This window comes from Nyctereutes procyonoides, unplaced genomic scaffold (genome assembly GCF_905146905.1).
Source record: "Nyctereutes procyonoides isolate TBG_1078 unplaced genomic scaffold, NYPRO_anot_genome, whole genome shotgun sequence".
In the NCBI taxonomy this organism is placed as follows: Eukaryota; Metazoa; Chordata; class Mammalia; order Carnivora; family Canidae; genus Nyctereutes; species Nyctereutes procyonoides.
In genome coordinates, this window is record NW_026575051.1 from 26,981,271 (window position 1) to 27,111,765 (window position 130,495).

At 38.3% G+C, this 130,495-nt stretch overlaps 1 protein-coding gene, 1 long non-coding RNA gene and 1 pseudogene across 3 annotated transcripts; 2 read left to right on the plus strand and 1 right to left on the minus strand.

Annotated features, from left to right (window-relative positions):
• Nucleotides 1-7,671: 7,671 nt before the first annotated feature.
• Nucleotides 7,672-70,091, minus strand: LOC129512735 (uncharacterized). Its single transcript, XR_008665091.1, has 3 exons — nt 69,752-70,091; nt 30,615-30,710; nt 7,672-8,219 (listed from the first exon to the last, which is right to left on the minus strand). It is a non-coding gene; the product is annotated as an uncharacterized LOC129512735 (long non-coding RNA).
• Nucleotides 70,092-70,495: 404 nt separating this feature from the next.
• On the plus strand, nt 70,496-79,316 carry PTP4A1 (protein tyrosine phosphatase 4A1). 2 transcript variants are annotated; one of them, XM_055330288.1, is made up of 6 exons: nt 70,496-70,881; nt 74,242-74,787; nt 75,825-75,917; nt 76,236-76,366; nt 77,340-77,414; nt 77,866-79,316. In XM_055330288.1, exons 2-6 carry the CDS (start codon nt 74,683-74,685, stop codon nt 78,134-78,136), a joined length of 675 nt encoding a protein of 224 aa, XP_055186263.1. In that variant the 5' UTR covers nt 70,496-70,881; nt 74,242-74,682; the 3' UTR covers nt 78,137-79,316. The 2 variants fall into 2 exon arrangements, with proteins under 2 accessions (XP_055186263.1, XP_055186261.1); XM_055330286.1 differs by having other exon boundaries at nt 70,503-70,881; nt 77,862-78,115.
• Nucleotides 79,317-95,791: 16,475 nt separating this feature from the next.
• On the plus strand, nt 95,792-97,317 carry LOC129512367 (elongation factor 1-alpha 1-like; annotated as a pseudogene).
• The last annotated feature ends 33,178 nt before the right edge of the window (nt 97,318-130,495 follow it).

Genomic DNA, 130,495 nt, shown 5'->3' on the forward strand with positions numbered 1-130,495 from the left:
TGATGACCTCATTTTAATTTAATTACCTCTTGAAAGACTTTGTCTCCAAATACAGTCACATTCTGAGGTACTAGGGGTTCGGGCTTCAACATGAACTTGGGAGGAGGGCAGGAAACAATGCAGTGCATAGCACACAACCAACTAGGTTTCTACAAACCAAGTAGGGTTAACAACAAAATAGATCTTAAAATTAATTCAGGCACTAAACACCCACCCTAAAATAAATGAGCATCAGCCCACATAGAAAATCCCAGAAGACTGCCCAGATACAAAAGCCAATTGACAACATGTAAGTAAAGGAACTAGAGAGCCTTACAGGTATGTTTTCAGTTTTTTTTTGGCAAGTGGACAGGCTTAGTTTACTTTCAAATTGACACCTCAAATCTACATTCGACACCAACACACATATTAAAAGATGATCTAAGACATTAATTATATTATAGAATGACTTGGCCAAGGTGATTGACTTCTGGGCCAGTTGTATCAGTAATATATGGTACTACTGTTGAAAAAAAAATAGTGGGCTTTTTACAAAAGAAACACTGAAGTGTTTTCAGTATGTTAGAAGTAGGGGTAAAGTGTTGAGTTATAACTTACCAGCTTGTGAGCACACTGTTTCTCCCCATCTGCCTCGCCAATCAACCCTTCAGGATTTGAAGGAAGTTGAGAATTTTATCCACTTTTTATTTATAAAAAGATATTAGGGGTATTTTAAAATCTTGTTTCTTAAAATGTAAGCCTTTCAGCAAAATCAGAATCACCTGGGTTCTTATTATTAGCAGACAGTGTGGATCTCCAGACCCACAGAAGGTGATTCCCTGGGGATGGGACCCAGGAGTCTGCTTTTGTAACAAGTTCTTCAGATGATTCTTATGTATAATAAAACTTGAAGTACTCTGGGGCATCTGGATGGCTCAACCAGCCAAGTATCTGACTCGATCTCAGCTCAGATCTTGATCTCAGGATTATGAGTTAAAGCCCCACATTGGGTTCCACACTGGGTGCAGAGCCTACTTAAAAATAAAAATTTTAAAACACACACACTTGAGGAGTATTGTTTTTAGGAGTTGATCAAGATCTCATACCCAAAACATTTACTTTGGTGGATAGATGGGGGTGCTCCTTAGGGATAGCAGGAAAATAAATACTAACACTTTGTTAATATTTGTTTTGAACGCAGTTGTACATAGGACACACATTAACCCAAATGTCATTATGAATACTCTTACTGAAGTCTATCACATGATTAAGGGCTTTCATAGGAAGTGAAAATCATAGGCAAGAATGGAAATTTATCTTCCAAGTAAGGTATGCCTGGTCAAGATTTTTAAAAAAGGCAAAGGTCCTACCTGTCAAGCAGCCAAGCAGATCCTGAACAGCAGCCACCACGGCAACTGCTAGGTCAATTTGCCAAACTTCCTGGATTCAGCAGTGAGGAGGTGATGAGCCCACATGGATTTGCACAGCTTATTACACATGGCACAGAAGATAGCATGAGCTCCACGTTCACACTGGTTGCTCTCATACCCCAAATTCCATGGCATCCAAGAAGAGTTAGGCCCAGACAGACACAAGGTGAGTTTGGGTCATAGTAAGGAACCCTGAGCTTAGAGAAACCCCAGTTTCTAAAAGAAGCTACTGGTAAACCTGTCTATCCACCCTACAGAGAGAGACGTTATCTTTACCATGCTGATCAGGAAACAAATCTGCCTACTGATTCAGAGGGAGATAGTATCCTTATCACCCCGGACTGTCTCCAGGGAGGGTGGGAAACTAACTTCATTATCCTGGAAAATAAGCAAACCTGCTCCCTGCCTGGAGCAACTGTGCAAACAGCCTTGGACAAAATTGTCGATTCTCTTTGCTTAGAAGCCATCCAGAAGTGCTGGAATTATCTCTCAACACTACCTTTTTTTTTTTTATAAATTAATTTTTATTGGTGTTCAATTTACCAACATACAGAATAACACCCAGTGCTCATCCCGTCAAGTGTCCCCCTCAGTGCCCGTCACCCATTCACCCCCACCCCCCGCCCTCCTCCCCCTCCACCACCCCTAGTTCATTTCCCAGAGTTAGAAGTCTTTATGTTCTGTCTCCCTTTCTGATATCTCCCACACATTTCTTCTCCCTTCCCTTATATTCCCTTTCACTATTATTCATATTCCCCAAATGAATGAGAACATACACTGTTTGTCCTTCTCCGGTTACTGTGGCCAAGTTCAAAAAGGGTGTTGCCTGAGTTCTCCTCTGGGATTTTGATGGAATCTTGTCTCACATTTAGATCTTTCATCTATTTTGAGTTTATCTTTGTGTATGGTGCAAGAGAGTGGTCCAGTTTCATTCTTCTGCATGTGGATGTCCAATTTTCCCAGCACCATTTATTGAAGAGACTGTCTTTCTTCCAGTGGATCGTCTTTCCTCCTTTATCGTATATTAGTTGACCATAAAGTTGAGGGTCCACTTCTGGGTTCTCTATTCTGTTCCATTGATCTATGTGTCTGTTTTTGTGCCAGTACCACACTGTCTTGATGAACACAGCTTTGTAGTACAACCTGAAATCTGGCATTGTGATGCCCCCAGATACGGTTTTCTTTTTTAAAATTCCCCTGGCTGTTTGGGGTTTTTTCTGATTCCACACAAATCTTAAAATAATTTGTTCTAAGTCTCTGAAGAAAGTCCATGGTATTTTGATAGGGATTGCATTATACGTGTAAATTGCCCTGGGTAACATTGACATTTTCACAATATTAATTCTGCCAATCCATGAGCATGGAATATTTTTCCATCTCTTTGTGTCTTCCTCAATTTCTTTCAGAAGTGTTCTATAGTTTTTAGGGTATATTTTGAGAACCATTTGAATGGTAAATGGTTCTCTAACCTTTTATTTTCAGTCAACACTACCTTTTAATTTACCTTGCTTTAATGACTCAAATTTCGCCTGAGTGCTAGAAGAACGGAAGCCTGTCTTCTTTCATTGACTTCAGAAGATAGATCTTTCTGTTTAATATTTTATATAATCATGAACTCAGGCTTCAAACTTTTTTAGGGGTGTATCCTAATCTCAAGCAGAATCTTGCATACAGCCTCAACATATAAAACACATCAAAGCAGACCTGCTCTCTCAGAGTTGTGGAAGTGATGCCATCATGAGCTGGGGCTTCTCCTCAGACCCTTACCTTTACATTCCCTGCATTAGATTCTGACCCCATCTGGCCCCTGAGCATCCTCAAAACCTCATACTCCATAAAACAGAGGTGAAAACCATCACTGTACTGAAATAGTGATTGATGTTTTATAACCACTAGCCCCTCTGAGCAGGTTGGTAGGTTATGGCAATGAAAGAAGGGGACCACACAGGTATGAATAAATAAAAAACCGTGCTTACTGACATTAGTGGAGACAGGGGAAAGCTGGTAGTTTGAATTAGTCACTAAAGTATAGAGGCAAATAATTTAGTCTCTGGTAATAGGAAACGCCTCTAAGGGTAGCCTTAGAGGATTGTACTCACTGCTGCACCCATTTACCTAATTACCCAGTTACTTTATTCAGCAAGAATATTAATACTGATAACCTACTAAATATCAGATCATATTGTTAGTATACAAAAGTAAATAAAACATGATCCCAAAGGAGGGATAAAATGGAAGCAAGTATTATCTAAATTTAATTATATAATTTTTACAATTGCAAAATTTGCACACATGTGCCCTAACAGGGTGTGATGTGCTTCTGTGATGTTTTCTGCTAGTTGACTTTTTCTGCCTAAGACAGTTGTCAAGAGTATGTGCAATAATTCTTTGCATTGGGGAAAATGGCAACGCTTGAGGGACACTTTTTTTTTAAACTACTGACTTTGAAGACACTGAATCCTATAAACTCTAAATACTCTTATCATCCTTAAACTTTCCAATCAGCTAACCAAACTGCATCAGGAAGGCTTATCCATATTAATAACATCCAGCTGCTTTTCTAATAAGATAAACTGATAATCATAAGTAACCTAAACAGAAAATAATTTCTTCTTAGGGAAGGGTTTAAAAGCTTGCTTTTGATCATATTTACCTTTTATCAAAAATGGTAAGATCTAAGAGGTCCTCTAGATATTTTACATCATTTAACTTAATTTTCATACCTACTTGATGAGTACTATCTTCTGTCTCAAGTAAGAAAAGGATGGATCAGGGCTGCTGGCTAATTGCCCAACATGCTACAAGAAGCAGGAAGCAGAGTTGAGTTCTGTCCACTTCCATTCCTGGGCTCCTCAAAACTCTGTTCCCTGCTTAATGAGCAAGAGGCCATTGCCAGCACCTCTTTACTCAATCATCCTTTTAGCTTTCACCATAGAGGGAAATTTGTCTCTTTTCAGCTTCTCTGAACAATAAGTTCCTTGCATCTTTTTTTTCTCAATAATGTCTGAAGAAATATGAGAATATATGTGACTTGAGGCATGAATTTCCCTTTTTCTCATTCAAAAAGACTCTTCTGCAATAAAGAAAGCGAATTAACTGGTAGATATTCAAAGTATTAAATCTTGACAAAACTTTGAACAGAATAAGTAATTCTTATTTTTATGTTTATGACAAAAAATCTTCAAGAAGTCACTTGAAGAGGGATCCCTGGGTGGCACAGCGGTTTGGCGCCTGCCTTTGGCCTAGGGCGCGATCCTGGAGACCCAGGATCGAATCCCACGTCGGGCTCCCGGTGCATGGAGCCTGCTTCTCCTTCTGCCTATGTCTCTGCCTCTTTCTCTTTCTCTCTCTCTCTGTGTGTGTGTGACTATCATAAATAAATAAAAATTAAAAAAAAAAGAAGTCACTTGAAGAAAAATTCTCTTTCAGTTTTGAACTGACAAAAGATAGCAAATAAATGTAACAGACACCAGAGAGGTTAAATTTTATATTTAATTTTTTGCTAAGAGTAATTAAAATAGTGTTGATATACTACTGAACAAAAATGCATATCTTTGAATCATTTTTCAAATACAGGTTTCCCCCAGTATTTGAAAGGGCTGGCTGGTGAAAACTTTTGTAAGCTGAAATGGCATAAAGTGAAGAAGCAATTGCCATTAATTTATACGGAAAATTTTTCAAGTGTTCCCAGACACAAAAAATAATCTCTTAGGCTTTTCTGATACTTTGGGACACCATCTTACTAGAGGATGCACACAATAAATCGAGATAAAGCACAGATGCTCACCAACACAGTTCAGAGATATGGCAGCTTGACGCTAAGATGCTGGGTGTGGCTCAAGGGAAAGAGCTTAGCAGGGCCATTCTCGCTGTTGGGGTGTCTTCTGCCTCTATAACTCCTCATTGCAAAACAAATGCTAAATGCAATTTTCACTTTGCATCTTTTTTTTTTTTTGCATCTTTTTTTGTAAAAGTGAAAATCCTCTTTAGATTTCTTTCAGTTAGCAAAAACCGGTATTAATATAGGTCTTGCATGAAAGTGAAGAGGTGTAAGACAAATGTTCAAAAAGCAGAGGGGACACCTGAATAACAAAGTCATGAAAATGGATTATAAAGTCAGTTCATAGAATAGTTTAACCTAAATGAATATTCTTGCTCTACAAAATTAATATTTCATGGAATATATTCAATAATTACATTTTGCTAAAGACATATGAGCTTTGGAGCGTCTGGCTGGCTCATCCACTGGAGCATGCCACCCTTGATCTCAGGATTGTGAGTTCGAGACCCATGTTAAGTACAGAGATACCCTAAAAATTAAAAAAAAAAATCTCTAAAAAAAAAGATCTAAGAGCTTTATTTGCCATCCTTATACAGGTTAAGATTCTGCTATGTCTAACTAGCCAGGAATTCTGGCTAGTTCTTTTTAATTCTAGTTCTTTTTAATTCAAAAACTAAGTCTATATTTTACTTTTAAAATATAAAAATAATCAAGAAGATGCCATCTGTTTCTTTTGTTGTTGGACTGACCACTGAGTTTTACTTAAGTGAAAAACCATGAGTGGCACCTGGATGGCTCAGGAGGTTGAGTGACCCTTTCTCTCGGTTTGGGATCACAGGATTGAGTGCCTCCTCAGGCTCTGTGCTTAATGGGGAGTCTGCTTGAGGACTCTCTCTCTCTCCCTCTGCCCCTCCACCCACTCATGCACTCATGCTCTCTCTTGCTTGCTCAAATAAATAACTCTTTTTTTTAGTAGAAAAAATATGATATGACACTTTATGGCATATACTGTTACATAAGAAAATACTCCAACATATGTGCAGAAGGTTCAATCAAAAGTAAAAATACGTGGTCTCACTGGTGATTAGAAACAGTCTTACCTTTTTCCCATATGTTCTCACTAGTGATCTGTGTAAGGTTGGGAGTGGATGGGAAATTGTAGGAAAGTTAAGGAGGGGCAGTTTCTAAATAAGAATGTATGATACCTACCTCCACAATCATTTCTTAGAGAGATTGCTGGCAGATGTTGAGATAAGGTATACAATCTTAGGATTTCTAGTCAAGGAAAGATACAGGGAAAGAACATTCTTCCATCCAGTTGTTAAGCCTAACCTTCAATCATAACCCAACCAGAGTTAGGAACTTTGTCACATGGCAGAAGGGTCCTTCTCCTCTCTGACATTAGCAACACCAGCAGAGTACCCCTGTCTAGAGGCTGGGAGCTCAGAGTTCTAGCCCTGGACTTTTCAAATCTGGGTACCATGAAGTCAGCCCTCAAGTTCCAGCAATTCTTATACTAGATCTTTTCCTGAAAATACACCAAAGCTGAATTCTAAAAGAGGTCCTAAAGCGATCAATAAATTCCTTCAGAACCCTCTCCAACCCTCCACTGAAAAATAAACTTGAGGACTTTTTCTTCTTTTTCAAACAAATCTAAGCCAAGTGTTATTATCAAATCTGAATGGGCAGAAGACATAAAAGAGGAGTTACAATGTTTTTTAACCCATTGTAAATAATCAAGAACTTCCTGAGCATGGTACAAGGATTTCCAATTGCAATAGACATGTTCATGATAAACTGACTTTAAACTGAATTCCTGCAGTGTCATGTGCAAGAGTGGATTTGCAGGACAGTTCATATATGTCATGTTGCCATTCCATCTCCACTCCAAATTAGTGTCTAAGAATTTAACATCATTTTCACTACTTTTTCCTCCTGCTACATTCTATCTCACCTTCTATCCCCTAACCAAGTATGTTCAAACCTCCTAAAATATCTATGGAGTAAATGTGGGCTTGTGTATAACTTCCCTAAAGCAGGACACGCCTATCTCTGCATTGAGTATAGAGGCTATTGAGTTCAAAGTGATCTCAATAAATGCATCGCCATCCAGCCCCTCCTTTCAACCAGCTGTTATATGAGCTTATGCTACACTTAATTTATTAGCCTAAGACAATTTAATTGCATAGTTTCCACAAAATAGAACATGTTGTTCATAGTAACTACATGCTAATTCCTTTGAAAACCTCAGTAATTATACAGTGACTTTGCAGCTCCCAACAATTGGGTGATTAACTGGTGTTACATGTTTGAAGCTATTAGCAAGCTCAGCACCGAGACAGACAGGGTTCTGACAGGGTTTGTACATAAAAGGACATTTTACTATCCTAACTTTGTTCCCCAGAACTTTGCTTCTTGTTTCATGCTAGTGGGTTTGCATAGAGCCCCGGAGGAGGTAGGAGGGGCTGTTACAGCAGCAGCAGCCTTGACATTTCAGACAACCACACAGAGGCAGCAAACCTTCTCCAGGCACAGAACAGTGTGTACTCACGGAAGACAATATCAATGGTTGCCCAGTAAATAGACATCTATAAAAAGTTCAGTAAACACACAGGTTTAATGACTTGAGTTTTACATCTAAATACAACTTTAAAATCACACTTCAGACCAACTACTTGTGAGAAATGACTGCACTTTTAAAGATATTTGAAGGTATGTGTGACCTTTAGGATTCTGTCTCATAAAGCCACAAAAGAAGTATCATTTTTGCCTGAAGTGCTGATTTGACTTTGAACATCACGTTTTACAGAATATTCTGCTTTGAGTTATGTTTATGAAGTGCTCTTAATTAACTTTTCTCCAGTGTCTCATGGGCTTTTCTTTCTTCTCCCCAAACTCCTTTTCAGCTTCTCCAGGTTTGATGAGAAACTTGGTATATTTTGTCATCATATTTTTTTTTTCTGTATATCTGCTTTGGTTGGTTCCTTCCACAGAAATTAGTCTTAGAAAAGTGAAGTCACAAAGACTCCCTGTGAATTTGAAATAAAAATTGTTTTCATTATAAAACTAAGGAGAAGTAAAGGAAACGCAAAAGTGTAGAAAGCAATGATTTTACAAAACATAGATTTCTTACCCAAGTTTAATAAAATGCAATCAGCAGTCTGATTCAGCTGCAAAGCCCTTTTTCCTCCACCTTTTTTCCACAACTCCTCAGGTTGGATGGGAGAAATATTCCTTAGATTTCAACCCTGATACTTTGGTGTGGACACGTCTATAAGAACCTCTCCTCTGGGGGTGCCTGGGTGGCTCAGTCATTGAGCATCTGCCTTTGACTCAGGTCGTAATCTCAGGGTCCTGGGATGGAGCCCCGCATCAGACTCCCCACAGGGAGCCTGCTTCTCCCTCTGCCTGTGTCTCTGCCTCTCTCTCTCTGTGTCTCTCATGAATAAATAAATAATTTTTTTTAAAAAGACCTTCTCCTCTGTTTTCAGTCTGATAACTTGGTTTCTGATATTTAATCCTAGTGTGGAAACATTCAGACCATCCCCTATGATGCTAAGTCATTCTGTACTTCAGACCTCAGGTCTCTCTTGCGGAAGGCAACTCCATCCTCTCTCGAGGGGGAGCCTTCACCCTTGCCTATACAACAACATGGACTCCTCAGCCATCTCTTTCTGCCCTGCCTCTTGTAAAGCAAAATCATGAGCCTGCTGGCCTCACATGCCTAAGCCCCACGAATGATCTTTCCTTCTGATTCAGGTATCAGTTCTTTGATGACTCATTTTCAAGTGGTCCCTGGGAATGGTTTCCGAAGTTCTATAAACTATGGATTTATAAAGCTAAAATTGTTTTTCAGAGACAGGTTGAATTTCCAAAAATGGAAAAGGGGAGTCATCATATTTCAGGCTCCTTTGGAGTAGGGAGAGTGAACGAATCTATCCCATGGTTCCTTGGATCCTCATATTTTTTCAGAAGCAGTAGCCTATAGCAATTTATCATTACAAATTCTATGTATTCACTAAGTCTCAATGTAAAATATGTAGAGTAAGTAGAATGTGTACGTGGAAGCAATAGAGGAGTAAATCAAAATTCTGATTTTAGTTATAGATCCATAGTTGAAGCTATTTGAGAATTGACATCCCACCAATTACTGAAAGGCTCATCATCTAATTTCTAAAGAGAAATAGTATTTGAGAATTTTTGAACTATCTGCTCTACTTTTTTTAAAAAATTTTTATTTATTTATGATAGTCACACAGAGAGAGAGAGAGGCAGAGACACAGGCAGAGGGAGAAGCAGGCTCCATGCACCGGGAGCCCGACGCAGGACTCGATCCCGGGTCTCCAGGATCGCACCCTGGGCCAAAGGCAGGCGCCAAACCGCTGCGCCACCCAGGGATCCCTCTGCTCTACTTTTAAAGAGAAGGTTGTTATAGGCAAAAACTTTTACCTTGTGCTGGAAGAACATTAGCTACTTGGGCAACCCGGGTGGCTCAGCGGTTTGGCACTGCCTTCAGCCCAGGACATGATCCTGGAGACCCAGGATCGAGGCCAGTGTCGGGCTCCCTACATGGAGCCTGCTTCTCCCCCTGCCTGTGTCTCTGCCTCTCTCTCTCTCTCTCTCTCTCTCTCTCTCTCTGTGTGTGTGTGTGTGTGTCTCATGAATAAATAAAATCTTTAAAATAAAAAAAAGAACATTAGCTACTCATTTCAATATCAACAATTCCTACATTCATAAGTTTGCCTTATTTTAGTAAATATTAAAATATACATTTTAAGCTTTTGAGGGTGAAGATAGAGAGTTTTCATGGTTGATAACCTATATAATAACAAAGTTAATTCATTATCTACTATTTACAAAGCACCATACTAGACACCTTGTGAAATATATTGACTTTCACTTATAACAAGTCTATAAAAACCAATTATGAATATAGCTTGTTTTTATTGTGCACGTACAAATGCCAGGCTTTGCATTAAGAATTTACATGGATTATATTATTCAATTTTCATGTTAACCCAAAAAGTATTATTTTATCCCCATTTTATGAAGACGAAATGAGGTGGTTCAAAGAAGCTGGGCAACTTGCCCAACATCTCACAGTTAGCAGCAGAGGAGAGATTCTTCTGCCCCTGGAGCCTATGTACTAACAACTCTGGTATATATCCACTCCCTCTTGTCAAAGGTATTCAGTCTACTGAGAGAATTAGTATAGGGACCAAAGGGAAAATATAATAAATACTACATACACCTGAAAACATGAGTGCAAATTATTAAAACAGTAAAGGAATGCCTGCATGCTTGCAAAGTGGGAAACTCAGGTAATGTCATGTGACTGTTCTTGTATTAATCTCATGGCTATTTAACCCATATTGTTGTTTGGGATTTTCCATGTATATGAATCCTTTCTTCAGCTGGATTCTGACCTTACCAATGAAGAACTGTGTTTTCTATTGGCTAGTGTTTTTCTATTGGACCTAGTACAAAGACATACACACAGTAAGTGCCTTACAAGCATTTGTGGAATTAAGGAAGGAGTGAAGGAATTATGGGCAAGTAAGACAATTTTGCATGTGGCTGTGTGGAGTGGTAGTAGCTGAAGTGAGATGGCAAAGGCCTGGATAAGACGAGAGAAAAAGAATGGATGGAGTCAATGAGTGGGTTATAAAATAAACAACATTTATGTAGAACTTACTGTTTGAAGTGCTTTAGAGGTAATAAGCCATTTATGCTTTATAACAACAATCCTGTGAGGTAGGTACTGTCCTTATTCCCACTTTATAGATGAAACACAAAGAGGTAAATATTTTAACATCACCCGGGAGAGAACTCTTTGCCGCAAGAACTCATGGAGTTTTGTTCTGTCCTTGCCCAAACGGGATCTGAGAGCACTTTGAGCATCAACATGGCTACCAGAACAATGATTCAAAGGTTATGACAAAGATTCTTGAGTGGAATGTCAGAAAGTTCTAGCATTACCTAACACTGAGAGAAAGTTGAGATGGGAAAAGCAAAAAAGGAAAAATGAGCAGTTGTGCTATTTTTTTCCACATTCGGCTTAAGTAGGCTTCAGAACACTCCCTGGAAGGCATCTGGGGAAAGGAGCCTGACCTGGAGGAAGGGGGAGGAAGTTTAATAATAATAAAAAGAACTACAGCAACAGGCCTTTATATAGCCCTCTATACTTTTGTGGGAATATTGTTAAGTCCAGGTAATTAACATACATTCTGAATTCAGTAACTGAATATAGTAAGTCTCTACCCATATACGAAGTTATATGACAAATTATTTCATTGTTCTTCACAGTTTTTTAGAAGTTGTTATGTTCCCTGGTTTGGAGAGGAAAAAACTGAGACTCAGAGTTTTAGGGACTTGCCAGCGGTTTCTCCCCTGAATAGGTGTCCAAGCAGGACAAAGCTTGATCTGGCTCATCATGTAGACTTCAGTTTAAAGGAAACCCAGTCAGAGCAGCCTTCCCTACCTGGCAACACAAACTGAAGCCACCCCAACTCCATCACTCTTTATCTCATCTTGTATTGTCTTTGGCAACAGAGTGCTTATCCCTCCTATGGCATATCTCTACATTGTACTTATTTTCTATTTGCTCCCCCTGGAATATAAGCTCTAAGAAAGCGGGGTCTGGGGTCAGTCTCATTCTCTAATCTTCACCTTATAGCAGTAGATATTCACTCAAGGTTTGTTGCAGAAATGAACGAAACCTAAATCTCCAAAGCCTGTAGTCTCATCACGGACAGAGGACATGTTGGTTGAAAAAGTGCAGGACAGCGGAGCAATGCATTCCTGTGGTTCCTCCCCCTCCCACTGTTCTGGCTAGGAGATAACTGCTCATTTACAAGAGTTAATGTGGGCAGGGAATGAAAGAAAACAGGAATTAATTGGGGGTCTTTATGGGAAACTCTTCCCAACAGTGAAAAGTGGTTTTGGATTGAGTAATGCGAGGAAGATTGTAGGGTAACGGAGATGTAGAAAGCAAATGGGAGAGCATCAGTATACCAAAAGGTCATTTGGTACTTATCTGAGTCCACACTGAGTTTACATTAATAAATTAAATTAACTATTATCAGCTCCTACCTAAAACAAGTGCTTTATCAAAAAAATCCCCATTAAATATAACATCCTTAGAGTTTCTTTTCTACATCTTATATTCTTTTAGGAATTTTTTAGTCTGTAAAAATCAAGTGAATCTATTTTGTGTACATATTGGTTCTGGAATTTTCCCTGCCACATCCAAAGATAAATCAGTTCTGGTTTGCTTGCTTAATGATCTGTCCATGCCCTGTATATATCCACAATGTGCAGAATTTTCCTTTATACATTTGAATCATAATTTTCACATGCATAATTTTCCTTCCATTGGAAAAGAACATTGGTAATTTCCATAAAAGCCAAAAAGAATGCAAGAAAAAAATAGAACATGGTCAGTGGGTTCTGTACCAGCTCTCCCAGTTCTACCACTGAGCAGCTGTGCTATGTCAGACAAGAAATGCTGTACTGGAGTCTATGAAATGCAGAGTAGAATAATCCCTAATTTATAGAGTCGTGAGAATCAAATAAACCATGTCTGGCAAATAATAATAGCTCAAAATTTAGCTATCTTATCATATAACATTAGATCCCTAAAAAGCTATCCAGCTGCTGTGAATGCAGTTTTAAGAGCCTTTCAATCTCTCCTACTTCTTTGCAGTGTAGTCTTTGGATTGTATAGAAGCAGCCCTCTCTTTTCACGGCATTTGAACAAAAGAGAGTTCTCTCCTGATTCAGGTGCATCAAAGATCTTCATAACTGTCGCTAAAATTTCCAGTTCAGAATTTCCTCCAGATATTGGGTTTCTCTCTGTACACTGCCTATGAGACATGTAGTCACATCTTTTATGTTGTTTAAAGCCTTCCACTACTAGGACACCTTTAGGCTCTATGCACCTGACCAATTCAACCTCCTCTTCATGGACGCCAGGAGGTAGACAGAGTAGAATGGAGGGTCGTATTTGGATTTAGCAGAAAGAAGGGATTTGGTTATGTTCATATATCTAATTTATATAAAGTCCAGGGACTAGAAACCAGATGTCAGAGACTCATGCAACCAGATGTCCAAGTTTTTGGTCTTCTGAGTAGATATTTACAAATCTAGGTAGTGATAATTTAAGCTTCCATATAATTCTATACTTTAGCAAGGATACATCCCTTCTTCAAATCCTTGGGCATCCATCTCTGTGGAAGGTATATTCCTCAAATCCTCGCGGCTCTGCTGGTTGTGCCTCATTGCTTTAGACAATCATTCTGCTCCACATCATGCAGGTCACTTTAATAAGCCAGTATTGCCTACCTAAATTCTCCTGTTATATGTTAACAGAGGCTCCTTCCTAAGCTCAAGAAGCACAGCTAAAATTAAGTGATAGCATTTAACGAAACTTACTGAAGACTTGAAGATATAAAGGGAAATTATAATGAAAAAAGAAGAACATAATTCAATTAAGTAACCATTGATCCGAAGGAGGCAGTGGTTAAGAGCATGTGGTTGAGAGCATGACTCAAGAAATAACCTAGATGAGGGATCCCTGGGTGGCGCAGCGGTTTAGTGCCTGCCTTTGGTCCAGGGCGTGATCCTGGAGACCCGGGATCGAATCCCACATCAGGCTCCCGGTGCATGGAGCCTGCTTCTCCCTCTGCCTCCCTCTCTCTCTCTCTCTCTCTCTCTCTCTCTCTCTGACTATCATAAATAAATAAATTTTAAAAAGAAAAAAAAGAAATAACCTAGATGAAAGAGTGAGCTGTGACAGCTTATTTAAAATCTAGGTATTTCAGAGGATAACTACCACACAAAAATATCTTGAAAACTAACTGAGTCACCTTAAATATTACTTAGACTTCTTCCTGATGTGTAGTAGGCACTCAGAAACTGTTTACTATTATTATTGTTGTTGTTGCTGTTATCATTATCACTACTGTTTGTGCCTGTTTCGCACTCAGCCTGTCAACATACTCTAGGGATTAATTTACCTCCTGTGATATTACTGTCATTTCTCTTCCCCTAAATCCAGATCTCCGATTTTGTCTGAAATACAGAGATTGAAGAAAAATCATTTTTGCCCTTTAATTAACCAATCTGTCCTCTGCCCAAAAGAAAGACAAACTTTATTATTATGTAGACTAGTTAAGGTCTGTATTAATTGTGTCCCCCAATAATGGAATGGGGTTTTTTAAAGATTTATTTATTTGAGAGATAAAAAACATACAAGAACAGCGGGAAGGGGCAGAAAGAGAGGAAGAGAGGAACTCAAGCAGACTCCCTGCTGAGTGTGGAGCCTGACTTGGGGCTTGATCTCATGACCTGAGATAGTGACCTGAGCCAAAACCAAGAGGCTGATACTTAAATGACTCTGTCACCCAGGTGCCCCTGGAATAGGAATGTCATTTTGCTCTGCAAACCATGGTTCTATTACACTGCTTTTTCCTCAAAGGGGCATCATCCTTGGGGCAATGGGAGCAAAAAAGAGACAGTAAATTTTAAAAACACATAATTACTAATTGAGAGGAATGCTATAGGCAGTTTTCTGTGATCAAAAATAGTCAGGAGACCTACTTCAGATTATGTGGTTACAAAGGGTTTTTTGAAGAGACGCATTTAAAGAGAAACTTAAAAAGTGAGAAGGAACCAGATTCTGTGTCTTGGTAATTAGCACACATGCCTTTAGGTAGGGAATGCTGACGCCCCTGGAACCTCCTTCCTCCTACCCATGACATGAATAAGAGTTGGTTTTAACCAATCGCGGTAATGCTATGCTCCTTCACCAGTGATTGCTTTTAGGGTTGGGTGTGAGACTATATTCTGGCAGATGAGTGTGGTAGAAGGCTTCGTGAAGAGCTTTGCTTATTTTTAAAAGGAGAAAACTAGAGAGGAGAGTTCACTGTCACCACCTCCTTACTCTTCTTGCTTCCAATGTAGATGTGATATATGGAGTTTTGGCAACTATTTTAAGATTATGAAGCAACAAGAAAATATGCAATGTGTGGCTGAGTAAAAAAAATACAAATGAGATTTATCTTTGATGACTTTATTAAGTTGTTATACAGCCTTGAAGTCTGCTGCCAGACTTTATCTAATGTGAGAAAAATAAAGTGCTATTTTTTTAAGTAATTGGTAGATTTTTCTATTACTTGCAGCTGAAAACATTCCTGATATAGTAAAGTAGTAGCATGATCAAATTTCAAAGATCATTTTTTTTAAGATTTAATTATTTATTCATGAGAGACAGAGAGAGAGAGAGAGAGAGAGAGGCAGAGACACAGGCAGAGGGAGAAACAGGCTCCATGCAGGGAACCTGACGTGGAACTCAATCCCAGGACTCCAGGATCACACCTTGGGCTGAAGGCAGAGCTAAACCGCTGAGCCACCCAGGGATTCCCCAAAGAAGATCATTCTTAAGGAAGTTCCTGCTGCTTAAGGAATCTGTAAGGGCAGCCCCAGTGGCCCAGCGGTTTAGCACCGCCTTTGGCCCAGGGCATGATCCTGAAGACCCAGAACCATTGAGCTCCCTGCATGGAGCCTGTTTCTCCTTCTGCCTGTGTCTCTGCCTCTCTCTCTCTCTCTCTCTCTCTCTCTCTGTGTGTGTGTGTGTGTGTGCCTCTCATGAATAAATAAATAAAATCTTTAAAAAAAAAAGAAGATGTCAGTGCTATATGAAAGCTTAGACTACTAAGTAAACATTACTGTAGGGGCACTTGGGTGGCACAGTCAGTTAAAGTGTCTGTCTTTTGCTTTTGGCTCAGGGTCGTGAGCTTGAGCCCTGCCTCCTGCTCCACACTCAACTTGGAGTCTGCTTAAGACTCCCTCTCCCTCTGCCCATCCCCTCCTCACCATGCTCTCATGCTCTTTCTCACATAAATAAAAATAAATAAATAAACATTACTGTAAATTTTCTGTGCTGAGTACAGTTTGTCACAAATTCTTAATCACACAGACTTATCAGATAAAGGGAGACTTATCACCTTAAGCCTTGACAGCAAAGACTTCAGAACCTTTTCTCCTTAAATAGATAGTATCTGTTGCAGAAGTGTTAGCTTCTGTAAGAAAAAGCAGAGAGTTAAGTCTTGGTGGAACTGTGACATCAGACTCCATTCAGTCTTTTCTTTATGCTAACCAGTTATCTATTTAGGGAAATAATTCTCAAAGTCCTTCTGTAATAAAAAAAAAAGTTATGATATTTGATATTCTATGGCTCATTCTGTTCTATTTTACATAATTTCTGTGAGAATGAAATTCAGACATAGGATAAAAATAAGCTTTCATTTCCATTGCCAAAAAAAAGCACATGGAAAACAAAGAAAGGTAATAAAATATATTAAGTCTGTTGATAAAGAGGATTATACCTGGTGACCCTTAATAATAATGATACAGATGGAATGTGACAAGCAATCAGGCCTTCACTTTTTTTTAATATGATACATCAAGACGTTCTTCCCACACAAATCATCAGTGTTACTGAACCTTCAAAGGGAAAAATAAATAAATCCCGAATGTTGGATCATATTAAATTCCATCTGACTAAACTCACTATTCAATTCTCACTTCTAGGAGGATTTGAGTCAAATCAATCCATTGCCCTGAAATTTTATACCTCTATACCTAAAAATATAGACCTAGCCAGAAAATGTCTGTAGGATTTAAATAATGAGGAATAGTGTGGTAATCAGAAATAACTCCAGCTAGAATAAGACCTATGCTCTCATCTGTCAATGGCAATCAAGGAATCAATGTGAGACATTTTTAAAAACCTATTGTCATCTCTTTCATATTTTTACCATAATTATCAAAAATATATTTCCTAGCTTTTGTTCAACATTTTTTCTAGTCTTTTTCTCTATAAAATTTTTGTAATTATCATTAGTAAATATTTTCTAAAGTCTTTTAAATTTTAAATTTTTAAAAAATTGTTGTTTAAATAATTAAGTATAGTATTACTTCTGGCTACAGTCCCATACCACTTATCTTATAGCAATACATTCAACTTTTCTTTAACCTACCTAATTGCTAAGGTACACTTTCTGAATGAGCCAAAGTTCTACAGATGTAGATAACAGAAACAAATAGGCTCCAGTTATTTTATACAAAGAAAACTTATTAAAAGATACCAGGCCTCATTATCAGGCAAGAAGGCTAAAGAACCAGACTGGAAAATGTACAGAGCCAAGGTATCCCTAGGCCCAGGTTCTGGGGATGACAGTATGTCATGGTGGCAAACATCTAAGGACCTTACTCCTGGGTTAGATGAATTCCTACCATTTTCTCTGTCTTTAATCTTCTACCCAAGATTTAAATTCCGGGGGATGATTGTTTGATCTAATTTCAATCATATACTCAAACTTTGGTTAAGAAAGTATAGGTGGGCATCCTGGAGTACAATCCCATCAGGCTGAACTAATAATAATAGTATAGTAATAATATTAATAATAATAATACAATTATAATTTCTCTAGAAGAAATGTGGAAGTAAGAAGGGGAAACGAATGCTGGGCAGTCATAAATTTAAGATGCCTGATACACCATCCTTAACCATTTTCTGTAAATTGCCTTACCTATTTTCAACTCATGGTTAAATTAAAATAATTCTTTGAGCCATTCTGAAAACCCAGGAAGCTCCTTATCATTTGCTTAATGACCTCAGTCATTGCAGTACAAGAGAAGCTAAGTAGATTTTATTCAAGGTGGAGTTATGAGTCGTGGAAAGCTCTAGGGTTCATGATATAGTCAGTTCACTAACGGAGTTTAGTCCCCATTGCTGAGTGGTGACACAATCAGCTGATTTGATGAGGAAGTGGCTTGTCACACCATATTGAGCATGAAAGGTGTAAGGAGGGCACATGATGAGATGAGCACTGGATGCTATACCATATGTTGGCATATTGAATTTAAATAAAATATTTTTTAAAGTATGAATGATGTCACCCAAAATAATATGATCGGCTGTGCTTCATTTCTCTTTCACATCACCATATGTGACTGGTCGGTCAACACCACAGACATGACCTTCCTTCTCCTTTGCTGTGCCATGTTATACAGAACACCCACCTCATCCCACATTTTGACTCTCAGTTGCTTCCTTACTCCTGCTGGAAACTTTCTGCACTTTATTAATATCTATCCCCATCCAAACATTATGAAATGAGGCAAAGGAACTATGTTACTATGTTTTTTCTTTTTCTTTTTTTTTTTTTTTAAGTAGGCTCCACACCCAACGTGGGGCTTGAACTCACAACTCTGCAATCAAGAGTCACATGCTCTACCGACTGAGCCAGCTAGGTGTCCCACTTCTCTACCTTCCATCCTTTATTTTTAGTGGAATACAGGGTATCTCAGATGTCCTTAGAAGGGAGATACGCCAAGTGCTAAACTAAGGAGAACAGTTGCCAGTCGTTTAACAGTTTCAGACTCCTCAAGGAGCAGAGTGGGAGAAATACTTTAAAAGGTAATTACATTCTTTGCTTAGGTTTCGGCAGAGTTGACAGTATGGAGAAATAGTCAAATTCAACCTGTGGAGTAGTTTCAAGAAAAAAAATAAAAATCTTGATTACATATCGATTTTTCTTAGGATAAGGAGAATGAGATAGCTTCTTGTTTTGTTGAGATAATTTTCTTATCCATTCTGTTCACAAACAGATTTCTATCTCTGATTGCTAGGCCAATTATTTCATAAATGGTTAAGTTAGAGAGATTTTCAGAGACTTATACTTGAGTATACTTGAAAGTTATCAGAAATAATTTGGACAAACTTCTCTTCATTTTCTTTCTCAGATAATGGAAATAGTCTTAAGAATACTTTGAGCCATCACTAGATATATATCACTGCTTGGGCAGAGCCTGTATAATTTGGTCTGGGAGTCTGAATTGCCCACAAATATTTCACTGAACTTTTCAAGAGTCTAGTTGCCCTCATGGCTGAGGCAAAAGTTCATGTCATACTACCTTTATTAGTATTTCCACAATCCCAGGGAAATGGGAGTGACAGAACAGAAGAGTGAGGAAAGAAAAATAAAAGCTCCAATATGAGGATGACTTACCAGGAGAATCTTCCAGTTTTGCTTCTTCCAAGACCCTGACAAAGCAGTCAAGCCATTCCCACCTGTCCCAGAGCCTCAGTATATCTACATCTCAGTACATTTTTCTCTCTCCATACTAAGTCAATGGCCATTTGTACTACTCATAACACCGCCTACAGAGAGAATTTCCTTTCAAGACTATCCTTCCATCGCTGGGTAGGACTGTAATGTGGTGGCAATCCGTTTTCTGCTAGCACTAATGCATGGTGAATATTCACATGTAAATTGGGCCTAAATTGTCTTTTCTTCTCTCACTTGGTCATAGGGGATCACCTATTCTCTCTCCTCCACCCCATGAGATCCCAAGTATGTTGAGAGAGGTCCATTGGTGCAGCAGTGGCAGGTGACGTCGGAGTTCAAATTACATGTACATGTAATTTATTCATGCCTTCTGGACATATTCAGGCTGGATCCCAATGTTTCATTTCTATCATAAGTCTGCTGATATATCTACCCAAACTTAGCACTAACATTGTATCTGATAATATCATGATGGACAGTTCTGGTTGTGTAGTCACCTGATGTTCCATTATCAGGCACACAGTTTCTACCAGAATCTAATAAAATATCCAAAACCTATTTAATACCATTTGAAACCATTGTTGTCATCCCCAATTCCTGGACCTCCTAAGTTGTATTGGCCCTGTCCATTTCAAAGCCTGGTTCTCCAGCCTTTCTGTCAATGAGTACCTGAACGCTTCTGACAAATCTGACAATTTCCTTTTATTTCAGTTAAGCAGTCTGCTTTTGTTTCTTGCAACCAAAAAACCCTAGTGCATAAAAATTGTGTACAGGTCAGATTAGATAATTATATAGTTGATTCCTTCATTCTGAATTATGTATTTTTGCATTAGCATAATTATCTTGATGACATTATTTCTTGATCTGCCAGAGCAAAATGTAAGAAACTGAGTTTCTCATTGTGCCAAAGACCCGAAGCCACTTGAGTCTCTCACCTATACAGTAGAGCAAAGTAAAATACCACAATACTATTTACATCTCATTTGATCCTAGACTTCCTTCTGCAGTTATTTCACATTCAATTCATACAACATTCAATGTTATGAATTTAACCTAGGAGTGAAACTACATATACACTCCAGAAACTCTGTTGATATCATAGAAAAGAATCAATTACAGGGATTTTTCATGCTTTAGTAAGAATTACATTTTTTGTACCTACTTAAGACTACTTTGGACATTAAAACTGAAAACATAACAATACCATTCTTAGGCTCCTTCTTTCTCAAAAACAACTTCCTGGCAACTTGTCATAGAGATAGCCAGGTTGCTAGAGAACAGAAGTGGGAGGAACACTTTTCACCACATTCCTGTAAGCCTTCAAACTTTTGCATTACATGAACAGATATCAAATCAAAAAATAAAATAAAATAAATAAATCAACTGTGCAAAAATGAAGTAAATAATCCAATAAGCTGTATGTGCATGTATTGATGTATTTTTATATGATGGAATAAATATTCACTAAAAATTACGTTTTTAGGCAACTCTAAATGATAACATTTAGGGATGTACATTGGGTGGTAAAAATAAAAATAAAAGTAAGGATATTATTACCGTGAAAGTCATTAAGGCAATGAATTTCAGCAGGAGGTGGTTCATGTTAGAAGAGTGTTTCTGGGGTGGCTGAGACAAGTGGTGGCTATCATAGTGCTTACCTTACAACAATTCATTTATACAGTTTTCTGTATCTGTGTTATATTTAAAATACAAAAAAAATAAAGAAAACTATTGGGTTTTTTTAAGGATTTTTTTAGTGGCATGGGAAAGTGCTCACAATATAAAATTCAGCAGGAAAAAGGCAGACATCAATTCTGTATACAGTGTGATTCCAGTTATGCATATGTACATTGGATATTTGTAGAAATAGGCATCAAAATAAATATGCCGAGTGTTATTTGTTTTCTAATTATTTTATATAGTTGCCATATTTCCTTAAATGTCCAATATAATAATTTCTAAGATGATTTACAAAAGATGAGTGATAAACCTAATTTGTGGGGCAAGTACTTGTATTAACCCTGAACTCTCTTCAGTTCCTGTCAATGTAGGCATTTAATATGTTATAATCATAAAATCTTAGAGCTAGAAAAAAAATCATGAAACCATCTTCTCACACACCTCTATTTCACAGATGTAGAAACCAAAGAGCAGATAGGCTAACTGACTTGGCCAACGTCCAGGATTAGTTAGTCTTGGACCTCGGACAGGGCACAGTTCAGTGAAAGGTTCTCATGTCCCTCTTACTCTGATGTATGCCATGCATGGAAGATGAACACAAAGCCTTGCTCTTTAAGGAAAGTTTTACTGACTTTTCAAAACATGAGTATTGTGAGCATAATTGAGCAATATCACCAATAAAATGTAAATCTGTAATGCAGTAACAGTTCAAGACAGCAAATGTTAAAAAGTATCTTTGGAGCAATTTTATTTTTGAATTTTTTAAAGAAAGAAAGGACAACAGGCCTCTCGACTTCTAGAAGACCTGCTTGAATTCACTTATCTGACTTAGTAATGGTAGCTTGTGACTGCAATATAAAGTCCATCATTACTGCTTATATTGCAGTAAAAATGATGCAACATACAGGGCAACTGCTTTCAGTCACTCTTGTTTTGACAGACTGTTTCTGAGTTCCACCTCCTTCGTACTTTAGCCCCACTTCTCTGCCATGTAGACCCAAGCAGTTTGCACAAACACCACATGACCTCAACTATACCTCCCAGAAAGAAAAAGATAAAAAATAAGAGACAAATTACTCCTAAGTCCTAGTTGCCGCCAAACCTGTTTCTAACACTTGCCTATTTCTCATTTTTTAAATTAGTTTTCTAAACACTACAAGTTTTAGCTCTTAATATGCACTGTTCAAACTTTCCTCTCCACATTTTACTTTCTAAAAGATAATCTCTAACCTCCAACCCTTCACTGAGTACATACTATGTGCAGACACCATCCACAGGGCAGGGTTAGGAAGGCAGAAATAAATAAGTCTCTTCCCTCCAGAAGCTCATTATCTAGTGAGGCAGCCAGACAAATAAGCTGATGATGGCAATAAGCTGGGGGTGGTACTATATGGAAACCGGTGAATGCTCTGCCCATGGCACTTTTTACCCCAGGAATAACCATCAACTAATACTTAGCACAAGTGTCTGTTTCTACATTTCTATCCCTCTTTATACCATCTTAGATCCACAAGAGGAAACCAAGTGAAGCCCAACAGATTCCAATCCCCTGGTCATGTCAAGCTTATATAAGTGAATAATTTTTCTATCTGAATGTGCAAAACAAACACTACTATTTAAAAAGACACTATGTAAATTCCTCACATATAATTTCAAAGACTAGAGTATAAAAAGACTCATGTTTTATCTCTACCTTTCCATAAAGTGACCAGAGAGCTAATTCCATGAAAAAGGGGACTATGGAAGGTACTGTAATAGACTAATCATTATCCATGTGTCCTTATAAACAGAATCTCGATTTTATTAGAGGCAATGATGTGTACAGCCCATAGTACTTTGTGAGATAATTACCATTCCAGACTCCTTTGCTGTTGAGCGTAACAGGGTAGCACGGTTCTGCCAATGAGATTTCATGGAAATCTGCTAAGAGGCTTCTGAGAGTTTTTCAGTGCTTGTAAAAACAATAAGAAAAGAGCTTCCTTTACTACTTCTTTCTGATTTGAAATCAGATGAGATGTTTGGAGCTATGGCAATCATGGAGCAATGAGGTGACAAGAATAAAGACCCAAGCCAGTATGCTAAAGACACAGAGAAGAAAGAGCCTGTATCCTTGGTAACATTTTAGGCGGGACTGGACTATGAACTGTCTGTCCTCAATTTCTGTTATGTAAATATTACATATCTCTATGGTTTAAGCCACTTTGAACTATCATGCTACTTGCTGCTAGAGGCAATCCTAATACAGATAAATGTCTAACTTGTTTATCTCTCTAATTTTAATACTGAGAACAGTGGCTGACATGTAGTAAGTGGTTGAGGAATACTTGTTGAAAGAATAAAGAATGAATGGATCTTAGATCAGACACTAAGCATCATACCTATAGTTGTGGGTGGTAAAGATTTTGTACTTATTTTATATGGAATTTTTATTTTGAGTATAATTTCTCTGAAAATACAATGTGCAATGCAAATTTTGTTTGCCTTATATTGCTTTTTCCTTGCTAATAAAACCCCAGATTTTTTTTATCTTTCAACACATTATCCAAAGGAGGACAGACCCTTCCTCGGCCCCAGGAAAATCAGTCTTGTTTGAGTGACTTATGCCTGGGCACGAGAGATAATTGGGGCCAGTGAGGCTAATTCTGCTGCGGATTTTGAAGAAAGATAAGGTGGTCCACAGAAGGAAATAATCCTCTTCTCAGTGTTTCATGTGATGTCAGGATCTGCAGCAGCCACCTTGCCAAAATGAAGGATGGAGCTTGAGGACTAAGCCACCACATCAAGAATGGGAGCATGGAGAAATGAAAAGAGGTTTGGTTCTTAATGACATGGTTGAACCCAAGCTATCTCCAGACTCCTTGCCATATGATAAAGGTATTGCTGTTAAAAAAAAAAAAAACACACTGGAAAATGAAGATTTTGCCTTTATACAAATGGAGCTTTTAAAATTTAATAAGGAATATGCATTAATGTATTACTTATTTAAATATAAGTTAATAATAAAGGATTAGTGGAAAATCTATTAAATACTAATAATCTGTGCTCTTTTGTCCACATCATCTGGAAACTGGTCCTCTACCTGCTTAAAGTTTGCAAAGAACCAGACCAGAGATATCCAGCAAACAAGTAAAAACCTCTGCTGAGGTCGGACTCTTGATCTCTTCTATGAATTCTCTCGCATTTCTTATCATATCACCTTATTATCTTTCTTCATTTTTTTTAATTTTTATTATTGAGGTATAGTTAACATACAATGGTATACTAGTTTTAGGAGCGCAACATAGAGATCTGACAATTCTGTACATTACTCAGTGCTCACCACAAGTGTAGTCACTACCTGTCACCATACATTATTACAGTAGTATTGACTAAGTTCCCTATGCTGTACTTTTCATCTCTGTGACTGACTTATTTATTCATTCATTCATTCATTCATTCATTCATTCATTTATATTTAAAGATTTTCTTTTTTTAAGTAAACTCCACAGCTAATGTCAGGCTCAAACTCACAACCTCAATATCAAAAGTCTCATGCTCTACCAACTAAGCGGCCAGGCACTTATTTATCTTATTTTATAACTTATTTATTCCATTTATTTATTTTATAACTGGAAGTTTGTACCTCTTAATCCCCTTCCCCTATTTCACCCCTTCCTCCACACCCTTCCTCTCTGGCAATCACCAGTTTGTTCCCTGTATTTATGGGTCTGTTTTCTACTATTTTTATTTTGTTTTTTAAATTCCACATATAAATAAAATCGTATGGTATTTGGTCTTTCTCTGTCTGCCTTATTTCACTTAGCATCCTATACTCTAGGTCCATCCTTGTTGCAAATGGCAAGACCTCATTCTTTTTTATGACTAATATTCCATTGCATATGTGTATTTACCATGTTATAGTGACTATTTTACTTTTTCCTTTCCAGTATGGATGCCGTTCATTTCTCTTTCTTTTCTGATTGTGCAGCTAGGACTTCCAGTACCATGGTGAATAAAAGCAGTGGGAGTGGACAGCATTGTTTTTCCTGATCTTAAAGGGAAAGCTTTCCGTTTTTTACCATCCAGTATCACGTTAGCTGTGGGTTTGTTATATATGACTTTTATTATGTTGAGGTACATTCCCTCTAAACCCACTTTGTTGATCGTTTTTATCATGAATGAATCTTGAATTTTGTCAAAAGCTTTGCAGATTTTAAGCCATCCTTGCATTCCTGGAATAAATCCCAGTTGATCATGGTCAATGATCCCTTGAACATACTGATTCGGCTTGCTTACCTGTTGTTGAGGGTTTCTGCATCTGTGCTCATGAGTTATTGACCTGTAGTTTTCTTTTTTTGTAGTGTTGTCTGGTTTGGGTATCAGGGTAATGCTGATCTCATAGAATAAACTTGGAAGCTTGATCCCACGTGCCCAAAACCAAGAGTTGAGCGTTGAACTGACTGCACTATCCAGATGTTCCACATTTAAAGTAATTACTGATAGATATGTCCTTATTGACATATTGTTCACTGTTTTCTGATTGTTTTTATAGTTCTTCTCTGTTCCTTTTTCTCTTCTCTTGTCTCTTTCCTTGATTAAGGACTTTCTTTAGTGTTATTCTTGGGTATCTTTCTCTTTATCTTTTTTGTATATCTATTACAGGTTTTTGGTTTGTGGTTACCATAAAGGCTTGTATATAACATCCCTAATATATAGCAGTCTTTATGAAGTTGATGGTCACTTAAGTTGAAACACATTCTAAAAGTACTATATTTTTATTCCTCCTCCTTATCTTTTAAAGGATTTATTTATTTATTTTAGAGAGCAGGGGGGTGGGCAAAGAGAAAGGGAGACAGAGTCTAAAGCCAATTCTGTACTGAACACAGAGCCCAGTGCAGGGCTCGATCTCATGACCCTGAGATCACAACCTGAGCCAAAACCAACAGTCAGATATTTAACTGACTGCACTACCCAGGTGCCCTTGCCCCGCCTCCACATTTTAAGTATACGATGTCGTATTTTACATCTTTTTATTTTGTGAGTCTCTTAACTAATTCTTAGATAGACTTGATTTTACTACTTTTGTCTTTTAATCTTCATACCAGCTTTATAAGTGATTGGTCTAGTACCTTTATTGTGCGTTTGCTTTCACTTGTGAAATTTTTTCCTTTCATATTTTTTTCCTTGTAGATAACTACAAAAAGATAAGATCTTTTCCATCTTTTCTTTTCCACTTGTAGAAATTCCTTTAACATTCCTTGTAAGGTTGGTTTAGTGGTGATAAATTCCTTTAACGTTTGTCTGGAAAATTATCTCTCAACTTCAATTCTGAATAATCACTTTCTGGAAATAGTGTTCTTGGCTATAGGTTTGTCTTGTTAGGGCATTGACTACATCATGCCACTCTCTTCTGACCTGCGAAGTTTGTGCTAAAAAAATCAACTGATAGCCTCTTGTATTTAACACTTGATTTTCTCTTGCTGCTCTTCAGATTCTGTCTTTATCTTGAATCTTTTACCTTTTTTTTTAAACTTTTACATTTTAATTATTATGTGTCTTGGTCTGGATCTCTATGGGTTTGTTTTTTGTTTTTGTTTGTTTGTTTGTTTGTTTGAAGCTCTCTGCACTACCTGAATCTGGATTCTATTTGATTCCCCCAGATTAGGAAAGTTTTTAGCTATTATTTCTTCAAATAAGTTCTACTCCTTTCTCTCTCTCTTTTCCTTCTGGAACCCCTATACTGAGAATGTTAGTACACTTGATTTTGTCCCAGAGATCCTTTAATGTATCCTTATTTTTTTAATTCTTTTTTCTTTTTGCTGTTCAGCTTGGTTGCTTTCCAATACCCTATCTTTCAAAGCAACTGATCTGTTCTGCATCCTCTAATCTTCTTTTGATTTCCTCTAGTGTGTTTTTCATTTCAGTTATTGTATTCTTCAGCCTGATTGGTTCTATCTTATTGTTGAACTTTTCACTGAGTTCATCTACCTTCTCTCAAGTTCAATGACCATTGCTTTGAACTCTTTCTCAGGTAGAGTGCTTATCTTTGTTTTGCTTAGTTCCCTTTCTAGAGTTTGGTCTTTTTCTTTCATTTGGGGCATATTCCTCTCTTCATTTTTTTAAGATTTTATTTATTAATAAGAGACACACAGAGAGAGAGAGACAGAGACAGAGACACAGGTAGAGGGAGAAGCAGGCTCCATGCAGGGAGCCCGACGTGGGACTCGATCCTGGGTCTCCATGATCACACCCTGGGCTAAAGGTGGTGCTAAACCACTGAGCCACCCGAGCTGCCCTGTCTCCTCATTTTGATTAACCATGTTTCTATGAATTAAATAGTAAAGCACTTCTTCCAGTCAGTCTCAAAGGAATGGTCTTCTGTAGGAACATCTCTGGGTAGATTGCATGTGTCTGGTGGCTTTGGCTGGCGGGCTTGAGCTATAGCAGGCATAGACTGGGGAGTCACAGGGCACTCTACACAGAGATGCCAGACAACTGAAGCTGAAGTAGGTGCAGGCTGAGGAGGACAGGAGGCTAGGGGAGGATGTTCTCAGGGTGTTCCATGCAAAGGACTCCCTGGCAGGATGGCTAGAGCTGAAATGGGTGCAGACTGGGTAGTCCGGGGGTAGTCCTTCCAAGGAGGAAGCAGCCTTGCAGGACAGCTGGAGCTGAGATGGGCATGGGCCAGAAGGTCTCAGAATTCTCCACATGAGGGACTGGCAGGATAGCTGGACCTGAAGTGGGTTGGTGCTAGGCAGTCTCAGGGGACTCTATGCAGAGGGTGCCCTGATGAGTCATTTGGAGCTGAAACAGCTATAGGCCAGTTTTGTCTCAGGGAGCTTGGCACCTGTGTTGTCTCAGCCAGACAGCTGGAACTGCAGGGCTACTGTCCAGGTGTGTTCTGGTGTGTGCTGTGCTAAGGCCACCTTAGTGGTATGGCTGGAGCTTGGACAGGTGTGTGGGTGGGGGCTACCCTGGGGGTCACGCGGGGGCTGGTATGGGGCTAGGGGCCCAGACTTACTAAAGTGGCAGGCTGGCTAGGGTACCCAGACCCTGCTGCTGTCTATGCTATCAAGATGAATGGTGAGCAAAAACAATGGTGCTCACCAGTCCTTCTGACGCTCAAGAGCACCCCATATGACACCCCCCCTCATCATTTGGTAGACACTGAGGGGCTAGTGAGATCTTTAAATTCTAAGTGCCATTTTAAACCATGGTTGTTTTGGTTTTTGGGTTTTGGTTTTGGTTTTTGGTTTTTTTTTCTGTGCCCCAAGGAGGATAAATCTGCTCTTGGTCCCTCAGTACTCTCCATCTCCATTATAGGTCACAGCATCTGGGGTGGGATTCCCATGCATTCCATGTCTCTGTCTCTTGCCATTCTCTATGTGGTCCAACCATCCATTGTTGTACAGAAGCTGTTCACTCAGCTCTCACTTCTTCAGGAAGAATTGCTCTATTCACAGGTATTGATCTGGTATGCCCATGAAGGAGGGGAGTGCAGGGTTTTCCTACATTACCATCTTGAACCCAAATTTTGTTTCTTCACATTGAAATGCCTTTTCTGCAAATAATCACAGCAGTGAAAATGTCTCTTTACTTGTAGGCACGCCATTGAATCATTAGCTTGTGATTAGTCACTCAGCCTCCATAGTGTTGTTGTAACTGGTTAAGTAAAGGACTTCTGTTGAATAACTGATATATATATATATATATATATATATATATATATATATATATAAATTTTAATAACATTCTTGAAAAGTTTTGATAAACACACAGAGATTCTATAAAATGTTAGAAAGTTTAAGCAACAAAGCAACATTTCAGTTGCAACTTATAAAACATATATTTCCTTGTTTGTTGATTTATTCATTCACATTCACATGTTCTCTCTTGGTGCTAGAAAAGCAGAGAGATGGGAAGACATAAGAAAGATTAAAAACCCTCACAAACTAGCCAGAAACAAGGATCTGAATAAAACTGGGGCTAAAAAAAAAAGCTTTATGAAATGGAAGGAAGGAAGGAAGGAAGGAAGGAAGGAAGAGACCCTTATTCATAATGTGTTATATGATTTAGATTTTTACTCAGGTAAGATATTAGAAAATCACTGGTTAGCCACCTAAGTGGTTAGTAATTTTCAAATAACTTAGAAGTATGGTCCGATTTATTCTAGAATGTGCTGTCATTGACTTAAAAATTTATCTTTGAAGAATAAATCATAAAAATACAGTAATTTTTTTCCTATGGCAAATATTTTTTCTATTTATTCTTATTAATCTTATTGGAAATCTTGGTTTCTATTACCTTGTTTAAAATCTAAAATCTAAACCATCAATAAGATAGCAAAGCATATTTTAATGACATTTAAACCTGTTGCAACCCTGAACAAGTAGGAGACTGGCAATAAGACTTTAATCTGTCAGCTAGGCAATTTTCTAACCCTGTCACTAAATTCTGTGAATCCACCTATCCAAAAGGTCAGCAGAAGTAAAGGTTTCATTGCACAAGTTGATACCAGTACTATGTCCTTTGCCAAGAACGCTTGGTAAAATAAAGAATTCCATTGTTTCAATAGGTTGACCTAGCGACTTAGTCAGAAAGGTGTTCTTTATACTAATTTAGATGAAGAGACAGAATAAAGTCAAATAACTGTTTTAAGGTTGAGGAACTTCAAAGTAGTGCTTAAGGGCTCCAACATTTGATAGATCTGGGTTTGAATCTTGGCTCTGCCAATGTGAGATCGTAGTTTAACTTCCCTATGACTCAATTTTTCCATTTGTAAGATGGAGATAATAGCTCAAATGCAGCAGAGACTGTTGGCTGTCTCCCAATACCCATTCTCTCCTTCTTCCTTAACAATAGAACCTTAATTTTTAGCTAGACACATAAATAATTGTAAAAATCTCTTTTACAACTAGGTGTGGTCATTAGTCTAAGTTCTGGTATGTATGTGGAAACAGTATATGCTGCTTCTGGGAAGTGTCTTCAAGGAAAGAAGGTGTGACCTTCTCACCCTTCCTTCTTCCTACAGTTGGAATATGGACATGATGGCTGGGGCTCTAACCACTTGCTTTGTTCATGAGGCAATCTTGTGAAAGAAAGCTACATATGACAGGCATAAAACAGAGATTGAATCCCTGCCACTATGTCATATCAGCCCTGGACTATTTCTGGGATACCTGAGCAGGAAAGAGAAATAAACCATCTACTAAAGTCATCATTTGAGGGTATATAATTATCTCTGTCAACCCTAATCCTAACTGATAATACTACCACAAAGAAAGGTTGGGACACCTGGGTGGCTCAACAAGCTAAGTGTCTGTCTTTGGCTCAGTTCATGATCCCAGGGTCCTGGGATTGAGCCCTGTGTTGGGCTCCCTGCTCAGTGGGGAGTCTGCTTCTTCCTCTCCTTCTGCCACTTCCCCACCACCACTCTTGCTCTCTCACTCTTACTAGCTTTCTCTCTCAAATAAATAAAATCCTTAAAAAAAGAAAAAGATCTTAAGAATTAAATGAGATCATGAGTTAGCTACATAGTAAGTGCACAATAAATGATGCTTAATGTTATTATTCAAAGATAATATTATGGGCTAAATATTCAAAAGAAAAAATATATCTATAAAAGCTTACCTTTCAGACCAATGGCACTAAGGAATTATAAAGACATCTATCAAATGGTAAATTCTATCCTGGAAAGCAACTTTTGATGCTATTGGAATAAATTACCTACAATAAAGAAAAGAGGTTAATAGCTCCCAATCTCCATGGTAACAATGTTTTCTTATACCAAGTGTTGTCTAGTGTTCCCAGTCTGAAGGATCCTGAATTTTAATGAGAAATTTAATATGAAAAATAAAGGTATGTACATGTAGTTTGCTATAAAGCAAAACCCTCTGACTGGTGATGGATCTCCTAATGGTAACCTCATTTGTCAGCAATAGCACCTTGCAAAAAAGAAACAATTTTGAAAAGAGAAATAAGCCCTAAAAGCTCAAAAAAGGAATATTACTAGGAAAATATATATAATAAATAAGTAATATAAATATATGTATATGATTTCTGCATCAGAATTTGTCAAGAATCCTCTGACATTACATATGTATCAGAGATACTGATGGAGAATTTGAAGATTTAGGAGCTGCCTCCCTCCCTCCACCTCTAATCATAGACTGTGTCCCAAATAATGTCATAAAAAGGTTTCTAATGCAACACAATAGTTTTTCAAAGCATTCATTGACATGATTTTTACATCTTTCCCATAATTCTACTGCTTCCAGAACACACTTTAGGTTGATTATTTTGCTTTCCCTAGGAATTGCAATACTAATTCTGTTGATTTTATTTACTTTTCTAGTTACTTGTATCTAAACTCATAGCCTAGGCATCTTGAGGCCCTGGCAGAAAAAGCAAAAGTAAATTTTATAATTGTTCTGTATACAATTAGCATTTTAGGCATCCCCATTGCAAAGAACTAACAATGGAATCTGAAAGTGGTAAAGGATAAGGACCATTCTCACCTCAGTACGATTCATACTTTTTTGAGATTGAGACAAAAAAGAAGTTGGGAGGCGATACAGGTATTAGCATCACAATTTTTCAAGTAAACAAATGTAATGCTCAGAGATGCTTAATAACTTGACCAAGGTCACACAGCTTGTTTGTGAGCCTCCAAACCAAGATTTGATTTTACTTAACTCTATAGTGAGGGCTCTTTTCAGCAAGCCATTCAGCCTCCACAATATACTAAGGACAGAGAGGATAAAAAGCAGGATTTTGACTTTAATATTTGGAATAGTAATGCAATAATTATGAATGTACTTGGGAATTTGCAGAAAATATTTTTTTAAGTGACTCAAGGGGCACCCACGGGGCTCAGTCAGTTAGGTGTCTGACTTCGGCTTGGGTCATGATTCGGGAGTCCTGGGATCAAGCCCCACATGGGGCTCCGTGCTCTGCTTCTCCCTCTCCCTCTGCCCCTCCTCCTGATCGTGCTCTCTCTCTTTCTCAAATAAATAAATAAAATTTTTTTTTAAAAAAGTGACTCAACATTGAGAAATATTAAGAGATTTTGGATCAAAGAAAAGGTACTCTTGAAGCCAGATATGTTTTGGAATTCAGTATCTTTCAGATTTTAGAAAGAAAAAAAGGGTACATAAACCATATATTATGTTACACTTCCAGTAGGATCTAAATAGCACCCCATTATCAAACACATTAATATTTCTGTGGTAAAGCATATGAGTATTCACACTAAGTGGCATATATAAAAGCTATAAAAGTCACATGTTAGTTCAGTAGTTTTCATTGCTCAATGAGTTCAGGTCTGGTCAAGCTTCAAGTTCCTAAAATACTTCCTCTTTTCATAGCTTTTTGGATTTCATAATTATAGGTAAGGGACATGGACCTATACTATGTCCTGTCTCACCAGGTGAGGGAAATACTCATGACAAACTGATTATCAGAATTGTCTTTCCAGGAACAGAATGAAGACACCACATATGCCAAGTTTGTACCATATATTTGGCACAAGCTTGTTTCCTGTTTTGTGACTCAGTTACAGTCTATTATGTGACTCAATTGAATTTAAAAGTAGGCCATGAAAATGAAATACAGGTCAGTCTACTAAAATCCAGATAAGCTATTAAGTAATTCAATGTGTGACTGTTCTAATTCAATGCTAAAACTATACTTAACTTCCAAGTTTTACACTTAACTTGCAAATAAACAATGGAGAAAATTAGGAAGTACTATAAATAGATTATTAGTCCCTGAAATTCAATCATTAATGTACCAATAAGGTCTATCTCTGTTCACATTAAAGACATTTGTTATCGTCCTTTGACAGTTGGATTTGAAATAAACATTCAGCACATTAAAATTCAGCAAACAGGGTGCCTGGCTGGCAGTCGGTAGAGCATGAAACTCTTGATCTCCAGATTGTAAATTCAAGCCCCACATTGGGTGTAGAGGTGACCTAAAATTAAAATCTCAAAAAAATAAAAATAAAGAGTTGATTAAAAAAACTAAATACATAAAATAAAATTCAGCAAACAATCATTTCTACCCTGTACCTGTGTAAACCTGTGGAGTGATTTAACATGTTATCATCTGTCATTTGTTGAGGAGCCTCTATACCTGGATCCAACATATTCTAAAACTACAGATAAATTTGCACATAGCATGTAGTCACCAAAAAAATTAACCACTAACTGTCTTACTTCGTTATTCTCTGGGATTGCATTGATATTTCTCCCTCCTGGTCTGTGTCTCTTTTGATCTTCAGTCTTCCTTGATTCTACAACTGAGACTATTTTCCCATTAGATATTTGTAGAATTTTTATTTTCAAGTGTTGAAATATGTTGGCCTTGATCTTCAGGAGACTTACCAATTAATATTGCTAAGAACTAGTAAAAATAGTAAAATACTAAAAATGGACATAGACATCTAAAAATTATTTTGGCATAATTATTTCCCTTAATAAACTTGTGGCCTGTGCTTTATGGCATCATTGTCAATGTGACAATGGCTACTACTCTTTTTGATTTTTTGCCTTGTAAACAGATAGTAAAGAGACCACATAATTAGATATGTGCTGCAGGGAATATGTTGCATGCACAATTCATTTTAAAACTGAATAAGAATATAAAAAAGTAAAAAAAAAATACTGAGCAAGAAAAGAAAAAAAAATAGAAAGTAATTTTTCAATTATTGCCTAGAAAGTAATTTCTGGCTTGTCATATCCTAACATAAAACAAATCTTTTTTTTTAATCAGTTCTCAATTCAATTTTTTCCCCAATCTAATTCTATATTACAGAAGCTCATGTAGCATCAGGAAGAGGCAGCTACCCTCCTGTGTAAAAATGCACAAAAGTAGCTAATTACATGAAAAACAGAAAAGACATATAAACACAACCCATAAAAGGGGTAAAAGACAGATGGCTAAATGCGATAACTAAATTCTACAAATATTACCATTAACACGTTAACCACCAAAATCATTTCTTTCCTAAGGGAACATAGTTTGGAAACAATAGCACATATTTTATAAAGTGCCCCTTGACCTATATAAATTGAAAAATAAGCAGAACGTGCCTGTCCTTTCATTGCCTCCCCTACAGTAACTCATTAACAGTTTCAATTATGTTCACCCACTTTCTGGCTCCCAAGCCTTTTGTTTGCTTTTTCCAGCATCCAAATACAGAATGAATTCCAAATAACCTTCACCAAATATGTCACTTTAAAATTTATCTACATGGGTTATTTTGTGGAGCGCTTAGAGAGAGCCAATGGCAATCTTATAATAAAATGTATTAATCCAATTCTCTGATTATTTAGATAAAATAGAGTGGTGGCCAAAAAGTAGTGGTTTGGTCAGGGCACACACTGAGTGGCAGAGCCCAGACTAGAACTCAAGTCATCCAACTCCCTCTCCAGTGCTCTTTCCCACAGGCTCCCTTAGATCATGTTTCATATAGGACCACAACAGGTGTGTAGACCTTTTGTCAAAGAGGCAGCTAAGTCTTTGTCTTCCATAAGGCTCTTTAATTTCTTCATCTTAATCCTATAATTACACTTTTTTCATTTTATGAGGATTTTTTAATATTTTACTTATTTATCCATGAGAGACACAGAGAGAGAGAGGTAGAGACACAGGCAGAGGGAGAAGCAGGCTCCACATAGGGAGCCCGACGTGGGACTCGATCCCGGGTCACCTGGATCAGGCCCTGGACTGAAGGTGGCGCTAAACTGCTGAGCCACCCGGGCTGCCCATTTTATGAGGTTTTATATCACATTTTATCCAAAGCATTTCAAAAGCTATGCTACAAATTTATTGTTTTTATTATTTATTTGAATTTAGCTGAATAATTTACATAATTATGAGTAGGATAAGAGGTTGAAAAACCATATCCATGATATAAGTAGAATCACCACAACCTATCTGCTAAAAAATTGTTTTCATCGAAGAACAGTTGACACATAATATTGGAGTAGTTTCAGGTGTAAAATATAGTGATTCAACATTTATATACATTATTAAATGATCCCCACAATAAGTCTAGTTATCTGTCACCATAGAAAGTTATTGCAATATTATTGACTATATTCCCTATGCTGTGTTTTACATTCTCACGACTTACTTATTTTATAAGTGGAAGTTAATCCCATTCACCAATTTTCCCCACCCCCACTTCCCTCAGGCAACCACCAGCATGTTCTATGTATTTATAAGTCTCTTTCTGGTTTTTTTGTTCATTTGTCTTGTTTTGTTTTTTAGATTACACATAAAAGTGAAATCATATGGTATTCTTCTTTCTCTGACTTATTTCACTTAGCATAACACCTTCTAGATCTATCTATGCTGTTGCACATGGCAAGATTTCATTCCTCTTTAAGGCTGAGTAATATTCCATTATGCATATATACCACATCCTCCTATCCATTCATCTTCTTATGGACACTTAAATCGCTTCCATATCTTGGCAATTGTAAATAATGCTGCTAGTGAGAGAGAAAAATGATAAACAACAAATTAACTATCTGTAGAGTAGATCATGCTCATTAGGAGAACCTAGATACAACTCGGATGAAATAATGTGAGGTGTTGTCATATGTCACAGAGTTCTTTGTCACTCTCACCAAAACTGCTTCCAAGACAAGCTTCTGATAAGCAAAGAGAACAGCGGGAAGTGTTTTCTCTTTTTCTACAAAAAGACTCTATAAATTGAGTGTCTACCAAATTGTACTACTTGTATTAGTTAGAAGAACACAATGGTACTATTAAATAAAATAGTATAATTGGCAGGAAACAAGTATTTGCTCATATATGTATTCAGAGTTGCTGTTACTTGGACAGTGGGAGCAATACCATGATACTATTTGCTGTAGTAGAAGATTCAGTGCAATGGGTCTGCTTCAGTTGCTACATAAGGAGGTTCTGACATAAAGGTAGTTATGTGATCTCCTTTAGAAGAGATAATCAACTTCAAGAATCATCAAGAAAGGGCAGCCCGGGTGCCTCGGCGGTTTAGCGCCACCTTCAGCCCAGGGTGTGATCCTGGAGCCCCGGGATCGTGTCCCAAGTCAGACTCTGCATGGCTCCCTGCTTTTTCCTCTGCCTGTGTCTCTGCGCCTCTCTCTGTGTGTGTCTCTCATGAATAAATAAATAAAATCTTAAAAAAAAAAAGAATCATCAAGAAATAGCCATAAAATAAGGGTCCACGGTGACTTTATTTCACTGTTGATTATGTGCTTTCTTAGGTATTCTAAACAATACGATCTTTATAAGTGAAATCCCATATCAATCTGCAATAAGCCCCCTCAAGACAGGGCAAGACAACTTATCCACCTAGAGCATTCTTCTTCTGAATTTTTAGAGATCATCCACTTCTAGCATAAAAATGTTTTGTTGTCATTCCCAGGTTTTCAAGATACAACTATAAAAATAGTAAAAAGAAACTAAATACAGAAAAGGTAGAATTTTACCAATAGATTTTTAATTTTGGTTTATAAAGTACACAGAGGCCTTAATGATGTACATTCATATGAAAAAAGATTTCTTTTTTTTAAAAGATTTTATTTATTTATTCATGAGAATACACAGAGAGGAGAGAGAGAAGCAGAGACACAGGCAGAGGGAGAAGCAGGCTCCATGCAGGGAGCCTGATGTGGGACTCGATCCTGGGTCTCCAGGATCACACCCTGGGCTGAAGGCGGCGCTAAACCGCTGAGCCACCGGGGCTGGCCGAAAAATGATTTCATATTCAAACCCAATACCTTCTGAAAACTGCCACAGCAGACACATTTCCTCTAAAAGGAAAACTGTGGCTTTTGTTTCACCCTGAGTTAATCGGTGGGGAAGTTTAAGTTACTATATGTAAAAGTATTTTGAAAGATATAACAGTTATCATTTTTATTATATTTATATATGTCCAACCTATCACAAGGGAAAAATAGGTGAGGTAACTCATAACTTCAAGAAATAGAAAAACAAAATTATTAAGCAAAGCCTTAGAGTAGATTATGCTCTCATGACTCTAAGATTCCCAGCAGCAAAGCAAGAAAGAAATTCGAGGTGTTATTTTCTTTCCTTCCTTTTGTCTGGTAAAAGAAAGTATACAAATTCATGTGAAAAGATACATTTGTCTTCTCCTGGTATTAAATCAGAGCAAGAATTACATGTAAATGCCAAAATAACAGATGATGAATATTATAATAGACAAAACTCTCAACTGCAGTTGTTACAGGCACTTTTCATATTAGCATTTCTTGAAGTGGAAAAAGTCAAGAAAGAGAAAGTCATTTATGAATATAATCATCTCAGAGAACTAAATTAGTGGAATTTAGTGTTTCACAATCTCTTGTCCTAACTTGATTCAAGGATTTAGCTTGGAAAAACTAGAGGAGCATTTCTGAAAGTGTGATTTGAAGATCCCCTGAATCAAACTATTCCAGGTTCTTTTTCAAATGTTAAGATTTCTGGCCTACACTCCATTACAAAATCAGAAATTCAGGAATCTCAATTGTAAGTAAGTTTTCCTGGGTGAATTGTATACTTGTGGTGTTTGGTTATTAAACATCTATCAGGATCAAACCCACCCTTCTCTTTTTGGCTTTGTGATGCTGCGACTAAGTCTTCGTAACCAAATTTCTTCCTTGCAACCTGCTCGCTGTTAGGTTCTGCCAATAGGAAGGGAGCAAAGATGCTGGGTGGAACGAGATGTGCCACGCTCCTAGTTTGCTCATTGTTCCTGTCAGTGTCACTCAGTCACAGCCTTCACCCCAGTAGTGCTCATTGTTTCTAGTAGCAGTTGGTTCCATTTTCCACTTCATTTCCATCTCACAGAACCAGGCTGGTGGTGCTCATTTTGAGCATCAGCATCTTCTGAAGTCTGGGTTCCAGCTCCACTGGGCTCTCCTCTGAGTTCCTGAGGCACCAGCACCATCCAGGCAGCTTCCTCACCTCAGAAGTCTGGATTCTTCCTCCAAGCTTCTAAGTCCTAGCAACCCAACTTTTTCCCCTTGCTCCCCCACCTCCCAGCCTAATTGCAACTACTTCTTGCAATTTCCCTGTGTTAAGTTTGTTCCTTTTCGACCTCTGATACCTATATAATCAATTCCCTCTATAAATTATCTGAAAAACTGGTAGGGTTTTTTTTTTTCCTGAGTTGGACCCTGATTGATACAGATATTAAAATTTGTGTTCTACCATAGACCTAGCAATTGCATTACGAGGTATTAACCCAAAGGATATAAACATACTGATCTGAAGGGGCACATGCACCCCAGTGTTGACAGCTGCATTATCAACAATAGCCAAACTATGGAAAGAGCCCAATGTCCATTGAATGATGAATGGATAAGGAATATGTGGTATATATACACAATGAAATATTACTCAGCCATCCAAAAGAATGAAATCTTGCCATTTGCAACAATGAGGATGGAGCTAGGGATCCCTGGGTGGCGCAGGGGTTTAGCGCCTGCCTTTGGCTCAGGGCGCAATCCTGGAGACCCGGGATCGAATCCCACGTTGGGCTCCTGGTGCATGGAGCCTGCTTCTCCCTCTGCCTGTGTCTCTGCCTCTCTCTCTCTCTCTCTCTCTCTCTCTGTGTGTGTGTGTGTGTGACTATCATAAATTTTAAAAAAATGAGGATGGAGCTACAGTGTATTATGCTAAGTAAAATAAATCAAACAGAGAAAGACAAATATCATATGAGCTCACTCATATGTGAAATTTAAAAAACGAAACAGATGTGGAAGGGAAAAAGGAAAGGGAGGCAAATCATGAGACTCTTAACGATAGAGAACAAACTGACAGTTGCTGGAGGAGAGGTGGGTGGGGGATGGGCTAGATGGGTGATTGGTATTAGGGAGGGCACTTGTGATGAGCACTGGGTGTCATATGTAAGAGATGACTCACTAAAGTCTACTCCTGAAACCAATGTTACACTATATGTTAGTTAACTAACTAGAGTTCAAGTAAAAACTCAAACACACACACACAAAAATTGAGTTCTAGTGACTTGAGGATTAAGGAGCCAACAGCATATCTCTTAACCCAAGAGATTGTTCACTTATCAATTGTTCAAACTCCTATTTTGAGAGCAATAAATAAAAGACTAGTACCAAGAGCTTCAACTACTACATGCTATTGCCTTAAGAAATTTCCAGAAGCTTTGGGTTCCAGATAAGCACATAAGCACATAATTTCCAGAAACTTCCTAATTCAAAATGAAAATTTCTCACATAAGCTTTCCCAGATTCAGAGCTAATCTGCTTTTATATAGGAGTAGCCCACTTATGAGCCTGGGAGCAGGACAAAAATTTTTATCAAAAGAAATATTCATTCTTCCTAAGGGCTTTCACTGGAAGCTTTACTTTCATTATCTGCAAGACAAAGGCCAAACCGTGGCTTTATATTTAAAGCCACTCATGAAGTTATGCCTACAAAATTCTTGAAACTCATTTTAATCATCTTTATTATGGTGTTGCTTCCTCCTGAGCTAGCTGTTCCATGAAATACCTTATGTTTGGAGTCCTGCCTCCCTGCTACATTGGCTCAAGCAGTTTTCTCTGCCTGGGAGTCCTCACTGAATATGCAGATATCTAGATCAGGATACATAATGGGAACTCAACACATGTTGGAAATGGCTTTCACTGACTTCTTTCTACATTAAGCCTTCCTCAGGATTATTCTGTTTTGAACTGCCATGGCAGTACATTTTATACATAGCAAAGGTTATCTTTTGAATTGCTTGTAGACACATCCAACCTATCAATTCTTTAAGAACAAGCCATATATCCTGTAGCCATGTATCCTCGCAATGCTCCCAATGACCTTGCATCGAATAGTGACTGATAAAATTTGTTGAGTGAATAAATGACCTAATGATAGTCATCTACATTTTTTAGAAGTCAACCATTTCTCCTATACTATATTATAGCTATTTCAAATTATTTTACAAATGGAGAGGATACAGACAATATCCAATATGTCTTACACTATGTTCACAGTGTTATAAAATAATTGTTTTCATTTGTCTAAGTCTGCATAACACTCTCCACATATTAACTGCTTAAAATTCTGGTGCCACTTCTGTGGAACTATTTTCTATTTTAATCAAGGAAACTAAGGCTCTAAGAACTTAAGTGACCTTGTCCAAGGTCACATAATGAGACAGTGATATTCCTGGAATTTGACAAGGGCTCTTTTCACACATATGATATGGTCCCTCGGAAAGTTGGTGCTCAGATGATGATGATGGTGGTGATGAGCTCACCTGACAGATTGCTCTTCTTCCTCTGCAGAGACTCCCCTTCAGCACCAGGAACAACTTGAAAGGAATGACTCAGAGTTCCCGGCAGCAGTGCCAGTTCATGTGCTAGGATTCTGACCACAAGTGTAATGATCAGGCCAGGGAGTCAGATTTCTGCTGGATTTAGAAAAGTATCTATGTGTTTATGAAAGGAACACAATGGGCTGGTGATAGTACTGCAGATCTTGGAGGATCCCCATCCACCTCTTCACCCCAGCCAGGAGCATGGCTATGGGAGGAGGAAGGCAGGCAACAGAAAGGTAAGTGTGGCTTCCCATATCCTCCTCCTTCCCGTCTTAAACTAGAGCAGTTGCTGGGTAACCCAGTCCTGTGTATTGTTTCATAAAGTCTAGTGAGCCACTGAAATTCTTACTGGCTCAAAAATTTCAAACACACTAGCAACATAGAGGGGCATAGTGCAGATAGTACACACTGAATATATTTTTTTCTCCTGTTGAGCTCTCTGAAAAATAAGGTTAGTATATACCTTTGGTGGCACTCTCAATAGAGGACTTGTAATAAAGATCATATTTTACAAAAATATGTGTTAATAACTTTACAGAGCTTTCAGATAATTTCAAAAGGTACCCACTCAGGTTCCCTAGAGTCTCAAAGAAATATTATAATCTGTATCTACTTATCTTCTATAGAATATTTGATATATAAGATGGTCTTATTGCAAGACAAATATTAGATTAGAACAAAGATCAAACCAAGTAAAACTTAATTTCCTACATCATCAGTTCAGGTGGGCAATGTCTCTCAAACTTCTAAATGTCAACTGCCCCAATAGTTTAACCTTTCTTTCCTCTGCCCCTCTTTAACCTGCTCTTGCCTCTCCTGACCCTTTTCCTAACCACCCGGTCTTCTCTTTCTACTTCTGTCCTTTCTAATTCTCCCCAATTTTCTTTCATTTTGTGGAGTAGGGACTTAACCTTAAAGAAATTGCTTTGTTTGCTGCACTTTGTCTCAAGCCTATCTAAGCAGCCAGTCCTGTTTGCAGAAAATAAAAGTTAAAAAACTAAGTTTTGTGACCCAAGGGTAGAAGGGTGAGTTATGAACGTTCCCGCATAGCCCATTGTCCCTGAGATCATGCCATCAGCAGAGAACTAGGTCTGGTTTTACTGAATAATCCCTCATCCACACACAACCTATTTTGGTAAAATATGTGCTTCAGGGGAGTTGGCAGGAACTATGAGAGGGCTAAAAATTATAAATTAGGTGTAAAAATATGTTTTAATTACCAACAAGTTAGTATTTCCACTACTAGAGAAATATTATATTTTACCATTATAAATAATTATGTACTTTGGCTTTTCACCATCTAGATGCCTTTATGGGATTATAAGCAATATTTCATTTTCTGACAAAGAGAAAATTAGAATCATGAAGATTAACTGTTGCTAGAGATTGGACAAAGATAATAACAGTATAGTTTCCTGAAAATGAACAGATAGAAAATCAATCTAAACTGGCAGAAGGAAGTCAAATTGGAACCATGCAAAATGAAGTAACAATGAAGTGCAATCATTAAGGTAGCTGTGAGGTTAATTTACTTAACACTCTTTTCTGTCCCTGGGAGTCAGCAGATTATCCCAAAATGAAGAAAAGATATAGGTGTAATCTTGTAAGACGAGAGCTGTGGGACATAGCTACAGACAAAGCCAGCCTGAGAAAAAGGGCACAAAGGCTAAATATTGAATTTATATGGTGTTACTGGAAGGCAGCCAGGAAAGGTTTGCCTTGCCAAGTCTATAGCTTAAATGATTGGCCCAAGAAGATACTACAGTTACCTTGAAGACAGGCACCCAGGCACAAGATTGCTTCACATGGGCACACAGGCTGTTCACTGCACAATGCCAGGGGGCGCCATTCACAGAGGCTACAATGTGAAAGGAGCCCCCTGAATCTGTGAGATGTGGAGGCCCTTCTGTGTTAACCTGTTGGAGTCATACAGAATAAGAGAAAAAAGCAGGATATAAAATCATACCTAAAATTTGGCAAGAGGGGCACCGGGCTGGCTCATTTGGTGGAAAGTGTGACTCTTGAACTCACAGCCCTGAGTTCAAACTGTGAGTTCAAGCCTGACATTGGGGGTAGAGATTACTTAAAAATAAAGCATGATAGTGACTTTTTTTTTTCAAATAAAACATATACATAGAAAAAATGACCAGAAACTATATCAAAATAATAAAGTTTCTGTAAGTATGCTTGAATTCACTTTTCCTTATTCCTAATTTTCTTTATTTTTCCATTAACTAAATTAGCAGCTTTTTAATCAGTTAACAGCATTATAGTTATATACATTTTCAGGAATGTTATCAAATTTAGGTAGGCTTCTATCAAATTCTTTTTTTCATATATGGCTTTAAAATTTGGAAGAATCTTTCACAGTCTAGATTCCAGATGCATACCTCTCAAATTTTAAATCTCCTCCACTACCCACATACTGCCAGCACCAGGCATTACAGGACCTGCTCATGGTTCCATATATACATCCTATGCCTTTGTTGGTACAACATAATGGATGATTTCTGGAAGCCATTTTTATACCAAGGCAGCTAACTGCACAGGGGAGAATTCCAAACCAGGTAAATATGTCCTGTTAAACCCAAACAAAAATATCCTATATTCACCATACCCTTGGTTGGATCTCAAAAATGCCCTAGACCACTGCACGTCACCCACCTGAAGGGCAAGTGTGATGCAGGGGAGATTGAAGAGTGAATCAAAAGTCAGTCCTAATCAATGTGAGTTAACATGGCCATGTTAAATCAGTATCCAGGTCCAATAACAATACAATCAATTTGAGAAGTGACCAAAAATATCATCTAGGAAAAAAATAGTGCCCAATACATTTTTTTGTTGTAATGATTAACTTATAGATGCTTCTTAGTTAACCAGTTAATAAGTAATGTGTCACATTCCTGATGTGATCCCACGTTCAATGGCATGAGAGAGGAGGAGACAGACAGAAATCTATCACCAGGTCTTGATTTTGAAGAACAAGTGACCCGACAGGGGCAACAAAATGTATAGACATTTATTTTCTGCTTTAAAATACTTGATAGATTAAAAAGAAACAATAAAATGAATATATGTTGGCATTATGAACATCTTGATTTTATGTTATACACGTTAATTACATGAAAAAATAAAGGACATGATACTATTTGAAAATGAGTTTGGTTGGAGATTCACACTGATGTTGTGGAAGGAATAGTGCCTACCCAACTTTTAGTGTGCCTGTTTCATCTTGGATTCAAAGCTATTTAACATTTTCATCACTTGTGTGGTTGATGGACTAGAGCACATGATGATTAAATTTACAGATAATAGCAAATTGGACTAAGTGGTTATTACTTTGGAGGACAGGATTAGAATTCTAAATGACCTTGCAAAGCTGGAAAAGGAGTCATATAAATAGACTGATGAGCAATTGTGTTGAGAAATGTGTGAGGAAGTACACTTACGATTTTTTTTAACTACACAAACAAAATGTACCAATTTCTTGAACAAACATTTTTAAAATGCAGAAACCACTATTCATCACAAATTGAATACACATCAGTAAGTATAGCAATTACGTTTTTTAAATGCTTCATTTTGGAGGTGGTTTAACAACAGTGTAATTGGAAGGAAACAGAAAATAATATATTTTCCCACTACGTCTGGTACCATGCAATATCTCATGGATCAAGGTTTACTTTAATTCAGGAGAAAATGATTTCCTAAAGGTATTTGACTACAGAGATTTTGCACATGTTAGATTTCTCCCCTGAGTGGAAGGAATGTCAGAGTAGTGTCAAAGGGGCCTAAAATTGGGGTCTATTCAAAACATTTATATATAACACTGTACCAAGTACTGGATACAATGAGATAAATAGGGCATGGTGTCTGTGGGCAAAGGAGAATTTGAAAGGATTAAAAACACAATGATAATATACATTTTATTCCTTAACTAGATAGGAAATAAATTTTGTTTATTCCATAATTCAAATTGGTGGCATTTGTCAATTATATCTGTCATTATGATTTCTCCAAGATTAATGTCCTGAGGTAAATTAGATGTTAATACAAATAAATATAGAAGTATTTATAAAAATAAGCCTGATACCTAAAGCAACATCACAAACACACTTAGAGTAGCTTTGATGAGTCAGTCACAAGGACTGTGCCCCACACATATCAAAGGATCAGACAGCTGACAGCCCCCAAAACATTATGGCAGAGTTAAAAATCAATATATGTTTATTTTTTTCATAAGTCATTTTATTACTCTGCTTTGCTGGTATTTGAAAGCCAGTCACAAGAGCTTAAGGATGTCTCATTAACTTTGCTGAAAGAGTGAAATACACAAAAAATTTTGGTTTAAAACAGTGGAATTAGAAAATATCTGAACTCGGGAACCCCACAGGAAACAGATCACTGTTTATATTTTATTCACATCATTTTATCCAGTTTTAAGCTATAAATGATTTACAGTGTTCCCCACTGTAGCATATATGGTTACTGTGTTTTATCCTCAAGAATAATAAATGTTCTAAAGAAATTTTCTACTCTCTAAAAAATAAGCATCAATAAAAAGCAACTGTAGTTTTTATTATATTATTTATATGCCTTTTAAAAGTAATTATAAATTTAAAGTTTGGGTGTACAGTTTTTAACAGTCTTAGCTATTATAGTGCTCTTCTATAACTTGAAGTTCCCCGCCAAAGCATTCCAGATTTAAATTCTCCTTTGAGCAAACTCTGTGACTGTAACTCTCAGGATTACTGTTACTACTTCAAATGGCATTTTTTAAAGATTTTTTTATTTATTTATTCATGAGAGATGGGGGTGGGGGTGGGGGCAGAGACACAGGCAAAGGGAGAAGCAGGCTCCATACAGGGAGCCTGATGTGGGACTTGATCCCAGGTCTCCGGGATCACGCCCTGAGCCAAAGGCAGGCGCTCAACTGCTGAGCCACTCAGGTGTCCCTCAAATAGCATTTTTAATGATTGTATTTCTGCATTATTACAAAAGGTCATATATCAATAAGTTAGAGGGAGTGCCTTTGGTGAAGGAGGAAGGAACGGGAGTAAGAATTGTAAATTAAGGTAAGAAGTTTAAAAACTAAAATGAGAGGAGCTTTCATGGACTGATGATTATAAAATGGAAGGAAGTATGAAGAATAATGTTTATAATCATTCTAAAGTTTAAAAAGTATTTTTCCAAGATCTATAAAGAACTTATTAAACTCAACACCAAAGAAACAATCCAATCATGAAATGGGCAAAAGACATGAACAGAAATCTCACAGAGGAAGACATAGACATGGCCAACATGCACATGAGAAAATGCTCTGCATCACTTGTCATCAGGGAAATATAAATCAAAACCACAATGAGATACCACCTCACACCAGTGAGAATGGGAAAATTAACAAGGCAGGAAACCACAAATGTTGGAGAGGATGCGGAGAAAAGGGAACCCTCTTATACTGTTGGTGGGAATGTGAACTGGTGCAGCCACTCGGGAAAACTGTGTGGAGGTTCCTCAAAGAGTTAAAAATAGATCTGCCCTACGACCCAGCAATTGCACTGCTGGGGATTTACCCCAAAGATACAGATGCAATGAAATGCCAGGACACCTGCACCCCGATGTTTCTAGCAGCAATGTCCACAATAGCCAAACTGTGGAAGGAGCCTCGGTGTCCATTGAAAGATGAATGGATAAAGAAGATGTGGTTTATTTATACAATGGAATATTACTCAGCCATTAGAAATGACAAATTCCCACCATTTGCTTCAATGTGGATGGAACTAGAGAGTATTATGCTGAGTGAAGTAAGTCAATCGGAGAAGGACAAACATTATATGGTCTCATTCATTTGGGGAATATAAATAATAGTGAAAGGGAATAGAAGGGAAGGGAGAAGAAATGGGCGGGAAATGTCAGAAAGGGAGACAGAACATGAAGACTCCTAACTCTGGGAAATGAACTAGGGGTGGTGGAAGGGGAGGGGGGGCGGGGGGTGGGGGTGAATGGGTGAGGGGCACTGGGGGGGCACTTGACGGGATGAGCATTGGGTGTTGTCCTGTATGTTGGCAAATTGAACACCAATAAGAAATAAATTTATTATTAAAAAAAATAATAATTAAAATAATTAAAAAATAAAAAGCATTTTTTTAAAGGGAGAGGGACAGTATTTCATGGGCAGGACAGAAGTCACCTAACAATGATTTTCAACTTTTCACTCACTAGAGCAGTGGTTCTCAGAATGTGGTCCCAGGACCAGCCAAATCAGCATCCCCTGGAAACTTGTTAGAATAGTAAATTATCAGGCCCCGTCCCTGACCTACTGAACCAGCAACTAAAGGGTGGAGCCCAGTAATCAAGTTTTTTAGTATATGTGCTGCCGAAGCAAGCACACCAGTAATCAAGTTTTAACAAAGCTCTGGAGGTGATTCTATGCATGATAAAGGTGGAGAACCATATTAGTAACACCTGAGAGCTTTTAAAACATTACCCAGGCCCCATCTCAGACCAATTATATCAGAATCTTTAGGGACGGGGCCTTGACACCAATATAGTTTTCAACAGTCCCCAGGTGCTTCTGATTGTTGGGCAGAAAATCTGCCTTAGCCCTTCTCCAACCCCAGAGAAAGAAGCCAACTGGCTGAGCTCCAAAACCCTCCTTCAACAGAATTAGCTGAATCTTGAACCCGTTTACTTCTTTTCCAATGACAGATGTTCTTAAATTTGAAAACCACAGGCTGAGCATAGTCAGGATTGATTCATTCTATTGAAATCCATGAACATCTTCATCAGTAGCTCCTAACCCCAAGGCAATAAGGACACTACAGCTTCATTTGATGAAAAGAAGAGAAGAGGACCATCCTGACCCATGAGGTGCAGTGAGGACACCTCAACAGCCAAGAATCTGGGGAAAGGGCCACAGCCCTAGTGGAGGGGAAGATAGGAGAGTCCTCCTATAGGAGTACAAGCAGGCCCAGACAGGGAATTAAAAGAAGAAAAAGCGGATATGGTGTCACAGACAAATCTCATCAGCGTCAATCAGTTTACCTGAGGCTAACCTTGTACAGCCAAATGGAGATTAGGCTAACCTTGTACAGCCAAATGGAGATTAGTCAGGTACAAAGATAAATTATCTCTGAAATTATCTTGCGAATAGTGGGGAAACTTTTAAAAATTTCCTGACATTAAATGTACATGTAAATTCCAGGCACTATCTCAGCAGAACTGTGCCCAGTCATTCCCAAGGAAGGTTCCTCAGAATAGGAGCTGGGATGTTTACGAAAGAAATGATGGGTTTTTCAAGAGATGCTGTTTACTAGGCGCCTGGGTGGCTCAGTCAGTTAAGTATCTGCCTTCATTCAGTTCAGGTCATGATCCCAGAGTCCTGGAATTGAGCCCCATGTCGGGCTCCCCTCTCAGCAGGTATATCTGCTTCTCCCTATCCCTCTGCCCTCCCCCCTGCACCCCTACTATTCTCTCTCTCTCTCTCTCTCTCTCTCTCTCTCTCTAACAAATGGATAAAATCTTTAAAAAGACAGAGGGCAGCCCAGGTGGCTCAGCAGTTTGGCACCACCTTCAGCCGAGGGCCTGATCCTGGAGACCTGGGATCGAGTCCTGCGTTGGGCTCCCTGCATGGAGCCTGCTTCTCCCTCTGCCTGTGTCTCTACCTCTCTCTCTCTCTCTGTCTCTCATGAATAAATAAATAAAATCTTTTTAAAAAAGACAGAGAGAGATGGTGTTTCCTGGGTTTCCAGTTGGAAGCGGGAATCAAGGGAAAGAAACAGAAACTCCCAGGCCTGTTCTACTAGTTTCTCTAGCACCAAGATTTCCAGAAATTATCCTGAAAGTTTAGCAAACATTGTTAGAAGGATCTCCATTTTTCATAAAAAAGAATAGACATACAAAAGCTGAGACAATAATTTATTGATTAAATTATAAAAGGTGAGTGTTGAATATTCTGAGTTAAAGAAATTAGAAATTCGATTGGTTTATTTTCTTATTTTTTAAAGATTTTATTTATTTCTTTGAGAGAGAGGATACAATCAAGAAGAGGGGCAAAAGGAGAGGGAGAAGCAGACCCCCTGCTTAGGGAACTCAACATGGGGCTTGATCCCAGGATCCTTAGATCATGACCTGAGCTGAAGGCAGACAGCTTAATCAACTAAGCCACCCAGGTGCACCTAATTGGTTTAACTTTCAGTTGAAGACACTTAGTGATGAAGTTACATGTCCCAGTATTTAAGCTGTGGCATTAAATAAGCAATACATAACTTAATTTTTTTTGAAATATGGTCCAGGCATATAAAATACTGAAGATACCAAGAAATGGCATTCAAAAAATAAAAATAGAAAAAGAACAGTTGGGGGTCTCAAGACTATAATTTATTTTTAAGATAGCATCAAAATGTGCCTTAGGTTTTCCCTACAATAGTTCAAAAACTTTAACTGCCCCAGAATCATCTGGGAACCTTGAAAAAACAGATTGCTGGGCCTTGCCTCCAGAGTTTCTGAGTTCAGAGTTCAGGAGTGCAGGTATATCTTGCATTTTTAAGTTCTCTCGTGATGCTGTACTACTGCTCTGAGAACACACTTTGAGAAGCACTGATTTAGAATACTGATTAAACTCTAGCATTTTCAATTTGTTTAAAATTATATAACACATAAGATTTACCAAGAGATAAAAAATAAGTCAATACATATACTTGACCTACTACCTAATCTAAGAAATTAAACATTACAGTTGAGTTCCCCTATGTATCTTTCCTGGATTCTTTCCTCTTCCAACTTATGTAGGGGTAATCATTATCCTTCATGTTTAATCATGATTCTTTATGGTCTTCAAAGAACTGCAAATCAACAAGGAACAGGAAAGGTTTGTTTTAAAGATGAAGAATATAAATAGGCTATTTTCAGAAGAAACTCAAAAGATGATGATTACCAGTTGATGATAAGTAAATATATTATTAAGTCATGTTGAAACTTAATAAAGTCAGAGGAACACAGGATTTTCAAGAACTATGAAATAATACTTTACATCCATTTTTTTTAAAGATTTTATTTATACATGAGAGACATATAGAGAGAGGTGGAGACATAGGCAGAGGGAGAAGCAGGCTCCCTGTAGGGAGCCTGATGCGGGACTCAATCCCAGGACCCCAGGATCACAACCTGAGTCAAAGGCAGATGCTCAACCACTGAGTCACCCAGGCATCCCACTTTACATCCATTTAATGGGCAAAAATTAGGAAGCTGCGTAATGCCAAGTGTTGGAGGGTTTGAGGTGCAGAGGGAGACAGGAGTTCTATGCCTATGGGTGCAGACTTCGAAAAAACAATCTAGTTTCTTGGTCAAATCAGTACTGGTATACGCTGTGCCCCCTGCAATTGAGGTCCTGACTATCATTTCCTAAGAAAAGAGACTTGTTTGAAGATTGTGATAAAAGTCAGAGACAATCTAGTGTCCATGATTGGGGAGGCGGGAGGGGGTGTAGATAAACAAAATGTGTAGAAGCAATTACTCCTTGAACTCCCATCCTGCAATTAGAAGAAACAGAAGACTACATGTACACATAGAAACACAGATAAATCTTAAAACCTAGTTTTGGTTTTTTTAAAGACACAAAATGAGATTTCTATCAAATTTCATATGTATGAATATTATTTTATTCTCTAAACTGAAAGTAAGCTGCAGACATGATGGCCTCCATCCCTTATTGCCCTAAACCCCAGAGTCCTGAAAATGAGAAATAGAATATTTTCTTACATCATTGCAGACAATTATCAAAATCAGGAAATTAGCACTGACACAATAATAGTAGCTAATTCACACACATTCATATTTTTTCTAACAGTCCCAATAATGTTTACAACAACAACAAAAAAATCCTAGGTTATAGACTGTATTCAGTTGTCATGTCATGCTTGCTTTAATCTTGACAGTACTTCATTCAGGACCTTTGATGAATACTGTAGTTCTCACTTATCCACAATTTCACTTTCTGGGGTTTCAGTGTCTGGCATTCAACTGCATTCCAGAAGCAGATGATACTCCTTCTGATGTACTGTCAGAAGGTCAGCAGTAGCCTAACCTCACATCACAATGCCTATGTCATTCACTTCATTTCATCTCATCACATAGACATTTTATCATTTCACATTATCCCAAGAGTGAGTACAGCACAATAAGATATTATGAGAGATCACCTTCACATAATTTTATTACAGTATATTATTATAATTGTTCTATTTTATTATTGTTGTTAACTTCTTACCATGCCAAATTTATAAATTAAATTATGTCATAGATATATTATGTATAGGAAAAACAGTGTACATAAGGTTCAGCACTATATGCAGTTTCATGCATCAACTGTGGGTCTCGGACCATACTCCCACAGATAAGAGGGGACTACTGTACAAGCAGTTGTTTTTAGGATATGCCTCAGTTTGGGTTTGTCTAATGTTTTCTCAAAATTAGATTTGGTTACGCATATTTGGCAAGAATACCCATGAAGTGATGTTATTTTCTTCTCTGTGTACTCTATCAGAAGGCAGTTGATGTCAGATTTTCCCATTACTGATGATACTAATTAGGCTAATTTTGTTAAGGTGGCAACTACCAGGTTTCCCTCGCTAAGGTAACCATATTTTCCTTTGGAATTAATAAGTATCTCTGGTAGGATACTTTGAAACTATATAAATATCCAATTACATATCAAACATTCACTCACTAGTTTTAGCATTCATTGATGACTATTTCCTGAATTATTATTATGATAGTTGCCAAATGGTCATTTGCTAGTGGTGATTTCCGTTTCTTCCACATGTACTAACTGCATTGTGCAATAAGAAATCTTTCCCTACTCCTTCAGATATTTAAGTATGGACTCATGGATTCTTACTTTATTCAATGGATCATAATCTGTTATTATCCTTATTTTAATACCAAATTGTCCCAGATCTGGCCAGTAGGAGCCCCTTTCAAGCTGGTTTCTGACTTCTGTTTATACATTTCCTTTCATCTTTGAGCACTTGTTAAATTTCTAGCTCAAGATGTTCCAGACTCATTTTGTATTTTCCCAGACTCAGCCCAGGAACCATTCATTTCTCCAAGGAGACATGTTTCCTTTTAGAGGAGAATGCTTTTCAGAAACCAAAATCTGGACATTAGGTGTGCTTGAAATCCAATCCAATATCCCAGCTTTCCCATGTTCCACATTTATAACTCCTCTTTTCTGGAAATGAAAATCCTTGTTCAATTATACAAAATATATTTACTTATTTTCTTAATTAAAGAATATTCAGAAAGTAATTTCAGAGTACTGAGATAACCAAGGCTTCTGACTATAGTTCAGTATTTATTTAGAGTTTTTTGTCTTTGAGAAGTGTTCTTGAGTAAGGAATGACATCTATCTAGGCTCCCTGAATCAGGAGATGGTCCCATATAACCCTGTTTCCCCTGCTGTCACAAGATTCATGCATCTGACTCTTGATAATGATTTATTTAATAAGTGATCCAAATTTAAAAAATTTTTTAAGATTTCATTTATTTATTTATTTGAGAATAGGGGAAGGAGCAGAGAGAGAGAGACAAGCAGACTCTGCATTGAGCATGGAGTCCCACCTGGGGGTCAGTCTCATGACTGGAGATTATGACCTGAACTGAAATCAAGAGCTGGATGGGAGACGCCTGGTGGCTCAGAGGTTGAGTGTCTACCTTTGGCTCAGGTTGTGATCCTAGAGTATGGGGATCGAGTCCCACATCGAACTCCCTGTGAGGAGCCTGCTTTTCCCTCTGCCTATGACTCTACCTCTCTCTCTCTCTACCTCTCTCTCTCTGTGTCTCTCATGAATAAATAAAATCTTAAAAAAAAAAAAAAAGAAATCAAGAGCTGGATGCCCATCCAACTGAGCCATCCAGGCGCCCCATCCAAATAGTTTTTTAAGATTCATAAGCACTGGGGTGCCTGGATGGGTGAGTAGGTTAATCGTCTGACTTTGGCTCAGGTCATGATCTCAGTGTTCTCAGGTCCAGCCCAGTGTCTAGCCAGGTGTCCAGCCCAGGCTGCAAGTGGCTCTGCACTCAGCTGGAAGTCTGCTTCTCCCTCAGCCCCTCCCCCACCCCACTCATATGAGCTCAGACTCTCGCTCTCAAATAAATAAATAAAATCTTTAAATTAGAAAATGACTCATAAGGAAAATGGATTGAGATAGTGATTAAAGAAAGAAAAATCATTCAAAAAGATATTCCCAGGAATAAGTTTTTAAAAGTTTTGAATTAAAGTGGTACTAACTGACCTTCATTGATTTTTCTGTCAAAAACTTTTGAGAACTGACCTTTTATAGATATCAAGTATAATTGACACGCAATGTGGCATTAGTTCCAGGTATACAACATAATGATTCAACTTCTATGTTCTGCTATGCTCACCGCAAGTATAGCTACTTGTCGTCATACGACACTATTATCCTATCATTGTCCTTACTCCTTATGGTGTATCTTTCAGTCTCAGACTTATTCATTCCACAACTGGAACTGGATCTTCCACTCCATTTTACCCATATTGCCTATCCCTTGACCACCACCCCTCCTCTTCCCTCCAGCAACTAGAGACAAATGTTGACAAGATGTGAAGGCCTAAAAAACAACAACAACAACAACAACAACAAAACTTTTAAATTGGGAAGTAGGAACCACACAGCAAACAGACAACCCACAGTGATTGCTTTTTGAATCTATAGAATACATTCAAAACAAAGGGCTCTCAGTGCCACTTCCTGGAGAGCTATCAACAGAGGTGTGAGATCCGTAATCTCAATAGTATTTACAGATAATGTAATCAACAGAGGAGGAATGATTTGCCCACTCCTTAAGGAGTATAAAAGGAGTAGAGGCTTGGGTGATCCACTTGGAGAGCTGACAATATAGCCACACACTGTGGAATCTTCTGATAACTGACCCAACGGACCGGACCCCAAGAGAACACCTTAGAGAGAAGGTGAGTGGACCCACACCAACTGGTCCAAAAGCTGAGCTCCTCAGCCCTTAAGAACTGTTAACAGTGGTTCTTTCTGAGGAGTAAATATGGGATACAAGTGTTTGTGGGGGGGGGGGATTTGTTTCTAAATATCTCTGAATTGTTTGATTTTTAGAATTGTGTACATGATTATTTTTCTAATCAAAAAAAGTTTCAGTTTGTAAGGAAGTAATCTGGTTGCCAAATTACACATGTGATCATATTGTACAGTCCAAATAATCAGATCAGTCAATAGGATAAATATGTGACATCAGATCTATCCCAGATAATTGGGGAAACTATGATCACAAAATTTATATTTTGATTATTCAAGGATTATCAAACTTAGAAACCAGGTCCAGTTGAGCTGTACCAAGTAATAACGTAATATCTGGTCTCTGGAAATGTAAAAAATTAGTATTTTTTTATAATTTAAAAAATCAGTCTGATAATTGAAAGGTGAACCACAATTAATTTTTATAACCTGAAAATAAAAATTTTGCATTGAGAATCTAATTAGGGATCCCTGGGTGGCGCAGCAGTTTGGCGCCTGCCTTTGGCCTGGGGCGCAATCCTGGAGACCAGGGATCGAATCCCATGTCGGGCTCTCTGCATGGAGCCTGCTTCTCCCTCTGTCTGTGTCTCTGCCTCTCTGTCTCTCTCTCTGTTACTATCATGAATAAATAAATAAAATCTTTAAAAAAAAAAAAGAGGGAGAATTTAATTGAACATACTTAATCATAATTACCTGGGCCTTTAAAAAACTGTTGATAGCGTTCTCATTATATATGAAAGCAATACAAGCCTTGTAAATAAGTGGAAAAATAAGGAAAAAGTATAAAATGTCCATAATTTATACAACTTCAGAAATAGTCACTATGTGCATTTCGATATATTTCTTTCTAGAATTTTTTTCTGTACATACACTCTGTTTCAAAACTAGGATTATTAAAAAAAAAAAACTAAGATTATGTCATATAAGCTTCATTATCCTTAACATTGCTTCATGACCAGGGTCTATTTTCAGTGAATACTCTTGGGAAATGTAATATAAATAGTTGCATAGAATTCTATAGTTGCATACAAATTTATCAGATTGCAAAGTTCAAAGTAGTAAGGAAAAGATGTATCTTAGAATACTGATTAAGTTCAAACCATTTTTTTCCTCAAAGTATACTCTTTCTTTAAACTACATATTTTGTCTAATCAAATAACTCCCCAATATTAGTGAGCTATGACTTAGTGAATGCAACCTCTTGGTGATTTCAAAGCTTTATTTTAGAAGGTATTGTCACTCAAGTTTGTGTAGAACCTACTGTGATAATTAAATGCTTTGTACACAGTTTTAGTTTCTATGCTCCATAGTGAAAACCAAATGTCAATGTGCTTCCTCCTTATAAATAACCAATTACATGGGTGACCTAAAAATAGAGTTCTTGTTGGCTAAGACAGGTTAATGACAGCCAGCTTGGAATCCTGTCATGTAGTACAGCTATTTTGGTGCCACAGTGTAGCTAGATTTGTCAATCTTCTCTGGCCTTTAGCACATATTTTAGATCTTAATGCCCCAACTAAGTAATCACAGCTAAAGAATGTGTAGTTTACTAGGGAATAATTGATTGCATAGTTTCTGATTAGATCAGGAGGAGATTAGAATTCAGTGTTTTTGTATAGAGAAGCAAGAAAAGGTAAAGCATGATTTAAAATTCACAAAGGGTAGTAGGACAAGGGAAAGGAAGAAGAAATTATGGTGTGAGCAGCTAAGCAAAACTATTGTCCAGCTTGGGAATGTAATTGTAGTGGGATACAACTAACTTATCTAACTCAAAATATTTAAAAGGTAATGGTTACAGTTGTTTAAAGCAGAAAAATAAGAATGAATAATAGTAGGGCATCAAATTTAGTGATGTCATATTCCTTGGCCTTAAGAAACTAATAAGCAGAGCTGGAAATTTCCAATTATAAATCTAGAAACTTCCATAGACCATACTTTTTTTTCCTTTTTTTTTTCTTTTGGTAATTCGGTGATTTACATTTTTTTAAAGATTTTATTTCTAAGTAATCTCTACACCCAACATGGGGCTCGAACTTAACAACCGCAAGATCAACGGTTGCATGCTCTACCAGATGAGCCAGCCAGGTGCCCCTAATTTTTTTTAAAGCAGAATACTGGAAGCACAAATATTCAGATTACCAGATGGCAGACTTCTCTCAGCAGAGGCAATAAAAAGACTTTACAATTCTCACCAGAAATGTATTTAGTTACAATACAGTCTTGCAGGGTTTTTTTTCCAAGTACATTTCATTACAGTAGAATTTTTCTCTATTCTTGTCAAGTTTCTGATCCCTCTGGAAAACCTCAACATATATGAAAACCACTTATGTCCTTTTTATCCAATTACCATAATACTGGGAGTATGTGGTTTAAAATTTGGGACCAAAAATTCTTATACTCTTTTTTCTAGTCTCTAGTCCCTCCTTAGGAATACTATCTTGACTTCATATCTACTCCCCATTTCAACCCCCCCAGGCAAAACTAGGCATCACCCTGCCGGGTTCCCATAGCACACAACAGAAAACATCCAGTATACCTTTTATTGCAGGGTATTATAGTCATTTACATACGGGTCACTTTTGAGGAGGAGAGCATCTTTGTCATGGTTGCATACCCATTTCTTAGACCAATGCACACTAAATACCAACAGAAATTATTGTCAGAATCCTATAAGGAGAAAAGCATTTCTAGGGGCAGTGTGGGCAATTCTGAAACAAATGGTGTGGTTTCTGCTGAAGATGTGCTGAAGATGTTAACTTGTGGTTGATATTAGAACAGAGCCAAGCAAAGCAGCAATTATTCCATGTATTCCTAGAAAACTTGTACCTCCATTTCTTTTAATCTCTTCACTATCAGAACTGCTGTTTATTTCTAGTAATAGAAATAGTGCTAAACTGATCCTCCCTTCTTCCAAGGAGAACATATTTGGCTCAGCAAAGAGAAAAGGCTCCACAGGAACTTTAGAGGCTGTCAAGATAGGTGGAGGTACAGGTATGACTCACCATGGCAACCATCTCCATCATTAAAGATTGAGTCAGAGTTTTCAGAATACAGACAAGGGCCTTGGAAGAGTTCCCTGGAAATCAGAACATTTAAGAACTGGGTTTTCTCATCACACTCCTTAGAGTAGATCTAGACCAAAAGGAGGCAAAAATCCTTGAAATTACTGTCAGCCAGTGCCCCCCTCTCCTGTCTCTTTAGATGCAGATTTGTAGAAGTGACGGCGGGGGGGGGGGGGGGCGGGGGGGGGTGTGTACCTGGGTTACCAAAGCTATTACTACTGCTGCTGTGGCTGATACTGCAATCACAATTTTTGAAACCACAAAGAAGCTTGTGTACCCCACTGCACTAGAAATGTATGACTTTGTCTTTCTGAGTAATATACCTACCTTATATTACCAAAGGTGGGCTTCCTTTCTGCCCAGCAATGGTGAGCTATCTTAGAGCAGCAGCTCCAGGGAGCTTTTAAGATTCACAAACCCTATCTTATAAATAATCAAAACCAGTCTAGGTGTCTATAACAGGTTTGGGAGCCAGGGGATCAGAGAAGATTTGGGCATTATTTAAGGGATGTGTGGATTCTGGAATTATGGAAAGATTAATGAGTCTGGGATCAGTTTTCAGTTTTGACGGGCTCATTTACTATGTGAGTTTTGTAAGGAGTTATGTAAGATGGGATAGCCAATTCTCCTCCCAATGCCTTGCTAGAATAGGTAAGACATGTGATCAGATAATATAAAGGAAATTATTTGGGGAGCTAAATTGCATGGAAATGTAAGGTACATTCCTGTTAGGAGGACTTCCCCTTGGCTTTGAGATGACTGCCACCTTTTGTGAGCACTTGGATGAGTCAGTTATCGGCTCTAGAGGTCTGTTCTCTGAGGTATAATTGGATTATCTTCCAGGACTTTCCAGTTCTATCTTTACATGGCTCTAAATTTCTTTCATCTTCTTATATTTGGAAAAACTCCATTCTCCAACCCCTTGCTGCATTTCCTGCCTTTCATCATTCTAACAGCTTTGGAATCTCAGTGCCTCCAAAACAGCATGCAGTTATAAACACTTCACCATTTCCCCCCTTACAATGACCATGGCAAGCAGAGAGAGAGGCTGAGCCATGTAGTTAGAGTGCTTTGAAAAGATAAAAGCCCCTTAAAAATGAAAGGTTATTATGTAGAAGCCAGGGGTCCAAGAATAAAAAATAACCAAGAACCACAAAGGGACATTTTTAATGGTTTCCATAATATTATACATTTTGTGCATGGTTTCAGGATAAAACTCTAAATAGGATGCAACTACTCCCAAGATATTTGCCATTGTGAACTAATCTCTATATGTGCAATAGTCACCTGCCAGGATTTTTCCCACTCAAAAAAGGCATAATTAGAGGAAAACTAATAGAAATATTGTGAAATCTGGGGGCACCTGGCTGGCTAAGTCAGTAGAGCATGTGACTCTTGGTGTCAGAGTTGTGAGTTTCAGCCCCATTTTGGGCATAGAGAAGTAAGTAAGTAAGTAAGTAAATAAATAAATAAATAAATAAATAAATAAATAAATAAATAACTGATTTGTTTTTAATTTTTAAAAAATAAAAAATAAAAATACTGTAAAATCTTTTCTTAATCATCACTACCACTGATTGATCAGCAATTTCAGTGTATATAAACATTACCCAACAGCCATTAACATGTGCCGTACTCTTCCCAATTAAATTTTAATATTAATCAGTATTTCTTTGGTACAACCAACCAATAGAGACAAAGGAAATATTTCCCATAAAATTCCAAAAAGTTAGTCCAGTCGTCCATTTCACATTTTTGCTAATCTAAAAGATTAATCACTAATACAATATAACAATTTTGAAATATTACAGTAAACTTGCTTTAGGCTTGCCAGGTTAAATAATTTCTCCAGGGCACACGTTCTGTTTGCCTTATAGTGTACGAATTGGAGGATGATACTAGAGGGGAAGTTAAGTCTAGAATTCTCGGTTCAAAGGCTCTGCCAAAGAGATCAGCATGTCACTATCACTTTGGGTGAATCTGTACTCAATCAATAATTTATTCCTGAGTCACTGATACTATTTGTCAGTTTTTTTGCCTCGTTATTCATTTCAAGGAATAAAAAGTGAGATTATTCTAAACAGTAATGTAAAAGCGAATTATAGTCTTTTTGGAGAAATTCTCAAATACAGAAAAAATAAAAATAAAAAGATAGGAAACAATCTGTCCTCTTGGGTGATACTATCCAAGATAAGTCAGCCTGTTATCATCATCACTTTCTTGATTTCACCTTCTAATCTCATTGTCTGCTGCCAGATCCTATTTCTCGGTGTTTTTGTGCCTGCCAAACATCAGCATTGTCCTCCAAACATCCTTAAATCAGGCACAAAACAATAATAGCGCAAAACGCACTAGTTGCTCATTAAATACCTACCATATGCCAAGTACTGTGTTAGGCAGAGGGAAATCAATAGGACATGGCCTCTGCCTTGGAGAGCTTCATGGTATATGAGGGAGACAGATGAAGCTTGCAAAAATGATTACCATAATGTAATAAATGCTACAATTGAGGTGTGCACAAGGTACTATGAAACTACAGGGGATGCAGTATCTATGTTGATGGGGAGGTTAAGAAAACTTCATAAAAGAATTGATTTTCAGGAACACTTGGGTGGCTCAGTTGGTTAAGCATCTGACTTCAGCTCAGGTCATGATCTCAGGTCCTGGGATGAAGCCCCAAGCCAGGCTCCCTGCTCAGTGAGGAGTCTGCTTGTCCCTCTCCCTCTGCCCCTCCCCATGCTCATGCTTGTTTGTGCTCTTTCTTTCTCAAATAAATAAGATTTTTTAAAAAGAATTAATATGCAGGTTTTAAGGGAAGTAAAAAGAGAATTTTCCAGGTTAAAGGAATTACAGACCATGGTGGTTTAATAAAGCACAGTATATATATTCTTTTGGAAATCACAATTGGTTTCAAAGGCAAGAAGAGTAACAGTGGAACAGAAGGTAGGGCTGATAAGGCAAATATCTTGCTAAAATTTAGACTTTCTCCAAAACTTAATGGAGGGCCCCTGAAGGATTTTAAATAGGAGAATGACAAAAATACAGGATGGATTAGGTAGATACAAGACTAGAAGTTATTCACTCAAACTATTTCAATACAACTTAGTAAATCTTATTAAAGGAATTAAAGGAGATAGCGAGGAAGAGGGAGGGAGGGAGGGGGAGGGAGGGAGGGAGGGAGGGAGGGAGGGAGGGAGGGAGGGCCGACTGACCTACTAGTAAAAAAATGGAAGGGGACAATTTCCAAGATATATAGTAGGTAGACTCAGTAGAAACTGGTAGCCAATCAGACAAAGGAGGAAAAGGTAGGAGTCTAGTATGACTGCTAGGTTTCTAGCTTTAAAACCTAAGGGGCAGAGGTGCAATTTACTGGTATTAAAACAAAGTAAGATGAACAACTCTCATGGCAGAAGGAAAGAGATTATTGACTCAGCTCTACCATATTGAGTACAAAGTACTTGGAGTATATCCCATTGAAATATATATCCAAGACTCAAGAGAGAAGTCATTACTAGAAGCACATTTTAATTATCATTGAATATTTTGGAAGATGAGACCAAAGAAGTCCTCTCTAAATCGCTCTGAGACTGTAAAGTGTAAGAGAATGCCAGAGAAGAAATAAATAAATATTCTTAAAAATACCGACACTTGTAGGGCAGGAAGGTAGAGGAAGAAGCCATCTCTGGAGCCCCTAGAGAGGCCGGTGAAACAAGAGAGTTTCAAGAAGGAAATAAAGATAAGAAATGAGTTTCTTTATGTGCCAAGTAGGTTGTCAGATAACGCTCATCAAGTGTTCATCACAAAGCCAGCATGTAGTAAGTACTGAATAAATATTGTAGGATGTTTAGTTTTGGGCTGGAAATATCCAAGGCATTAAGACTCTATGGCAGTGCAGGGGATAATTTTGCTCACTTTGATCCCTTTTTTAGTAGAAAGAACACAGAAGGTCAACTGGTGGCTCAGTGGATAAGTGACTGACTCTTGATTTTGGCTCAGAATTGTCAGATAAAGAGTCCCGTCTCAGGCTCCATGCTCAGCAGAGTCCACTTGATTCTCTCCCTCTCTGTCTCTCTCTCTTTCGATGCCCCTCCCTCCTCTCTTTCTCTCTCAAAGAAGTAAATAAATAAAATATTTTTAAAATGAAAGAACACAGGAGATGAGTCATTGCTATTCATAATGTCTATTAGTGGGGAATTAATTAGTACAGTTTCATCAAAATGAATTCATATTTACAAATAGCACACTAATGAAGACAAATAATCTTATAACTATAAATACTCCTTTGTAACAAATTTTTAAGGCCATTCCAAAGTAATGAAAAGGATCATGATGACTCTTGTAAACAGCAAGGACTTAAATGGGAGTTATTTGGGGAAGTAATAGTATATAAAGCTATTCAATAGAGTTCCATTTCCACCATTACTTTTTAAATATTGAATTTACTTTGCACAATGAATATTGAATAAAAGGAAAAACTTAAATGGCAGTAAAAAGTATTGTAATTATTGGTCTATAAGTTTGTTGTAGACATAGTTTTCCTGTCATCTCTTGTAAATAATTTTTCGTTTCCTTTTGAACTCTGTGGAAGTGCGCTGCAGTGACTCTAAATTGTCCCTACAGGTGCACACCGATGTAGTAACAAAAATACATTCATATATTTGTAAAACCACAACCATAATTCTTATTTAAAGCTTACTGAAGGAAGCTGAGAAAGAGTATAAACGGTTTCTTTCTTCCTGGTGAAAGCAACCCAGGATGGATAGACTAAGAATAAACAATATCGTAAAACATCATGGAGTGGCATCATTCATGAAAGACTAAGGAAAATACTCACAGTATTGCTTTTTATAACTAACTTCCATAGTTTTCATCTGTTAGAACATTTTAAAGTGTGTAAAAATACAAATCGAATTTCTAAAATTAAATTCAATAGGCATAAAATTACCCTATCAAATTACTATAAAAGTTTTTTTTAAGATTTTATATATCTATTCCTGAGAGACACAGAGAGAAGCAGAGACATAGGCAGAGGGAGAAGCAGGCTCCCCACAGGGAGCCCGATTTGCGGGACTTGATCCCCAGACCAGGATCACGCCCTGAGCCAAAGGCAGACCCCTGACCGCTGAGCCACACCAAGCATCTAACTATAAAAGTTTTTAAATGCTTACTCTCGACTTCTATACTTATCTTTTCTTTACTTGGCACCAGTTCACGAACTACGTCTTGAGTAGCACTGGTCTAGAGGACAATTTCTCTTGAAATATTCATGAGGTGAGGTTTTTAGTAACTTACTATATAATCATACTTTATGTTTCACTCATACTACACTCTTAGAAAGATGACATACAAACCAGAATGCAAATTCATTTGCAATGGGATAATCCCTTCTAGGATTAGAATATGTGAGAATCCAAATTAACAATTAAAAGTTTGTTGAGGGGCACCTGGCTGGCTTAGTTGGAAGAGCATCTGACTCTTCATCTTGAGGTAGTGAGTTTGAGCCACACTTTGGATGTAAGAGATTACTAAAAAAATAAATAAATAAAAGTTTGTTGAGCAAAGAACCAGATCATAGGTAAATAAACAAAAAAACAAGAAGGAGGAGAGGGGAGGAGGAGGAGGAGGAAGGAAGGAAATAACCTTAAAGGAGTATTCAAGGCAAGGAGAACAGCTTGGCAGAGTGGTAGAGGCAGAGACTCTTGCATTCAAGCCACTAGGATTTGAATCCCAACTGCATCATGCAATATTTGTGTGACGTGAAACTTTCCAAGGCTCCATGTCCTAATTTTTATCATGGACGTAATATTAATGAGGAGGGATTTATAAAAGGATTAATACAGTGCTTAATGCAGTATCCAGTGCATAGTAAGCATTCAATAAATGTCAGTTGATATTAATACCATCCTAAATAATAGATCTCTCTATAACAAGCAACATGTTCATGGTGTACAGATTTGGTACTTCTTCCCTAGATAGAGCTAGATAAACACTGACAACCTTCAAATCTTTCGACTTTATTCTATGTACCTAATCATCATCTTCCTTCTGTTCTCACAATCTTCCTCTGGACAGACACAAAAAAATTGATTCCGTTTCAGCTTACACATTCCAGTACTACTTCCCTTAGATCACATTTGAGTCACCTTGACTCAAATTTTAGATATTTCCAAATGTTAGTCACACATTTATAGGCAATCCTTTGGTTTATAACCACAGTATGGATATAAACACCTTCATTATGGCAGTGTTTATTTTAATTCTCCAAAGGAGAATTCTTCTTTTTTTTCAAGTTCCCAGAGAGCTTCTCACTGGTTGGGCATTACATTCCCACATCTGATGGAAAATAAATCTACATTAAAAGCAAATTATAATGAGATTAATTATCTGGAACATGTACTCAAAACAAGAATGGTTGTGATGTTTTGACAGCTGGAGTCAGGATTACCTGGTGCCTCCATTTCTGCTGCAGAGATTATAAGGCTTCAGACCTATCAGAACAACCTTTTCTTGGACAAAGCCACTTCTACTTCTAAATAATCATTGTACAACTATGTTTCAAATTGCTTCCATGTAAATAACATTCTAAACACTCATTTTCAGAAAATATTACCTGAAATTCTCAAAACATTAAGAACATTGGATACGAGGGGCACCTGGGTGGCTTAGTCAGTTAAGTATCTGTTTTTGGATCAGGTCATGATCCCCAGAGGTCCTGGGATAAAGCCCCTCTGTTGAGCTCCCTGCTCAGCAGGGAGTTTGCCTCTCCCTCTGCCCCTCCCCCCACCCTGCTCTCTCTCAAATAAATAAAAATCTTTAAAAAATAATATTGGGTGTAATTAAATTCCTTTAAGCACTCAGTTGATCTCTCTTCCCATTATAAGAGTGGCATTTTGGGAAAGAAATTAGAAAATATAGAAAAGAAGAAAAAAATTGCTCATCCCATCTCTCAGTGATACCTGCAAAGCACTTAAATGTCATTTATAACATGGTTAACATTTTGGCTTATCTTTTTTCTATTTTTAACTTCTATTTTTACATAGTTGTAATTATACAAATTATGTAACTTGCATTGTTTCTTTTTACTTAACATTACAAAGTAAGCATTTTCTCCATGTTAAAGTCATTAAAGGATACTTTTTTAATACCTGAAGAATATGCCATTATGCAGATGTTTCACTATGTAGATATCTCAAGTGACATCACTACTACTATGCATTGTTTCCTTTAAAGAATCTCTCAGTCTGATTTTTCTAACAATTTCAAGAAAAAAATGCAAATGTGTATTTAGCACAGCTTGGAAAGCAATAAGGGCACAATAAATTTTAGCTTGCATTCGTTTATTTTTATTTTATTTATTTTTTAGATGGTAGAGATGGGCAGAGGTAAAGAATCTTAAGCAGGCTCCATACCCAGCATAGAACCCGACGCAGAGCTCAATCTCACTATCCTGAGATTATGACCTAAGCCAAAATCAAGAATTAGACACTTAACCATCCAGGCACCCCAAGCTTTTCTTAGTTATAGTTATCTAACAGGAGTTTGATTGTTCTCTAAAACAAATTAAATATATAATTTTTAGGAGTTCCCACTCTGTTCTTTAAAATCTTCAGAAATAGAGCCTTTCTCCGAGCATACTTTGAGTACCTTTATTTCTTTTAAGCTTCTAGTGTCTTCCTCACAAACACAGTGCTAATACAAATGATCATGTGAATTATGGAACTGTATGTCAGTGTGCCTCCACCATTCAGCATCATAGCGTAAAATAGGCTTACAATAATGGCCTTATATTCTTGTTGGAACATTAACAAAAATTTTTTGGAAGCCATGGACATATTGGGATTCAAGTCTTCTCAGTTCTATTTCCGTATCTCTGTCTAGCCACTTTTGACCATTTCTGCTGTCCTATGATAGTCAACCCTTTTGTTGTCCCCCATTTAGCAAGATAGAAACCTCAAGTCTTGGACCCCATCACACTAATTCCATTCTAGGACTCCTTCCAATCCATACCCCACAGAATAGGAAAAGTTGTGTTCTTGAAAACATGCATTTCCTGTTATACATCGTTGCTCATAGTCCTTAAAATAAAATCCAAATTCTTACCAAGGCCTACAAGGACCTGTGTGATCTAGTCCTTGTCAGATCTCCAGGCTGATTCCCGGCTTTCTTCTCTTCTTTTGCTGCAGTTCTCAAGTCTTTCACCTCTTTAAACACCATCAAATTCTTCCCACCTCCATGTTTGTTTTGCCATTTCCTCCACCAAGAAGATCGCTCTCTTTCTCTCCCTCTTTCCATGATTTATTCTCATCATTTAGGTCTGGGTCTCCTGGGAGATACCACCCTTGACTTTCATGTCTAAAGTAAGTCACCCCGCCAGCTATTCTGCTTACCTCCTTCACAGCACATATTACAACTTATAATTATATTCTTTGCTTAGTCACTTGTTATTTTCTCTTTCCTCATCTGTGTATAAGTTCTATCAGAGGCAAAAACAATGTTTATGTTCTTCATAAGATAGCAGAGTGCCTAGAATATGCTAGGCATTTAACGCATAAAATAAGTATTGAGGAGGAGGGGAAGATCAACAGCTAAAAGCTATGGAAGCAGGTGAAAACCCCAGGGAGCTTGCAGACTGGGGCCAAGAGGCCTTAGGACAAAACTAGTGAACACCAGCCTACAAAGAAAATTTAGGAAAACTGGGAATGAGATGCCCCCAAAAGGATTTTAGGTAAGAAAGTAACCTGATCATATCCAAACAAACATTTATATGTCTATTAATATGTCTGAGGATTCATGAGCCATATAATATGACAACTATCTTTAATTAAAAGAAATCTTGAAATGCTTCTATACTAATTTACCTCTTGTTTTTTTTAATTGAAGTATAGTTGACACACAACGTTACATTAGTTTCAGGAGTATAACATGGTGATTATACAGCTCTATGCATTATGCAGTGCTCACCACAAGTGTAGCTATCACCTGTCAGCAAACAATGCTATTACAGTACCACCGACTATGTTACCCATGCTTTATCTTTTTGTCCCTGTGACTTATTCATTCTGTAACTGGAAGCCTGTACCTCCCATTCCCCTAAACCCATTTTACCGACCCCTGTATCCCCTCCCCTCTAGCAACTACTAGTTTGTTCTTCATATTTATGGGTCTGCTTCTTTCTGCTTTTATTTGTTTGTTTTCTAGATTCCACACAGAAGTGAAATCATGTGGTATTCATTTTTCTGTGATTTTACTTATTTCACCTATTTGCTGTCATCCAATGAGAAATGTACTAAGATAGCAATGTTTGTTCAACATGGCCAGTTCAAAAAAAAATTGTGTTAGAGTAGGAAAAAAAAGTATGACTACTATAGCTTTTAGTTAAATAAATGTTATTATGTTTGTCAGGAAGTGTTCAAGAACATTTCTCCTTATGTAAGGCTTACCCCAGTAATGCTGCTTAGGTCAGTGTCTATCTGGATTATCTGCAGCCTAAATGCCAACTCTGTAAATTAAACCTGTCAAGTGACAGCTTTGCCATAGCATGCATAACCAACCTTTAAAATTTATTTATACTCCATTCCCTTTCTCTGGCCAGATTAAATTCTCCTTTCCTAAGCAATTTTTTACTCACTCCAGACTGTGGCATAATTCAATATGTTCTAAACAATTACAAGGAAACCCGTCTGATTTCCAAATCCCAAGTAATTTTCATTCAGACTTTGGAAAAGCAAAAGAAATTTTTCAAAGCTCACTAAAAATAAGAATTTTCTTAAATTCCTCCAGGTAAAAATATGTGAATCAGTCATAATAACGGCATGCTATGAAAATGTGACGAATTATTATAGGTTCATAAGTCCTTTGTTCAGTGTCCCAAGGAAACAGTTCTTTTCAACATGCGAATGGAACTATTCTTTTGACTAATCTGTCCATCACATTGTAATGTGCATGCTGAACCTCCACAGAAGCAAATATTACATTAAGTGGCAAGATTTCTAAGGTGAAAACACATTTTCCTCTGATTTGAAGACTTACCTATGCAATTTCCAGGCTTATGTGTAAGTCGATTAAAATTTGTCATGAAAGTAAAGAGACAGAAAATGGACATAATAGATATTAACTGGAGAGAATTACTTTTTTAAATGGACAATATTTTTAAGGTTGTTTGAAAACGTTAATTTTACTGAGATAATATTACTTGTAATGATTGGGTTTGATGACTTAATAAAATTTTGACTTCTGATCCAGCAGGATTCATTTATCTAAAGATATTTACATCTTTAGCACCCACTTGGGTCAGTAACTGGCAGTATCTATGTCTGACATGTACAAAACACAGCAGCCCAAGTACAGCTATTGGCCTATGGACTTTGTCCTTGGAAGGCCTGTTATGACAAGCTTAATTGTTTGTTGGAGATCTCTGTGTTTAAAATTCCCACAGAAATGATGATGTAACATTGCTGTTTGGTTTTATTATTCATCAAACTTATTAAAAAGACTAGATATCTTCATCACAAGAAAAAAAAAACGTAACTATGTATGGAGACAGATGTTAGCTAGACTTACTGGGGTGATTATCTCACAATGTATACAAATATTGAATCACTAGGTTGAACACCTGAAGTTAATATGATGTGTATAATTTATACCTCAGTAAAATAAGTACACAGAAACAGATATGAAAAAAGGCTTCATAAAACTTTTTTGGGGGGTCTTCATAAAACTTTAAATCAATGTCTTAAGGGAAGAAGACTTTTTAACTTTGAGCATTAGTTTTAAGCATTTATGCTGACCATTATATGTTCATAGAAATGTAAATGTACTCTACATTTTTAAACATTTTTTACAATCACACAAGAATATTAATTTTAGACATAAAATAAGGTATTCTATAAAAGCAAAAGAAAAATAGACCTTTACAATGTTGATAGGAACTGTGTTTGTGTCCCTAAATTTTTAGGACACTTCTTCTTAAGTACAGGAATACTTAAGATTGCCCGTCTGACACCTAGACACCCTCTAGGGTATTTGCCTCTACTAAGTATAGTTGGCATATTATGCCTTGCAGTCTGTTTGTTTCTGGGTGGATATCATCACGTTTGATCTTTCTATCATTGCAATGGTAATATACATACTATATTGAATTTTTATTTATTTTTATATTGAGTTTTTTTTTTTAAATCAGATTTCCTCATAGCCCCAAATCATCATTCTCTAGTGTCAATCAGTCTGAGGAGATTGAAAGGGATGAAATTGTCCACTCTTTTTATATGTCTATTATAACTGGAGTCATTCTATGTTTACTAGATCTGCCACCCCTGTAAGGATATCTCTATTTGCTATCATCAGAATTTACTGATTTGTTGTCTTCTGCAGCGTTTTTTATCTTCCCTAAGGATCTTCCTCATAACTGTCTTATAGTCATTTTTATCTCTCAACTTTTGGATTTTGCATTTTGAATATGCTGATAAAAAGTCCTGCCTACCATGATGGGACATATTGGACATGTTTTGCTGAGAAAAGTAACTTACAGCTGGGCATCTTATTTAGTAGGAGAAGTCTTCCATCTCAGGGCTTCTTCTGTAGCTTAGAATAAGCATTGGATTTCAGCTTTGGGTTTTCTTACCTCTGGATGTCTGGACCACTATTTGCAAACATGTTGGCTCAGTCTGGAGACCTTCTGCTAATAAATGCAGGTGCTGATGCTCCAAATGAAAATCTGTGGAGGTTAGTAGGTCTTCAGACCACAGGAGTCTCCTGACCAGTATTGGGATTGACTATTGCTTGCTGAGAATCAACATCTTTACACTGTTAGGCTGAGAAGACCATACACCCTTAGCACTGTAGTGAACCACCATGGCAGCTGCCAGAGTGATAGGCCCGAGAGCTACCCTGAGAGAATTTAGCAAACTGGTCAGCAAGACCATATTTGTACCTCGTTTAAAGCGTGTTCTTTCTCTCAATAGCAAAAGCTTTCTCTAGTTTTCCATCCTAGAACTATGTCCTTTTCAAAGCAGAAGAAGAGGGGGTACACCATCTGAGAGACTAAGACCTCCGGAAGCTGACTAATGTACTTGTGAGTTTGAGCCTGGCTTTTAGAGCCTGATAAGCATAGCTGACTGGATACTTCATGTCAGCAGTACTTGCGGTAATTACAAGATGTGTACATCACAAGGCTCACAACTTGCATCACAAGTTCTACAAGAAAACTGGCTAATACTGATTTGGCTCTGCTTTCCATTTGTTGAGTTTATATCTTGTCCCAGCAAATTCATTCTTTGAAAAGTCATTACATGAAAAACTTTCACCACTCCAATTAGCATCACTGTGCTGACCAACTTTTGGAGTGAGAGCAGCTGATTGAATGTTTTTCAGCTGCACCATCATATGCGTTGGTCAAGCTTTTTGTTTATCATGAAGTTAATTCTGCCCAGAACACACACTATTAATATTTTTCTCTTAGTGTCCCATTCACATTTTAACTTTATCAAAAGTCTCTGTCCTATGAAAAATTTTAATTTTTATATAATGAAATCTGCCCTTTTCTTTGTGACTTGAGTTTCTCTGACCTACTTAGGAAGGCCCCTCCCACCCCAAGATTTTTTTTCACATAACTTTCTGACATAACACTTTTAGAATATTTACTCCTTTAACGTTATTTGTAAAAGGACATTGTTTCTCAAGCTCTTTAGTTTTCCTTGATTTAGGTGCATTCAAAAGTTTCCTAAGCGAGTAATTTCTTTAAAGCGAAGGTGATTTTACGTTTGCTTCTGTAAAAGCCTGACCCAATTCCTTTTTTCAAAAGTGCTCACTTTGTTTACAGAGTATATGTTTATAAGAATGCTGAATAACGACCCAAGCACCGTCTCTAAATAATAGTACTAATAAGTCCTAAAATGCTGCAGTACACTGACCGAGAGAACACAATAATCTGATCCCTAAAGCCCTTTCCAACCAATCTACTGCTCAGTGAAAACAGCAAACAAAAGGCCTCAGTGTTAGTAGAGAACCCGAGTTCTTCATAGCCAGGTAAAAGTCCTATTTGGTCCCTTCCATCAAGTAGAGGAGAAAGGGAGTTTCCGGGTTATAAGTGACAAAATCGCCCTTGTGTAGCACAAAACAATTACGATGAGGCTTTACTTCTTAAGGGCCTAAATCATGAACACGGTGGAGCCACCGAACTGAAAATGAACCAAAAAAAAAAAAAAAAAAGCTTTAGCTTTGACGCAAAGGATTACAGCAGTCCTTGACATAACCAAAGATTCTCAATTTTTAAAACGCTTCCTTTTAGCAATGACTAACCTTTCATTATCTGTGACAACACATCAAGTGAGCAGCCGTACAAAGGATGCGTGTGATTTCGAAACGCCACGACTGGACTGAGCCAACTGCAGTTGCCCGCGTATGTACTATGGAGGCGTGACCAAGAAGAGACTCGACTCCGGGGAGCGTGGGGTTTCATCCGCCTCACCAGGGACTCTCCCGGGCTCCCCTAGCAAAAGTTTGGGAAGTGCCCCCGGGGACAAGGGTTCACCTAGCGCAAGCCTAGGGCCGTGGCATCCACGGTGTTGAGTCACCGGGTCCAGCGGTCGGTCGTGCGACATAAATACGACTTGATGACGGAGATGGTAGTGGCGCAGGTGCCAAGGTAAACCGCTGGCAAAGAGGGCTGTGGTTTGACTTCGGGCAGAATAAAGTGGGGTCGCAGCTGAGACACACTTCCAGCCCTAAAGGGATTGCGTTTTAAGTGGAGGCAACTTCAAAGCTCCGCACGCGACCTGTGCGCGCCCCTCGGCGGCTTTCACTATGACCACCGGGGTTTCCGGCCGATCCGCTGGGAGCCCCCCCGCCCCCCGCCCGACCCCGCTCCCATCGCTCGCCCACCCCAGGCTCCGTCCGCCCCCGGGTCCCCCCCGCCCCCCCGCCGACTGCCCCGGCCCTCCCCCCGCTCCGCCCCGCTCCGCCCCGCCCCGCCCCGCCCCGCCCCGCCAGGGAGATGCTACGACTCCAGCGCTTCGCCATTCATCAACCGGTTCACACCGGCAGCGGCCGCCGCGCGGTGACGTCCGAGGGGGACGGGCCTCCGCCCCCGCTCGTCGGCGCTCGGCCCGGGGCCCCCGGCCCTGATTGGTGGCCGGGCGTTCGCACGTCGCGCCGGCTATAAAAGGGAGGGCTCGTGACGCAAGGGCGCCTCGCCGCGCGTATTGGCTCCCTGTGCTGCGGGCCGGCTGGGCTACGCGCTCTTCTCGGAGCCGCTCACTGCATGGTAGAGTCTGGTGCCCCCGCCGCCGCCTGCGAAGCCGCCGCCGCCCCGCCACGACCACCGCTACCCCCTGCCCTGCAGCCGCCGCCGCCGCCGCCGCCTGTGTCGCCGCCGCCTCGGGACCGGCTGTATGATTAGGCCACAATCTTCAATGAGTAAACATATTCCTGTGAGTACCCGTCGCACCGCCGCCCCTGGGGCCGGGGCTCCGCGGCCGGCCCCCCCGGCCCCACCGTCGCCTTTGTTCGGAGCCCGGCGTCCGCCCCCCGCCGCCCCGGCGCGCGGTTCCGGTGGCCCCTGGCAGCGGGGGCCCGGACGCCGGGGTCCGCGGCGCTGCGGGGCGGCGGTTGGCCGCCGGAGGCACCGGCTTCCCCGTCCCTGCCGAGCCGGGGGCGGCGGGGGCGGCGGGGGCGGTTTCGGCCCCCGCCGCAGGCCGGGCGGGGCGGCACAAAAGCCGCTTTGTGACCGCCGCCTCCGCCCTTGGCCCTCCGGTCTGGCGCGCCCGTCCGGGGCCCGGCGGGCTCCGCGGCGTCCCGAGGCCCCTTTGTTTGGCCGAAGGAGAGCGGCCCGCCTGGGGAGCGGGAGACGTGGCCCGGGGTGGGGCAAGGGTTGCGCGTGTCACTGCGGAGCCGGATACGGGGAGGGCGCGGCGGCAGGGTCGCCACCAGGCCCGGGCCGGCGTGGGGTAGGCGGGGCGGCCGGCGAGGCTGATAACGGTCTCGGCCGAGAGGGCTCCGGGGGCGGGGGGCGGGGGGGCCGGCGCGGGACGCGAGCCTGGCGCAGCCACCCCTGTGCTCCGTGGCCCGGACCGGCGCCTCAGACAAAATGGCCTCGGCGTGCGCGCCTGACTGAAGGCGCGGCGCGAACCCGTGATTGCGGCGCGGACAGGGGGCGCCGCGGGCGGGCCCCGGCGCGGAGCTGCGGCCTCCGGGGGCTTTCCGCGAGGTGCCGCCTTGCGGGGGCTGGCGCGCGGCGCCGCTGTAGGTGAGGAGACCGCCTCCCTGCCCCGCCCTGCGCCCCGCGCCCCGCGCCCTCGGCCTCCACCTGGTAATTCGAGCTGTTCCGGATTTAACGCCCCACTTCGGGCTGTGGGTAATGGGAACAAGCCGAGTCTTGTCCTTCCTCTGGGGCAGGTCGGCGGAGCGCTGGTCTGGGTCCGAGCGCCTTGGAAACTGCCAGGACTACTGTTGCGCTGAAGCGAAGGAGTCCACGGAGTCCACGGCCGGGCACCAGTGTGCGCTTCGCCTGCCGATCTTGGGGCCCTGGATGGCGCCTTTTAATCGGGGACGACTTAGAGCTGTTCCTGAAATCCTCGGTGTAATGTGGTGTTTGCCTGCTTCTTTGGCTTGTGGCAGCAGTAGCCAGCCAGGGCCAGAATTCTGAGGTTTATCTTCTATCCGTGGAAGCCTTCTGCCATTCCAAGAGTATTAAGTTATTTGCGCTGTAGTTGGAACCGCCGACCTGCCTGGGATCCAGATTCTGAGGCAATGCTTCCTGTTACTCTTTGCCTTTTTTTTTTTTTTTTTTTTTTTTTTTTACGAATTTTGTTTGATGGCAGTAAATCCGTTGAAAACCGAAAAGCTAGGCAGTTCCCAAGAGGAAAGCGGCGTTTTATGTATGCTCTATGCTAGATGCGTTACCCTGAGTAGATCTGGGGCAAACTTTCCAACAAACTATTGCGCACAGTGATTATACGGATTAAGGGCTTGGACTCTGCAGTCTGAGAACCAGCCTTAAGCTGCACAGAAATTGCTTTGTTTCCCCCCCTCGCGTGTGTTATTGTGATTATATGCGATGATAGGTGGGAAGGGAAAGAAGTGCCTTGGTATTTCCGAGCTGCCTATTGTGGATAGTTTTTCCTGTGGCGAGGAAATTGGTGATGAGGGAATGCTTGGGGCAGAACAGATGTCAGGGAGTCGCGGTCACTGCTCCGTCGGTGGAAGTTCCCCCCCGGCCACTGGATGGCTCCACCAAGTGATTTCTGTTGCTTTCTCTGCCTACTGATGTGAAACTAGCCTCTGTGAATAGAGAGGGCCAAATTCAGCTGTAACAGGAATTTTAGCTATTAAGCGTGGAAGTCCTGATGTGAAATACTGCCTTTCTCAAACATCTGCTTTCAATTGAATAAAGATAGAATCTGTAAATCAGAATACCGAGCTACGAGTCCTTGCACTTAACAGCTTCACAAATGACTTCTTTAATTCATTGTGTGTCCTGGAAAGGCTGCCAAAATTCGTTTATTCTGAGGAAGTTAATATCTAGGATTTGAGGTGGAAGTGTAACAAATTACTTTCCAGATTACTGCAGTCTGTACTAGAGCCACGTCCTTAATGGTGGTCACTAATGTTTTAACCCAGCTCGCGAATACATGAAGGTACAGTCTCTGAGGGCTCCTTTGAACAAATTTGGAAATTAAATTTTTCGGAATTGGGAAAGTCCTCTTTCTTCTGAGACAACCTTGTAAGAAATGACTCTTGATTTAGTTCCCTTTGACAGAAAAATGAAGTGGGTTTTTGACTTGATGTTTTTCAATGATCTGCCAGATCTCCATATGAATTCTTCGAAATCTAGCAAAACTATTCTAGAAACTGTAACTAGCATGGTGCAAAATGCTATTTAAAGGTGCAAAATGAAAATAGCAGATAGTTTGAATTTAACTTTAAGCCTTTGAAATGCTTATATTTAAACTAAGGGAATCTTTAGTTAAAAGATTTTGTTTGGTAATTTGCCCTTGAGTGTACATACAGTGTTTGGGGCAGTGGCTGGCCCTGGGTGCTCTTGTTAACCTATCAGTTTTTCTTACTTCTCTCTTTACTCCTAAGCACACACAAGTTCATTAACTTCCAGAGACTCAGATAAGGAAAATCTGTTAAAAGGGAATTATAACTTAATAGGTTGCTAGAGATCAAATGAGATCTAGTGTTATGTGGAAGCATTTTGAAAACCAGTTTCTTTTTTTTTCCTCTTAACATATTGGTTGAGGGGTGCCTAGCTGGCTGAGTCAGTACAACGTGGGGTTGTTAAGTTCAAGCCCCACATTGGATGTGAAGATTACTTTAAAAATTAAAAGAAGTATCTTGGTTGAGTCTTTAGAGGTGTAAGTAAATTATGCAAAGTTTTCATTAAGTTTACAATATGTAAAAATATCTTATTGGAAAAAATCAATATAGAAAGTTTGTAGATTTTATAACATTGTAAAGCCACCAACTATTTAAAAGGAATAAATAATGGAAGAGTATGTGTAGGTGATCTTGTCTAAATATAACGCCGGTGTTCTTCGAGGGGTCTCTGTATTAGGTCATTAATTTCAATTAAAAGTACTCTACTTGTGAGTGATTGTTTTATGGTTATTGATTTAATTTGCAATCACCCTTGTATTTTTGTGGTTTAAGTAAAAGTTGAAAAGGTGGCTTGGGCCCAGATTTGAAAAGGCGATTGTGCACTTAAATACTACAAAAGCATATAACATGTACCTTTGAATTGGAAAACAACTTTTTTCTTCTCTCTCTTTTTTTCTTTTAAACAGCAGTTCTGTGGTGTTCTTGGTCACACATTTATGGAGTTTCTGAAGGGCAGTGGAGATTACTGCCAGGCACAGCACGACCTCTATGCAGACAAGTGAACTGTAGAAATTCATTACTACTCCACCAAGAAGCCCCCATAAGAGTGGTTAACCTGGACACAGAAGTGTTGAATTGAAATCCACAGAGCATTTTACAAGAGTTCTGACCTGGATGGGGTAAACCTCAGTGCACTTCCTTTCTATTGCCTCAGTATTACTGGATTGAAGAATTGCTGCTTCTTGTTAGGAGGTTCATTTCATTTCCCATTACCCCCAACTTCATACTCAAAGCACTGAGAATTTCGAGTGGAGTATATTGAAGTAGACTCAGTTTCTTTGCATCATTTCTGTATTCAATTTTTAAAATTCTTTCATAACCCTATTGAGTGTTTTTTTAATTAAATTAACATGGCTCGAATGAACCGCCCAGCTCCTGTGGAAGTCACATACAAGAACATGAGATTTCTTATTACACACAATCCAACCAATGCGACCTTAAACAAATTTATAGAGGTAAGGTTTGATACTTTTTTTAATGTCTTAAACTGATTGCGGTTTATGGTGGGGCTTTTTATCAAACTAAACAGTTTAGGAAATTTTTACTGGTATACCTATATTTCAGGTCCCGGAAATGAAATACCAGTTTCTTCTTTAGGTTATACAGGAAGATAATTCTGTACATTTCAAAAAGGACATGTACTTGAATTAGTTTGGATTTGTAATAAGATCATCTAGTTCTTGCCTCACAGTTTGCCTGTTTTAATCTATATAAGGGCAGTATAACAGTATGATTCTCACGTACAAGAAATTTATAGGAGGAAGGCTGCCACTTAAGAGATTATTTATGTAGTCTAATGACTAATACTGTAACCAGAGTTAGTTAATATCTTGGACCCAATTTGATGCTTAAAAGCCGACTTTTAGCTACTAATTATAATTAGTAATAATGGATTATGAACCTTAAAAAGGCTTGTAGTTTTAAATGCTGTGGGGTTTTTTTCCACTGTACTTACAGGGTTTTAGAATCTTTGAATATACTTTTTAAGTTTCTGAATTACAGTGTGTACTTTGAATGAGCAAAAGTTTAAGGAGTTAATGTAATCAAGCCAAGTCAGATTACTTGTGGTCATGAGTGATTCCTTTGGATTCTATTTACCTTTGTCCCTGATTTGCTTCTGTCATCTCCATCTAGCCAGTGTTACCATGACTATAAACTACTTCCATATATGAAGGGCCACAGGATTTTTTTTTCTTTTAACTTCTCATTTATTAAACATATGTTTAATATTCCCCTTTTATGTTATTCTAATGTTGTCATTTAAAACAAAAATTCACTTCCCAAGATTGAGTCATGCATGTGGGTGGGTATGAAAATAAAATAAATAAATAAAAATAGAAAGATTTCATTTTCCTGTAAAACATACATTTAGGTTATACCATTCATTCCATGATTTTCTGTCAACTAGCAATACCTTTTGGACAATTGGTGAGCAATAATAACGTAGTTATAAAAGACTTCGTTAAGTGTTTTTTATGTATGTTTTATCCAGGAACTTAAGAAGTATGGAGTTACAACAATAGTTAGAGTATGTGAAGCAACTTATGACACTACTCTTGTGGAGAAAGAAGGCATCCATGTTCTCGTAAGTATTTAATAGTTTCTATGTGTTTATGAGATAGTGCTACAAAGTGACCAACTTCAAAAAACTTGATTTCTTTTTAAGTTATTACAAAAGTGTGCAGCATCTTCATTTCTAAATAAAGATGAAAGCTAAGCAAAGCTTTGAAGTAATGAGATCTTTATAAAGAATCAGCATTTATTTGCATTTCATGGACAGTGGGGTTTCATAAAATACATGTTTAAGCATATTAAAATGCTTTTGAAGGTACTTGAGTGTTAGAATTATTAGTTGACATTTATATTTAAAAATCTAAAATGTTTATTCGTTCTTTTGATTTAGGATTGGCCTTTTGATGATGGTGCACCACCATCCAACCAGATTGTTGATGACTGGTTAAGTCTTGTAAAAATTAAGTTTCGTGAAGAACCTGGTTGTTGTATTGCTGTCCATTGTGTTGCAGGCCTTGGGAGGTAAGAGGATTTCTTAAATCTATTCAATGTTATTGGTCGTGATTCTAGTAAAAACTTGATTTTAGGTCTAGTAAAGATTCAGTTATCACTTTGTGAGTGAGTTTGCTTTGTTAGGTTACATATTAAACTAAATTTAAAAGTAGGTGAATGTAATAGAATAATGTATTCCAGGACAGCTGGAACTAACAAATGCTGTAGTTGTAATTTATACTTGTCTCAGTGAGCACAGTTGCTCACAGAATAAATCGTGTGTGCTAGGTTATATCAATGATACTAGAATCATTGTCCAAGCTCATTGGGGGAAAAAAATTAAAAACAGTTTCTAAGGTGGTTTGCGCTGCATATGGGGTACTTTTGAAAGCACTCTTGATCCTGGAGATTCCAACTCAGTGGGAACTCAACCACGTAATGCCAAAATAACCATATCCAGATTTGTGAGTACCTACCACCATCCCCACCAGAAAAAAAAAAAAAAAAAAAAACAGTAAAATTAATATTGATGCCCCTGGAAAGGGTGGTATGCAACTGTGTCACAATCTCATCGATAATAAACAAAAAAGGAAGCAGACATTTCCAGATCTTTAGGAAAAGGAGTTCATGACCTTTAAAAAAAAATTGTTTTAAATAGTATTTTTCACTGCTTAGAGTCAGAAAAAAAATTGTCTGCATTTATCAAGATTTACCCCCCCCACCCCCACCCAAGGTTGACCTCAAATAATACAAGTCTTAATTTCTAAACTTATTTGTAACAATTAAGGGCATCATCGTTCATTTTTGGTCCTAGATAAAAATCTGAATTTGGTAGGGAAATGCTGATGGCTTTATTAGTTTTTTAACATTATTGCTATAAGGTATTACATAGGAAGGGTAGTAAATGATAGTACTTTTGGGTTAGGGAATGAATGTTTAGAGCATTGAATTTTTCAGGATTTGATTTTGAAAAAGTGATTTATCAAAATTCTTACCTTGCCAGAGCTCCAGTGCTTGTTGCCCTAGCATTAATTGAAGGTGGAATGAAATATGAAGATGCAGTACAGTTCATAAGACAGTGAGTATATAATGAATTTTCATTTCTGCATTGTCAGTGAGTTTTATTACTGAGAAACCTAGTTTTTCCCCCACAGCCTATCTATCCATTATGTTCATTTTTAAGATAGTATTAAAACCAGGAAATATAAGATCTTACTCTTTTTGCACTCCATGTAAATGCTCCTATTACAGAGATTCTAATCAATAAATTTGTCTTTTCTTGGCTCTCATGTAAGTGGATATATAAATTTTTGACTATTGTAACCAACACTCGAGAATTTGGGATTTTTTTAGTACCCTTTTTCCATTTACACATGTGTGCCAAACTATACATTAAGCATAAAGTCACAGCATATGAATAAAAGATAAATTGCCAAGGCAGATGATAATTGGTGTATAGCATAGTAAACAGTAACATGGAGGGATTTTGCTTTAGTAACTTCATCTTTTGTTTCTCTTCATCCAGAAAGCGGCGTGGAGCTTTTAACAGCAAGCAACTTTTGTATTTGGAGAAGTATCGTCCTAAAATGCGGCTGCGCTTCAAAGACTCCAATGGTCATAGAAACAACTGTTGCATTCAATAAAACTGGGGTGCCTGATGTCATTGCCTTGGAAGTGGAACTTGAAACAGGACCTAATTTGTCATATATACATATTAGCCAATATGTTGGCTTGGTGATTAAGTCTAATGAAGCTTCCATAGGAGTATTGGAAAGCGGTTTTATCAGGCCACAAGTTTGATGGAATTGCAACCTCTATGTTTGTTTGGGTTAAGATCAAACTATTTGGACACTTAGCAAAAGTTTCTTGCTTTACAGCATTTAAAATGTGCTTATCACTTGTACCAATTGACCTTTCCTGAAATCATGCAGTATTGAGTTATGTCTTTAAATCTATTCCCATGCCAGAATCTTATCAATATATAAGAAATTTAGAAAGATTAGGTGCCAAAATACCCAGCACAATACTTGTTGTATATTTTTAGTATCATACAGAACTAAAATCCCAGGAACTATGAACACTCTAGACCTTATGTGGTTTATTCCTTCAGTCATTTCAAACATAGAAATTAGGGCCTATATGGTTATTTGCCTGCTCACTTTATGTTTACATCTCCCACATTTATACCAGTATACATCAGGTTCGCTCAACTCTTTTTTTTTTTTTCCTTTTTTTGGGGGTGGGGGGATTTTTACTAAGTCTTAAAATGATTATTTCATGTCTTTCTACAAACTTCATTTTGTGCTGTTATGGAAAACCTCCATTTTGAAAATCTACGTTGTACAGAAGCACATGTCTTTAATGTCTCCAGACAAAAAAGCCTTACAGTTAATTTTAATGTTTGCACTTTGGGGTGCAACTTACAGGGAGGGCCTGAAAAAAGAGTGGGAGGGGGCTATTAAGTATTTTTAGTAAATGTTGCCTTTGTCTCGTGCAGAACATGTAGAATATGCTCTTTAATTTAGTAAATATTTTTTTAAAATGTAGAGATGCTTTGTTATTGTAGCTAAAACAATTCTTAATCATAAAATTTCTGAAATTCTTGTATTTTTTTTCTTATCTGAAGTTGTTTACCAACTTATTTTTGTTTGAAGTGTGATTTTTTTTCTCTTCCCAACCTCTCTTGCAAAAAAAAAAAAAAAAAAAGTGGGTTTCTGCTAATGAATTGAGCAGACATCTAATATTTTATATGCCTTTTGAGCTGTGTAACTTAATATTTGGATACTTGATAATTTGTTTTATTATGTAATTGATAAAATGGTGATGTGTATTAATGTTAGTTCAACCATATATTTATACTGTCTGGGAATGTGTGGTTATAGTTCTGTGGGAGAAATAATTTGTCAGTGTTCACCAGCTTGTAAAAATCTAGTGCGAGAGCTTAAACATCTAAATAAATAATGAAATGCATTTATCATCATTGAAATTGTTTGGCTTAAAGTTAACTTATTTTGTAGAAAATGATATAAATTAATTATGCTTCACTTAGTGCCATTTGAAGTATGTCCTCTTTTTTTTAACAAATGAAGGATTAAATGAAGTTGACATTTAGTAAGCTCTTTACACAATTTAAGGTCATGAGAACTGCTTAATATTAAAAATACTTTCCATTATAGACTTAAAGGTTTACATTGTTTTGAACCAATGTACTATGCTGTATGGAGAAACTGTAGAGGAAGGCCTTAATTTGAAGCTCAGTTCCACCAAATAATAACTCCATTTTGGGCAACTTCTGAGCCTGTTTTCTCGTTTGCAAATAATAGATGTCTTTATAGGTTTTGATATTTGAACCAGTGTTTGGCACATGAGGGCTTAATAACTGTTAAATTCCTTTCGGTAATCTGAAGTACTTCCTTTGCATATAGCTCATGTTAATCTAAAAGGGACAGATGTGTCTGTCTGATTTTTATTTTTAATATAAGTTACAACTGAGTAAAATGCAAAAGAAAATGGTAGTCCACAGAAGATTTTTGCTTCTGTCTCTTTATGCCAGTTTAGCACTTAATATACACCATTGTTGAAACTTTACAGCTGGCAAAAGAGATAAGAAAAGGTCTTTGGGGATCCTTTAGTTCCTTAAATCTTAGATCTTTTGTAATCGGGGCTAGTTATTTAACCTCCGTTCTGTTCTTTTTTAAACACAGCATACCCCTGAGGGTAATTTGATAATTTTGTGTAATTGATAACTGATAATGCTATTATCACACAGCCCATAAAACAGCATTTGTTTATTGAGAGGAGATGCCATCATGATTAATGAAACATCTTGAGTTTGAAACATTGTTGGTTTGCAGTATTGGATTGTGTGTGTGTGTGTGTGTGTATATATATATATATATATATGGTGCTTAAAAATCGATTTTTAAACCTCATCTGTACAGTATACAAATTATGAAATTTGCTTTTTATCCAGATATTTTCTGTCTTGTAAATATGGCTACTTATAGAAATACCCATTACACATTCTGGGAGATTCCTTATATCTAATAAGAAATAAAATAGAAATAATGAGGTCTTGAATATAAGAAGTTATCAGGTGATGTTTGAAAACTTGGTTACTTGGTTTTGGATAACAATTTACCTCAGTAGGATGATAGTAACTGCTATCATAGTAGTAAATAGTAACTAGTTGAATAGGCCTGTTTATAGGAACCATAATGCTGACAAGTAAGTAATGTGAGTACTGAATCATAACAAGACACAATGCAGTCTTTTAGTTGAAAGCAAAACCTAGAAATAAGGTTGGTCATTTTTCAGTGCAGGGCAACCATTTGTTATTCCTAAGCCCCCTTTTTCCTAGAACAGTGCTCTTATTCCCACACCTTCACACAGCTCTATGCCTTGAAGTATCCAGCCCAGGCATGTGATCACATCTGGTTACATCACCTTTCTAGCCAGAGCACTTCAAAATGATAATGTGGTCCCCATCAACTTGGCTTCAGAATCTTGATCTCTGGGATTTATTTTTAAATGTCATTCTATTCATCTGTTTCTAGGCCCTTAAAAGTACAGCAGAAAACAAAGATGGTGTCACCAGGTTTTGGCCTACAATGAATACTCCAGTCCTTTCCATAATTAAGAACACTTTCTATTGGAATTTAAGACAATGTAATTTCAAAGGGAAATGACAGGATAAAGTAATTTTTTTTTTACATGTAGACAAGTTCTTTTAAAAGTAGGTTTTGAAAAGAATACATGAAGTAGGATTTGCTGTACACATTTATACTGTACATTCCCTGATTTCTTTGAATAAATGTGTGTGTGTGTGTGTGTGTGTGTGGTGCATTCTTACACCTGAATCGAAAATTAAAAGACTGGTTTGAAAATGTCTGACATCATGTTTCTGCATCATGCTTGGTGTAAGTAGCCTAACCAGAACCCTGGAAGGAAAATATGTTTGCCTTCAATGAATTAGGCCAGTTTTGTGCAGTAAGTTATAAATGGAAGGATTAACAGTAATTCTACAATTCTATATTGCCAAGTTAACCAATTACTATTATTTAATATTTATTAAGGATCTTACTGTCAGGTAATTTTCATAATTTGATATCTTAAAATCCTGTGTTTCCTAATTTTATACATAAAGGATATAAGCCTCCATTTACGGGACTATGATAAGTAGAATGCAGGGATTTGGGGCACCTGAGTGGCTCAGCAAGTTGAGCATCTGACTCTTCTGAGTTCGAGTTTGGCTCAGGTTATCCTCCCAGGACTGTTGAATTGAGCCCCTCTTTGGGCTCTACACTCAACAGGGAGTCTGCTTGAGTTTTCCTCTGCTCTCCCTCAACTCTCAAAATCTTTCAAAAATGCAGGGATTCAAAGGTGACTATACACTACACACAGCTATGACTGCATATCTCTGACCTTATTTATGTAATCAGTTAAAGGTTTTAGGAGTTCTTGGGACGACTGAGTGGCTCAGTGGTTGAGCATCTGCATTGAGCTCCTGGGATCCAGGATTGAGTTCCACATCAGGCTCCCTGTGGGAGCCTGCTTCTCCTTTGCCTAAGTCTGCCTCTCTGTGTGTGTCTCATGAATAAATAAATCTTTAAAAAAAAATAATAAAAGGTTTTAGGAGTTCTCGAACTGCCTATGGAACTCCTTTTTTGAAAGAAAATACCATGTGATTTTGTAAATTTTTTCATTTTGAATGAACTTTTACCCCGTTTTGGGTTTTTTTTTGTTTTTTTTTTTTTAATTCATGATAGGCACACAGTGAGAGAGAGAGGCAGAGACAGGCAGAGGGAGAAGCAAGCTCCATGCACCGGGAGCCCGACGTGGGATTCGATCCCGGGTCTCCAGGATCACGCCCTGGGCCAAAGGCAGGCGTTAAACTACTGCGCCACCCAGGGATCCCACTTTTACCCTTTTTTATAGAAAAGACCCTTTTGAAGTAAGCAGGATAAGCTAAGATAATGCTGCATAAACAGAAAATTTAGATATTCCTTAAGCTTCATATCCATTGTAGGGACCCCACCTGATGGAGCATCTTCTCTCTAGAACAGTGCTAGTTGTGACAAAAGGCCAAACGAGCTTTGATAATAAGTTCTTAACTAAGAAATCCTTCTTAACACATTGGACAGAACTGGTCACAGTCACCACAAAAAAATGCAATCTTATTGTGCTAGAAAGCTAGAAATACACAGCAGTAATTGCTACCACATCAGAGTTTACAAATTTTTTTTTTTTTTGAAGTAAGCTCTATGTCCAACCTGGGGCTTGAACTCAGAACCCTGTGATCAAGATTCACATCCTCTACCCACTGAGCCAGCCAGGTGCCCCCCACAGTAAATTTGTTTTTAAATAGTATATCTACAGTAACATCCCACATAACTGAAATATCAAGCATGGGAGATAAAGTTTTCGAGCAACCAAAATAGATGTCATGAAGTTTAGGCATCCAAGTGTGTGCTTATTAGGGAATCAAAGGTGCTTATCTAAGCCTATTTAATCTTATTTTAGATTAACTAGCCAGCTTTGGTAGTTTGGTTTCCTGACTGACTAGAGGTAGTAGATATGATGCAGAACATGGGGAAAGAAGCACATGGGCAAGATATACTTGTTAACCTGATACTAAAAGACTTGAACTATGAAAACAGCTGAATTCAAAAAGCACAGCCATTTGGGACACATCAATGGTATAACTAACAGCCTTAGGCGTAGGCCTAGATAGCTCTGTAGACCTTCAGTCCATCAATGTTTCACACAGAGCACAGAGCAATTACAGATATTTCTGATTACCCTGAATTATCAAGCTGCAAACCATTACATTTGGCTTTGTATGTTTTAAGGCAAGAAATTTTATAATTAAAATGTTTGGGGTACCTGGTTGGCTCAATGGTTGAGCGTCTGCCTTCAGCTCAGGTTGTGGTCCTGGGGTCCTGGGATGAGTCCTGCATCTGGCTCCCTGCAGGGAGCCTGCTTCTCCCTCTGCCTGTGTCTCTGCCTCCCTCTCTCTCTCTCTCTTTCACAAATAAGTAAAATCTTAAAAAAGAAAATGTTCAAGGGATGTTCTTAGAAAAATGGTGCCATGAAAAAAGTTTGGCAAACACTAACCTAAACTTAGGCATTATTTACTGCTATATTATTTAGTGCCTTTAATATGTTAATGTGAATTTTGAAATTTTCCAAGCATACAATATAATGTATAATTGTTGAATAAGTCAGCTCCCAGAAGGAAACAGATGGTACATTCACAGTGGGCAATTGAAAACATTTAATAGAGGGAAACCAACAAGGGAGAATGCAGTACTGCTACCATCTCCAGGCCGTAAGAGGCAAAGGAGGGGAGAGCAGTTAACACTGGAGAGAACAGCTGAATAGAGAGGACTGCTTCACAGAAGCCGTGACTCTAGTAGGAAGACAGCCAACTAACTCGTGGCGATCCTGCAAAAGGGAGGTGAGAGACCCAGGAATAAATAGCTATCTCCATTTCCCCATCTCCTTTAATGTCCTGCTTACCTCCCCATTCTCCCTCAGCCCTCATCCCCTTTAGCCCAACCCAAGAGGAAGGCAGAGAGGAGGACAAAGGAACCTGGAATCTAAGATGACCATTTGAACACAGAGCAGAAGGGATACTAGGAGAGAGTGGGAAACAAAATATTCTGTACAAGTGTGGATTCCTTTTTTTCACAGATGACTGCTTGGGACTACAGTTTTTGGGGTTTTTTTTGTTGTTGTTTTGTTTTTAGACTTTATGAGAAAGGCAGAGAAGCAGGCTCCCTGCGGGGAGCCCGATGTGGAACTTGATCCCAGGACCCTGGGATCATGACCTGAGTTGAAGGCCGACACTCAACCACTGAAGCCACCCAGGCATCCCGGGACTATGTGTTCTGCAGAACATGTTTTCAGAAAACTTGACATTGTCCATTTATAGATAACCGAAGTAATACATATGAGCACACTTTTCAAAAAGTGACAATGGAAGAATTTACACTAATATGAAACAGCTCATTCATTCAATTTCAATTTAATCAAGTGTCAATTTTGGGGGGAGCAGAGTATAATTTCTCCAACAAAATGGTAAGATAAATGGGACAGCATAATGTCCCATTTCACTTTTGCTTACAAACTATGATCACAGAGTTGGTCATTCTAGAAAAAATGTTCCAAGACCTGTTCCCAAAGATCTTTCTTAACCAGTTATTCAGATAATTTGTCTTGAAGCTACTATGGCATCTACCATGGCATCCATATAAATTTTCTTCTTTCCAATTTTTAATTGATTTAACTTTACCAGAAACTTATGTGATAATAACTTTTGTGGGATTTGAACAATTCTCCAAAAGAACTTTCATTGACTTCATACAATCCTGAAACATAAATTTCACTTGCATATGTTCACATTGTATTGTTGGCTACACTGGCAAGAAAATGACCAACAAATGGGTTGGAATGTAATTCACAATGCTACTGTTAATTAGGGAGTAATACTTGTAGAATAATTTTATAAGTGGTTGTTCATTAATGAAAATACCCAGGGGCATCTGGGTGGCTCAGTCAGTGAAGCATCTGCCTTAAGCTCAGGTCATGATCTCAGGGTCCTGAGATGGATTCCCACATCAGGCTCCCTGCTCAGCGGTTAACCTGCTTTTCCCTCTCCCTCTGCCTACAGCTCCCCCTTCTTGTGTTTTCATCAAGTAAATAAAATCAAAAAAAAAAAAGAAAGAAGGAAAGAAAGAAAGAAAGAAAGAAAGAAAGAAAGAAAGAAAGAAAGAAGGAAAGAAAGAAAGAAGAAAGAAAGAAAGAAAGAAAGAAGAAAGAAAGAAAGAAGAAAGAAAGAAGAAAGAAAGAAAGAAAGAAAGAAAGAAAGAAAGAAAGAAAGAAAGAAAGAAAGAAAGAGAAAGAAAGAAAGAAGGGGATCCCTGGGTGGTTCAGTGGTTGAGTGTCTGCCTTTGGTCCAGGGCATGATCCCGCAGTCCTAGGATAGAGTCCTACATGGGGCTCCCTGCATGGAGCCTGCTTCTCCCTCTGCCTCTCTCTCTCTCTCTCTCTCTCTCTCTCTCTCTCTCTCTCGTCTCTCATGAATCGATAAATAAAATCTTTAAAAAAAAAAAAAGGAAAGAAAAAAGAAAATACTGTATTTTGCTTCCCTGGGACTTAATTTACATAGAGACTCAAATAATGAATATATAGCTAAAAAGAGCTCCTAGTCTGAAGGAATAAGCAAGAGTTCACCTTCTATTTGATCTAATGAGATCTGAATAGGTGTGACTCACTATAATTCTTTTATTCAGTTGTCTGTGTTCATCAAAAACCTACTAGAAGTTTTCAAACTAGAAGCCCAGCCAAACCGTTGATAAGAACTTCACCAATAACTCCCACTTCTTGTCAGCCAAGAATTCAATTCACCCTGAGAGAAACAACCCATCAGTTGGTTTTTGTTATTGTCATAATGCAAAACCTACACTTGACTATACTTAACAACTATTAACAACAACTAGGACCTCCCACCCGCACTGCACCCTGTTTCAACATATTTAAATAACTATTTCTTTTGCAAAGGACAGTGTTTCAGAAAACTCCCTGCCCAGATATTTCTCTAATTTGAATTCAATCATTAAAAAAATTAGCATACTAAGAGCCCCTGGATGGCTCAGTTGGTAAGGGTAAGGGCCTGTTCTTGATTTCTGCTCAGGTCATGATTTCAGGGTTGTGAGCCAAGCTCCATGACTCATCCAGCCAGGAATCCACTTGAGATTCTCTCTCTCCCTCTTCTTCTGCTCCTCCCCCACTCACAGTTGATCTAAATCAATCGATTTTTTTTAAAGATATTATTTTTTTATTCATGAGAGACACAGAGAGAGAGAGAGAGGCCGAGATTCAGGCAGAGGGAGAAGCAGGCTCCATGCAGGGAGCCCGACGTGGGACTCGATCCTGGGTCTCCAGGATCAGGCCCTGGGCGGGCCCTGGGCTGAAGGCGGCGCTAAACCGCTGAGCCACCCAGGGCTGCCCTAAATCAATCAATCTTTAAAAAAAAGAACACATTAAAAAAAAGAAGAAGAACACATTAAAAAATTAACATGCAAAGGTAAACAGCCTTACAAGACAAATTGTTCTGTTTTTACTAGTTACTATTTTATGACTTATTATATTTGCTGGGATTTATTCAAGTATTAAATGCCAGATGCAATTATTAAACACTTTTTGTCAGTTCAAAGCAAAGGTAAGGAGCTCTTTTTCTTTTTAAAACACAGTAGAGATTCTTCTGGTTTGTTGTTGGGGCTAGGGGCAAGAAGAGACAAAATTCTCCTAGCCTTGAAAGAGCTATTGAATTTTTTTGATTGACTAGAATCAGGAAATTGTCCATTAATTCCATAGACATTCATTGAGTAAGCATTTTGTTCCATGTATTTAGCACTGAGGACAAAGTAACAAGGACCAACTTCGTCCCTGCCTTCATCAAATTTAGGCTAGGGATCAAAATTTAAACTTGTACTTTTGGGGATAGCATTATAAAAAGTTTATCTGAACAAAAATAACCCTCCCTACAGGTTCTGGATTGCAAAAGAAGTATATTGCTTCTGTCACAAAAGTATATTCAAATAATTTTCATGGGAAGCTACCAGCTGAATGTCATTAAAACACAGATTCAAAGACGGCAAATATTTAAACAATAATGATAGTTGTAGTTATGCCTCATACATCTGCTGTGCATGAAAATTAATACTGCCAGTCTTGATAGGGCTCTTTGGTGCATCTAAATACTCAAACCCATCACAAAAGTGCAGCTTTCACAGCAAAAACTTGACAGGGTGAACTTTCCAACTTGGCATTGAGTTGCTTAACTGGTTGCACGTACAAATCAAGTTGCTCCTTACAAAGAATCTAAAATTACCAACAATTTCTACTTGGAAAATGATTCTGCCTACCAAATCTACCTCCTAATGGATGAAAAAATTCTATTCTGACTTAGTTCCAACAACTCTGACAGTACAATCAATGAAGACTCTTTTTTAGACTTTTTGTTTTCTCTTTCTTTGAAAATTTCTTTTATTACTATAAATATAGGCAGAACTAGTACTAATAACTTTTCATTTCTTGACAATACATGGTGTCATCAATTCCAAGCATTTGTGGCATATTGGCTACAAATATCACTTACAAATTCATCACAGGAGAAAAAAATTCTTTACTTGGTTTCCTTTGTTGAAATCCTTCTCCTTCTCACTGTCCTCACTTTCATGTAGTTTGCTTCTTAGTCCTTTCCAGCTTTTGGAAAGTTAAAGAGAGGCAATTGCTTCCCTTACTGCTTTGCACTCACCTGAGAGGACTAATCATTTCCACCATGGTGTGGAAGGCACTGGTACAGTTAACAGGGCTCACAAAACTAAATAGTACCCCGTTCCTTTGAAATCAGCCCTTCTTTGAGTGATCTTTTTATCCTACCTGAGAGATACAAAAATAAATTCCCAAACCCAATAGAAAGTAAAGTAGGGGCACCTGGCTGGCTCAGCCAGTAGAGCATGCAATTTTGATCTTGGGATTGTGAGTTCAAGCCCTACATTGGGTGTAGTCATTAGTGAGAAAATAAAATATTTTTTAAAAGTAAAATAATTTTTCTAGCTCTTTGGCATTACTTTCTCTGAATTATAACTTTAATTTTTTAAAAAGATTTATTTTATTTATTTGAAAGGAGAGAGAGCATGAGTGAGGGAAGGGGCAGCAGGAGAGAGAGAGAGAGAGAATCCCAAGCAGACTGCCTGTTGAGCATGGGGCCTGACTCGGAGCTTGATCCCATGACGCCCAAGATCATGGCCTGAGCTGAAATCAACAATCAGACACTTAACTGACTGAGCCACCCAGGTGCCCCATAACTTCAATTTTTGAAAGTAAATAATAATGAGAAATTCTTAGACATATAGTCATTCGGTTTTTCTAACCTACTCTTACTAAAATGGTGATTCTCAAACTTAACCCTGCATCAGAATCACTGGAGGGCTTGTTAAAACACAGATTGCTGAACCCTACCCCCAGAATTTTTAATTTAGTAGGTATAGTCTGGAGTTTTCATATTTGAATTTCTTTTTTTTTTAATTTTTATTTATGTATGATAGTCACAGAGAGAGAGAGAGAGAGAGAGAGGCAGAGACACAGACAGAGGGAGAAGCAGGCTCCATGCACCGGTTGCCGACATGGGATTCGATCCCGGGTTTCCAGGATCACGCCCTGGGCCAAAGGCAGGCGCCAAACCACTGCACCACCCAGGGATCCCCTATATTTGAATTTCTAACAAGTACTCAGATGTAGCTGCTGATCTTAGGAATAACTGTTTAGAACCACTGCTTTAGAAAAAGCTATTCAAATGCATAAGGAAATGGGAATGTTGACATGGATCTACTATATGCAACCTAAACCAGAGCTTCTGTAGTAACCCAGAGGACTTGCCATTTACAAAGGCATTAAAAAATGGATTAGGGATGATGACACCACTTTCTATGATGAGGCCTGCAGTAGATATCTTCTGTATACCAGGAATGATAATAATATTGCAGGATCCCACAACAGAATTGCATCACCCAACTCCAAGGGAAAAAATGAGACCTTGGAGTGTTAGAGGTCAGGTAACAGTGCTGGACTGTCAGAGATAAGATAGATGAAATTACTACAATAAGCCACAGGGATGAAATAGTAATTAGGGTTTTGTTTCTGGGTTCTGTGGTAGTAACTAGTACATCATGGAATCCCTAGAAATGAAATAGGAAATGAAATAAATAGGCAGCTTACTGGGGTGCCACCTAACACCTATACTTTAGTATAGGTCTTCTGGCCAGAATATGTAATTCAAGTTCCTGTAGTGAGATTCATGATCTTTTCCAATTCCCAAATCTAAGACAGTTGAGAGTCTGAAAGGACTTTGCCACTCTTCTATCAATGTTTATGGTGAATTTTCCTTCAAATCTTCCCTAGAGTCTGTTTAACAACTGACTCTGCACTGAGGAAAGGTAAATACCCAAAACTTCTGTGAATTATTTTTTTTTAAGATTTTATTTGTTTATTCATGAGAAACACAGAGAGAGAGGGGGGCAGAGACATAGGCCGAGGGAGAAGCAGGCTTCCCGGAAGGAGCCCGATGTGGGACTTGATTCCGGGACTCCGGGATCACACCCTGAGTCGAAGGCAGATGCTCAACTGCCAAGCCACCCAGGAGTCTTTTTTTAAGATTTTTCAACTTAGGATTCACATAAATTCCAAACATTGCATGTTTCTTTTAATTTATAGGTTCTCTCTCAATTACTTTTTTGTACTTTGCAATTTATTTGTTGAAGAAGCTGAATTATTTGTCCTATAGATTTTTCCATATTCCAGATGTTGGTAACTGCATTCACATGATATCATTCAACATGCTTATCTGTTTTGTTGTTGTTGTATTTTCTGTAAATTGTTAGTGATAAAGACTTGTTCAAATGAAGGTTTCTTTGTTTGGTTTTGGGAAGATGTCATCATAGGTACTCTTTTTAAAGTCTGAACCATGTGAATACATTTAAAAATAAACATATACAATTTTAAAACCAATTTTTTTCTGTAAGATAAAAACCATCATTTTGCCTAAGTAAAGTATAGCCTGCAACTTCTCCGAGTTGCAGACAATGATTAAGCATGATTTCGTTTTAAAAGATCAAGTTTGCTTGCCAATCCTTAGAGAACAGTCTATCAAAAGCTATGATGCTAGGGGTGCCTGACTGGCTCAATCAGAGTATATAACTCTTGATCTTAGGGTTGTGAGTGTGAGCCCCATATTGGTTGTAGAGATTACTAAAAAAATAAATAAATAAACTTCTAATAAAGGAAGCTATAGGGTGCCTGGGTGGCTCAGTAGGTTGGGCAGTCCCACTCTTGATTTCTGCTCAGGTCCTGATTTCAGGGTCCTGAGATTAAGCCACTCCCTATCAGCTGCCTCGCCTCTTTCTCAGCTTAGAATCCCTTTTTCTCTTTCTCCCTCTCCATCTGCCCCTCCCCCCACTCTACACTCTCTCCCTCTCTCTCTTTCAAATAAATCCTAAAAAAAAAAAAAAAAGCTATAATGTTAATGAATGACAGGATAAATAAGCCAATACTTTAGATTTGGCAGATTTCTGAAATGTGTCTTTCAGTGATTAATATTCTTAGTAGCTGGATTCGATCCTAAAGTTAAGGACCCGATGTGTTTCCTTTCCTTCAAGTAGCCTGCATATTAGAACACACAACACTCAAAGCTATACTTTTTTTTTTCTTTCTGTGGGTCTTAGCAAAAGCATATTTGGTAAAGATATAGTTGACCTGAGATATTCTGATCAGTGTCAACCTCAGAATGTCTTTAGCGTTCTATGGTTTATTTAACAGAAATATCATCTCAAATCTTTGACAAGACTAGGTAAAATTTCTGAAAATCACTTAATGTTTTTCCTGATTAGGGACTTATATGTTTGCATAGATTTTTTAAAAATCTTACATGCCCCACAAAGGAATAGTTATTACTTGAGCCCTGTGCAGCATAGTTTGGTAGCACACTCAAGGTGGCTTTACCTCGAGTAACTAAGGAATGGAAGAATAGCTGTCCTACTATCTTTCCTAGAGTTAATCAAAATGGAACATATGCTTTGAATAACGCATAAAATATAGTAGGGCTTAATGATTTTATATGATGCAAATGATGGGGATTTTAGTCATATTCTTGTCTATTCTCATCTTTTTTTTTTTTTTTGGGTCCTCCATGCCCAGCATGGAGCCCAATGTGGAGCTTGAACTCATGACCCTGAAATTAAGACCTGAGCTGAGATAAAGAATTGGATGCCTAACCAACAGAGCCACCCAAGTGTTCTTCTATAGATCATCCTTATATGAGATAATAAGAAAAATTAAGAAAAAAATCCTGGGTTGCCTGTATGGCTCAGTCGGAAGAGCATGTGACTCTTGATCTTGGGGTCATAAGTTCAAGCCCCATGTTGGATATAGAGAGTACTTAAGTAAATAAAATAGAAAAAAAAAGTCCTAAGACACTCTTGATTGCCTACCCTACAGGCACTTCTACCTTCTTCCTTGTACAGAACTCTGGTTTTGTTTGTTGTGCAACAGCTCTAGAGAATGAATCATGTTTGATCCAAGCCATGGGAGAATTTTACAAATACCAGGGCACCACCTCAGAACAATTAAATTAGAATCTGTGCAAGTTGGGCACAGGTGAAAATATGTTCTAAAAGCTTCCAGATTATCCTTACCTGCAGCCAGGAAGCAGGACCACAGGTCTAAACCAGTTATGGCAATCCACTCCATTTGTCACTGACCAGAGGAAGGTACATGACACTATTCTGAATGACAAGACTTAAGGAAGATTCTGCTAAGGGCTTACGGTAAATTTTTCCTCCCTGAAATCAAGAATAATATAAAGAGAAAGATTTTAGATGCCAATACTCCTGCTTCTTGCTTGTGGTAATGTCATGTGAGAGCATAATGGCTGGTTGTGGTGGCCATTTTGCAGCCATGAGGAAAGATACGATTGAAACAATAAAGACAACAGAGTAGGGAATCCCTGGGTGGCGCTGCGGTTTGGCACCTGCCTTTGGCCCAGGGCGCGATTCTGGAGACCCAGGATCGAATCCCACGTCGGGCTCCCGGTGCATGGAGCCTGCTTCTCCCTCTGCCTGTGTCTCTGCCTCTCTCTCTCTCTCTCTCTCTCTCTCTCTCTGTGTGTGTGTGACTATCATAAATTAAAATAAATAAATAAATACCACAGAGTAAAAAAAAAAAAATGAAATGAAATAAATAAATAAAAACAGAGTAGAAAGATCAAAAGATTCCAAGTGTATCAGTAGGAAAACAGAGCCACTGTAAGTATAACAAGAATTGGTGATTTATTATTATAATTGAACTTTATACAAATATAAGGAGAATTTCAAAAGTAAAGGCCTGGTAAGGGAGTCAAAGAATCAGAAAAATAGACAAAGTGTGAGTGGACAAAATGGAACTGGTAGAGAAATCCAACAAACCAAGTTCAACTGCTAGCCAAAGTGGGACTGGAAAGTGAGAATTCGCAGATAGTTCTCTTCCAATTGTCACCTTTAGGAAGTAGTCACCTTTGTGTAGCTATCCCCTCTGGCTCTGCAGCCACACATCCAGTGGGGGGTCAGAGGCTGCGATTGGTTAGCAGGACCAGTAGGTGGCAAGAGAGGCAAGACACTGTTTTGAGATAAGAAAGGGCAAGGTGGGACTCACTAGGTATATTTACCATCACCCAGTCTGAGGTAATGACCTTCTGAAGGTAGTCTTCAATTTCATTCATTTCCAAATCCCATACAAATTTTTCTTTTGTTCAATTCTAACCTGGAACCATGCAGGAGAAGGGATTCTGGGAAATCTAGGTCTCAAGCTTAGTCAAGAAATGGGATAAACAAACAAGCTGTAATCCTTCTGGGAAGTCTAAATTGAATGGTTAAAATCAGTAATATAAACAAATTTGGATGACGATACCAGCTGGCTATCTTTCAAAACTTTGACTTTCCCAATTATTATAAACGAAAATCAATTTCCTTAAACTTGGTAGATCCATGCCTCATTTTGACTAAGGTCTGGTACTTCTCTTTTATACAGATAAATCAATAATAAGTACAGACTAAAAATAATAATGGAGTAGGACCAAAATTCAAAGGCTAATAGGACACCTGCGTGGCTCAGTGGTTGCATGTCTGCCTTCAGCTCAGGTCATGATCCCAAGATCCTGGGATCAAGTTCCACATTGGGCTCTCCACAGGGAGCCTGATTCTCCTTCTGCCTATGTCTCTGCCTTTCTCTGTGTGTCTCTTATGAATAAATAAATAAAATCTTTTTTAAAAATTCAAAGGCTATGAAGAATTTTTAGAATGAAATAAATTAAAATTTATTTATTTTTAAAAGATTTTATTTATTTATTCATGAGAGACACAGAGAGAGAGGCAGAGACATAGGTAGAGGGAGAAGCAGGCTCCATGCAGGCAGCTGGATGTGGAACTTGATCCCAGGACTCCAGGATCACACTCTGAGCCACCCAGGCGTCCCAAAATAAATTAAAGTTTAAAGAATTAGATTGTATTAAAAATAAAGGTTGATTAAAAATTAAAAACACTCAATAGGTAGGAAAATTAGAATGGATGGGAAATTAAAACAGGAGACCTCTAATTTTAAAGCTAGGTGATAAAATAGAAAAATACAAAAAAGGAACACAAAACAGCATTCATTTAGATAAGGATATTAAAACAATAAGAAAGTAACTAGAAAAGGATTAAGTCATCAATAGAAAAATTACAATTAATTTGGATTTTCAGAGGCAACTAACACTAAGAAAAAGTTAAATTGACCGTACTCTAACCAACAGTTCTAGTGGAGGCTTTAAGAAATCCTCATTATGCCAACATGCCTCCGCTGAGTATTTTTGCAAGACCCACACACAGTGTCCATCGTGGCTTTCACAAATGTGTGTGTTCTAGAAAGCTCATAAAAGAAAACAGGAGAAGAAAATTACAAAACTTATAGCAAATGTTTTACAATTCTTTGGAGCATTGCTAATAAATGGAATAAGTGAATTGATATCCACATACAATATTTATTTTAAAATTATTTTCCCCTCTGGGACACCGCGGTAGGTCAGTCAGTTGGGCTACGAACTCTTGGTTTCTGCTCAGGTCATGATCTCAGGGTTGTGAGATCTAGCCTCATGACCAGTTCCAAGCCCCAAGATAGGCTCCTTGTTCCAAGGTGTATAGTGTGCTCAGAGCAGAATCTGCTAGAGATTCTCTCTCCTTCTCCCTCTGCCTTTCCCACTCATGTTCTCTCTCTCTCTCTCTCTCTCTCTCTCTCTCTCTCCCTCTCAAATAAATAAATAAATAAATAAATAAATAAATAAATAAATCTTTTAAAATTAAAAAAAAAATAGTGGCACCTGGGTGGCTCAGTGGTGGGGTGTCTGCCTTTGGCTCAGGTCATGATCCTGGGATCCTGGGATGAAGCTCTGCATCAGGGTCCCCACCCCGGGGAACCTGCTTCCCCCTCTGCCTATGTCTCTGCCTCTCTCTCTCTCTGTGTGTCTCTCATGAATAAATACATAAAATATTTTTAAAAATTAAAATTAAGATAAATAAATAATTTTAAAAATTAGTTTCCCCTCATTATATTTTAAACAAATATTTAAGAATATTGGTTGAAAGTGACTGACCTAAGCACTAGATTTATTTGCATGGCAAACTTGCAACAAACAGGCACTGAAGGATCTGCCATGCAACTCTCTGGAAATCTGTCTAGTGCTTCCTACTAATTTTCAGGCACACAAAGATATCCTGTGTGTAACCCTGGTTGCCTCCTGGAAAGGGAAACAGTATCTAAAGAACAAAAATGTAAAGGAAACCTTCACTGATTCTCCCTGTATACTGTAAATGTTATACCATATGAATATGTTACCTATTCAAAACTCATTTTAAAACCAAACTTTTCAGGTTTTCAGTTTCTGCTTCTGAAACGGACCACCACCTCAAGGAAGAACGGAGTCTCCAGTGCCAGGCTCACTGCTCTTGGCTTCCCTCCTCTCCTCGATCTTGATCCACAAATTTCTACTTCTTTTGTTGCTCTACGATGCCTTCAAATTGATCATCTATCAACCTCAGCTTTCAATGATGTTTTTAGTCAGGAGGATGAACCAACGAGGCACGTGGGTAGTGCAATCTGTTGGGTGGCTGATGCTCCATTTCAGCTCTAGTCATGATCTCAGAGTCCTGGGATCAAGCCTGAAGTCTGCTTTAGGATTCCCTTTCTCTCTCTCTGCCCCTGGTCCCACTCTCTCTCTCCCTCTCTCTCGCTCTCCAAAATAAATAGATAATCTTTAGGAAAAGAAAGAAAGAAAAAGAAAGAAAGAAAGAAAGAAAGAAAGAAAGAGAAAGAAAGAAAGAAAGAAAGACCAAAATGGTCTAGTCTATCTGTACCTGAAGCAGAAATTCTCCAATCATCTCCCCCACCACTGCTTCACATGTACTTGAAGTGGCAATATTGCTTCAGTTTCCAAGTTACCAAGAATTTAGTAAAAATAACATGTTAACCAACAAGTGTTTAAATTTATAGTCTCTAAAAATAAGATAAGAACAATTATTCGATTCCATACACATTTATTTGTAGCCAACATTCACTTTGTCTAAGATAGGTGCTATATCGAATAAGATAGGTCCTATATCAAATGCTATTAATATACCATTTTACTTCATCTTCATAATCACCTGATATTTAGCATCAGTCATATTTTACAGATAAAGAACCCCATTTCAGAGACATGAAATAATATTTTCTGTTACATAACCAAGGATTGATAGAACTTAATTCAAATTAAGCTTCAGGCTTTTTCACAATGGGTCTGCCGCCAGAACACAAGTGTCGTGAAAACCACCGCTAAACCTAAACCAAAATGGGAAAGGAAAGGCTCACATCAATATCGTCATCATTGGACACGTAGATTCGGGCAAGTCTACCACTACTGGCCATCTGACCTACAAATGTGGTGAGATCGACAAAAGAAATATCGAAAAATTTGAGAAGGAGGCTGCTGAGATGGGAAAAGGCTCCTTCAAGTATGCTTGGGTCTTGAATAAACTGAAAGCTGAACGTGAACGTGGTGTCACCACTGATCTCCCTGTGGAAATTCGAGACCAGCACGTATTATGTGACCATCACTGATGCCCCAGGACACAGAGACTTTATCAAAAACATGATTACAGGCACATCTCAGGCTGACTGTGCTGTCCTGAGTGTTGCTGCTGGCGTTGGTGAATCTGAAGCAGGGTCTCCAAGAATGGGCAGACCCGTGAGCATGCCCTTCTGGCTTACACACTGGGTGTAAAACAACTAATTGTTGGTGTTAACAAAACGGATTCCACTGAACCACCCTACACCCAGAAGAGATACGAGGAAATCGTTAGGGAAGTCAGCACCTACATTAAGAAAATTGGCTACAACCCCGAACACAGTAGCATTTGTGCCAATTTCTGGCTGGAATGGTGACAACATGCTGGAGCCAAGTGCTAACATGTCTTGGTTCAAGGGATGGAAAGTCACCTGTAAAGATAGGGATACCAGTGGAAACACACTGCTTGAAGCACTGGATTGCATTCTGCCACCAACTCGTCCAACTGATAAGCCCTTGCGTCTGCCTCTCTAGGAAGTCTACAAAATTGGTGGTATTGGTACTGTCCCTGTGGGCCGAGGGTAAACTGGTTTTCTTAAGCCTGGTATGGGGGTCACCTTTGCTCCGGTCAATGTTACAACTGAAGTAAAGTCTGTTGAAATGCACCATGAAGCTTTGAGTGAGGCTCTTCCTGGGGACAATGTGGGCTTCAATGTCAAGAACGTATCTGTCAAAGATGTTCATCGTGGCAACGTGGCTGGTGACAGCAAAAATGACCCACCAATGGAAGCAGCTGGCTTCACGGCTCAGGTGATTATCCTGAACCATCCAGGCCAAATCAGTGCTGGATATGACCCTGTGCTGGATTGTCACACAGCTCACATTGCTTGCAAGTTTGCTGAGCTGAAGGAAAAGATAGACCATCATTCTAGAAAGAAGCTGGAAGATGGTCCCAAGTTCTTGAAATCTGGGGATGCTGCCATTGTTGATATGGTTCCTGGCAAACCTATGTGTGTTGAGAGCTTCTCTGACTATCCTCCTCTGGGCTGTTTTGCTGTTCGTGGCATGAGACAGAAGGTTGCTGTGGGTGGCATCAAAGCAGTGGACAAGAAGGCAGCTGGAGCTGGCAAAGTCACCAAGTCTGCCCAGAAAGCTCAGAAGGCTAAATGAGTATTATCCCCAATACCTGCCACCCCAGTCTTAATCAGTGGTGGAAAAACGGTCTCAGAACTGTTTGTGTCAATTGGCCATTTAAGTTTAATAGTAAAAGACTGGTTAATGGTAACAATGCATCGTAAAACCTTCAGAAGGAAAGGAGAATGTTTTGTGGACCATTTGGGTTTTTTTGTGCGTGTGTGGCAGTTTTAAGTTATTAGTTTTTAAAAATCAGTACTTTTTAACGGAAACAACTTGACCAAAAATCTGTCACAGAATTTTGAGACCCATTAAAACAAAAGTTTAATGAGGAAAAAAAATTAAGCTTCAGTCTTTGAAGTGGGTAATACATTCCACATTTACCAGCCTCTGAAGCCACTGTACTAGACTCTGAATCAAAAAGAGCAATGAGAACATCAAACAAAACAAAAAACAAAAACCAGCCAGTGGTGTTATTTAGTTTGATATTTTCTATTCAGAAGTTGTCAATATATTGAAGATAACATTTTTGCAAGATGGAGTTCATGATTAGGAGAAAAAATTATCCTGAAGAATAAAAAGCAGCTCAAGATGGAAATATTATTTGTTCATTTCATTACACTACATATGAGATTTCCATACTCATAATAAAAGATAAAATCCTGAAGGTGTAATAGAGGGGAATGGGAAATATCATTTGTTTCACCCATGTGTTGCTCAAACCTGGTTCTGGGTATTGCCTCTATGCTATACTTGTAGGGCCCAACCTGGCTTCCATCTTTACATAGCTGCAGACCCTTCATCCCCAGCTTCAAACTCAATCCTGCCTCTGGCTCCTAGGACCACTAGTTACTATATTCAAGCATTGCCAGTGCTGATTCCTGGCAAATCCCCTTTGACATTTCTCTGCTAGATTATTTTATTAGTTTGAGTCACCCTTGGCTACCTCTCTGGCACCTTCATTCTCTTTTTAGGTCTTTTTTTCTTGTCAGTTTGCTTTCCAAGGTCTAGATTCATGACTCTGAGTCTCAGTGACTTCTACCATGATACCAAATGTCTCCCTGATGAAACCTCTTTTTGTATCACTCAGTATAGATTTGATGTTTTTGCCCTATTAACTATCTATATCCCACCCCACTGACATTCCCATCCCCCACATAGCGGTCAATTGCTAGTCCACTTTACTCTCTCCTGCAGTGAGACACCAACTGGATTGCATGTACCTTTCCCCATGCTGTTGAATGAAGTTGCTGCTTCACAAAACTATGTGAAGAATATTTATCTCCTGGATTAATAGATTGAACTATGAATATCGCCTTAGAAATAAACATTCATTTAAAATATTCTTAAGCCTCTTACTACTGTTAATGTTATAGGTTCTAGAAACCAGAAAAATGAAACAAAACAAAAACCCAAGACCTATCATAATCACTACCCTTTTGGAATTTACAGTCTACTAGGAGAGCTCAGCTCTGTAAGGAGGCAATAGAGGGCAGAGTGGAAAAGTGCTACAGAAGAACAGATAAAGTACTATGGAATTAAAGAGAAGGAAAAGTATTTCTTCCAAAAGGAAGAAGTTAGTATGACTTAAAGGGAGAAACAAGTTCTGTAATTGGAGCTATCAAAAGAGAATTCCTTTCTCTCTGAGAATGTGAGCCCAAGAATTACTAACAGCTATTTTCCCAGCCTCAAGTAGAAAGTCAGTCTTGGGAGTGGTGTGGGGATCAACAACCAAGGAGAAACAAACCAAGAATTAGGGAGAGAGAAAGAAAAAGGAAGAAAGGGTGGGAAGGAGACCCCAATGACAGTTGAGTCTCTGGTTCCAGACACCTCTGATGCTGGTTGTATTGCTCATCTTGATAGGAGCTGTTTACACAAGCCAACAAGTTCCTTTTTTGTCCTAAATTAGTCCCCTAACTGGGATTTTCTGATTTACAAACAAAAGTTATAATGAACCTATTAGACAAATACTCTGGAAACTTATCAGTTACATCTTAGTTAACTAAAGCTTTAATTTTTTTTAATGTTTGATTTGATCATTTTAAAGTTAATTTGTAATCCTTTTTCCTTGGAAATTCTGCTTCCTGTCCTTTCTTTGAAGGTCATTATTCCATATTTGAAGGATAAGAAGTAACAATACACAGAAAGAAGTCCTTGGGCCATAATGTATGCAATACCTCAACATTAAACTCATTCTTCAAGTATACAGTGGCTAAAAAATTTCAGATAAATAGGCTAGCATATTGAAGACAGTACATTAACATTTATACTGAAAAGAAAACACTATGACTGAAGAAATGAAGTGAAACTTTGAAGCCAAACTTTAGAAGGGTGAGTTATCAGACCACTTTACAAAATAGGTGTGTGACCTATTTGTGGGAAGAACAGTGACTAGAATGCAAGGGTGTGTATGTTTCTCTCAACTGTTTTGATGATGAGATGAAAGTGCTCAGCTTCTTCAGACTGCTTCACTTATTCATGAAACACTGATTGTTCCCTCTTGATGAATAAAGCACTGCCAGGGACCAGACCAGGAGACTGTGCAAGTGGAAAGGAGAAATTGCTACTATGAAACGTGAGAAATTGGGGACTGGTAACTGGTCCTACCCTCTCTTCTACATGCTCCACTTATATATTGTGGTATAAACAAAACCACTCCAAAAATTTAGTGACTGAAAGCATCAGTCTTATCTCTCATGGTTTCTGTGGCTCAGGAATTCAGGAAGGGCTTAACTATCGGTTCTGACTGCAATTGCAGTCAGAGTGGGAACAGTGAAGAGCTGGAGCAGCTGAGGGCAGGTCAGGCACTTTTCTTCCTAGTAGTCTCAGAGTTCCTCCTTGTCCTTCACTGTGTGTTGGTTTGGGCTTCCTTACAGCATGGCAGCCTCAAGGCACTTGAAGTGGTTATATGTGGGTGGTACACCCTCACATGAGCACCCCAAGGGATGAAAATGAACATGTGTAACATATTTACAACCTATCCTTGGAAATCACACAGCACCCTGTGTCATACACCTTGGTTAAGACAGTCACAAAGGCCTACCTAGGCTGGAGGAGGGAAATCATAGCCTAGACACCATCCATTTATCTGTGGAAGGAGAAAAAAAGTCATATTGTAAGAAGAGTGAGCAGGACGAGAGATATTGTCGTGGCCACCCTTGGAAAACATAATTTGCCACACTGTACCTACCCTTCATACATACTTCATTTTTTGTACTTCTGGATTGTCCTTAACGCTATTAAAACCAGATTTCGCCTTCACTCTTATAAATATGGATGAACAAGTAATAACACAAATGATAGACATAATGTGCTTTGTTTCAAGTGTCCATAGTAAAGTATCTACAAACTCCCACCAATCCCCTCTTTATTCCAATGTAAAAGCAACTGAAAGTAATGAGTTTTATTTTGGTAGAGACCTTTACAAACCATAGAAGTCATTTTGTAGCCTATGTATTCTGATATTTCTATTTTCTGGCACATATGCTATAGACAAACCATAGTATATGCATAGAATTTTATAGCTAACAAACAAGCATAAAATTATATCACTGAATATACTACATTTTAAATAGACATTTCATTTTTTCAGGGTGCCTGGGTGGCTTATATGGTTGGGTGTCTGCCTTTGGCTCAGGTCATGATCTCTGGGTCCTGGGAGCAAGCCCTATGTCCAGTCCCGACTTAGGCTGTGTCTGCTTCTCCTTCTCCCTCTGTTTCTCCTCCTGCTCATACTCTCTCTCTCTCTCTCTCTCTCTATGTCTATCTCTCTGTCTCAAATGAATAAATAAAATATTTTAAAACATTTATGAAAAAGAAATTTCATTTTTTCAATGGTTTCTGAATAATCTTACATTTTCAGAAATACCTTATAGTGAAATCATTTTTAAAATAGCTCTTGGGATATTGTTGACTTGTATTTTTTTTAATTTTTTATTCTAAATTATAAAATACTCCATACATATCAAAAAGATGAAAATAAAAAGGCATCTACTAATGAACCACAAGACTTAATTTTTGACCATATTAGCTCCGACCATATTAGCTCTCCTCTTTTCTCCCTCTCTCTCTTCATCTCTCTCCCTCTCTTTCTCTCTCCTTCTTTCTCTCAAAATCAGTTGCAAACACAATTTTAAAAATCATCCTCATATTTCTGCCCTCCCTTCTTAGGTCTGCCATATAAGAATGTATAGATTGCATAAATGTTGTAGTTTACATGAATGTTGACCCAGAGGGTTGTGTAACTAGAACACAATTTTTAAAAAAGATTTTATTTATTTATTTGACAGAGAGAGAGAGAGAGAGCACAAGCAGGGGGAGTGGCAGGCAGAGGGAGAGGGAGAAGCAGGTTTCCTGAGGAGCAGGGACCCCAATGTGGGACTCGATCCCAGGGCACTGGAATCATGACCTGAGCTGAAGGCGGACACTTAACCAACTGAGTTACTCAGGTGCCCCCTAGAGCACAATTATTCATGGCAGTCCCAGAAATACAAAATTAGTGGTTTTCATTATAATACTAATTTTTATGCTTTCACTAGAAATAAGGAGTAGATATAAATATTCTATCATGTGCTGGTCTTAAATTTAGGTTGGCGCTATTACATAATTAATTTGGAGTTTGCTTTTTTACTTACCTTATCCATGCTAATGTGTTTACGTAATTACTACTCTGTAGTATTCCATTGAGCAAACCACAATCTACCCATTCCTCTGTGAAAGTAGTTATGTTTTCCCCCAATTTTACTTCTACTAACATGAGTGCTACAACTAACATTTTTTTTTTTTAACTTAAGCTCTTCAACCAACATGGGGCTTGAACTCAGGACCCCAATGCCAAGAGATACATACTCTACTAACTGACCCAAGAGGGCACCCCAGTGATCAACATTCTTGAACAGGTATCCTTGTTCACGTAACAGTGAATTTCATAGAGAATAGATATACTTAGAAGCAGAATTGCTGGCAACTAAGTATGTAGATATTGTATATTACCAAATGTATCTCTGAGGTAGACTAGGCTACAGTAAGAAATAGACCCCAAAATTTAATGCTTCAACTCAATAGCAATTTACTTCTCATTCACCCAAAAGCCTAGAATGGCACCTGCTCAGACCTTCATGGTCACTTGAACGAATACAGGCAGCTTGCAGAGTCGGTTGGGCGAGGGGAACTCTGCTCCATACAGCTCTTTGGGTAACCATGCTCTCATGAATTCCGCCATTTTTCACCTGTGGCTTCAAACTTTCCCTGTGCATTGCCATCCCAGTCAGGCCAAAAGAGAAAAATGCATGAAGCACATCGCTTTTAATCCCGTTCTAATAGTAACACTCTACATCTAACTGCAAGGGAAGCTGGGTATCTAGTTGTATATCCAGGAAAAAGCGGAGAGAGGTAAACAGACAACCCAGTATAGTGCCACAATGTCGTGAAAAGCAATGTTTGACAGTCTGTCCAGTTTCCAGGACTTTGCTAACCACTGAATCTTACCTGAGCTTAGGATCCAACCTTCCTTGATTTGGTCTACCAACCCCCTGACTCGGATAGAACAATGCATTTAGAAAAGTCCTGGGTCCCAGTAACTCTCCCTGGAAACATCACCATTAGCAGTTTGTATTCCCAGTTGACAGACTGCTTCTCTGTCAAGAACACACTTCATGGATTATACTGCTCTTAGAAATTAACATCTTCCTCCATAACTCTTAGAAGCCAAGACTTGCTAACCACACTGCTTCTGTTTCCCTAACCAGGCTACTCAATTCCCACAAATATGTTGTCACCAAACACCACCAATACAGCCCAAACAAATGCTCTATTCTTCAGCCACCTGAAAATGAGCTCAACGTTTTTTTTTTTGAAAACTCTTTTTTTTTTTTTTTTTTTTTTTTTTTACATTTTTAAGTAATCTCTACACCTCGTGTAGGGCTCAAATTCATGGCCCTGAGATGAAGAGTCACATGGTCTACCGACTGAGCCCCATGAGCTCAATATTTTTAAATTGTGAGTCAAGTATAAAGTAAATTTCCCAAATAGCCCTCCTTTGACTAAGTGAGAATTTATGGTGACTAAATGGACTTATTTGTTATGACTTCAGTAGGAAATGACTATTGGAAAACTCCTAACTCCAGTTTGTTGTTATTACGTGAAGAAATTCTAAGATGAAAATAATTCAAACAGTAGCTGAAGAAAAAGAATAATTGAAGTAAAGCTGATTGGATGTCATCTTGAGGCCAATGCCTACAAAGTTATACCAACAATACTAAAAAGAATCTGATGATAAACATAAATTAAATACCTTAAATATTTCTTTGTTTTAATGTTAATGGCCACAATGTGCTCAGTTCTTCTTACCTAACGTCAACTTTTATACTGCAATACAAGTTTACATTAAAAAAAAAAATCAGTAACGTTGTAAAAGGAATACACTGTAATTGTTTATCTCTCTTGACTTTATTTTTTTTTAAGATTTTATTTATTTATTTATGAGAGACACAAAGAGAGAGGCAGAGACACAGACAGAGGGAGAAACAGGCTCTTTGTAGGAAGCCCGATGCGGGACTTGGTCCCCGGACCCTGGATCACACCCTGAGCTAAAGGCAGACGCTCAACCACTGAGCTACCCAGGTGCCACAACTTGATCTATCTTAATCACATAAAACATAGGCGTTATGAGGAGAAAATGTGATCCATAACCCTAGAAATGATATCTTTTGTACCAAGATAGTGGCAAAGTTACTCGATTTTTAAGATCATTACAGCAGGTATCATAACAGTTCATTTATATATTTGATTATTTAAATATCTGACATTTGGGGGGGCGGGGTGCCTGGGTGGCTCAGTTGGTTAAGCTTCTGGCTCTTGGTTTCAGCTCAGGTCATAATCTCATTGGTCGGTAGACCAAGCCCCAGGTCAGGCTCTGTGCTCAGTAGGGAATCAGCTTGAAGATTATCTCCCTCTGTCCCTCCCCACTCCTACGCACCACCCCTTCATGTGCTGGTGCACTGTTTCAAACAAACAAATGAAATCTAGCATTTGGGGGCATGTGCCTGGCTCAGCCAGTGAACCATGTGACTTGATCTTCCGGCTGTGAGTTTGAGCTGCATTTTGAGTGTAGGGATTACTTAAAAATGAAACTTTCAAAAATAAAAAATAAATGTTTAAAAATCTGACATTTGGTTTATTGTAATGTTACAACTGCTAAGTAGTAATTACTCTAGAGCACATTATGAGTTCTGAATGTCTTTTCATCCTATAAAAATTGTTCAGTCATGTTCCCTGCCTCTTTTTGTTCACTGGTTTTCAATATCACCCACAATGCCCCCAAAATACTCTTTAGTTTCTTAAGAAACTAAATGGGAAGCAATCAACAAAAACTATATGTATATATCAAAGAAATAAATCTGATTCATTTATTCATGAGACACAGAGAGAGAGAGACAGAGACAGAGGCAGAGGGAGAAGCAGGCTCCATGCAGGGATCCCAATGTGGGACTCGATCCCAGGACTGCGGGATCAATCCCTGAGCCAAAGGCAGATGCTCAACCCCTGAGCCTACTCCATTACTTTTAAACATTGTAACTATTTCCCTGTGCTATCATTAAATTGAAATTTCAGCGTGATAAATGTAAGGGGAATAGGTAAAAGTATTCCCCTTGTTGGGATTGCAGCAACCATTAGTTGTTATTCTATATTATAGTATTTATTAGTCATCTTACATTAATTTATAAACCTTTTGTCTTATAGCCTTCTACTTAAAATTCAATTGGCATCACAAAAAAAAAACCAAAGATGTAATATAAAATGAAGTTTTGTATTTAATTATGGTATTCTTCCTATTGTAGTTTTTGACCTTTGGGGAACATTTTATTACATTATTTCAAAAAAAAAGAAAGCAAGAAAAAATGGGAAGAAAGAAAAGAAAAGAAACTGGTAGAGTACAAAGTAATAATAACAGAAAAATAAGTAAGACCTGAATCTAACCTTGTTGGAACCCATTGTCTGCTGGCAGAGTTAAATAGCTATAGCTTCACAATGAAAAGTGATGAATGTGTTTTCCACTGTGATGGTAACCATAGATTGGAGCCCAAGCTCCAGAGAAAGTTCAGGAGAACATCTTTAACTTCTAATCCCAAAATTTAGATTTTTTTTTAGATTTTTTTTTTTTAATTTGAGATGGGGAAGGGCAGAGAGAGAAGGAGAGAAAGTCTAAGTGTGGAGCCTGACTTGGGGCTCTATCTCATGACCCCAGATCCCCATCTGAACAGAAACCAAGAGTCAACAGACTGAGCCACCCAAGTGCCCCTGGAATATTTTTTTTAAGTGAGTATGGGGCGAGCACTTTGATAAACTTCAACAATGCAGTCAATTTTTATGCTTTTGAACATTTAGATTCCATTCAGTATTTTGTAATTGTGTATAAAACTTTATTAAGTCCACCAAAGCAGGTAATAGATCTGAATGTAGTCAATAGTTGTGTGTTTTAAGAGAATTAACAAAGATAAGTGTTTGGTTTTTTTTTTTTTTTTAGAAGATTCATTTATGTTTCTTTTGGTATAATTATCTCAAACTGACATTGCAAAATAATTTCTGTAGTTATAATTTATCAAATCTCAAATAGGACATTAATACAATTAAGTTGCAGTATCTGTTCTTTTCTAAACATATGGCATGCACCTGGATTTTAGAGCCAGAAAGTCTTCCATTTGGATAAAGAAGATGTGGTTTATGTATACAATGGAATATTACTCAGCCATTAGAAATGACAAATACCCACCATTTGCTTCAACGTGGATGGAACTGGAGGGTATTATGCTGAGTGAAGTAAGTCAATCAGAGAAGGACAAACAGTGTATGTTCTCATTCATTTGGGGAATATAAATAATAGTGAAAGGGAATAGAAGGGAAGGGAGAAGAAATGTGTGGGAAATATCAGAAAGGGAGACAGAACATAAAGACTCCTAACTCTGGGAAAAGAACAAGGGGTGGTGGAAAGGGAGGAGGGCAGGGGGGGTGGGGGTGAATGGGTGACGGGCACTGAGGGGGGCACTTGATGGGATGAGCACTGGGTGTTATTCTGTATGTTGGCAAATTGAACACCAATAAAAAATAAGTTTATTATTAAAAAAAATAATAATAATAAAAAGAAAGTCTTCCATTTGGAACCTTGCTCCATTGCTTAAACGCTATTTGAACTGAAAGGGTTTTGTTTTGTTTGTTTTTTTTTAAGTTTAGAGATATTTTAGTTTTATTATGTATTTGACAGGAAAAGAGAGAGAGAACACACAAGCAGTGGGAGTGGCAGACAGAGGAAGAGGAAGAAGCAGGCTCCCCACTGAGCAGGGAGCCCAACAGTAGGACTTGATCCCAGGTCTTTGGGATCATGACCTGAGCTGAAGGCAGACACTTAACCAACTGAGAGCCACCCAGGTGCCCCTCAACAGTAGTTTCTTAACATGCTGTGGTCAATTTCAGTTCTCCCTTTATTACATGTGCAAAATGTGGAGGGTGTGCTCACTAGCTTTTGTCACCCTAAGGACAGCAGGTATAAATTAAACAGTCTGTGCAGTGAGAGCAGACACTGCCCCCCTAGCTTAAAGTCCACTCCTATGATTTCCAAAATCCTCTGACGTATTGAATGCAACTAATTACACCATAAAATATTAAAGCTTTAATCATATTTGAGAGGTAGAGAAAGCTGAGCCATTCCCAGAAAGGAAAATGTACAAATCAAACACCCACGGGGAGTGGAATTCTTGTGGGTCAGATCGCCCTGAGTCTATTGCAGGTGAGCACTGAGGCTACCTTCTCTTGGTCTCTCTTCCTCTCTTCCCGTAAGATCCCTATAAAGTTCTTCATCCCTTCCTATCCCTTCCCTCCCCATCTGCACCACCCTATTTCCTTTTCCTCACTCTTTGACTCAAAGTCCTTCTGAATCTGACAAACAATGGCATGAGACAGAGAATGAGAAAAGGAAGTGGGGGTAGGAGTTTTGGGGGCACCACAGAATATCAAATCCTACACACATTAGAGAAGATGGAAAATTGACCACCTCAAGGTTAAAATCATGGAATCTAGTGTGTAGTTTTGCCAAAGAGTACGGTATTTTTTTTTTTCTCATCTTGTTCTCCTTGTAGTATCCCAGTTTTGGGTGAGCCACATTCCCAGCAGGGTTGTGGGTAACTATCCTGTCCTAAAAAAAGACTGGGAGGAAGTGGGGTCTCTTACCAGGAAATACATGGTTACTTTTGCATTTGATTGGTTTATTAGCAGCATCACATAATATTCCTTATCTCCTAACCGTAATTGTCAACCCCAGGGATGGACCTTACCTTGCTTCCTACGTGTCATGGAGCACATAACACTAACACAGTCACTAAATTGCTCTCTTTATCATCTCCCTGGATCATTTTCCCCTTACTTTTGTTACCATGCCAAATTGTTATCGTCTGATGGTACTTATCAATTTCCTTTATATACAAAGGGTATTCATATACACATCCTTCATACTCTCTGCTAAACTGTAAGCTATCTAAGAACAAGTTACATTTTCAATTTTTTTATGTTCACCATTTAACATCTGAAATGTATTAAGAACCTATAAATAAATATTAGTTGACAAAGAGCGTGAATAAACATTCTCTTCCTTTCTACAACTCTGTGATGACTCTGCTTCTGATTTATCTTTCATTTGGTATCTTTGACTCTGTAGTATGTGCTGTAATGTTTCCATTATCTTTACTTTCTAAGGCCATGAGATCTTTCTTCTCTACACTACTTTTATAAGTCTTGTGATATGGAACATACTTCAATAGCTTTGCAACATATCTTTAATGTCATCTTTTATGAACATAAAACAAATTCTATGCAGACACATGGCAAATAAGACATGTTCAACCAGAATGAGTTCTATTTTGTTATCTGCAATCTTCCCAAGTATGATCTTTTTAAAAATATATATATTTTACTTTATTTAAATTCAATTAATCAACATACAGTGTATTATTAGTTTCAGAGGTAAAGTTCAGTGACTCATCTGTTGTATATAACACCCAGTAGTCATTACATTACATGCCTTCCTTAATGCCCATCACCCAATTACCGCATCCCCCCATCCACCTCCCCTCCAGTAACCCTCAGTTTGTTTCCTATAAGAGACTCTTATGATTTGTCTCCCTCTCTGATTTCATCTTATTTTATTTTCCCTCCCTTCTCATATGTTATCTCTTTTGCTTCTTAAAATACACATGAGTGAAATAATATAATAATTATCTTTCTCTGATTGACTTATTTCACTTAGCATAATACCCTCTATTATTTCCCAAGTATGATCATACTAATATCTAAAATTGAGAGGAAGCCATCTTTCAGTTAAGAGACTTTCTATTAAATGTAACTGAGTGGAAAGTTTGGGAGGATGTGATGAGTTTAAATTGAAAGAAAAATATTATGCATATATTAAGTAAATGTTAAAAATGGTTTAAAATGGAAAATACTCTGGTGCCCTGCCTCTAATTCTTCTAATAATTACCTTCATCACACCATAACTCTAAATAGTTTCTTATTTCTAGGTTTATCACCTTCATTTAATATGTACTACATCTTGAACCCTAATACAAATTATTTTTCATACTATTTTTCCAATCTACACCTTCTGCCAAATTAAATAGTTGATTTATTTCCATTATTGATTCATCATCACTAGGTAAACACGGGTAAGTTAGCTCTCCATCTATGACTCTGTTTTACTGACTCCCAAATAAAGAAAATCTGAACTTCATAAGAATGTTGTGGAGATTGGGTAGCCCCCATGGCCCAGCAGTTTTAGCGCAGCCTTCGGCCCAGGGCGTGATCCTGGAGAACCAGAATCGAGTCCCATGTCGGGCTCCCTGCACGGAGCCTGCTTCTCCCTCTGCCTCTCTTTCTCTCTGTCTGTCATGAATAAATAAATAAAATCTTTAAAAAAAAAAAAAAGATTGTTGTGGGGATTAAATGAGTTAATATATGTAAAGAACCGTGCTTAACACATAGTAAATGCTATACAAGTAATGACTTGTTGCTGTTTTCCTTCAAATGGTTACGTTTATAAATTTAACATTATATTCTTAAATATTAATTTCTCATTCCATCAGTTTAGAAAATATATACTGGCTCCCTCCTCAAAATCCTATTCTTGTCTTTTCTTCCATTTGACCTTTGATCTTGTACCTCCAAATATATAGGAATTAAATAATTTAATTATTAATTTAATTCAATAATTAATTATGCTTTATAACCAAAATTAAGGTTTCTGTGTTTTGCATAGAATGATCCTGATAATTGAACTCTCCGCCAAAAGATAGCATTTACATTATGATCCTGATGTGAATATTACTTAATAAACAGAAGAAGCAGGTAATATGATTATACTTTTTTAAAATCCAACATCATTATCACCATGCACCGATCAAAAAAATGATGTTCCAAACATTGATAAAATATTTTCTTTTCTCATATTCAACTATCTACTCAAATCATTCCATATTCAATTTGCTATATTTAAATTATTGTTTCTGATAAAGCTTTTATTTCTCACTAGTATTTCTAATTGCTTTTCTTTTGCCTTGCTAGTAAAAGAAATATAACACTTTAGCATATGCCTGAAGAATATCTACTGTGTACATACTACTGTCTGTTGCATTACTCTCCCAGGATCCTTCTCCCCCCCCCCCCCCCAGGATCCTTCTGATTTCCTGTTTCTATCTGAACAACCTTTGTCCTGATTTTCCTTTGGCTTAGCTTCATTGTTCTAATACTTTCCTCATCTTTCACTTTGTTCCTTGTTTTACTAAACTAGATATTCAAATAGTGTCCTCTAAAAATATGATTGGGAGGAAAATTTTCTGAGTTATTACAAATTTAAAAAATGTATTATATTCTCTCATAATTGTCTGATTATTTAACTTTGCATAAAATATTGAGTCCAAAATCATTTCTCTTCAGTATTTGCTCATATCCTGTGCTACTAATTAGAAGAGAAATGCCAGTTGGGTTCTCATTACTCTGCAGTGAACCTGGGTTTTCTTTATGGAGGCTTTAGAATTTTATCCATGGTAATTTGCAATATAATGAGAACATGTGTGTATGTAATTTTATATTTTTATATACATATATAGCTCACTTGAATTTTCATAGGTATTTTCTTTTTTTTTAAGATTTTATTTATTTATTCATGAAAGACACAGAGAGAGAGAGAGGCAGAGACACAGGCAGAGGGAGAAGCAGGCTCCATGCAGGGAGCCTGGTGTGGGACTCGATCCCAGAACTCCAGGATCATACCCTGGGCTGAAGGCAGGTGCTAAACCATTGAACCACTCAGGGATCCCCTTCATAGGTATTTTCAATTTAAAAACTTTGTTTTCAGTCCCCAAACATTTCTTTTAAAAAAATTTATTTATTTATTTATTTTTTTTTAAAAATTTTTATTTATTTATTTATTTATGATAGGCACACAGTGTGAGAGAGAGAGAGAGAGGCAGAGACACAGGCAGAGGGAGAAGCAGGCTCCATGCACCGGGAGCCCGACGTGGGATTCGATCCCGGGTCTCCAGGATCCTGCCCTGGGCCAAAGGCAGGCGCCAAACCGCTGCGCCACCCAGGGATCCCAAAATTTATTTATTTATTTGAGAGAGAGAGAGAGAGAGAGCACAAGAGAGCACAAATTGGGGGAGGGGCAGAGGGAGAGGGAGAAGCCGGCTCCTCACTGAGCAGGGAGTTCCATGCAGGGCTCCATTCCAGGATCCTGAGATCATGATCTGAACCTAATACAGACACTTAACCAACTGAGCCACCCAGGTGTCCCATTTCTTCTCTTTTATAATTTCCTATATCTAGTTCTTCAATTCTCTCTTTCTGAAATACATGTTAGGTAAATGTTGGAGTTCCTGGATTGAGTCTCTGTATAACATCTTTCCATCTTTATCTTTTTCCTTCTCATTCTGGGAGATTTTCTTATAGTCCTTCTACTGATTTTTTAAAAATAATTTTTTGTTGGGGCATCTGGGTGTCTCAGTCCGTTGAGTGATTGGCTCTTGATTTCCACCAGGTCATGATCTCAGGATCATGAGATCGAGCCCCGTGTGGGGCAGCACACTCAGTGCGGTCTGTTAATCCCTCTCTCTCTGCTTCTCCTCCTGCTCACTCTCTCTCTCTCTCAAGTAAATAAATAAAATCTTTAAAAAATAAAATAATATTTTGTTTTCAAAAGTTGTCTTCTGATTGGTTATTTTTCATCATTTTTAGCAGTTGATAGCATAATTTTATGAATAAAATATCATTTTGAACTTTTCAGTGGGTAAATTCTGGGAGTTTTATTAGTGTTATAAGTTCTCTATCACACATTGGCTCTGTTTTTGCCAGTTTTTCTGTTTGCATGTTCATCTTGGCCTTTTACATTTATTTTATTTTATTTTTTTTAGAGATGGGGAGGACAAAGGGAGAGAGCGAGAGAGCAGTTTCCATACCGAGCTCAGGGCTTGATCTCCTGACCCTGACCTGAGATCATGACCTGAGCCAAAATGAAGAGTCAGGTGCTCAACCAACTGTGCCACCCAGGTGCCCCTTGGCCTTTTTACATTTAGACTGTTAATTTTCTTCATATTTCTGGGAATATATACTTGTCCTTTTATATTTATAAAAATTTAGGTTGATTTATGCTAGCATGGGTTTCTATCGTTGTGTGTTATTTCTCCAATAGGTCTCTCCACTGACTAGTAGCACCATATATGTAGATGTGTTAGAGTCACAGGTTGGCCAACTTTATGTAGGATTTTCAAATAGAGAGCAAGAGGACAATTTGGAGAAACACCAAAGAGTCAGAGTAGGGATGGGGGCACTTTGTTATGAGATATAACCCTTGTACTTTGCAGGAAGTTCTCTAAATTTCTTTAGAAAACAGCCTCGACTCAGCCCTACTGATAAATGTAAGGCTTTTAGTTGCTTTGCTCCTACACAGAGAGTAAAATCAGAAGGACAAACTGAACAGTTATTCTAGAAGTGGACTAATAACTATCCTGTTACAAATGCCAATTTCACAACTAGAGCCTCTCTAGGTTCTACCAGAAAGTTCAGATCCTATGACACTACAGCTTTTTCCTCCTTGTAAAGCGTTTCCATGTGTCATTTGTCAACAAACTACCATCCATTTTCCATCTTTCAGAAATTCATTGAAAACTTTATTTGAGTAATCAACCACTTTCCCATTTTATTTACTATTATGGGTTTATTCTCCTTTGTTTTTCTTTACTGTCACTTAGATGATATTTGGGGAGAAAGTAGTATTAAATAAGTGTACTCATGCTATTAGCTTTATTTACTCATTTTACAAATATTTACTAAGTGCATATCAGTGTCAATATTAACATGAAATTGGTTTGTTGGGCTATAGGTTTTTCTCATTCTCAGAAGGCTGTTTTGGGAGAGCAAATAATTTTTAATTTTTTTAAAACAAATACGCCAAGAGGGATGCCTGGGTGGCTCCGCGGTTGAGCGTCTGCCTTTGGCTCAGGATGTGATCCTGGGATCTGGGATCAAATCCCACATCAGGCTCCTCACAGGAAGCCTGCTTCTCCCTCTGCCTATGTCTCTGCCTCTCTGTGTTTCTTTCATGAATAAATAAATAAAATATTTAAAATATATATATACCAAAGAATCATGCAATGCTGCTAGCATTGGATGCAATTCTGCGTCACAAGTCTGCACACTCCTTTGCAACTGGTCCTGTGATAGCAGAACCTTTCATTTTACATTTATTACTTACTATGACTCCCACATTTTCTTCAAAGGACACTGACATAAAGGCCTACCCCCTAACCATAGCTCCACTGAAGGAAAACTAGATGGAGCTGATTAACTCTCTGCCTGAACCAGCAGCCAAACTCCCTCCCTCTGCCTTCCACTTTTCCTTTAGGTGCTTTTTACCTTTCTGGAACACTGCCCTTCCATAACAGTCTGCCTTCTACATATTCTTAACAGTACAGAATAAATAGCAAGCTCTTAAAAAAAATTATTAGGCCAAATTTGAAGGAAAAAAAACCAAGAACCTAGGGAGTTACTTTTAAAAAGGAAGCTGGTTTTGGTTAATGACATTTCCCCAAGATCAAGGGTGAAAGTAGAATTTGACACTGATATGGACTGCAAGGCAAATAAATCCATCCACATCTGGAACAAGGGTTGGGGGTTGGAGTATGCTTTAAAGGATCATCCCTGCACCAAACAGGGACTCTTCTTTCAAACTGAGAAAGTACCTACGTAGAGTTATAGCCCACTCAAATTCCCTGGGACATCCGGGAAGACTCAAGACATGAATTTGGTTTTCGATGGTCCAGGACTTACAACACGCCCAGACAAAAGTGCTAACTTTTTTTGGAGAAAAGTAACTTCAAAGTGTTTTATTTTCAAATATCATGCCCAGGAAACTGACATAGTCAGGCACCTCAAAAAAAAAAAAAACAAAAACAAAACAAAACAAAACAAAACCAAAAAAAACCCCAAAAACTAGCTACTCTGAGCAGGGAACAGATCCTCAGAGACGTCAGGTGTTGGGATACCACATGGAGACTCTAAAAACACGATGCTGACCATTTAGAGGAATGCATACAGCATCGAAGATGTCTTCAGAGAAGAGAAAACCATATAAAGTGATACCTGCAGGTAGGAACACGTGGAAGATAGATCAGCCTTTTAGTCTTGAGAACCTGACAGGAGAGGTGCTAGACCCCTTAATGGGCTTGGAAAATAACAGACATTAACGAGAGTCACAGAATCTAAACATTCACTATGTATCGATACTTGTAGTCCGCTAGGGCTGCCAAAGCAAAATACCGCAGGCTGCAGAGTTTAAACAAGGGCGATTTATTTCCCACAGTTCTGGAGGCTGCGTGCCTAAGCTCAAGGGGCCAACTGGGCTGGTTTCTCCAGGGGCCTTACCCCTTGGCTTGCAGAGGTCTGCCCGGCTGTGCGTCTGCATGTGCCTTTTCCTTGTGCACTGGCATCCTTTGGGGCTCCTCCTCTCCTTCTTATAAAGGCTCACTCAGGCTGGATGACAGTCGCATCTTTATCACTTCGTTTAACCTTAAGTATCTCTTTAAGGACCTTAATCAAATACAGTCACACTGAAGGTTAAGGTTTCAACATATGAATTGTGTCAAGAGAAAATACTTGCTAGAAAACTTTAAGTGTGGGTTATATCCATTTTGGGCTCACAGATATGTATAAAAGCTTAAGTAATAGCAAAAGAACAATAGAGATTGATAAATCTCTAATAGAGATTAGATTTTATCATCATCATAGTTATAATCTCATAGAACTTTGGTAGAACCATTTGACAGGCTGAATTCATAGCATCAAACAAAACAATCTTCAAGAATTGTATTTTATAAAAAAAGAATTGTATTTTATACTTAACTATTTAATTTCATATATATATATTTATATATTTTTTGAAGATTTTTTTCTTTATTCACGAGAGACACAGAGAGAGAGGCAGAGACATAGGCAGAGGGAGAAGCAGGCTCCATGCAGGGAGCCTGATGTGGGACTCGATCCCAGAACTCTGGGATCATGCCCTGAGCTGAAGGCAAATGCTTAACCACTGCCACCCAGGAATTCCTAATTTCAGTTATATTAAAAAATCTTTGGGGATCCCTGGGTGGCGCAGCGGTTTAGTGCCTGGCTTTGGCCCAGGGCGCGATCCTGGAGACCCTGGATCGAGTCCCACGTTGGGCTCCCGGTGCATGGAGCCTGCTTCTCCCTCTGCCTGTGTCTCTGCCTCTCTCTCTCTCTCTCTGTGTGTGTATGACTATCATAAATAAATAAATAAATAAATTTTTTAAAGTCTTTGAAGAAAAATATCCCATTTGGGATTTTTTTACTTCTGTGAGGTGGAACTAAAAAGAATATTAATTTTGTCGACTCAGATTTTGGAGTTGCTCATTTACAAACTATTCAAGCAAGATGGAAATCTATTATCACATGTATAAAAAGCTGAAGGAATCAAAGATAGCCTTTTTTACTGTCCTTTGCAGATGATAGTACTAGCATAGCAGGACTAACAACCACTGATTGCCTGCAAAAGAAGTTCATTAGCTGCTGAGGAAATACAATGATGTGCCTGGAGAAGGTAAGCCTTTCTCACATGATACCTAGTGTGAAGATCCCCCTGACATTTAACTCTAAGAAGATGCTGGAATTGGTATGCTTGTAATGAATGCTGAGAAGGACATGGAAATTCAGTGGTGATTCTATTTTCCTTAAAGCCAAATCTACTTCCACTTCCACATTTTTAATCCAAAGTGTAAGCACAAAATGTTTGGGTAGAGGAAATAGTTGATGCGAAGATATTTTTTTAAATGTGTATATGTAAAAGCAAATTTTTAAAATTTACTTCTTATCATAAAACTTTTCAAATATACACAGGAAAGAACAGTATAATAAACCCTTTTGGCCTTGTCACCTAGCCTCTACAATTACCAGTATTTTATCACTCTTCTGTTATCTAATCTCCATTAACTTTTATTTATTTTTATTTTTTTTCAATTTCCCTGTATTTATTTATTTATTTAAATAAATTTATTTTTTATTGGTGTTCAATTTGCCAACATACAGAATAACACCCAGTGCTCATCCCGTCAAGTGCCCCCCTCAGTGCCCGTCACCCATTCACCCCCACCCCCTGCCCTCCTCCCCTTCCACCACCCCTAGTTCGTTTCCCAGAGTTAGGAGTCTTTATGTTCTGTGTCCCTTTCTGATATTTCCTACCTATTTCTTCTCCCTTCCCTTCCCTTCTATCCCCTTTCACTCAGATCTCCGATTGACTTACTTCACTCAGCTCCATGAACTTTTAAATTTATTTATATTTTCTGGAGTCATTTAGGTAAAATTTCAGATATCATATGGTTTCATCCCATATGAATTTCCACGTGTCTCTAAAAGATAGGGGATTCTTTAAAAATACTATTAACACACTTAATGAAGTTTTTTAAATTTCATAAACACCCAGTCTGTGTTCAACTTTCACCAATTACATTGAAAGTCTTTCTTGTGGTTTAGTTATTTGTCCAGTTGTTTATTAGCTTGTTAAAATAGAATCTAAATAAGATTTACATATTGTATTTGTTTCACATGTCTTTAAGTTTCTTTTATTTTTTATTTTCTTTTATTTTTTAAGTAGGTTCCATGCCCAATGTGGGGCTTGAACATAAGATCCTGAGATAAAGAGTTGGATGCTCTGTTTACTGAGCCAGCCAGGCATCCCTAAGTTCCTTTTAATTATATTTCTCCCTTCTCTTTGTTCTTCTTCTTCTTATTATTATTATTATGTTAATTTGCTAAAGAAACTGGGTAACTTGACTTGTAGCATTTCCATGTTCTGGATTTGCCAGATTGTATCTTCATAGTGAAGGGAACAACAATATTAAGATTGTGTATTTTAAAAATAAATAAATAAATAATAAAAATAAATAAACAGTAAATTAAAAAGACTGATTCTAAAAATAATTAGGAACATCCCTGCCCCCCAGTTTTTATTTTTTATTTATTTTTTATTTATTTTTTTAAATATTTATTTATTTACTATTTATGATAGACATGGAGAGAGAGAGAGAGGCAGAGACACAGGAGGAGGGAGAAGCAGGCTCCATGCCAGGACCCTGATATGGGATTTGATCCCGGGACTCCAGGATCGCGCCCTGGGCCAAAGGCAGGCGCTAAACCACTGAGCCACCCAGGGATCCCCCGCCCCCCAGTTTTTAAATTGAGAAATAACTGACATACGTCATCATGTAAGTTTAAGGAGTATAGCATGATGGTTTGATTTTAATCACTTTATGTATTTGAAAGTGATTACTACTATAGATTGAGCTAATATCCATCTCTCATATAGAAAAATTTAAAAAAGAAAAAGTAAATTTCTCCTTGACAAGAACTCCTAGGAACATCTTTTTGAGGAAGAACAGAATGTTTTATACCATAGGATTGTCTATATTTATATCAAAAGTATCAATCAAATCTTCGATCCAGAAATAAAAATAAATCTTTACTTTAGTCAATTATTCCGAGAAGAGAGAAAGCCTCTTAATAGCAACATCACCATCAGCAGTGATGGTCTACATCGACAGACTGCTCAGAAAAGTAGCTTCTCTAAAGATCCCAATTGAAAGTAAATAAAAAACTTTAATATGATACTTAGTCACACAAACGCTCATAAAGTGATCATAAGGGCAACATAGTTGCTGTGTGTTGAACAATGGTTTTTCATGCGCTATAGGATCAAACTGTTGGGGCACCTGGCTGGCTCAGTCAGTAGAGCACGTGACTCTTGATCTCAGGGTTATGAATGCGAGCCCCGTGTTGGGTGTGGAGACTACTTAAAAATAAAATATTTTTAAAAATCAAACTTAAAACTGAACTGCTAATACTTTTTAATAATAAACTTAAAATAGCAATGATTTTTGCTTTTTATGTTTTAGGTTCATTATTGTTTTCTAGAGGTTTCTCCTTTTAATATACCATTTGGTTTGGCATCAGTTTTTGCTGCATATTCACTTTACCATTCAGCTCTTTGTCATTTGCCTAAAATGTTAACCTCTGTATGACTAAATACTTATTTCATTTCATTGTAATGTGAAAGAGATGCCCGCTTCCTCCTACCCCAGCTGGAATTGGGGTTTTCCAATCCATCTTTAGTGTAATTTGAATTCCTCTTATTCTAACTAGTACTCACATATTTGAACCAAACATCTCTCCTACTATTTTTTTAAGATATTTATTTATTTATTTATTTATTTATTTATTTATTTATTTATTTATGAGAGAGAGAGAGAGAGAGGCAGAGACACAGAGACACAGGCAGAGGGAGAAGCAGGCTCCATGCCGGGAGCCCGACGCCGGACTCGATCCCGAGTCCCCAGGATCACATCCTGGGTGGAACGTGGTACTAAACCACTGAGCCACCTGGGCTGCCCGCTCCTACTACTTTTATTGGGGGAAAGGGAGAGACACAGACAAGAGTCTAGTGATCCCATAAGGAGTATCAATGGCTAGCATTTTTTTTTTAAGGTTTATATATTCATTTGAGAGAGAGAGAGAGAGAGAGAGAGAGAGAGAGCAAGCGCAGGGGGAAGGGCAGAAAGAAAGGGAGAGAGAAAGTCCCAAGCAGAGGCCACACCAAGTACAGAAGCTGACTCTGGGCTTGATCTCAAAACCCTGAGATCATGACCTGAGCCGAAACCAAAAGTGGGATGTCCAGCTGACTGTGCCACCCAGGTGCCCCTAAAATTTTTGGTTTAGATGTATTTGCCTTAATCTGAAGATTAGTGGGTTTCATATAAACTCACAGGCTTCTGTTACCATCCCCCACCTTTCCTCATGTTCATTGTCTACTAAGCCACTACAACTAAGTTTGGTTAGGAGGAAGCACTGTATAAATAGTGGTGGTGGGGGTGAAGGTCATGTCTCTCAGAGCCATAAACTTAACACTTAAGGAGCCAACAAAGCAGCACATTCCCTGAAGGTAGGTGACAAAGCGGTCTATGTTCTACTCCAGGCCTGGAGAAACGACCCCCTCCCTCTTCTATACCACACTTAGTCTTCCGGATACCAAAGAAGTGGTGCTTTGTATTTTCACATTTTATGAGCTCCTTCATCGAAAACAACTCCTTTGGCTTCTAACCACAGAAGCATTCGGACAAAATTATACTCTCCTTGGCTCATGAGCCAATATGCTGTCCAGACCCCATTCCATTCTCTTTGATCCCTGGCCTGGTGGATGCAGAAGCAGGGTGATTGGAGCATTGATGGGATAAAGACAGAAGGATCATTATACAATTAATATACACATGCTTAATAAAATAGTTACAAGTGGGCAAGGTTAAGAAAAAGTTGAGGGGTAACCAAGAGAATATAATGGAGAAACTGTGGTATAGGGAGTTAGAGAAGGTGTCCTGAAAGAAGCAATGTTTGAGCTAAAACCAAAAAAATTATATAGTTTTTGATTCCATTTTTATAAAACATCCAGAATAGACAAATCTACAGAGACAGAAATTAGATTAGTCAAAGTGATTATTGGTGGCTTAGGGCTGGCAGGAGGATGGGAGTTGGATGATGATAGCTAAAAGATTTGAGATTACTTTTTGAAGTGATTTAAACCTCCTACAATTGATTGTGGTGATGGTGTGCAACTGTGAGTGTATTAAAATCATTTTGAACATTTTAAGTCAGAACATTTTAAGTCAGTGAATTGTATGGTATGTGAATTATGTCTCCCTAAAGCTGTTACAAAAAAAAAAAAAGAAAGAAAGAAAGAAAGAAAGAAAGAAAGAAAGAAAGAAAAGAAAAGAAAAGAAGGGATCCCTGGGTGGCGCAGCGGTTTGGCGCCTGCCTTTGGCCCAGGGCACGATCCTGGAGACCCGGGATCGAATCCCACATCGGGCTCCCGGTGCATGGAGCCTGCTTCTCCCTCTGCCTGTTTCTCTGCCTCTCTCTGTCTCTCTCTGATGACTATCATAAATAAATAAATTTAAAAAAAATTTAAGAAAAGAAAAGGAAAAAATCAGATTATGCCATTCCTTGCTTAACACATTCCCCAGTGGCTTTCAATTTTGTTTGTGATAGATTCTAAATTCCTTTTTTTAGCCTACGAGGTTCTTGCCAATCTCTCAGCTTTCTAACTTGCACCATATGCTCCAGTCACACTAGCCTTTTCTGTTTCTAGAGCATCCCAAATTCATTACCATCATAGTCTTGAATTAGCTTTTTCATTCCCTGGAGTACTCTTCCTTTGTGACCTCCCTGGTTGTCTATTGTCACACAGTCTCGTCACTGTACTTCCTCTTGTCTGATGAAATCTTTTCCCTGGTCCTCCCTTCAACATTTCCAGTGTGTGTTCTAAATTCCAACTTGGGATCAGGAAAGTTTCCTATGTACTTTTTTCTGAATGTTTAAAAAAGATTGTTTTTCTTAAGTATTCTCTGCACCCAACAAACTCACAATCTGAGATCAAAAGTTGTGTGCTCTACAGCCTGAGTCAGCATGTTTCTCCCCTCACTTTTTAAGTTTCCTTCACATTTCTTTTTTTTTTTTTCCTTTTAGTTTCCTACAGATTTTTATTGAATGGACTACCTGAGAGAACTTTTCTCATAAAGCCTGGACCCTTCTGGGGGATCCCTGGGTGGCTCAGCGGCTTAGCACCTGCCATTGGCTCAGGGCGTGATCCTGGAGTCCTGGGATCAAGTCCTGCAAGGGGTTCCCTGCAGGGATCCTGCTTCTCCCTCTGCCTGTGTCTCTGCCTCTCTCTCTCTCTCTCTCTCTCTCTCTCTCTCCCTCTCTGTGTGTCTCTCATGAATAAATAAATAAATCTTATAAAAAAAAAAAAGAAAAAGCCTGGACCCTTATAGCAAATGCTACATTTTCTTGAGGCTCTGTATCCACAGACATTAAGTTGTACATAATATTTTGTAGCTTATTTTCCTCAACAATAGTTTGAATTCAAACAAGAGTTATAAACAAGTTATTCAGTTTCAGTGACATAATTTGAAAAGGTTATAAATGGTCAGCCTAGCCTAGGAATGCCAGATTGGTCCCTTTTGAACAAAGTCATGACTACATTTAGTACCATAAAAAAAGAGGTCCCTCATACCTTGTTCCAAGGAGTCTTGCCCCATGGGTCTAGGCTCTGTTGTAACTTGCCAAGCTTCCTGTTGAAGTTGCTTCTCCACCTCTGGACTGTGTGACATAGACTCAGTGCATCTTGGGAAACTGCAAGCTTCAAGAATGACTATTATCCCCTTCTTTATCTTCTGCGTGGTATGAAAAGAGTTGTAATCCTTCTATGCCTTTGGGCTAAGGACCTACCCTTTCGCCTTCCCACTGTGACTGGGCCTAGTTCAGGCAGCATAAAACTTATCGTAATCATATCTGATGAATCTGGTTGTCTATAGTCAGAGTACAAATAACAGCTCTAGCAAATGGGAGATCAGACTTTAACTAGTTGACAGTTATATTTAACTGACTCTCAGCAGATACCCTTCATGTCCTTGACTTAATCGAAATCTGGTTATTCCTTGAGGACCTTATTTGCTCTGCAATCCTCTCAAGTAGAGGCTACATATTTTTCACACCCCTCTTACCTTGGGCTAGGCTTTCCATTTCTCCATGGCAGGTTCTTCTAGATCACTTATTTCTCTCCCTTCTGGGGGAAAAAACCCCTGCTACCTCTCTATCGTCCTCTTCATTTGCCGTCATCTATCTGTTCATGGTCTTTTTTTATTTCTATTTTATTTTTATTTATTTATTTATTTATTTATTTATTTATTTATTTATTTATTTATTTATTGTTCATGGTCTTTTCATGATGCCTTTAGCTTCTAGCTCAGCCATCAGCACTCCTACCATTATGTAATTTTCACAATATACAGTTTTCATGTAAAGGACTCATTTAATACACTGAACTCTCATATCCTTGACACTCACTTCCACTTCACCTTAAGTATTCATTCACAGAGTCATATTTGAAAACTTGTCATCACCTGAAATTATACTACTTCCAATTTCAGAAATCTTCAGTTTCATCACCAGCCCGGCCTTCCTTGCTTTACTATCCATAGTAGTGTAATTTTCTTCCTCATTCAGATGTCAACCTACTGAGCCTCGCTACTTCTCATTATCTATTATCTTTTTCTCGTCTTTACTTCCTGTGTCCCTCTGCTTATAGTCCAAGGTCTGATTCATTGTTCATTGTTACTACTCCCTAAAAATTATCTACAACTTATTGCTTCTCTCTTCTTCCACTACACTTGCCTGGCAAAAATCTCAACTCTAATTGAATCCAATTATCCACATTCTCAATGCCTATTGCTGAGTAGTAGACTGTTGCTGAGGTAAATCATACAACTAAGCTAGCTGGCTTCATTTTAGATTCTTTAAAAAAAAAAAGATTTTATTTATTTATTCACGAGAGACACACAGAGAGAGAATGGCAGAGACAGCCCAAGGGAGAAGCAGGCTTTCTGTGGGAGCCTGATGCAAGGACTCAATCCCAGGACCCTGGAATCACGACCTACGCCAAAGGCAGATGCTCAACCACTGAGCCACCTAAGTGCCGCCATTTTGGATTTAAAAAAAAAAATCTTATTGTTTATTTGACAAAGTGACCACAAACAGGGGGAGAAGGAGAGGGAGAGGGAGAAGCAGACTGCCTGTTGAGCTGGGAGCCTAATGTGGAGCTCCATCCCAGGATGCTGGGATCATGACCCAAGCTGAAGGCAGACGTTTAATTGATTATAGCTTCATTTTATCATCTCAAACCTTAAACAGACGTCCAACACTACCCAAAACATCTTTTCCATTTTCCTTGGTAAGCTTGCTTTTCTACTCCTAGAGACATCAACTTCATTGCTTCTCCTTTCTCTTCATATATTCCAATATGCCTCCTTTGCTTACTGTCAGTCATTAGGAAGAACTTCTTCATCCTCTCACAATAACAAAAACAACAGTTTTAACTGTAGCTTGACTCACTCGTCCCTCCTTTCAAATGGTGAGAGTATCCTTATGCCTATATAATGCTAACCTCCAAAGGTTTAGTGTTAGCATATAAACCAGCAAACTACTCACAAACACACAACTCTCCTTTGTTGCCTCTTGCTGTTGCTCCATTTCTATGCTTCCCTTAACAATAAAACTTCAAGTCAGCTGCTATGCACATTGTCTCTGCCTCAATATCTACTGTTTCTTCTTCTATTTCTACAGAGGGAGCTTTAGCTGCAAATCAACAAGTTTTTTTTTTTTTTAACTTCAATCTTGATATTATTTCTTGGTTTCTTATGTGGCAAAGCCATCACTATGAATTGCACATCTTTTATTAGACACTATGAGTAAAAAACTGTTCTCAATTAACATAAAATAAATTACAGAAAGACAATTCCGGCAAAGCAAAGCATACCCTTTGTAGAACATAATTATGAGAACAGCAGCAGAACCTACAGTGCCCAAGAGAGGGTTCAGCATGATTTGTGCTAATGCACATCAACTAAAGGTTTACTTTTCCATCTACCCAAAGTTAGCTATCAATGTCTTAGTATGTGCAATAGCACTCAGAATATGCATAAGAACATAAATATATCAGTGTCTATTAATGGATGCTTTAAATATACATATCTTTAAAGAAAAATATTTCAGAATCAAGTGACATAAAGATCAGTGCTGTGTGGAGCAACATTAACCAAATAAGCTAGGCTATAAATGTGCTTACTGCTGGGGACACAGAAATGAAATGTCTTGGTCCTCTAAGAGCTCAAATTCTTTCCTTTTTTTTTTCTTTCTAGATTTATTCATTTATTTGAGAGACAGAGACAGTGAATGCACAAGGGGGAGGGGAAGAAGGAAAGGAAAAGAATCTCAAGCAGATTCCCTGCAGAGCACAGAGCCTGACTCAGGGCTCCATCTCACGACCCTGAGACCATGACCTGGGCCAAAAGCAAGAGGTAGACACTTGGACACTTAACCGACTCGGCCACCCAGGTGCCCCTCAGAGCTCAGATTCGAATGGAAAAGACAGCAGCCTAATAAGTTCTACAGCAGAAATGTGTACAGGGTGCAAAGTGAAGAATGAAGTATTATGCTTTGGGAGGGAGACAATTAGAAAAGATTTTATGAAAGAGACATGCGAGTAAGAGTTTGCCAAACAGAATTTTCCAGTAGAGAAAGTAGCATGTACAAAGGAAGGGAAGAGTGAGATAGCACCACAGAATTATGAGGAGTTTGGTGGCTGGACCATGAGAAGCAAGTCAAAGATATTTGTGAGTTGATATCGGATCATGCCTGATCTTACAAATCATGCTAAGAAATTAAACATAGGATTATATTTTAGTCAGGGTGGAACTTTGAAAGGTCATAAGCAGAGAAGTAACATTATTTTTTTAAAGATTTATTTATTTATTTATTTATGAGAGAGAGAGAGAGAGAGAGAGAGAGAGAGAGAGAGAGAGAGGCAGAGACACAGGAGGAAGGAGAAGCAGGGTATAAATATATCTTTTAAGTAGGCTCCACACCCAGCTTGGAGCCCAACATGGGCTCTATGTGGCACATGACCCTGAGATCAAAACCTGAGTGGAGATCAAGAGCAGGATGCCCAATCACCTGAGCCACCTAGGCACTCCAAGTTTTATATTTCCTTTAAAAATGTTATTACAAAAATAAATGTTATTACAGAGTTGTATGATTAACTGGGAAGAATCTTTACTGTATATTACTGATTTTTTTAAAAGCAAACAAAGCAATACAGATAGTAAATCCCATTTTGTATACAAATCTTTGCATAATCAACTTCTATTTCCTTTTTAAAATTTTTTATTTCAATTTAATTTGCCAACCTATAGTATAATACCCAATGCTCATCTCATCAAGTGCCCTCCTTAATGCCCATCACTGTTACTCCATCCCCCCACCTACCTCTCCTTCTTCAACTCTTTGTTTCCCACAGTTAGGAGTCTCTCATGGTCTGTCTTTCTCTCTAATTTTTCTCCACTCAGTTTCCCCTCCTTTTCCATATGGTACCTTTCACTATTTCTTATGTTTCACATATGAGTGAAACCAATTGACTTATTTCACTTAGCATAATACCCCCCAATCCTATCCACGGCAATGTAAATGATAGGTATTAATCCTTTCTGATGGCTGAGTAATATTCCATTTGTAGATATACCACATCTTCTTTATGCATTCATCTGTCGAAGGACTCTTTTTCTTTTTTTTTTTGTTAAAGATTTATTTTATTTATTCATGAGAGACACACAGAGAGAGGCAGAGACATAGGCAGAGGGAGAAACAAGCTCTCTACAGGGATCCCGATGCGGGACTTGATTCCAAATCCCAGGATCACTCAAAGGACTCTTCTTTAAAAAATATTTTATTTATTTATTAGAGAGAGAGAAAGACAGAGATAGCAAGTGAAAGAGTCCTAAGAATGTAAATTCTGTATCAAAAAGTGTGTACATTTAAGGGCTTTTGAGGGACGCCTGGGTGGCTCAGTTGGTTAAGTGGCTGACTTTAGCTCAGGTCATGATCTTGGTGTCCTGGGGTTGAGACCCACAGGCTTCCTGGTCAGTGGGGAGTCTGCTTCTCTCTCTCTCTCTCTCTCTCAAATAAATAAATAAATAATCTTTAAAAAAATAAAGGCTTTTGGTACACTTTCCCAAAATTTTCTCCAGAAAATTATCAATTTGTATTCCATCCTTTAGTATATGACAGTTTATCCATTCCACATCAACACTGAATGGTGACTTTTTAAAATATTTTACCTATCTGCCTGATGATATATAATATGAAGTTGATCATTTTCTGATACATTTGTTAAAGATTTACTTTCTTCTGGAGTCTTAAACATATCTGGAAATAATGTTAGCATAAAATGTGAGATTGGGATCCAACTTTAACATTTCCCCTAATTGTTGCCATGAAGCAAATAATCCTTTCCCTATGGACTTGAGATGGCATCTTTATTAGAGACAAAGATTTTATGGGGTGCCTGGGTGGCTCAGTCAGTTGAGTGTCTGCCTTTGGCTCAGGTGATGATCTCAGGGTCCTGGGATGGAGCCCTGCATCAGAATCCCTGTTCAGGGGGGAGCCTGCTTCTCTCTCTCTTTCTGTTGCTCCCCCTGCTTGTGCTCTCTCTGTCACATAAATAAATAAAATCTTTAAAATTTTTCATTTTATTTATGTTTATGTTTCTGCTTCCGGACTTTCTTTTCAACAGCTTTACTGAGATGTAAATTCACATACCACACAACTAACCCATCTAAACTGTACAATTTAATGGTTTTTGTTATACTATATTATTAATTTTTGAAGAATGTGGTAAAACATATATAAAAGTTGCCATTTTAACCATGTTTCAATGTACAACTTAGTGGCATTAATTACATCCAGAATGTCCCATTATTTCTAAACTTTTTCATCATCCAAATGGAAACTCTGTAACCATTACAGCAAATCCTCATTCCCCCTGTTCCTAGCCTTCTTATTCTGTTAACTGACCATGTCTCTGTCCCCTAGAAGGTTTCATGCCATTTTTACTATGATAAGTTTATATATTCTTATGCTCAAATTGAATCCCCATATCCCACTCCTGCAGGTTACTTTTTTTTTTTTTTAACTTTGATGACTATATTAGCTCTGCCATTCTCTTAGATTAAAATTCTCTTGCTGGGGCACGTGGGTGGCTCAGTTGGTTGAGCATCTGCCTTAGGCTCAAGTCCTGATCCCAGAATCCTGGGATTGGGTCCCACATTGGGCTCCTTGCTCAGCAGGGAGCCTGCTTCTCCCTCTCCTGCTCCCTCTGCTTTGCTCTCTCTCTCTGTCAAATAAATAAATAAAATCTTTAAAAATGACTTGCCAAATTAAAAAAGGAATGGCAAAACATTCATGGTTATTTTGAGGAGAACTGACATCTTCATTATATTGTTTTTCTCTACATAGAACATAGTATGTCCTTATTTAGGTTTCTGCTTAAAAAAAATAACAGTTTCACTGAGGTAAAAGTTACATACCATACAATTCATCCATTTGAAGTGTACAATTCAATTGTTCTTTGGAAATTGACAGATAGGTGTAACTATTATGACAGTAAATTTTAGGACATTTTCATCAGTTTGAAAAGAAACTCTATACTTTTATTTATTTTTTTTAGATTTATTTATTTATGATAGAGAGAGAGAGAGAGAGGCAGAGACACAGGCAGAGGGAGAAGCAGGCCCCATGCAGGGAGCCCGATGTGGGACCCGATCCCGGGACTCCAGGATCGTGCCCTGGGCCAAAGGCAGGCACCAAACCACTGAGCTACCCAGGGATCCCTGAAACTCTATACTTTTAGCCATCACTTCCCTATTATCCCTTCAACCACAGTCCTAAGCAACCACTAACCTGCTTTCTGGAAGAGGGCATTCCTGTCAGAAGTAACAGTATGAGCAGACTTTAGGTTGAGGGACAGCATGGATGTGTAGAGGAAACAGTGAGAAGTTACATCCTGTTGTATCATAAATTTAAAAAACAGGTAATAGAAAAGAGGCTGAAGAGCTGGACAAGGGCCAATCCTAAAGTCACTGAGGAACATTATCACTATTTATTTATTTATTTATTTATTTATTTATTTATTTACTTATTTACTTATTTACTTACTTTTAGAGAAAGAGAGTTAGGAGGGAGGGACAGAGGGAGAGGGGGAGGGAGAGAGAGAACCTTAAAGAGGCCCCTTGGTCAGAGCAGCAGGTAATAGTGAGAAAAGAGGCTTAAGAGATAGACAAGGGCCAATCCTAAAGTGTCTTAATGGTCATATTAAGAAGTTTGGATTTTATTCTTTTTATTTTGGAGAACCATGGAAAGATTTCAAGTAGGGAGGTGACATTGTCACCGAGGGACATTATCACACTTATTTATTTATTTATTTATTTATTTATTTATTTATTTGAGAAGGAGAAAGAGATAGGAGGGAAGGGGAAAAGGAGATGGAGAGAGAGAATCTTAAGCAGACCCCATGGTCAGTGCAGAGCCCGGCAGGGGGGCTTGATCTCACAACCCTGAGATCATGACCTGAGCCAAAATTGAGAGTTGTATGTATCTGACTGAGCCACCCAAGGTGTTCCTCATTATCACACTTTCTTTGTTAAAATAATTTCAATTATTTTCATTATTTTCACTCACAATATGTTAACCAGATAATGAATTATTTGTAGCTCCAGAACCACACAGATTTTCTGGAACTTTCTTGCCCTTGTAGGCATCAATATGTCAGAAATGCCTTTTTTTCCTCTCCACGCCAGGGAAAGCATGAATACATGTCCTTTGTGCCAAGCACTGTCAAAGCACTTAATGGCAGAATTGATCCTTCCCTGTACCTTATAGTTGCTGAAGTCTGCAAAGGTGTTTTATGCCTTGTACAGACCTGGTGCATGGAGAAATTTTATTTTATTGTTTGACCCAGCCTGTCTAAGCCCCCCTGATCTTTGGTACACCATGCAAATTATCTACCCTGGGTGAGGACAGACACTTCCTTTTCACCCATTGTTTCCTGCTGAAAGCATGAGTAGCTAGCTGGGAGCTATGTTTCTGGAGAAAGTAGGCAAAAAAAAAAAAAAATGTGTAGGAAGGGAGCAAGTGTGACAGAAGGACCAATGTATTCTGGATGAAGCCCCTAAATTCCACAATGACCTTAGTAAAATGAATTCAGAATATTTTGGTTCCACTGCTTTGATCCCATGTTTTAGAAAAAAAACATTTAAATCTATTCTAAACTAACATGAAAGTGTGTCTGTGTACGCAGAAAGTGTTTTCCAGAAAAAAAAAACATTAAATATACTTGATATTTTTATCGAATTTCCATTTGCTGCGGTTAACTCTTCCCATTTTTTTCATCTTTAGTGAACTGATACGTAAGCACCGATGTTTCAGTGATGACAAGCATTTTTCATATCAGACTCAACTTGCATACCAGCACTGTGAGCTGCCTTCCCTGGCCTCACTCTCTACCAGGCTGTTTTCCTGGGTAAAGTTTTGCAAGATCCAAACTTTGTCAATTTTCATTTTTCCATCATTTTTTAGTCAATTACAAGTATACTGGCCAGTATTAGCCATTGTTACTTGTCCTGTTTTCTATCAAATTTAATTTTCCTGAGTTAATTTGGAGTTTTCAATGTTATCAATGCAATCTGATTTTCCAATAGGTCCTTTAACTAAAACAGAGTCCTTCATGCTGTTAAAGCCATTCTGAGTATTATTTATTTATTTATTTATTTGAGAAGGAGAAAGAGATAGGAGGGAGGGGCAAAAGGAGATGGAGAGAGATAGAATCTTAAGCAGTGCAGAGCCCGGCAGGGGGGCTTGATCTCACAACCCTGACATCATGACCTGAGCCAAAATTGAGAGTTGCATGTATCTGACTGAGCCACCCAAGGTGTTCCTCATTATCACACTTTCTTTGTTCCTCTTCTAGTAACCTTTTTATAGACTGATGATTCCTTCTTATAGACTGGGCAAAAGACATAGTGTTTATATCTGGAAGCGAAAAGCAAAGATGATTAATAAACAAATGTGAGCCTTGGTGCTTGACTGGTTGAAAATAATAGTCAAAACATCATACTTTGTGGTAAGCTTGTTGGCTATTTTAGGATTAAAATCTTTATTTTGTGAATGTGACAGGCTTATCATTCCTGTATTTTCCTTTGAACTCCATTGTGTTTTTTTCATAAATTTACTAAAATTTCTTTAACAAGATAAATTTTCCCCAGTTCTTTCGAGGAAATTTTCCATCTAATGATTTTCCGTTTGAGTTCTACTGTATTAAATCCCTTAGGATTGGATTTTGTTTATAATTTTATTCTTTCCTAACACCTTTTTCAAATTTCACATTGACGTCCAGAAGAGTAAAAATAAATTTAAGACTTATTTGTGCAATTCATCCCAGACATTCTATGTGAAAAAAAAAAATTTGATTACTCGTTTCTATTTTCCTTTCTCAAAAAAAAAAAACAAACAAACAAACACTCATAAAAAAAACAAACAACAAAGATCGTAAAACCAAGTTTTTAGGGATTGATGAGTCAAGGCAGGGGATGGAATTCTCGGATTCTAGTAGAATTAGGACAATCTAAACCTTGTGGAAGAGCATTTGGTATTGGAAGTGCTTGAAATACCAAAAGACTGGAGAGAGTAAAGAAAAGCTCTTCACCACATGCCTGTGAGTTATTATTCTACTCTGCACAAATCTCACAAGGTGGACTACAGTTGGCATGAGGCTTAAATCAACAAGTCAAGGTTTCTGAGGAGCACAGCAGGGGCTGCCTATCATTCTTTAGTGGGTACTGTTATGGTCCTTGCAAAAAGGAGGCACAATCCCAGTGCTTAAAGGGACTCATTTTGGTCATGGGGATGACCAGCAACAATTACCTCACAGTGTCTATAACGGGCTGAGATAGAGGTCAGCCCAAGCTGTGGAAGCACATAACCTAGACCAGTGGTCCAAAAGTCTCAGGACCCTTACACACTCTTAAAAATTACTAAGGGACTTCCGAGAGCTTTTGTTTACATGGGTTATTTACCATCGCAGGAGTTAAACCTAAGAATCACAAAACACGGGGGTCCCTGAGTGGCGCAGCGGTTTGGGGCCCGCCTTTGGCCCAGGGCGCGATCCTGGAGACCCGGGATCGAATCCCACGTCGGGCTCCCGGTGCGTGGAGCCTGCTTCTCCCTCTGCCTGTGTCTCTGCCTCTCTCTCTCTCTCTGTGACTATCATAAATAAATCAAGAAAAATCATAAACATTAACAGAATAACAATTTAT

Coding starts and splice junctions, on each gene's coding strand:
- PTP4A1 (XM_055330288.1), top strand. CDS start 74,683: ATGGCTCGAATGAACCGCCCAGCTCCTGTGGAAGTCACATACAAGAAC. Junction 74,788..75,824: donor CCTTAAACAAATTTATAGAG/GTAAGGTTTGAT, acceptor TGTTTTATCCAG/GAACTTAAGAAGTATGGAGT. Junction 77,415..77,865: donor GCAGTACAGTTCATAAGACA/GTGAGTATATAA, acceptor TCATCCAGAAAG/CGGCGTGGAGCTTTTAACAG.